The following is a 121,896-nucleotide window of genomic DNA, read 5'->3' on the forward strand; positions in this document are numbered from 1 at the left end:
TGAGCCATTAAATAGGGATAGAGGAAGACTAAAAAAATATTTATAAAAATTATTGAATGAGATTTTTTTAATTAACATTAACAATATTTATAAAAGCTTAGTTGATAATAGAGCACAATGAGATCATACAATTTATGTAACTAACTCCATCTAATAGAATAAAGCTTGTTTTTATGCTCAAAGTTCATTGTTTCATTTGAAATGAACAGTTTAATTGGTTAAATGACCCAAATGTACGGCATTAATGATATTATTTATTAAATATATATTATTAATGAATGAATGAATATTCGGGAGGGAAATGATAAATATCAATTGAACTATTCCATGCATTGAACCCAATTCATGTAATTAGGAATTGCACTCCAAATATTTTTCATTATATTGGCTACGTTCATATCACTGAGTTTGATGTCGGTGGCCAAAGAGGAGGCACGAAGCCAAATATAACAGTTTCTCTTGAGGGACGGCATAAGCCCCAAATAAAAAGGCAAAAAAAAAAAAAAAAAAAAAGAGGATAACAATACATTGAGTTTGATGTTAATTAATGCATATTCAAGATGGCATTAGAGAAATCAGCTATCAACTACTGTCTCCCGTTCAAAATATAATCAATTTTAAAAAAATATATATATAACAATAAAGTTCTTATTATCATAAAAATATATATTATTTTTTTATTGTATCTTTAATTCTAATTACTAATGTACTCTATAATGACTCATTATTAATAAGTGAGAAATACATTTACACAACTATTTTAGTTGATAAAAACAAAGGGTAAAATGAAAAAAAAATAAATATATTAAATTGCTTATATTTTAAACTAAAATTGATTGAAGGAATATACTCATATTTTGGGTAGAAGAAAGTATATCACGAGATAAATAGAATTGATTGAGTATATTATTTAGGGCTTGTTCAGGTTTCCCTCAAAAAAAAAAAAATCTATTCAAATTATAGTTGGATTATACTTTTGTCAAATTCAATAAATAGTTGCTTATTGCAAATGAATTCTTTAAAATGTAAAATCAAACATGCACTTTGTAAGAGTTAAATATTAGAATTATTTTATTATAAAACCTTGATAAATAAATTTTCCAATCAAGAGAGATTGAAAAATAATATAAGAATTTATTAATTACATTATATTATATCCAATCATTCTTTTTGTTTTATAAAATTGCTTGCAAGTATCCTCTTGTTTAAAATAATATTGTTCGAGATATAATTAAATATTAAATGTGAGTATATTTTTAACTAAGAATTCAAAACTTAATTCACAATTATGTAAACCCGTTATGTTAAACTCAATCCAATCAAGGGCGTATACACGCAAGGGGAAGGGAGTGCTTGCTTCCACAATTTGATTGGTCCTTTGGAAAGTTTTGGGAATTTTTTATTTTGCTTGTAAAAATATAAAAATTAGTGTTAAACCCTTATGTTTCAAGTAGTTTTCGTTTTTGTCCCCATGGATTAGTTTCTAGATTCGTCACTATCTCCAATCATTCTGCCCAAGGCTTCAAATTAAATTTCCAGACACAGTTTTGATAGCTTAATTAGTAACAACAATGAGTATTACTGTATCAGTTTTGGATTCACTAGCTTGATAAATATTTGAAAATATAGATATATACGCACAAGCGTGCATGTATGTACAGACGTCATTCCTCATATCTATATTCAACTAAAAAAATTAAGAATAAATGCAAAACCAAACTATATCGCGAATAAAGTGAGTCAATGATAACGTAACTTACAAATAAATACAATGTGTATGTCATATTAATATCACAACTCATGTGTTGAATACAGATATGCTTGTTTCTCTCAGGTGTCTGGAAAGAAATTTATCAGCATAATATATGAACTAATTCGAATTAGTTTGGCGATGAAACTTGTTGGACTTCTCAGTTCCAAGCGTTCTTAAAACGCCAATTGGATTTTTAGCTGTGCAGCCAATAGGTTGGTTCCTTCTCCTTCCTCCATTTTTTTTTTTTGGCCATTCCTTTCTTTAAAACACTGCGAATATATAGAGCATATACTTGGAAAAAATTATATAATATATAGAAAATAATTTTTTTATAAAAATAAGTTATTAGATCACACATTTATTTGAAGACCTTTTTTGGCAGTGAATATTATTAGTGGTATCCATGACAATTGCTAGTACTGAAACAAGTTTTTAATTTTAAAATTTTCTAAATTCTACCAAAGATCAGCTACATTGCAAAGATAAATTGAGAGGATTATTCCTTTCATTTAAAAATATAAGAGATTTTGTTTTAGATTTATAAGATGTTCAAAAATATATGTAAGGCATTTTGGGTTTCAATTATAGTTAATATGATTTTTCCAAAACAAAAAAATCCATAATTAATGGTGTAATCAATAAAGTTGTTTTAACTAAGACACCTTATTAAATAGAGATAAATATAAAAATGGTATATAATTTTAAAGACAGTTAAATAATTTTTTGGAGGTGTGATTCAATTAAAAATATTATATAACATTAAACAAAAGGAGTAAGTGTATTACTTATAAAGAATAAAAAGTTAGAATTGTTTTATTATAAAACCTTGATAAATAAATTTTTAAACGTAAGAAAGATAAAAAAAATAATATGAGAATTTATGTATGACATGATATTAAGCCCCTCTAATCATTCTGCCTAAGGCTTCAAAATTTCTAGACACGGACCTAGTGATTAATAACAAAGCGTATCAAATTGGGGTTCACATATATATTTGCATCAAATATATATAGTTGAAATTGATATATGCATGAACAGTAGCAAAGCTAAGATCCTAGTTTAGGAAGTAATGGTAGAGTTAAGATTCTTAGCACAAGAATTTTTTTTTTTTTTTGGTCTTTTCCAAATACATTATTTCTCTCTCTTTTTAATTATTCTTTACTTTTTACAAGTACAGTCAACTAGCAAAAAAGACATTTAATAAGTTAACTTTAAGCCTTGAATCTTCATTTTTCATTATCCTTTTTCTTATTAATCTCTAACTAGCATTTGGGATGAGGATGACATGGCTTTGATTTAGTCAAATTAACTTTTTTTATTTTTTTAAAGGATTAATAAATAATATTTATATTTATATGTAATAAAATTATAGATTAATATTCATTGAGCTTTGAGTTAAAAAATTAAACTTTAGATCTAGACTATAAAAAATAAGATTAAAATAAATTTTAAATTTAAAATATTAAAAGAAGCAAGTGCAAAGTATTAAAAAGAATGGTAAAAATTATAAAATATCAAAACTTATACTCTATGCTTGCTATTTTTTTCCAAGGTGAGGGGTGCATATGCCTTCCTCAACCATAAGTTGCACTGCCGCCCCATGTGCACGAGGGTGTGTACACATTATTCATTATATCTATCTAATTATTGGTAAAAAAAAATTTATATCTGTATAATCAACTGAAAAATTATAGCAAAATACAAAATTAAATTACACACACACACGAATAAAAGATGTCAATAATAACTTACGAATAAAATGTTTGTTCTTTCTTCTCAATTGTAAGAATATCAGAGTCAAATGAAGTTGTCAAATAGCTGCATATATGTCATCTTATTATTTAGGGATAAAGTGCAAATTTATCTCAGCTCTTTTTAAGACAGACATAATTAATATTCTAACATTTTAAAGCCATATTGTTGCCTTCACATTTTTTGAAATGTACAATTTTGCCGTGTTAAAAAAGACTTAAACAACATTAATTTACTTAGATGGCCCCATACATTCATAGCGCTGGATTTTGGTGCCCATCACCTGATGAGCAATTTAAAAAATCTAAATGATCTAGATTTATTAATTTTATTTTCATATTTTAATATATATTTATTAAATTATAAAATCCAAAATTTTAATAAATTTACATTGGACAACATAAATTTAATTTAAATGATTTAATTTAATATTAATTTTTTATAAATTAATTATGTAGATGTATATCTAACTAATTAATTTATAAAATTTTAAAAAAATTAATATTAAATTAGATTATTAAAATTAAATACATATTTTTTAAATTGATAATAAAGTAAATTTATTAAAATTTTATATTTTTTAAATAAATATAAAATAAATTTTATAAAATCTGAAATCTTCAGATTAAAAATCCCGACGGTCCAGTTATGAGCACAACTTGACCAGCACTGAAACCGAACGCTTCACTACATTCACGCCACATTTGCCGGAGAATTTTTTTACTTTGCCACGCAAGCGGTTCTTCTTCATTGCTTCATCTTCCTCCTCACGCCCATGCCCTTCGTGTTCCTCCTCACTTCTCCATCATTATCTTCGTCTCCCTCCATCGCCGACGGCGACGGCAGCTTTACTTGAGCTTCTTCCCCTTTCTTCCTTACTCTGCGACTCGACATTCCTTCCTTCCTTGGCGAGATTGGATGAGCTTAGTCGCTTACTCCTTTGAACCAGAAAAAAACGAGAATGGCGAATGCGGACGCAGAAGAATGAAGGCGATTTGAATCCGGACGAGCAGCGGTGAAAACGAACGACGAGCTTCGTTCCGAACTGTTGAATGGAGGGCAGCACGGCGCACGCACGGAGAGCAGCATGACGCGCCGTTGGCGGAGTCGCGGCTAGGCAGTTGAGCGACAAGAGATCTATTAGAGCGACTTCAGACAAAAGTTCATACAAGACTTCCACGAATTTGGGCGAAAATTGCAACAAAAAATGAAGGTAAAACAGATAAAGAAACCAACAGATCAAGATTGCTTATTTTTGTTTGATTATATTTCGGATGTGGCCATGTGGGTCTGTGTGGATGGTTGGTGTAACAAAATGGGCCATAGGTTGCTGAACGATGCTTGGTAGCTGGTAGCCCAAATGGTCTCATCTAGCACGATCGCTTCAGCAATGCTATACCGATACAGGCAAGTCGGGTTTAGACAGGCCATGGCTAATTTTTGCTAGCCAATGCATGTTTTGGTCCAACAGATGAGACAATGCAGCTTTTGGTCCAACTCATGAATATCTCTTTTAAATTAACAATCACCGAGGAGGGTTAGATATACCTCAAGGTATGATAAATCAAACTTCAAATCTCATTTAAACTAAGTGCTCACATTTAGTATCTGAGAATGTCTCATATATAATTGCCTCAAATAAGAATATATCTTTGAGTAACAAAAATAAATAAATAAATAAATGAGACAAGAGCCAAAAATCATATCCGCTGCAAAATTCAATTTCATTAGAGTATTTGTATATCACATGTTGGAGAATGCTTACAATAATTTGAAAAAAAAAAAACAGAGAGAATTTGAATCAATATTGGTTACGCTCACTAGACAATAACCAGAAATTGAATAAATATTGTTAAACATTTATTTTGGTTTAAATATATTTTTAGATGATCATATGATATCAAGTTATGTTTTAACATTGTTTAATTCAATTGGTGGCAACCTTCCCACATAATTGTTTTATCTATGGAATTTGAGTCCACAACCTTGTTTAAATGAAATTAAGTCCTCTCACTTAACCAAATCACTATTAGTTTAATTGTATTTACATCATTTAGGCTTGTTTTGGATGGAGAGAAAGACAAGAAGAGAATAAGAAAAAGAAAACTAGGAAAAAATTTTCATAAATAGTAATTTTTTTACCATTTTTAAAAGTTTTCTCTCATAATTTTTCCTTCTCTTTACCTTTTTCTTCATCCAAATGAGGGTTAATGTGAATAGTAATGAATTCTTATCCAATATTTTGTACTGTTATTGTAAAATTATTCATTATGCATGCAGAAAATAAATAATTTTCAAACATAATTGTTTTTTTGGTAGGAAAATAAGGTATCAAGCTCAATACAAACAAACAAGATTGTCTTTATTTAACCATATTTTTTATAAAGTTATGTGATATTCAATATAATAAAAACTCAACCATTGTTAGGTGTAGTTGAAATAACTTCCTTAATATGTGCCTTTTCATATATATATAGAGCTGGATTTCCCTATCATGTCAATCAATGATTATTGGTTTGACTATTATTAGAGTTGGTAATATAAATTAAATCTGTGAGGCTCACTTATTTTTTAAAAATATATTAAAATAATTTAAATTATATGTTTATTATCTACTATCGTTATTATCTATCAAATTTAATTAGTTAAAATAGCTATAAATTTATGAACAATCAAGTGCATTAGTTTAGCATGCACCTGGGCAAAGACTTTTTCAAAATTTAATTTGAGTAAAATATTTTTAAATAGGCATGAGCAATATAACCATATATTTTTTTTTTAATTATGAGTTACTAGGTTGTAAAACTATGGACAAATTTTAAATTTATTTTTTTTGTATCATCTTTGTTATTATATTTTACTTCAATGAACTCAGAATTTCTCAACTAGCAAAAAAAAAAACTTTTGCTCAAATTAATGTCAAATTTAATTTTATTTTCTAAACTTCTACATGTTAATTATATTCTCATATCTAATTGTGTAATACTAATAATTAGTGATAGGTAAAGCTTCTAACATTATGATAAATTTGTTATTCTTAATATCAAAAATCTGTATATAAAAATATTTTATATTAGTGGGTTAGCTGATAACCCGTTGTAAGTTGATTAGTTGGTAGAAACATAACTCATACAAGATGTGTGTTATATCAATTTATCCCACCACTAACTATTACTCTGCCCTTTTAAAATTATGGGGCATTTTAAATTATTTTTATATTGAAAATACAGTTAATATCATTAAAAACTTTATACTTTTTCCTTATTTATTCTTATTTAATAAGACAACTTAATCAAATCTCATTAATTTCAAATGTTCATTAAAAATATTTTTTAAAAAATTCATTAATTATTCTTTTAAAAAAATGAAATTACCCTATATTTTTAAACATGAAAAGAAAAGAGTAAAAAAATGGGCAAGACTTCGGTAATTTTACTATATACGCAATATGCTTTTAAACAAACAAATCAAAACAAATAAATTTTAATATATTAATAATATTAATAATAATAATTTATTATAAAATAAATAATTTATAAAAGACATATTAATTTAATTGAAAACATAATTATCTATATCTCTATAAATTTGAGATTAGTCAACAATTAATGAACAGTGCATTCCCGATATTGCCCCCAAGCTCACGCCACGCCTCTCATGTTGGTATCGCTTTACTGTTTATGCACAGTAAACATTCATGTTATTGTAGACCTACAATAAAAAGCGATTATATTTAATACTTTTATTCTTTTAAAAAACAAATTGATTTAAAATATTTAGTAAAAAAATTAACAACATAAAAAATTGTTGTTAATATTTTTATTTCATATTTTTTATTTTTTTGAATTTTATGAAATTCTTAAATTTTTTTAATTTATCTTTTTATTTTACATTTTTTAAATGACTTATAACTACACATTACATATGGGTTAATAAATTCTGAGTTATAGCATGTTGTTAAAATATTTGCACATCTATTACACTTGATATTTTTATTTTTTTAAAAAATATACTCCCTCCCTTCAAAAATGTAAGCCATTTTTAATTTTTTAAGGTGTAATCATTATCTTTTTTTTTAAAGTGTCTCTATTGATAATGACTTTATATTTATTATAGGGTATTTAATAGAGATAAATATAAAAAGATTGGGTTAGTTAAAAAATAGGTAACTACTTTATTAGGGGTGAGATTTGGTTAAAAATGCCTTAAATTTTTAAATAGAGAGAGTATATTTTTAAAAATATTTTAATCATAAATTATTAAAATATATTTATTAAAAAATGGACAATATAAAAAATGTTTTAAACTTTTTTTTGAATTTTATGAAATTCTTAGATTTTTGATTTATCTTTTTATTTTAAATTTTTATTTTTTATTCTTTAAATTACTTATAGCAATGCATTATATATGGGGTAATAAATTATGAGCTATAGTATGTTGTTAAATTTTTTACTTTTCATGAATATTAAATTACTAAATATTTCTTTGCATTATTATTTTGACTAAGTTTAAATTGAATGAGGTGAAAGATTATATAACAGAATAAAGTATTATTTATAATTTTAACATATATTAGAATAAAAAATTATAAAATAAAATAAGTTGTTTATTATATTTTCTAATTTGCAAGGGATAATATGCAACCTCCTTGAGATTAAATCACAATTAACTCTAAATTATAGTAACCTGAGGTTTTAAAAGGAGAATTTTTCAAAAATTATTTTAAAGGAATCCTAATATCATAGTAATCTGAGGTTTTAAAAGGAGAATTTTTCAAAAATTATTTCAAAGGAATCCTAATTTGTCAATTCAAATTCCAAACATAATTTAAGAACTCCAAATCAAAATTTTGAAAATAAAGCAGAAGCTTGAAAAGTAATTAGGACCCAAAAATGAGTTTTTAAAACTCAAAAACAAATTATGTGCAGAAATGATACATGCGCTGTGGCATGTCTTCTCTGTGCCATGCATCGCGGTGCATTGTACAAAATTTGACAAATCAGCGCCGTCATTTAATAACATAGGGAGCGAACTTTCGATGCATCTCAAAACTCTGTCCGACGCCCGATTGAGGTGGTTCCGGTGTCTACACGAAACTTTTCTTAACCCTAACTAATAGCACAGGTTTCATATTCAAACTCATTTTCTATAAGAAGTTGGACACCAACACTCATTTCTACCACATTTTCACAAAATTTTTCAAATAGGGTGTCCCAACTCAACCACACGCGCCAATAGTTTACACAAACCATCCGACCACACTTAATGGACTCTTACAGACTCATACAACACACCACACTCAACCAATAATGCTTATTTCACAAAATCACTACTCAACCTCAGTTTTCACAAAACATAAAGGGGGAGAAAAAGTTACATAAAATCAACTATTTCATTCATGTTTCTCAAAAATACACATGTTCCTCCTTGCACTAGTATTTTAGCCCTATCCATAGGTTCACAAACAAAACTCACTAACCCAGGGCACAAAATATACTAGTTAAATACAAAGTCATGTAAGTAGTGCACCAATCATGACAATTGCTCCTAGTTAGCAAAGACATTAACAAATATATATGTAAATAACAAAAGAAAGGCATATAGAGGATTTACTCTACCAATCATAAGCTTCAATATGTTTTCCTTGACTCAGAACCAATGAGCTAGGCCCTGAAAATATTGAGAATTGAAGGGTGAGTACAACCACTCAATAACCAAATTTCACTTAACCCATACAGTTACATATCAATCGTAAATAAATACAATTAGGCATATAAACACATATTTTACATAGTATAAAGCCACGATTCACAAACTAATAATCATGTGATCGGGCTTGTCATAAAATACCATATCATGTTATTTCACAAAAACATAACATAGGGTCATAAAAATAACAACCATGCACCCTTAACACGTGCCGAACCACAAAACTAATAATCATGTGGCCGAACTTATATGCATGATCATGTGCCAACCTTATATCCTCCTGTTACCTCTGACATGAAACTGGTGGCTATCACGTGGTTACATCCTTCACGGACTAACCCAACCTTTCACTTGTGAGGAGCTACCAAATTAAGGTTAACTCACTCATTTATGTAATCTGATTTCCCCTAATACTAACAACCATAAGGTGTCGTACCTCTCATCTAGCTTTCTTATGAACTCGTGGAGGCTGGTTAGGTTCGAATCCCTTATAGAACAAGTGGGAGAGTCCTGAATCAATCATAAGACAAGGGTTACCTCCGGATTCCAACAGTTGGTGCCAAGGCTAGTTTTCGATTCCAACGGTTATTGCCAATACCACGTGAATTTCAATCAATCTACTCCCCTCCTTAGGCAAACTCTCGTCAATGATCATGTTATGCATATTTCACACATAATATGCATTTTAACAATCATTTCTCAACACATGAACTCACATAACACAAATACTCCATAATTTAACACATCATTCATCACAATTCTTCACCCATAGTAATAAATCACAAGTAATTTCATAAAATATCAAGGGTGGTAGAATCAAGGTTTTCTCTTCTCCAAAACCATTTCACAATCAAGTATTTACCAATATGCATCATCAATTTAACTCACAAATCACATTTTACAACACAATTAACATTCAACTATAAAAATTAAGTTTTTCCCGATTAACTCAAACCTTTGAGAGGTCAAAGATTTGCCCCTCACTATATCAACTTCCCAAAGCTTCAACAAACTCGAATTATATCAAGATGAACCTCTCTACAATCATATCATAAGGATATCATCATCATCTAGCTCTTTAAGCTTTATCAATATAAAACTCCTCATATACTATTTTTATTAAGTCATAATCAATATCCATTCTTACTCAATGGGCTCATTGGATTCCATTAATGCACATTAACATCTCTCAACTACCTTATAAATACTCATTTTCAGACATTAAATGCTCTCATGGATCAACTACTTTTAAAATTATCAATGTAGTGTTCCAATACATTAAACAACTCCCATATAATTTTAATCAATGAAATTGGACCCATACTCTTATGGACCGAAAATCTATCTCCCAACTCAAACCCTACCATAAATCATTACAAATGAGGGAGAGAAAAGAAGAAAAAGGCACCATGATCTTACCTTGGGTGTTTGGAAGCTTCAATCTAATAATAATGGGATCAAAAGTCATGCCCTAGCAGAGCCAAAACTAAACTCTTCCTTTTCTTCCTCTCTCTTTCTTTTGTTTTCACGCAGCTCATAAGCTAATTTATCTAATTTTTGACCGTGCGCCACGGCACACACTACCCTCCACCACGGCATATGGCATAAAGAAGCCCGTTACATTTAAATTGTCTCCGTGCATCGTGATGGACCAACCACGCACCGTGACATATGGCACAGAAATAATTCTTCACTTTTTCATCCTCTCTCCTTGCCCAGGTGACCTGCCATCGATCTGAATCCACTTCTAGGGATGAAATCATAATAATTTATGCCAAGTTAAGCTCATCTGACCACACATCTCATTAATTCACTAACTACCCTCATTATTTTAATAAATTAGGGTTAACATTTTTCGAATGTTACATAATATATTTTGAATTGCAAGTTGCTACTATATATATATTTTAATATGCATGCAATTGACAAACTAAAAAGAATGACAAGTGTTATCTAATTTTTTTGGCATCATTTTAATACATTATTTATACTTTGATGAGTTTGGTGTTAAAAATTGAGAAATATGGTTGAATTTTTTTAATTAATTTTTCTTTTTCATTTTCTCTCTATTAAAATGTTATAATTCTATTTGTACATATTTTTAAATCAAACTAAAATCCCTCCTCCCTCCTTCTACTTGTCTCAAACTAAATAGAAAATTAATGTCCCTTATTCATTACATGGAGTCATGCACATTTTATTGTATAATTGTTGTCATTTGGGTAACTCTATTCTCTCCTGCCCCTTTTCTTGTTTTTCATATTTTTTCTATCATATAAACTTTTATACAATAATAGTTTGGTGCATGTGAGATAAGAAATAATCAATTCAACAAGATAATGTCACACAAATGAAATTCATATTAATAAGATATAAATTTTATTTTCTTGAATATCTAATATCTTTTTTATAAAGAAAATAAAAGCCCATTGAAATTTAAATTGTTTCAATTTATTTTCTCACCATTAAAATTTCCTAACTACAGATTTTTTTTATTCATTAAAAGAGAAACATATTTCTTTTGCATATTTTCTTATGCATTAGAATTTATAAAGTTGCTATATAATTGCATTTGCATATTTTAAATAAATGATATAATCATCGTAAAATAATAAAATAAAATATAAATATTAAATATTAAATAAATAAGAAAATAGTATAGATTAAAAATTCTGCTTAATAAATTAAAAAAATTATAATAATAACACGCAACAGAGTAGTGTTTTTAAAATTATAATATTTTATGTCATGTGTGATGAATGCCATTGGACTGAGAGGATGTAGACTGCAAAAAGTATTTTGATTCAACCAATGGCATGGCATGGTTTGCTTGACTTTCTGGTCAGGTTATTGGCCTTTCAGTCACGGCTGATCGGTACGGTGACCACCAAACTTAAATAATTAATGAAATATTGAAATATGCTTTGGGACCCCAAAAAGCAAAAGCAGAGAACAACGAACATGGGACCAAGGAACCAAATTCTTGTGCCGCCGAATATTCGCCACGCCCACCGAATCCCCGTGCTTTTCTCTCTTTGCCTCAAAACTACTCCTCTAATTTTTTTTATAAATTATTTTTATTAATCCCATTAATATTAATATAAAAAAATATAAAAATAAAAATATGTAAAATTTTAAATATATTTTTATATAGTAAATTTAAAAGATAATATTATATTATTTTTTATGAAAAACAATTTTAAAAATATATTTTAAATATTATTTTAAAAAAATCATGTAATAATTTATAAATAAAATTAAATAAATATTTTATAATATAATTTATAAATAAAACTGGAGGAAATACACCATTTGCTATATAAGAAATGAGAAATCTATACATTTTACACCATATATTCATATTGATGGAAAATCGTACGGTCAAAAACCATGAGCAGCATCTTAGTTCATATGCCGGCTTTGCAGCATAACGTTCCCGTCGCCCTGCCTTCGCAAAAAGGATCATTTTGAAATTTAAATTAATTAGATTTATAATTCGGTTCATGGAGATGTAATCTAACTTGTTTTATAATTTATTGTTGTATATTTTCTCTAGATCATAATATTAGTCATTTTTTAAAGGTTTTACTTGATTCAAAATATAAAAAATTATATAATTTTTATAATTATTTTTTCAATATATCCCAACTTCATTTATCACTCTTTTTGAAAAATGATGTGTTGAAATTTTAATTACCATTGTCAAAGTACTTATATAGTTTATCTAATGAGGGCAGCATTAAAAAGATATACATTTTTCAAAGAAATTAAAGTTTAAACTAATATTTTTAGTGAACTATGAATTAATTATCAATGTCCTGTATTTTGGTTTAGAGAAATTATATATTAAGAACATAAACAATTTTTTAAAATTATGCGTGAGTTTTAAGAAATTAAATGAAAATATACTTTTTCTATTAAAAAATATATAATATTTTTTGATAAGTTAGATATTAAAAAATGTAAGCTATTTTTAATCTTTCAAGGTGTAATCATTTTTTTTTTTAAGTACCCCTATTGATAATAATTTTATATTTATTTTAGGGTATTTAATAAAGGTAAATATGAAAAAATAAAGTTGGTTGGAAAGTAGATACCTACTTTTTATTAGAGATAAAATTTAATTAAAAATGTCTTACATCTTTTAACAGAGAAAGTAATTATTTTGTACAAAAATAAATAAATTGAGTCATCCAGTCTTCACCTTTTGTTATATGAATCTACATTTGGAGCTCAACAATCCTGATGAGCACCGCCATAGGGTGATCTTGGCCTTCTATTTTTTTTTTCCAAATGATTTTTGTTGTCAAGTTTAAATTATTTTTAAAGTATTTTTAATATTATATTTATCAAAATAAAAAATATATAAAAATTTATTAGAAGATGAACACCATGGTATTCATCACTTCTGATGACACTTGGATAGTTTAGATTTAATTTTTTATTTTTATTTTGTATTTATTCAAATAAAAATATGTAAAAAAATATAGAAATCTTTCATAAATTTGTTCATTAAAAATCTGGCCAGTACAAATTTACTTTAGATAACATAATTTAATATTTTTAATAATTTTTACAAATTAATTATTCAAATGTATTATGGATAATACAGATATCATTTAGAAGTTCAATTTAATATTAAATTTTCTATAATTTTTATAAATTAATTATCTAAATATACTTTGGACAGTCTATATTTAATATTAAATTTTTCATATTTTTTATGTAATTTTTTGATAAATATAATATTAAAAATATATTAAATATAATTTAAAATTTGGAGATCTTTTGAAGAAAATTAAAGGAAAAATAAGATCCCACAATAAGCAATATAATCACTAAAAAGTCAAATGAAATGCAAAAATAAGTTTGAAGTCTCACAGGCTTTCATTGCAAATAAGTTTGAAGGTGAATTTGTCAAAGTGCCCTTATCACTAATCTACACTTTCGTCATGTTCTTGGTTTGGAATTTTGACCTGTATTGCACTTTATCCTAAATGTGAGCTTCACAGGATCAACCGATTTGGGTTGAGACTCAGGCATGGTTTTCGAATGATTCAACATTGTTAAGGTTATTCCATAGGGGAAAGAGAGAGAGAGTGAATCGTCCATGATAACTCAAGTTTGACTTGGGTCCTCACATTCATGAAATGAACGCTTTGCTCATGGCAGAATGCATAGCACCATGAACTCCCATATTGCCTTCATGTTTAATTATAGCGATGAACGAACCTACCCCTAACCTGGAAAACTAACAATAACAACAACATAGGATAAATCGAGTTGTTCTTGTTCTTTACTTACAATAAAAAAGATGTTTTTGCCTTTATATCTTTCAACGAACAAAATCGATTGTGTCCTTGAAGGCTTTTGGATCAAGAAATAGAGTTGTGATGTCCAGGAACGTAATACTTGCCAATGTAGATTGTAACATCTTGAGTTTTAATTCCCTGATTAATTAAACCTAATTAGGGTAATTAAGTAAATTGAAGTGGTGTGTGGCCAGAAATGTCTAATAATCATGTTTGATATTATTTCAGCCCTAGTTGTGGGTCCGGTATTGAGGTGAACCACCCAAGCATCCAAAGGAGAAGAAAAATAAGAGTTGAAGTTGTTGTGCCACACGCCGCGGTGCGTAGATAGTCCGCTGCGGCTCATAGCCATCTCTGAGCGAGGGAGGACCTCTCTGTGCCATGCACTACAGTGCATGGCCATTTTCTATACTTTATTAGACGCGAAATGAGACAGACAAAGAAAGAAAAAAAAAGAGAGAAAGAATAAGCATGCCAACGCTCTGCTAGGGTTTGCTTGGGGACCACTTTGAGAGTATTTTGAAGGCTAAAAACACTCATGGTAAGCATCATACTCGTTAATCTCCCCTTTTCTTCCACATTTATGAGTTTATAATTAGGGTTTGATAGTGAAAGTGGGATTTCATTCCATATAGGTTATGGGTTCGAATTTGTTAACTCAAATGGAATTAATGGGGATAGACTAGAGTATTTAAACATAGGATTGATAAGTTTCGGTGTCTTTAGTTGTGGGGCACCATTAATATCCGAAAATCTCATTTATTGTGGGTGGTTGAAAGTTTGTGATGCCATTAGTGGGGAATTAATGGCTCATTAATGCTATTAGGGGTTAAAGGTAATTATTAAATCCAATGGTTAGGCTCCACCTCTTATAAAGTGAAGGTTGAGCAATTTAGAAGTAGAGATTGAGGGTTCAAATGTTTGAGTTTGTTATGTTAATGGAATTCAACTTGGTTGATTGTAGTTTTGGCTCTTAGTCACCTATTAGAGTGAAAATTCAAACCTGAAAGCTAATTGATTGAGAGGTAAACCTTTGACGTTTCAAAAATTTGAGGTAACTGGGAAAAAAATTTTACTTTGGGTAGTTGTATGTTAATTAATGGTTAATTGGTTGTTGATTGTGAGATTATGAATGTTACATGCATGAGATTGATTTTTATGTAAAACTATATATATGTTTCATTGAGTGTATGAAAATGTTATTTTTGACTTGAAAGTATAATATGTAAAGTCAAGAGAGTTTTGACTATGAATATTATTGTTGTTGTTGAAAGATGTATGTGATGAGGTATAGATATAGTTGTTTGTTAATGAAAAAAATAGATTTTTGAGAAAAGATGAGAATACACACATGGGTAGCACAAGGTCGTGAGCCCAACGTGGTTGTGATAATAGTGAGTAAATGAAAGTAAAAAACTAAACTCAAGTGAGTAATGATTATAGTGTGATTAGTGGCGGGAGTTCGCCTAGGAATTTGAGAGTAGAAAAAATCTATATGGTAATTAGGCTGCTCTCCGGTGCATGAGGGTTATAGCCTTATCCCATTGTTTGTCGAGGGACTATCCCATAGTTTGTCGAAGGACTAGAACCTAGCTATCTCTACCGGTTCAATAAGGAGAATAACTTAGGATATGAGACACCTCAGGGATTCAAGAATGGGGGAAGCCGTGGTCCAAGAGTGAGTCCTGTGATCTTTAATCGGGTCACACCTCACGATTGGTGAGCTTAGGTAGTCTAGTTATACGGACGGAGCCCTAATTAGTATTATAGCCCACAGTTTCAATATGAGGAAATAAGGAGGATATAAGGCTGGTTGATCACTGCCTAAGTAAATATATGACGTGTCACATGTGTTAAGCGGTGGCAGGTCGCAAGAGTATGGGTCTTGTCACATATCTGAGAACATGATGATAATGCACGTATTTATGTGAGTAAAGAAGTTATAGAGTGTTAAAGATAAAATGTGATATATGGGGACATGTTTTATAAATTTGATCTCCTTGTGCATGTATTTGTTTTATAATTGATATATAACTGCATAGGGTAGGTATAACCTTGATTATTGAGTAGTTAGACTCACCCTCTTATTTGATACTTTTCAAGCTCTAACTTTAGTGTTGAGAGGGAGAAGACTAAAGAGGCAGGGAATTAACATATTTCTACTGTATGCCTATAGTTTAGCTTTAATTGTGCAATAGTATGTAGCTTGCTAATTCTATGATGTATATTACCTCACTTGCATTATTTTAGTTGTTGAAAATGTTAGAATTGTATTTTGGACCCTTAGCCTTTGTGCATGTTGATATATGTATGTCTATAAGGCCAAAATACTAGTGCAAGTATAGAAATAAAGATTTAAATATGTTTTAAATGATTTGAGTGAAATGTAACGACAAATTACCTCCCCCTTTGTCTTTAGTAAATTGAGGTTGAGGAGTGAATTTTTATTATATTTATGTTTCGATGCTTGTAACATATTGTACTGGTAGTCCTAAGTCTATTGGACATGATCTAGGTGTTAGAAAAGGCTTTTGATACTTGTTGAGGGTTTTAGACACCCATTTTGTGTAAAAGCATTGAAAAGTAGTCAAATTGTGTTTGGGTGTCCAACTTCTTAGTGTGACTTGTTTTGGAAGTGAAACCCATGCCATTAGCTAGTTCATGTAAAAAGCTTTCTGTAAACACCTAGATCATATCATTCGAACGTCGGATGGAGAATAGGGACGAGTCAAAAATTTTCCCAATTCTGCTATCAAATGACGGCAGAACCAGTGAAATTTCATGCAACACACCGCAGAGCATGGTGCCTGAGCCTCGACGCATTGCTCTGTATTTCAGTACATAATTTATTTTCAACCGTTTTTGATTTCTTTCACTCTTCTGAGGTATCTCATACTTCCAAAACTTATTTTTGCTGTGATATGAAAGGTTTTGATCAATTTTTTTAACTCGTTTCTATTTAAAAAACTTGAGATCCTTTCTTTTTGGATTAAACCTTGATAATTACTCTTCGGAGCTAATTCCTCGATTACTATGAGCTTTATTTGTTAAGTGTGTTTAGTGGAGTGAGAATGTTGCATAGATAGAACCAAGCAAACCTTGTTGACATGAAAAACCAGAAAGTAAAACAGAGCACATGGTAAACAGAAAAAAAACAAGAAGAAAAACATAGTTGGAGAGAGAAACTAAAATTTGAAATAAGAAACTGATAAGCACACATAGATTGGTAAAGAAATGCAGAACCAGAATAGGAACAAGGAACAAGGGACAAACCGGGTTTGGGAAAATAGGGGACGACACAAATATTTGTTCTAATGCCATGGATGCAAGGATCTTCGTCTCTATAATCTGACATTGTGTGATGGTTAGAAAGCAGGGTCCTATAGGTAAAAGGAGAAGAAGCAATTAGAGGTTGAAAGAAACACAAGAAGCAAGAATATAATATTAAGAGAGAGAGAGAGAGAGAGAGAGGATGAAATAGAATATGTGAGAGGTTGAGTATATAGAAGAGAGAGAGGAAGAAGAAAAGTGGCAATATTTATAGCAAAGGAGGGCACTCAGACCCAGTTGCTTTGGCTTGTACATTATCCTGTTATTGTGAGTGGTGCATCTCTCTAATAACTATAGAGTCATCGGTTGAAGAGCATAGATAGAGAAGAGCAGCCCAAGGGCAATCGTGTCGACTAGTGAGAAGGGTGTTTTGGTAAACACACACTAAAACTTATTTTAAAGTCCATGAGACTTCAAGGTTATTTATGCATTTCATGAGACCTTCTGGTGATTATAATTCTCCTGTAAAATCTCTATGTAATTTTCTCAAAACTAAATGACCTTCACCCTATGTGGATGATGAGCACAGGTCCGAATGCAGATCCTTTATTATATCTCCTGCACTTGGCTTGAATAGAAAGAAAAACAAGGGGGGGAAATTAAGAGAAGAAACATCCAATTTTAGAAGTTTTTTTTCATAATTTGTCTCTTTTCTATTTTTTTCACTTTTCTCTATTTACGCTCCTAATAAATTTTTTGTTTGAGTTAAATATTTATTTTTGCTTCAGAATTCAGAACTTAAGACTCCATTTAAAAAAAAAATCAAATATTAATTAATATTAGCTAAAAAATCTATATAATTTTTAGCCAAAAAAAAAACAGAGAAAAAGTGCCCAATGAAAAACGTAGCACATAAATTAATCGTGCGACTGTGCGAGTGAGTTTGACGCTGCTTCTCTGGCGCTTACCAACCAGCACCGGTCATCTCGGTCTTTAAAATAATCAAACCCTAACGCAATTTTTCTCTGCTGTCTTCCGCTGCTTTCTCATTTCTACTCTACTCACCTTATCTGCTCCTGCTTGTACTACCTCCACCCCCTGCAACTATGTGTAATCACACCTATTTCGTGGATTTTACTTTATTTTCATTCATGATTCTTCTTGCTCTCCTTTGATCTGATTTCCTTTTATTTTTGTTTTGGTTCGCATGAGATCAGGCAAGATCAGGATCGGAATCAATGGTAAGTGATATTTTACTACGACCACATCCTCCGGTTTCTTTTGCTGCTCGTTCGCTCAGATCGGATCTGTTGCCCTTTTTCCTGTGGTCAATTACTTTCAGAAGGGATCCGAGTTCTTCATTTCGTTTCTTTTTTTCGCTTCCAGGATTTGGAAGGATTGGTCGCTTGGTGGCGAGAGTGGCTCTGCAGAGAGACGATATTGAAGTCGCCGCTATCAATGACCCTTTTATTACTACTGACTACATGGTATAAACTACTGTTATCTATATTCATGTTCCGTCACCGCATCTTTGGAATTATAGCGGATCAGCTGTGCTTGGCTTTCTGATCGGATTTGAGTTATGTCTCTTTAAGCTTTTCCATAGATTTGATGCGCATTCACTTTAAGTTGGTAGTCTTAGTTGTCGACTTGTTCAAACATGTTTTGCGCTGTACGAAATACGAATACAATTCCGAACTTGGCCTACTATTTTTCTTTTACATTTATCTGAACTGGTTATCGGTGCATGGCAGACCTACATGTTCAAGTACGACAGTGTTCACGGGCAGTGGAAACATCACGATGTCAAGGTCAAGGACTCTAAAACCCTTCTTTTTGGTGACAAGCCAGTCACTGTGTTTTCACACAGGTATTGTTCCTGAAATTTTCTCATGGTTGTGCTTGTAATTGTCAATACGTAGTATTGAAGGTGAAGATATTAGCCATTGACCTTGTAACTTCGTGCATCAGGAACCCGGAAGAGATCCCATGGGCTGAGACTGGAGCTGAGTATATTGTTGAGTCCACCGGTGTCTTCACAGACAAGGAGAAGGCTGCTGCCCATTTGAAGGTTTGCCTTTGTGCGCTACCCCTTCTCATGACTTTATTCTTAGTCGTTTGCTTCTCTTAACGATCTCATATAGTCTGAAAACTTTCTTTTAAACGTCTGCGCAATAATATTGCTTTCACCGTTATCTTTTCATATAGAACATCTCTTGGGATGATTAGCACTGGGTCTTGTAGCTTAGCTATAAGCATGCCATAAAATGCTGTCTGAAATAAACTTTGCTTAGCATTTCTTCTTCGATGTTATGTTGTCATGGTTTTGTTTTCTGAGGGTTTGTGTGTAATAATAACGTGTCTGTTTTGTTTTGCTTGAGCCAGGGTGGTGCAAAGAAGGTTGTCATATCTGCCCCCAGTAAAGATGCTCCCATGTTTGTTGTGGGTGTTAATGAGCACGAATACAAGCCACAGCTTGATATTGTTTCTAATGCTAGCTGCACGACCAACTGCCTTGCTCCACTTGCGAAGGTTATCAGGCCTTCAGATAATTGCACTGTACTTGTGATGCTAAGTTGTTCTGTTCTGTTAATCTTTTTTGGTCAATTGTAGGTTATTCATGATAGGTTTGGCATTGTCGAGGGGCTAATGACCACTGTTCACTCCATCACTGGTGGGTATAATTAACTGTAACATCTAGTGTTTCTCATTTAAGTGTGTTAAGCGTAATTGTGACTTTGTGCTATATTTCTTCTCAGCTACCCAGAAGACTGTTGATGGGCCATCCAGTAAAGACTGGAGGGGTGGAAGAGCTGCCTCATTTAACATCATTCCCAGCAGCACTGGAGCTGCTAAGGTGAATAATTTGCATTTATCTATTACTGTTTCCTTTATCAGGTTTCCTTCACTAATACACTCTTTGCATCAAGGCTGTTGGGAAAGTGCTTCCTGCTTTGAATGGAAAATTGACTGGGATGGCATTCCGTGTTCCTACTGTGGATGTCTCTGTTGTTGATCTTACTGTACAACAACAACAACAACAACAACAAGCCTTTATCCCACTAGGTGGGGTCGGCTACATGGATTGCAAGACGCCATTGTACTCTATCATTTATTAAGCTTTTAGAAATATTATTAATTAAGAGATCACGTTCAACAACTTCCAAGAGTGTTCTCTTAGGCCTTCCTCTACTTCTCTTAATCGGACTTAAAGTTATATGTTCCACTCTTCTCACTGGTGCCTCCCTTGGTCTTCTTTGTACATGCCCAAACCATCTCAACCGATTTTCTACCATTTTTTCCTCAATAGGTGCCACCCTCACTTTTTCACGTATGTGCTCATTTCGAATTTTATCTTTACGTGTATGTCCGCACATCCATCGTAACATTCTCATCTCTGCTACTCCAACTTTATGCTCTTGCTGTCCCGTTAGAGCCCAGCATTCACTACTATATAACATTGCCGGTCTGATAGCAGTACGATAAAACTTTCCTTTAAGTTTATTAGGCACCTTACGGTCACAAATAACTCCTTTAGCTTTTCTCCAATTAAACCACCCAGCTTGAATTCTATGTGAAATATCTCCACTGATTTCGCCATCATTTTGAATAATGGCTCCCAAATATCTAAACTTTTCCACTTGAGGTATAATTTGATCTCCCAATTTCACTTCCAAATTATTTTCGAATAGTCCTTTACCAAATTTACAATATAAATATTCCGTCTTACTTCTACTCAGACGAAAACCTTTCGACTCCAATGTCCTCCTCCATAACTCAAGTTTGCAATTAACCTCTTCTCTTGTCTCTGCTATAAGAACTATATCATCCGCGAAGAGCATACATTTCGGGATTTCCTCTTGAATATGTTCCGTCAAAACATTTAAAATCAAGTTGAACAAATAAGGACTCAGAGATGATCCCTGATGTAGTCCAATCTTTATAGGAAAATCCTTTGTTTGACCACTAGGCGTTCTTATACTAGTTTTTACCCCCTCATACATATCTTGTATGGCTTTAATATAAGCAATCCGTACTCCCTTTTTTTCCAACGCTTTCCAAAGCACTTCTCTTGGTATACGGTCATAAGCTTTTTCCAAATCAATAAAAACCATGTGTAAATCTTTATCTTTACAACGATACTTTTCCATTAATCCCCTTAGTAGATAAATTGCCTCTGTAGTTGATCTACCTGGCATAAAACCAAATTGATTCTCAGAAATACTTGTCTCCAATCTCAACCTGTGCTCAATTACTTTCTCCCACAATTTCATTGTGTGGCTCATGAGTTTAATCCCTCTATAGTTAGTACAATTCTGAATATCTCCTTTATTTTTATAAATAGGAATTAATGTACTTCTCCTCCACTCATCAGGCATTTTCTTGGACCGTAAAATCACATTAAATAACTTAGTTAACCATCTCACCCCTTCTTCACCTAAACATTTCCACGCTTCGATAGATATACAATCAGGTCCGTTAGCTCTACCATTTGCCATTTTCTTAAGAGCTTCCTTTACCTCCTTATCACGTATTTTTCGATAGAATGACAAATTTTGTTCTCCTTCACCAGTTACTAAATCCTCCAAGTTACTAGATGAATCCTCTCTATCATTGAAAAGTTTAGAAAAATAAGTCTCCCATCTATTTTTAATTTCATCATCTGTAACTAAAATTCTTCCCTCTTCATCCTTAATACACCTTACCTGTTCTAGATCTCTTGATTTTCTTTCCCTACTCTTGGCAATCTTATAAATATTTTGCTCTCCTTCCTTCGTCTCAAGGTTCTTATAAAATTCTTCAAAAGTTTTGGAACGAGCTTCACCCACAGCTCTCTTAGTTTCCTTCTTAGCCATACGGTACCTCTTCCAATTTTCTTCATTGTTACACAAATGTATGGCTTTAAAACAGTTCTTCTTATACTTGATTTTGTCCTGTACACTATTATTCCACCACCAAGACTCCTTATCTCTCGGACCAGAACCTTTCGATTCTCCCAAAACTACTTTTGCAACCTCCCGTATCTTTTTAGCCATATCCTCCCATATGATGTTAGCACTTCCCTGAGAATCCCAAATTCCTTTATCCAAAAGATTTCGCTTGAAAATATCTTGCTTCTCACCTTTTAATTGCCACCACCTAATCTTTGGTGTTACTACTTGTCGACGTTTTTGGATTTTACTCATAATACACACATCAAGGACTAGGACCCTATGTTGTGTCGTTACAGCATCTCCAGGGATCACCTTACAATTTTTACAAAGTTTTCTATCTGTGTTCCTAACCAAAAGAAAATCAATCTGCGACCTTGAGGCTCCACTTTTGTAAGTGATGAGATGCTCATCTCTCTTCTTGAAACAAGTGTTGGCAATCTTAAAATCATACGCCAATGAGAAATCAAGAAGAGTTTGCCCTTCATTGTTTTGCTCTCCAAAACCAAAACCACCATGCACCCTCGCATACTGACCAGCTTCCCTCCCGACATGCCCATTAAAGTCTCCTCCAATAAAAATCTTTTCACTCTGTGGTATGTGTCGAATCAACCCCTCCAGATCCTCCCAAAATAATTCCTTAAGACTGGCTTCTGTCCCGACTTGCGGCGCATAAGCGCTAACAATATTAACAGTCTCACGTCCAATTATCATTTTTAAAGAAATAATTCTGTCTCCAATTCTGCTAACTTCTACAACGTTCTTCTTCCACTCATTATCTATAATGATGCCTACTCCATTGCGTGCACTTACTTTTCCTGTATACCAAAGTTTGAAACCTTGAATATCCTTAGCTCCTTCTCCACGCCATTTTGTTTCTTGCAAGCAAAGGATATTGATTTTCCTTTGAATCATAACCCCTACAACCTCTACAGATTTACAATTTAATGTCCCAACATTCCAAGTACCAAATCTAATTTTGCTCTTATGGACTAACTTCTTTAGCCGCGTGCGTCCAGAATGACGCGGTAGCCCTTGCTTATTTAACACTACATCCGGGCGCCGATGCAGCGGCTCTAACTCACTTATCACTGTACTCGAGCCATGCAGCGCGTTACTTACGGGCAACGACCTAGCATTAACATTATAACGTCTATTGTCCATGTTCATGATAGATTCAACAAATTTTTACATTGGCTGTTGATGGCCTAACACAACCCTCCTCCTTTACCCGGGCTTGGGACCGGCTATAAACATAGGCGGAGTTTGTTGTTGATCTTACTGTGAGGCTGGAAAAGCCGGCCTCCTACGACCAAATTAAAGCTGCCATCAAGTAAGATTTTATTCTCAAAGCGACTCTTATATTTAACTTTTATTTTATTGTTGAGGTTGGGAGGACTTGGATTCACCGAACTCTTCAATGTTAGCTGGAAGGCTTCTGGGATTGCTGTGCTTGTATCTTGTCTGATTCAATAGTACTGTCTTTCAGGGAGGAGTCCGAGGGCAAGTTGAAGGGAATCCTTGGTTACGTTGAAGAAGATGTGGTCTCCACTGACTTCGTTGGGGACAACAGGTGTGGATTATCATCTCATTGGAAGTTGTTAGATGCATCAACTTCCCTGCTTTGTCTTCTTCAGATCCACATATTCTCTTCTCCTATTTGTCCTTGGATCTTGGAGTTGTATGTTAATTCTTTCGATCTTCTCTTTATTTTTAAATGTTCCTTACTGCAGGTCAAGTATTTTCGATGCTAAGGCAGGTATTGCCTTGAATGAAAACTTCGTGAAGCTTGTTGCTTGGTATGACAACGAGTGGGGTTACAGGTAATTCGTCTTTCTTGCTTTCTTTCTCTGTTTCTTTTTGGCATATGATTTCTCACTATTGCGTGGTAGCAGCATCTTTAAAGGTTATTGTCAGGGTTTAAGGGGCGTGTTTTATCTGGAAAATCACCAATCCAATTTATATCCAATTATAAGATGTAGATAGCTAATGCTTGCTTTGTCTGTAATGCTGCAGCACACGCGTTGTTGACTTGATTGCTCACATGGCTAAAACTCATTAAGACGGTACTGCAAGTAAGCCTTTGCCGCGTTTCACCGAGCTTCCTGTCATGACGGAAATTGAGAGTTCCGAATAAATGGTTTCCTCCTGCATCCCTGGCGTTGAAGTGTTAGTTCCTTAGGACTTTATTGTTCTGATTGCCTCTCTTGAGGAGGAAATGGAGTTTCTGAATTTTTATACCTGTTATGAATGATATCAGTCATCAGACGGCCTTCGTCCCTCCTTTTCCGATCATTTTGTTTCTTTCATATTATGGCTGCTTAGCGCCGTAGCCTTTTTAAAGAATTTAACTATAAATTTCTATGTCGTTTGATATATCGAATATATTGGTAGCTATAAACTTTGGGTCGATACGGAGCGAGGCTGAATTGTTTCAGTTCCCAATTTCCGAGTTTGCGACCGTACAATTACTAGACTAGCAATTTTGCAGTTGTATCGTATCACCATTCCGCACTGGCTAGTGGTGTTTAAGCGAACTTCTCATAGTAATAAACTAGCCTTTTTCCAGTTGTATCATCCCTTGCTGGCCGGTGGTGTTTATGCCGAAACATAGTTTTCAGGATTGATTATTGCTAATATTATGATAATTTGAAGCGTCAAAATGAATCGTGCATTCGAGCATTATAATGCACTTGAAAGAGAGAATCACATTCCAAACTCGGATCAAATCTAATCTTTGTCTATGCCACTTTTGCTTCGGTGGCATCCCTTGTTCTTTGGATGATTGCATTTGTAACATGTTTTCTTCTTATCTAAGCATAATATTATTTTATTTGTAACTTTATTTTTGAAAATTATATAAAAAAAATTTTGGTGCATGCTGAAATGTGATGCAAGAGAATTCAAAAATGATATTCATTTCTTGATTGTGTTAACCATATGGTTTTAGATATATGATTTGATTCTAGTCTCCTTGTGCAGTTTTTTTGTGGCCTAATATTAAAAAGAAAATTGTATTCATTCTTAACATTGGTTACATACAAATTGCATCTAAAATTCTCAAATTATATTAAAACTCTTGAATGAAAAACCATGTTTGTTTATGCTTGCAAAAGCATTCGGGTTGAGAAGGACCTTTTTAACCACACGATAGATAGTTTGAAAAGCATAAATGTCAAGAAATTTGAGTAACATGATAAACAAATAAGAAGTCAAATGCGGTGCAATAAATTCATTTAGCTTGTGTGTGGATGAATGAGTTGTGTTCTTTTGTCAGATTTAATTAAACTCAGAATCCGACATTGTCTCAATTGATTTCAAATTTTCGGGTAAAAAAAATAAAAACTTGACCTCAATTTTTGATGTTGAGAGGATGAAACGATCTTACTCTCTCAAGTCTCCATTAATACAAGGAACTTCCTCATGGTCTTTATTACAAAATCTTTTGTTTTAAACGTTAATTTTTTTTAACAAAATTGTCCTTACTTTATATTCCCCAATTAACTAAACGACTTTCTCTAATTAATAAACTTTATTTAAGATCATTTTGAAATTTTAAAATGTCTAACTAACTAGTATCTTAGTGCTACAGTACTGGATCATCATCAGAGAACACATTATTCCCTCCTGCTTTGTAGCTGTGGTGCCGAATACCGATGTGTCGGTGTTGAAGCACCAGTGAACATTCCTTGAGTAATTCTAAACTCACTCTCTTAAACTTATTTCCTGAAAATTTTAAATGAAAATAAATAGTGAAAGATGCATACTTAAAATCAGTCCAATTTTTTTTTCTTAATTTTTCACAATATCAGACAATCATTCATGCAAGTGATAAACTCACTTCTTGTTTGTTTGTTCGTTTTTGTTTAATCTTCAAAACATCTCACTGTGATTATCACTCCCAAATTCTCTTGCAATATATATATATATATATATTAACTTGCATTGAAGGTTATCAGACTATTCGAGCAAGTTATTGGCCGGAACTGTAAAAGAACGATAGGGAAGCTAAGATTAATCGTATTGGAGGATCACAATTTAGCAATATTCATAACTCGATATATATTTATCTTTTGAAATGCTTTTTTAGTGTAGTTTTATCTTGTAATCTGGTTCATTAATGACTAGTAACAATACCCCCCCCCACACACACACACATCATAAATTAATAATTTTTTTGGTTTGGAAAAGGTTTTTTCTGAATAGAAACCAAAATGTGGATGCATCAGCATAAAATATAAATTAAATGTATAAATAACATATGAAAAATGTGTCTCATTACAAATTTTTATGTAATGTATAAAAAAAGAAATTTATCTAGTTTAAATTTCATTCGTGTAGTGAGCATTTGGTACACATACTAAAACGAAATAGAATAAAAATTTAAGTTTGAAGATGAATCACACATCTCACATATCTCAATTTTTTATATAAAAAAAACTATTTCCGCCCCTAATGAGACTATTCCCCGTGAATTTTTCGTTCATGGTTTTACACTTTTATTGGAATAATATAATATCGATATGTCATTGAGGAGAAGAAAAAAGCTATGTACAGAGATGTATATGAATGAGTTTCTCACAAAACAATCCAGGATCAGGAAGTGAATGTTATTCTTGGCAAATGTATGTCATGAGTTTAATTCCTCTTGGTATAACAAAAATAAATTTACGTAAAAACAACATACAAATTAAATAAACTAAAAGGCTAGTTCTTCTGGCGATTTAAGATCGTGCTTCCAACATGTGTCTGTATGAAGAAATAAACCAAAAAATGAGACTGATGAAATGAATATAGTAACATGATTGATGTCTTGGTTCACTCCATCATGATTCTGAATTCTTCAAAGCTAAGGACGCCATCGCCGTTCAAATCAAACCTATCAATCATGAGTTTACATTCTTCAATGGACTTGGATTCTCCCAAGTTGCTAAGCATCCTCTTCAAGCTCTTAGGGGTTATGAACCCAACCCCTTCTGGATCATACATCTTAAAAGCTTCTCTTAGATCTTCCAACTTCTCTTCCTCTCCCACTCTTTCCATTAATCCCACCAAATCCTCCAAACTCAACAGCCCATCTCCGTCCGAATCCAACGCCTTGATCGCCGTCTCTGCTTCCTTCAACAATATCTCTCCCCCCACCTTTCCCAGCCGCCGCCGGAGCTCCGCCGCTGACACCTTCCCGTCTCCGTCTTCGTCCAAATATCTCACTACACTCTCCAGTCCTTGGTCCCTCATATTAATATGATAGACTAACAGCACAAAATCGAAAGTACAATCTTGAATTGTTCTTCTGGAATTGAGAGAGTAATCAAACCCGGAAATTTGTGTTGTAGCGTTGGTGAAGAGGTATGGAATGTTTGGTGGTGATGGGCCTTTTATAGTTGAGGTTATCGACTGTGCGTGACGTGTTTAAGGATGTCTAGAAGATGCTATGCGAGTTCAAGGACAAGCATGATAAGGAAACATTGGACTTCTCAGAATGCCACTTGTGTTTGTGTTGGGAATAATGAAAATTTTAATTAAGAAGAAGAAGAATATGGGTAACGCGTGCGAACCAGGACGGTTGGAACTGTGTAAAACGAAAATAACGGTGAGAGCACACAGTGTCGGCGAAATGCTAGCGTGTAAATGAACCATATTCATTGGGCGGCTTCGCTGTCAATGTGTAGTTAATCCATGTGATGATGGTCTTTTTGTTTGTAGTAATTGATTATGTCTTCCTTGACTTTAATAATAACTACGTGGACACGTGGCATGATTATTATATGGCCACTTGGTCAGGGGATTAGCTTGCAAGTGGCAATGAAGGGGGGAAAAAGTGTCAGCTTCATTGCAAAAGGTCTGTCTTCGCAAAAGATGGGGTCAGCGGCGGTGGGGATCAATCATGGTTTGGCAAAATAACTTGCTTTTTTAGCATTTTGTTTACTGGAACAAGAAAGGAGGAGGAGAAGAATGGCTGAAATATAAAATAGGATAACAATTAAGTTTTAAGAGAGAAAATTAATAATAATTAAGTTTTTGATAACTTAAAAAAAATAATTGTAAATATGATATTTAAAATAGTTAGAAATTTAAAGTTTCAATTGTAAATATGATATTTAAATTTTAAATATAATAATTAGTTTATAATTCAAATTCTTATTTGTAACTATTTAAATTGATATTTACAAAAAAATTTATTGAGAATCTAATTGTAATTAATTCATCCTTTTGAAACTTTATTATCATTTTTCCTATAAAATATTGCATTGGCAATGTAATGTCTTCAGAGCTGCGCATGATATCTTCCATGCGTGAAATTAAAACCGTTTAACTTGGTACCTATGCTTGTGAGGAAGGTTTCAAACGAAATTGGATTTGCTGTAGGGGGTGGTCACAACCCATTTTAGTAGGGTGAACCTGATCCAATTCAGTCATATTTAGCCAAATCTTTTGATTTAAAGAAAAAAAACAAGAAAAATTACATTCAAGAACTATTCCAATAAATTAATGGCAGACAAGAAATAATAATAAGTTTTATTTAAAAATAAATAAATTTTCATTCTCATTTTAACAATAATTTATTTTGTATTAGCAATGGTGGAAGGAGGTGAGACCAGCAGAGGCCACAGCTCTCTTCAATTTTTTAATTTTTTTATATTATATAAGTATTACATACTTCTAGCTCTCCAAAATTTATGAAAATTTTTATAATATATATATATATATATATTTTAATTTTAGCTCCTTTTATTCTTAAATTTTGGCTCAGTGTATTGGTCTTTGTCTATGAGTAATTTACTTGAGTGGTCATTAGTTATGATTCTCCCTTCACAAAATTATATGAAATTTTTAATTTTTACAGAAAAATTCATTTTAAAAGAGATTATATCAAGTTTTTTAAAAAAAAAATTGTCAAAAAATTATAAGGTACTTTTTATAAAAAAAATTGAGAAATTACAAGCAATTTTTAAAAATTTGTGAAAAAATTATGAGGGTCAAGTTTATAGTTAATTTCCTTTACTGTTTTATCTTACACAATCTTTTTTCTAAAATTTTATAACTCCAATTATCAAAAGTACTCACTGACCCTTATAATCTTCTCTTCATTAGGGAGGGAGAGAAGAGTGGGGACCCAACAAAAAAAAAAAAAAATCGTATCTTCTCAATTTGGATCTATAACTTTGATTTGATCAAAATCTAATATCTAAATTTTAATTCATTATAATTTTGTTTCTACAATTTTAATAACTTAAAATATTAGTCTTTAAATTTTAAGAAGGGTTAAATAGTAATTTGACTTCCAAACAATTGGTAATTTTTTGTAATTTTTTTATCTTATTCTTTCATTTTTTAGTCAATTAATGATCAAAATTAATTTTTGTTAACAATTGAAGTTATATTGCACCATTTTCAAAAGTTGAAAAGAAACATTATAAAAAAAATAAGTTTAAAATTTTAGACCCTTCTAAACTTATAATTTATGAGCTAAATTATCATTTAACCCTTTTAAAAATAACTTTAGTCCTTCTATTTTTTTAAAGATAAGAATCAATATTTTATTTTTTTTATTGTTATAAACATTCTTTTATTAAAGGTAATTCTATTTAAGACACTATCGAGTATAAAATGTAAGTATTTCTTCTAACAAAAATTGCAATCTTCATTTAACATGTGAGAGGTACCTTACTTTGTAGGTCATTTCATATTCATTATTTTCCATTTCATTGATAAATGACTTTATTAATAAAATAAAAAAATTAAATGATTATTGTTAAACAATTGTAAAATTAAGGAATGAAGTTGTTAATGGACTAAAAATGATAATTAAGAAAAGGTAAAGGTACAAATTTATTCTACAACTTTTTTTCAGAGGCGCTTGGTATCCTGAATTTTTTCTAGGAGCAATGTTGCCCTGAAACTTTATAAAATGGTGTAATATTGCCTTGTCATTAGAGTTGGCTGCTTATTGATCGTTTTTGTCTGAATGAACTTGCCACAGGCATTTTTTTTAAAGTTAAAAAATGATAAAAGTGTAAATTTACCCTGAAACTTTTCCTTTAGGAACGTCTGGTATTCTCAAATTTTTTTGGAAAGAAATGTTGCCCTAAAACTCTCCAAAAATGCATAATGTTACCCTGCTATCAAAATTGACCATTTTATTTAATTTCACTCATGGTGTGGTAGCCACATGGCATTTTTTAAAAATTAAAAAAATATTGCCCCCTCTCTTCTTGTGTCTAAATTGTATATCACTCTCCTTTTGTAATTAGTCATTTTTCTCGTCTTCATTCCTCCCTCCTCCACCTTCAACATTTGCAAGAGAAGAGTTATATGAAAAGCACCATAAGTGTCGCCCATTGAGTTGTTACTTCTCCCACGTTAGTCAATTTAAGATGTTAATTTTTTTGTTCTTGTTTTTTTTAGATATTTTGTGTTGTTTTTAAATTGTTGAGTTTTTGAATTATATTCTTTATTTTCTTCTTCTTTACCCCTTATTTTTTATTATTTTTTTATTTTGAAAATTTAAGTTCAATTTTATTTCTTAATTGTTTTTTATGTCAAAAATCTGAATTTGATTTTTTATTTTAATGTTCTAAGTTATTTTACAATTTTAGTGTTGTAAATAAATGAAAACAAAGCATAGCTCTTTTTATTTTTTAAAAATGTCAAGTGATAAGATAACATTGCACTTTTTTGAAGAATTTCAAAACAACATTGCTCCCAAAAAAAATTAAGATAACATTACACTTTTTTAGAGAATTTCAAAACAACATTACTCCCAAAAAAAATTATACATACTAGATGCTCCTAAAAGATACTAGAAAAATTTACATCTTTATCATTTTTTTAATTTTTAAAAATGCCATATGGCAAATCCAGTGAGACAAAACAGTCAATAAACAATCAATTCTAACGAATGGGCAACAATGCATTGTTTTGAAAAGTTTAGAACAACATTGCTCTGAAAAAAAAAAATTCAAGATACTAGACACTCTTAAAAGAAAAGTTTCTCAAGATAAATTTACACCTTAAAAAAATAAAACTTTCTCCTTTTTTGTTTTGGGAAGGAGGGGGGCACAAATGAGAGATGTGCAAGGGGGATCGGAAGATTTGGAGTCAGCAAATAAAAACATTAAATTTCTGTCAAATTCCAAACATAAAACAATAACGAAGTTTCATGCTATTGAATACAAGACAAAGTAAAAGATGCTTGAAATAATTGACATCCATGAGTAACTTGCATTACGCTCCAGTTGCCTCCACCATTTCTTGTTCCACTGTACTTGGAGTGACAGGGTAGTAGTGGTAATGTAGTTCCCCAACATCATCACCGGACAATTTCTTCCACCCATCAGGTCCCACGTGATAAACTAAAATCAAATGCAAGTCACTGGTCAGTGAGATTGATTCATTGTTATACATCTAAATTAGTTGGTGGATAACAGTCAGCGATGAACCATCATGCTATTATGTAAAACGGAATTAAAACAGGCAGCATGAGCCCTGCGGATTTCAAAGATCACTACTTCCAGTCACCAGTTTATAAGAATTAAGAGAGGTAAAACATGAGCTGTTTGCAATGCCTGCCTGAAGGACGCATGTGCACGTATAAATCCCATTTTTTGCCGGGGATTTTGAAGAAGGGAAGAATAAATTGAAAGGAAAGCATTTATATCATTGAAGGTGGATCAAAAGGAAGAGAGAGAGGAAATACCGCTAGCAACTCCACCACTAGCCCCGTCACGAAATGTTGCATGATAAATTGCTCGTCGGGCCAATTCAGCAGCTTCATCAACTGACATGTCGTAGCGGTACCTAGTAATGCAAGGAAAACGTTGGCAAATTCAACGATAGTGCTATAATTGAAGGATAGTTCAGAAGAAAAGCTTAACTAACCCGCTGTCCAATACACCATAAGCATATGGTGACCCAGATCCAACAGAGAAACGCGTGCCTTTCAATCTTCCCCCTTCACTATCAACATAATACAAACCAGGACCCTGAAAAGTGATATTCCCTTGTCAGACAATTGAATTAGAAGGGCCGAACCGATTTAGTAATTAGAACAGGGACCAGGGCCATGAAAAGTGATGTTCCCTGGTCACATAATAGAATTATCAGGGCAAAACCTGTTTAGTAACTAGAAAAAGTGACTTACCGTCTCATCCCATCCAGCAATCATGGTTCCAACAGATAACCCCATTCCACGGTAGGAGTATAAAATATTTGCAAGTAGTTTCGAGGCTCCTGTAACTGAGATCCTTCGCTTATTTGCCAATTCATGCAGCCGGCACTAAAAATAAAATGATTGAATTAGGGAAACTAATTATGATTTATGACCTCATTAGTACAAAAGGAAATCCCATCCTGGAATCCCAAGACATGAAAGCTAGCTAAAAAGATGCAAAGGCTAAGCTCATTAAAATAAGAAGAATCGTGCAGCTCATACGTATATTGCTTTTTATCACTTTCAACCAAAATTTTGCTTCAATACTCTTCTTATGGATTCAAACAACGAGTACTCAAAAGCCAAATGCAATTGTGTGTACAGAAAGTACTGACGACCCAAAACATGACTAATGGGGACTTCTACAGCACGCTAAATATTCACCAAGACATCAACACCAACAAGAACATAACCCATTAAGGAAGAAAAAGAAGGTAACAGGAAAGAACAGAAAAGAAATTTAAATACTCCCCCCTGGTCAGTTAACCCTGTTCTAGCAGCATCAATTTTTTCTCTTTTTCGGCAAACATCAATCATCTTGATTATGGCTCACTGTCCTTGTTAGAACCATAAAACAATACACATTAACCATTTCTTTTTTTTAATTAAATTAATTTAAATAACTAAATAAGAAATCCATCAGTTTAAGATATGCTATCAACAAGTCATCTATGTAATAAAAATGCGTACCTTACATCATTATTTTAATTAAAAAGATAATGAGTATTGCAAAGCAATTGAAGACAATTTCTCAAAGCTTATATCACCACAATCCATCCAACTACAAAAGCAATTTTGGAACGGAGTAAGGGTAGCCTATTAAAATTGAGGTAGAATGTTTTACCCTGTGCCCCATACTTGGGAGAAACTGAATAAAATAAGGGCATGACATTATTTAGTTTCTAAATAACATAATTGTCCTCCTAAAAGGGTCATAGGGATGTTATGTATAGATTTGAGATTTACTGACATTAATTTTCTTCCCTTCAACTCCTTCAACCATTGTCATTCCCAAACTGCAGGTAAGACTTTCTCTACATTTCATTCCCTTTTCAAATGTAAGATTCCCAACAATAATCAAACCAGAACATATTTTATTCCACTTGCTTCCTATTTATTGCCTTAGCAGCAGCGCTGACAAATAATTCTGAGTGAATGACTATAGTGCAAAAGAAGTTCAATCATGAAAGTTACAATTATCATGGTAACAACTAACAACGACAGCAAAGTAACCAAGGAAAAGCACTATTTGGGATACCAGGGTGCAGGTACTTAAGTGGGAAACTGGGCAAACAAAGGGCAAGACAGACAAAACGTTTGATTAAGATTGTAAGATTGCATACATTACCTTGATCCCAAGATTTCTGTGCCAAAATTGGCAGTCTGCAGCTCCTCCAGCCATTGTGCCAAGCATATATGGATTAATTTCAATAATTTTCTTCACGGATTGAGATGCTGCACATTGGTGACAGTTAACAAATAATAACTTATTACAATCCAATTAGCTGAAACACAAATGTGAAAATATGAACGAAAATAATTTTCACCAATGGACTCATAAATAGAGTGAGGATGAGATTGGAGCTCAGTACTTACAAATATAACCTCCCATACTAGCCCGAGAATCCGCAGCTACCATGACCCCCTCCTTAAATATAAAAGCAAGAGTGGTGGTACCCTTGGCGGGCTTCACCATCTGAATAGCTTCTTTCAAAAAGCCGTCAAACTAACACAAGAAATAAATAGAACTTAATAAAAAAGCCTGATGATTCAAGATGTTGCCAAATGTATAAATAGAATCTCTTTCCTTTGACTATAACCTCTGCGAATCAATGGCAACCGTTTTACAATGAAGAATTAAAAAACGGACTACTCAAATTTCAAGCTAATAAGCAAGTACTCACATCAGTTGAATTCGGAAGCTCAAATGCTGGAGCAGGTGAAAAGTCTCCAGCAGTGCCATCGAAGGGTTCAATTTGAGTAGAAAACGATTCAAGGCCAATAGTATCAAGCTTCATGATTAAAAACCTAACCAAGAAAAGAGGAAATCGTGTCGTTTTCGTAAATCATTTTAGAAAATGAAGTGAGGAAGAAATGAAATAATGATATCTTCACAACCCCCATAGCGTATAAACTTGGCGTACCGGTTAGAAAGTTGTGACGAGAGATCTGGGTGTGTAGTAGAGTTTGATCGAAGCGCAGCGAGAAAGGGAGAAAACACAGACCGATTTTGATTGTGTTGGCTTGAAGGGAAAGGCAGGAGGGGCCTATTGGGGTTTTCACATGTTCTCGCTTCAGATCATAAATACTTTCATGGGCCAGCAAGGAATACACTTCTTTCGAAGCAATGCTGGGCCACGACTGTTTTTATTTGGCGCAAAATATGGGCTAAGTTCAGTCACTGTAAACTAAACAATTGCCAACATGCAGTGGCCCATCAAATTTGAAATTTCCTGCAGATAAAAACTGGGTAATTGAAGAATCAGATAAAATTTGCCAATCATGCCCAAAATGAAAATAAGTAAATTAAAAACCATTGTTGTTTGTTAGTAAAGTATATAATATAATAATATTTCAATAGGGATTTAAAAAAAAAACAAAAGTGAGGAGACTGGTGCTTGTCACGAATGTATGTCAACTGAAAAAGGAAGAGAAACAATCAGATGTCAAAAACCAAAAAAACAAAAAAACAAAAAATTGGCAACGTCGCTAGAGTATGAATGTTGTTTTTGCAAATGCAATCATTTATCATTTTTTTGGCCAAAAATGCAATAATTTATTGAAAACATTTCAAACATTGGCCGATCACCATTTTTTTTCCAAGATAGGCCAATGACGTTTGCTGTATCAAGAATTCGTGAATATATTCAAAATTTTATCAAAAAAAATTAAAAACGAATTTTAATCAGGGCGACGCTTCAAATTATGTAATCGAATCAATTTTTTTTTTCCCAACCTAATTGAATCAAATGTTACTTTTATTTTATATAATTTTTAAAGACAGATATGTCACTCATTTTAGCTCACTTGAGTTTTTAACAAAATCTACGCATTTACAATATGGAACTTGATTTTCTTTCTCCTTTTCACTTCAAAAATAGCCATTTCCTGTCTTTCTTTGTTATAAACAAGCCAATCACATTCAAGAAATGACGAAGATATCATCAGCTGGACCCAATGTCACACAACACTCCTGCATTCAGTAATCAGAATCAGAATTGTTATAAAAAAAAAAAAAAATCAGTCGTGCTCCATCGGAGTGCGAGCTTACATTTCTATAGTTGCTCCGCTTGCAAATTAATAAATTTAATTTAATTATGACAAATTAAGATGTTAATTTAAGGAGAGCAACACGTCCCCTGGAAACAAAGATTCTCCCTCTAAAGCTTCAGGTATTGGATCTTTCTTCATAGTGGTGGGATGATTCATTCAAGCCTCTGTAAATGCCTCAGGGGACAAAGCATCTTCAACGCCACACAAGAATCGTGCAACTGAAGTCGGTGATTATCTTGTTGAGCACCACTCTTAACGTTTTCAATCTTACTTCAATATATTATTGTTCACATTTCCCACTCATTTTGCTGCTAGCGCCTCGTTATCCGACAATATCCTGTCCATGTCCTCCGTATATGGCCAGCTTTTCTTGCTTGCCTTCCCATTCTTGATCTCCTGCTCTCACAAGAAGATATGTTAATAATCGGCATATTAGAGAAAGAAATCTCATATCTAGTAATTAGAAAGTAGATCATGAATGTGTGTGTGAGTGTGTGTGTAAATAAAGCTTGAAACATGTTTTAATCAAGTGACTTAAGCTATTTTAGTGTAATAGAGAATCCCTAAGCATGTTTAATATAAAGAGTTCAGCGTGGAGGGATAAAAGAGTGTCTTCTTCCTTGTTATATGCTTTTTGGGATAGTATCAGCTAATTCTAAAGAAAATTGCTGAAACAAACCTCATATTTTTGTATCAAAGAAGTCCACAGAGATTTACATTGCCCTGGACTTCTGTGGATACCATCAGCCAACAACTTTTGAGATATCTCTTCCCAGAGAACCATTCTTCCCTTCACAACTTGGAATCTCTCGTGAAGCTCCCCACGCATAACAATCAGCTTCTTCACTTCCTCGGGTTTCCATTTATTTCTCTTCGCTGTTTTTGAAGGCATGGGTTCAGACTTGGTTTCTCCAGAGTCTTCAGAATCATCTTTCATCAGCTGGGAATCTTGCTGCTTCCGTGGAATATAACCGTTGTTAGCTTTGATCGACTTTTCAGCGGTTGAAGGTGTGATGAATGATTTCCAAAATCCGTCAGAATCCTCTGAATCAGGGAAATCACCCTCAGCTCCACTAGAGGTAGGGGAATCTTCCTCAGGTAGGAGTCCTTCAACATCAGTGCCATCATCTAACACCAATTACAAAAACAAGGGTAAGAATGATATTACTTTTCTTTCACCAAGGGAAATGAGTTAAGAGTTTGATCCTTGACACCTCCACCGGTCTAATTAAATTAAATTCCACAACAAAATATAGAGGATATGTGCCTTGGCCACGCTTTAAGTTCAAAGGGCTTTCATCTGTGCAACCACAAAACTTCCTACGTCTCAAACACTAAGACTGAGTAAATGCAAGAATCTGAGAAACTCAATTGAAGTGCCAAGAGAATTTTTATATTGGCAAAAAGATGTGGCTGTGTTTCCTTGATTAGACAAACAGTGAGATCAAGCAGCATAACAAGAAAGAAAGCCAACTCGAAAGTATGCATTTAACAGCAGATTTGTATAGAACAGACACATGCATAAGCACAAAAGGTGCAGAAACTGGACCTCACCAATTCCATATTCATTAATATTCATCTTACCTCCTTTTATTGGCATTTTACTGGACTTCTTTTCCTCTTTACGTCCATCCACAGCTTTTCTCAATGATGGTAATCCAAGACCCGAATGAGATTTTCCTGACAACCGTACTTTTACCTCATCAGCAAGAACAGCTGCAGGGTTTTCTGTAGCAATAGCTATAACTTCTGGTCTTTTGCCACTATACTTCCTCACCAACTTCCTCAATACCTCAGATACAATTCTTTCCATGTGAGCCAATGGACAGCTTACCGGGCAGCTTGAAAGTGCAGCATGAGCAGCTTTATGAAGCGCATCAAGCAGCTTTCCTTTGTCAAGCCATAGGCATCTAGTGGTAATTCTTATCTTCCCTTTCAAGGTGCTTTCAGCATGACTTTCACTATTTTGAGGGCGAAATATTTCCATGCTACAGAAGAAAAATATTAGGATGTCACTACTAAATCTAGTCATTCCAATATCTGACTTAAGGACTACAAATATCTACCTGACCACGATAATTCCATCTAAAGCAACTCTCAATCTTTCATCAATAAAGAGTTCACTAGATGTACCAAATGCTTTGTCCCCATCACTGTACTTCAACTGCAGCATGTTAAGAGAGGGAAAGGACTTAGAAGTTATCAAATGATTTCAGCAAAAGGCCAAGAAAATGCTTTGGTCCTGAACCTGTAAGTTCTCTTTTCCAAGGGAAACAAAACCATTGGAAAGGACTTTTCTATTTCTTAAGTGTGAAACGCCAAGCATCTCTCCGTTCTTAATAACCTGGAACACAAATCACATCAGTTCCTTCAAATGCTGACTGATCATATGATATTTGATGTAACCCTATTCATTATCAGTCACTAGTTACTTATCTAATAACAGCATCTGATAAGGAAACAATGACAATGACTCACAGCAGTGTGTCGAATGCCAGTTGACTTTCCAAGTAATTCGTGCTCCTTCAGGAACAAGAGTTCTCCATGTATGGGAAGAAAGTGTTGTGGTTTCACTATTCTAAGCACTTCCTCCTGCAGAAATATAATTTTATACTTAATCATAAACCATATCAATGAGAGCTTCATACCACAACAACAACAACAATGAACTTACCAATTCTCCACGATACGCATGACCAGACGTGTGCAGCCCCTCATTCTTCCCCATTACTATTGATGATCCAATCTCTGCTATGCGGTTCATCATTTTCATCACACGAGACTCATTGCCAGGGATAACCTAGCAGCATGATAAAGAAACAGAAGAAAATTTTCACAACATAAAATTGTCAAAAATGCCTAAGCATCAAGTCATGCATAAAAATCAAACGTTGTTGTTTCTCACTTAAAGTAGATTGAAAGTAAAAATAGTATATGTTAAGTTCACAGCCCGGCATAATTCCACTAGCAGAAGGATTATGCATTTAAATTTAAACTATACACAAAATCAGAATTTTCAGACAATCTTAAATCCAAATGCCTAGTGGTTTATCTTGTTACCATACCTTAGCTGAATACAAAATTATATCTTCCTTGGTCAGTTTGAAAGAATGACCACCACCATATGATGCAAGATTCAAGGCAGCACGAGGTTCTGCCTGACACAATACCATATATTTTGTCATATGCCAATAACTTGTTCAATATGTGCAGTCCGTGGAATTAGCAAGTCTTCAGGGGACCTTGAAAGTAGGTTACCTGAGATCCAGTTGTTACAATCAGCAAATCCTTAGGAGCATAAGCATCAATATCCTCCACTTTCACCTATTTGAAGTTAAAATTAACAAAAACAAGAGCATCAAACATGAATCTGCTAGACAGAAGCTCTTAGAAATGAAAGGATAAAGATGAACGCATGCTATATAACAAAATACAAAATTTAGACAAATAAAAGGTGATCGGACAGATGACTATCAAGGTAACTAACAAATCAAACAAGTAATTAACTAATTATGCAAATAACATGAAAAACAAATCAGGTAAATCTGCAGTTAGCTAAATAATAATTGGCTCCTAAATTTTATCAAAGTCATAAATAAACATAACTGTGAAATTCTATCAACCATGTAGAGAAAGTGTTAACAGCCAAGTCCGACAGGCTAGCCCAAACCCGCTTGAAACAAGTTAAGACCAAATTTAACTATATGGGCCTTTTTAAGAAGGTAAAATACCTTAAGCCCGATCCGAATTGAACCCTGGCCCAAATAAGCCTGACGGCTAGAATTTTTAGCTCTGTGTATATAGGATCGGTAATTTTGGCCAAGCCCAACCCGAACCCAGCTGAAAAAGTTAGGGCTGGGCTTGACTATATGGGTCTTTTTAAGAGGGTAAGATACTTTAAGTTCGATCCAAATAAACCCGGCCAACCTGAATTACCGGCTCTACTAAGAACACGAGTTTTTGGTTGAGTTTTCAATATCTAACAGCATTAGTGACACGAACAATCCTTGCATATAGGCAGAGAAATTAGAAATCCTTATTCTATTAGGGGTCTTGTTTGATTCTACATTGTTTCCTTTTTGCACCATTGTAAGGAATGTACTTTCCTCTCTCTTTTCTTCTCTATAATTAAGTGTATTTTTCAATAAAGAAAAATGAAAAATGTGAAATATCAAATATGGCTAATTGTCATCTTCAAGAAATTTGTTCTAACCACTATTAAATCATATCACATGCTGAGTTCAGTGCTAGACTTTTCTAAACAACAAGATTTTTCCAAACCCTGGCTGGAAATTTTTTTCAGCCTACTTTGAGGCAGAATTTAAGAAATAACTCTTCTAATGCTTATTACCAGGGTGGATGGATCGAACGGTGCTTTTCCATCCTTCCAAGCTGCATCTAGATATGTCCGTAAAGACATGCCAACAAATACCTGATATAATTGCAATAAACATCATTAAACCCAATCATTTTAAACAGGAAAATCATTTGCAATTAGCAGGGGTAGAACATACCATTTTTCTACCAGTTAAATCAGCTGCAGCTTTCACACTTCCAATACGATGGATATTTGATGCAAACTGGGTTGTAATAACCCTTCCTTTAGCAGCAGAAATATGCCTTAACAGTGCATCTGCCACGTTAGACTCACTAGCTGTTCTTCCAGGTGAAAGTATGTTTGTTGAATCACTCATCATCTGGGAAGTAATGCCCAAAAGCAGTGTTTGATCATATATTTCATTAAGAATTAGGAAACAGAACAGGCAAATGCTATATACTGAAATTGAACAGACTTAAACACTCACTTTGTGTTGGGAAACCATGACTAGCTGTCTCTAAATCTCATATCAAAATTGAATAGAGAATAACAAAAAAGGCACTATTAAACTTCCTAACAATAAAGATGCAAATAAGATACAAACACAGCTTGGTGAGAAGAGCATCCACTGATTAAGACTTTGGGACAATCACCGATTTAGTGGCTTGGGGTTTTTCTAGTTCAAAAGGAATGCCCATATCTTAAATATCTCATAGGGACCAATGATTCTATATCACTTATAATAAGAAGAGGCCAAGGATAGAGGAGAGTAGCGGGAAAGTGGAGAAAACAGTTGAGGGCAACATAGCAGGGTAGGGAAATTACCTCATAGTCCATGATCATGTAGATAGGAGTAGTTATTCAGAAGTTTTATCCTGTTCAGTTTCTGACATGTTTAGGTAGTTATGTAATGCATCTACCTATGAATAGCAGTAGTGATGATGCTGCAGGTGTCATATGCTTTGAATTACCTTTGTACTGGAGATTCTCCCCTGGTCTATCAAAGAAAGCAATGTTTTCAGACTGTCATTGTTTTCTTTGGTAGAATTTCCACTTAAATCCTCTTTAAACGTCAGTATCTACCAATATCTTGGCCTTTAAACATGTAATGAGAAAGAACTGTCTGCATGACTACCCTTTGGAACGTGGCCAATGGGTTTTTTAAGGGAATCTTCATTTAGATAATGCAACAAGATTGGACAGCTCTGCTACACTTACTAGCATTTCAGGGATTTTGTTACCATGATATGCTTTTATTTTGTACCTTTTATTTTAGCTTTCAGGACTTCTTATACTCAATGTTTGTAATTTCTTCTCTTTTTCATGCAATTTTTTTATCCAAGGAAAAGACACTTCAATTCAGAAATTGTGTAGACCAGTTGAGCTCTGAGCTCCTCAGCCAACATGAGACTGAACATGAAAGTTATACTCGTTACAAAAGAGATTTATCATGTACTTCTTAGAGAAACATCATCAGAACCCAAAATATACACAGGAAACTATATATTATCACCAGTAGCCAATAAATCATCAAGGCATTCCAATATGCACCAAAATTATCTCTTCCCTAATTATAAGTCCAATGAAAACTCTATACCTAAATTATTTTAAGTGCAGAAGCAAGTAGACTTACTAGTGTTACTCCTTCTTTAGAGAGTTCCTCCAAAGTTTCACGGTCAAAAACTTTCCCATCCATTGGTGATTCATCAATCTGTTGAATCAACTTCTTAAGCAACAGGAAGGGCAGGGGCAACGCATTAAGAAGTAAATTAAAATTCTAACCTTCCAGTCCCCAGTATGAAGAATAGTACCATCAGAACAGCGAAGAACTAACCCACAACAATCAGGGATAGAATGGGTCACCCTGATTGGCTCTATTTCAAATGGCCCAGCCACAAACTTCTTCTTTGTTCGGAATACTTTGAGTCGTGATGGAACAAAAATACCATGCTCCTTCAAACGTTTTCTAATAAGCTGTTTTAACAGAATAATAATTATTAAAAAAAAACTTTTAACACCTCTGAACTCCTATGAAAAACATGCGCAATAAAAACATAGATAGTTTCATTATAAAAGTTAGACTCCACAATTTTTTAGTGAAAACTAAAAAAATGGTGCGAATTTCCCTAGCCAAATACCTCCATTGTAAAGGAAGATGCAAAAATTGGAGTATGGATATCCAATGCTGGTATGACCTGATGAGCCAAGAGATAATATAGTTAGAGAAGATATTAAATAAGAACAAAATATATGTTATTCAAAATAAAAGAATTATAAAATTTAACCAGAATATTCTTTTTTAACAATTCTATACTCTCTGAAAACTAGACATAGAACTGGTAGGCTGCTCGATATATGTATGTATTAAGGCTGCATAAATGCGACTTGCAATGTTGTAGAGGAACCAATACATCCATCTTTACAACTTCTATAATGAAAACAACAGTATCTCAAGTGGAGCCCAAATCAGCTATGAAAACAGAATTATACAGTGAAAGAGGGAGCACTTGTGACTCAACCATATATGAGATGTATGCTAAGCTTGTAGAAGAGTCCGACACAGTGAGCCAATAAATGTATCCATGAATTCTACACATTAAGCATCCTATAGTCAATAGATCTGATGCCAATTATAAACATAGCTATTTGATAGTTGTCTACCTCCCAGAGGCCCATTGCATTACCTTTACATTAGCATAACAGTCAAGGTGCAAAAATTAGGTTCCTTCACCAGAATAGGAGGCTAACTTAACTCTCAGTTCATCATTACAGAATGCATCAGTCAATGGATGTTATATCCCGTAACATATAAATGAAGATGTAATAACATATATCTATGAGAATTAACAACTCATAGCAGAAGGAAGCATTACCCAAGGCAACGCACCAATATGATCTTCATGACCGTGCGTTATAACCACTGCTTCAATTTTGTGCTTCCATTTTCTTATAAATGTCGTATCAGGTATAATCTTTTGGACTCCAAGCTCATCATAGCTGGAAGATATACAACGCAAATAAGCTTGGATCATTTAAATACTAGAGGAAAAGAATGAAGAACAATCAATAACTGTCCGACAGCAATTTGATAATTACTTTTAGTTCAAATGGGATTCTGAATTTTTAAATGTATTTGTTATGGAAAAGATTAAGAAGTCTAATGAAAAAGATACAAAAATTCTAGTATATGTTTAATTTATAAAGTCATCCACATCTAAGTAAATGCCTATATAACCGTTGTGGCATATTCAATTGGCTATTAAGACTGATAAGCAACAAGAAAAGGGGAGGCAAAGTTGGAGTTGAAACACCTACTCTGGAAACATGACACCAGCATCAATAAGGATATAACGATCATTGTTCCCGACAAGCATGCAATTCATCCCAATTTCACCCAACCCACCAATAGGAAGAACTCGCAGGGGTGGCCCCTCAGATCCTTCATAAAACTGCTCCATCTTGCGTTGAACAGAGTCTTCCATGCTTTTCCTAGGACCTTCAATTTTTCTTGATCTTTTGCGAGGCACTTTAGATCCATCAACACCTTTATGAGACAAACAGATAAAAACGGTTAATAGTAAATAATATCAACAACTAGTAAGACAAGGAAAAAATCAAAAGTATATTTAGTTCATGCTCACATTTATATGCAGCTATGCATGTAATAAAGTTAGACCTAAAAATACAAGGGCATGGACTAAAATCTCAGTCATGAATGTCTTCACTCACAAAAATGAAGAGATTTTTCACCTTCAGTCTCATCATAGATCCTACGAGAATCTGAGAAGTACAAGCTACTTTCTACCTCCAACTTTTTTGTTTTACTCAAACTGGAGTTCAAAATTTATTTCATTTTAGACAAGTTTTCCACTGTTGAGTGCTGAATATTGGCCTCAACTATATCTTGACCTCTCGAAGCAAATAACTCGATCATAAGCCACTGTTCCAACTTCATATGGGAAGTAGCATAATAAAACATATGACAGGAGTTCTCAAATTTCCTTTGACTCCACGGCGTAGTCGCATGAATTATAAAGTGAACTATGACTAGTATAAGCTATTAACCTAACCATTATTACAAGTACCAATAAGAAAACATTAACTCTGGCCTCAACCATACATGAACACTGGAATAGTGATGATGGCTTCTAAGACAGCCCCAAAGCGCAAATAATTTCTTCGAAAAACCTGCTCTAGAAAATAAATATCTCAAACTTCTCATAATCCAGCACTTAGCATTCAGCAAATGACTTATACCCTTCCCATCTATTTGTCTATAATCATTAACGAACAGAATAGTCGAATAGTGAACAGAGAAGAGTTGCATAAACAAAATGCAACAACAACGAGATTTACCACTTACCTGCGAGCGAAGAAGAGCCAACCGAGCACAAAATGGGACGCCTTTTCGGGTTCGGGTGACGATAAAGGCTGTATGGACACAATGAAAGAGAACTAAAACTAGCCATTCTTTAACTAAACCACCCTAAAAAACTACACTTGTAATGGATAGAGGAGAGAAGAACCCCCCGAGAAGAATAATTGAAGGTATCTTGAATTCTCAAAGACTCGAACTTCAAAAATGAAACTTTTTTGGTTCTGGGTGAGGTGGAGGCCGAGAGGGTTTAGAGACTTTGAACGCTGCTTCAGCCTTCAACGCAGCGGGAAATAGTGTTGAAGGCCTTCCGCTTCTTCCCTTGGGGTTCAGAAATATCTTTCTTATCATTTTACCCAAGACGACGAATGTAAGGCAGGGCGATACGTGCGTGGAAAAAAATTTCGGTACCACACGCGTAGGGTTTTTTTTTTTTTTTGGTTGTCTCCAATTTTTTTCAATTTTTCTTTTTTATAAAAGGATGAAACTGAGGCAATTTGGCCTGTATCCTCAATTACATTCATAGCATCCCTCGACAACACATCAAGCAGCTCATATGGTGCGTGAAGCATAAACGTGATCCCTAGCATCATATTGAGTCCTGTCTTTGCGAGATAGTCAACACTAATGTTTGCATTCCTGCTAATTACTCGTACACTGACATCCCATTCTCTTTGAAGTAAAGAGGTGATCTCCATAATTGCTCCATAATCAGAATGCTCCCAGCCACACCCATTTTGTATTAAAGCAATGGTCTCAGCTGAATCACTTTCAAGCTCAACTTTCCTAAAACTCGCATCCCATGCAAGCCTTAACCCATGAGTGCATGCCCATATTTCAGCAGTAAGAGCATCACCTTCCTCCATTTTGTACCAAAACGCACGTAAGAACTGACCTTGTGAGTCTCACAAAAGGCTGCCACATGCTACAGAAAAGCTCTAGCAGGAATAGGCATCATCAATATTACATTTCACCCAATCAGATTCTAGAGGTCTCCAATGGACACTTATAGTATAAGTTGTGTACCACCTATCAAGCTTCTGACTATGACTCTCGCACTCGAGATTATAGTTTTATTATTGATCTTGCTTCTTTCAAAAATAGCAAGATTCTTGCGCTTTCATATCTACCAGCTAATAATAGTAAATAACGCTCCCTAATCATCATTTATATTTTGTCACCTCGGAGAGAGATTCCACTTTATCCAATCATGGAGTTCCAATCCAAAAAAGTTTTGCCAAACAACTGTCAGAAGTATAGATTTTCACAGTTGATAAGTATATTCACAATCTCTAAGAGTATGAATGATGTCCTCCGGCTGGGAACAATAGAGTGCACAAAGATTATCTTCACAAAGACCTCACCATTTTTGTGTTGAGTTCATGAGTAGGCTATCCTGTGAAGCGAGCCACAGAAATGTCCGACATCTCTCTAGTATTTTTATTTTCCATATCTGAGCCCAAATGGAATTAGCTACTCTATCATCATGTTGAAGAGAGGTATAGGCTGATTTGATAGAAAATAAGCCATTTCTCTCCCATTTCTAGCGAATAGCCACATTACTTTGGTTAAGATCCAAATTCATCTATGACTTTGCTCCATGTTTGTTTAATTCCAGGCCACAAATTTGATCCGGGTTTTTTGAGATCAATTCAATGGATCAAGTCATCACCAAAATTGTATTTATTTCAAACCACTTTTACCCAAAATCATCATGCTTTGCCACCATAGACCAGCCAAGCTTCATTAGTAAAGCTTCATTTTGAAGTTGGGCTTGTCAAAGACCCAGGCCTCCTCTTTCCTTAGGCAAACACACATTACTCCAAGCAATAAGGGGAATTTTCTTGCCATCCCATATACTACGCTAATAGATTTTTCCATTGCATTTATCTAGATCGTCACATGCACTAACAATGAGAAAGGAAGTTTGCATCGTGTAAGTTAGTATGGCACTACTAACAAAAGAAATAAGAGTAGTACGACCATCAAGAGAAATAGAATTAGCTTTCCAACTATCCAGCTTAGCTTTAACCTTATCAACCACCTCTTTAAAAGTGTTATTAGTGACCCTTTGATGGTGTAATTGGAACCCAAGGTATCTCCCAAGATCCTCAGTTTGAGTAAAACCTAAAAAGTCACTAATTTTCGAACACTTGGATTAATACATGTTAGGAGAGAAATAAATCATAGTCTTGGCAAGATTAACCTTTAACCCAGAACTATTGCAAAACTTATTCAAGCACTCACTTATAGTGTCTGCTTGTTGGAGTGATGCTTCAACAAAAAGCATAATATCATCAACAAAGAAAAGATAAGATATAGGTGGACCTATCTTAGTGAGGTGAATAGGTCTCCATTCAATAGACATCATCTTCATCTGAATTAAGTGTGCTAGTTTTTTCATGTAGATAACAAATAAATATGGAGAGATGGGATCACCCTGCCTTACTCCCCTATAAATGTCAAATTCATTAGCTTGATCTCCATTCCATAGCAGCTGTATACTAGCAGTAGAAACACTGTAAAATATGATATTTATAAAAAATTTTAGTAAGTCTAGATCCTTCAAACAAGCCATAAGAAAATCCCAATTCACTCTGTCATAGGCTTTTTCAAGATCAATTTTTACAACCATAAAGCCTGTCTTAATTCTCATATGGTGCATTGAGTGAATAATTTCTTGGGCTACAATAATATTATCTGTACTATGTCTCCCAAGAACAAAACTGCATTAATTAGGGGAGATAACCTGGGGCAAAAAGTTCTTCAGAAGATTCTCAACAATCTTCGTAATAATCTTACAGATGACATTGCACAAACTAATAAGACGAATATCCCAAAAGGATTTTGGAGTCTCTTTCTTTGGGATAAGCAGAAGCAAAGTTTTATTAACTTCCTTAATCCTCCTGGGATTCTTAAAAATAGCCTAAATAAATTTGACCATAGTCCTACCAACGGTTGCCTGTTGGTTTTGAAAAAATAGAGCATTAAAACCATCCAGCCCTGAGGCCTTGGGGGCCCATACTAAAAAGCACATCCTTAATTTCCTCATCATTAGCAGGCCTGCTGCAAAGATGAAGAAAAATATCGTCCACATTGGGATAAGAAATAGAGCAATCAAGAGGTGGATGATAACTAACCTCATCGACGAAAAGATTAGAGAAGTAAGAAGCGACAGTCACTTAATTTCATCAGCGTCATACATCTAATTTCCCTATTCATTATAAATAGCATTGATCTTGTTGATCTTACGTCGCTTGTTTGCATGTGAGTGAAAAAGTTTGGTATTACGATCCCCCTACAAGTTCCACTCAACTCTAGCTTTTTGCACCCACAAAAGAGATTCTTGGATTAAAATTTCTTCAAGCTCCTTCCAAAGAGAGAGTTGTAATTCCTTAAGTCCACTCACGTTTCCTCCACAATCAAGTCCCTGAATAGTACCATCTAGACGTCTCATGATCTGCTTCTTATGCACATTAATATTCCCAAAGGTTGTTTTATTCTACCTTGAGCAAGCACCTGCAAACTCAAAAATATTTGAGCACCAATCTAGATCTTCCTTCCATTCATGTCCAATAAAATCATCAAAGTGATTGTGAAGGACCTAAGAGGTAATAAAATGAAAAGGCCGATTTCTTCTCCTCAACCCTTCACCAACGTTGAGATTAAGAAGGAGAGGCCTGTGATCAAATTTAAAGTGTGGGAGGTGTGTCACTGCAGTATTAGGAAATAAGAAGACCCAGCTTTGATTACATATGAATTGGTCAAGTCTAGCCGCTATGTCCCCACGAGACCACGTGAAGCATGGGCCACTAAAACCCAAATCAATTAAGTCAATCCCATAAAACCAATCAATAAAAGCCTAATTACTAGATAATCTGTAACGAGCTTGACATTGATGTTCATGATCATAGAGGGTAGCATTAAAATCTCCTCCAGCAATCCAAGGTCTAGGATAGGAGGCATGTATTCATATTAGATCATGCCAAAGACCAGTATGAATGGAAAGGTTAGGGCTAGGATAAATCACTGTAAGGAACCAATAAGTACCTGTTATCTCCTCAATGTAAAGATGAATAAATTGGAAGTTAGATTCTAAAACATGAATCTTCTTCCTATAAGCATTCCAAAGACACCAAATTCCATCACTATAATTGTTAGCATCCATAACCTCACTGTATTGAAATCCTAAAGGCACTACTCTTCTTGCTACAATATCTTTATGATAGCAAGTTTTAAGAATAGCTAAGAAGTCAACCTTATAATGAGACTTCATCTCCTAGACTAGAGAAGAAAAGCTCTTACTGCTAATCCCTCTTAAATTCCAAAGTTGTTTAATCATAAAACTAGTTGGGGTTGTTGGTAGGAATTATCCTCTCCTATGTTTAAGTCATTGTCTATGATTGCATCATTTGTAGTTGTAGTTTCAGTCAAAGGGTATTCATCCATGGCTTCCACCTTGTTAATATTTTCTCATGAAGGTAAGTCACCTTCAGATGTTTAACTAATATCTGCTAGCCCATTCAGCATAGCAGCTGTGTAAATTACCTCCATAACCACAGAGTTACTAACAGTACTGCTAGCTCCTAGATCTAAATTATTATTGAAAGGCAGCGGCCCATATTAAAGTGTATCAAAGGTATTAGAAGTCAAGATAGGCTTAAGACTTGGGCCTACCATATGTTTATTTTTGCTTCTCTCACCAGTACCCACGTGATTCTCCTTCCCTTTCATTTTGGGTTTATTTGAATTTTTCCTCTTTTCTCTAACCATGGTCCAATCAAAATTATTTGGCTCTAAATCTTGACTAAATGCACATTGACCAAGGTCTTCCTTTCTATTTTGATCCTCTTCCTTCACCCTCCAAATATCCTTCTTACGTAATCCTCTAAAATTATCCTGAACTAATATAGCTCCATGAAGATTTTTTGGCAACATATCATGTAGCGATTTTTAATAGTTCTCCAGTCCACCTTTTCACTCTAATCCTTGAGATTTCTCCCTATTTAAACTGCTCTGAAAATCAAGATGAACAATCATACTCGACCCCTATTCACTACCGCCACCAGATTTGTCATCATAACCTGTTTCCATCGTCATGTTTGTACCCTTTTCCACACCATCTTTGCTGAATCGACCTTTATTTGTTGTATTAGTATGAAACATATACTTTGTAGGATTATGAACTTGCTGTTCATCTTTATTATTCGAGCATTGGTCTCTTATATGGTTGTATTTCCTACATGAGAAGTAAATCATGTGGAGACCCTCATATGCTATGAGTCTATCTTCACACACCAGTCAAAAAATGGGAGTAATGGCCTCTAAAAATCAATCTCAATAAAAAGCCGAGCAAATCCTCCTTTGTCATATATTGAAGTAGACCAATCAACCTGAATAATTCTTCCTATCATATTACCAATTCTTATAAGTGACTCAACATTGTAAAGTTCTAACGATAAATCTATTAGTCTAACCCACGCAGTAATTTTGCTTTGTGTATCTGCTTTTCAGGGATTGAAATTAGGCTTCCATATCTGTACTAAGAGATAATGGTCATCAATCATCTACAGGCAATCTCGATCTTCCTTGTTCACAAAAGAGCCGGTGAAATAACCATTGCTCATCAGAATAACCTTGATCTCCCCTTGAGGCTTCCACATGCGAATAATTCTGTCTCGTATGATATGTTTTAAAAAGTCAACCCCTAATAGTTTCACAATCACAGAGTTCATCCATGGCTTGCACTAATGTTGCATGGAGTTTAGGCCATTTACCCTCATGATAGTTATCTTCATGTGATTAATCCTTATTAGATCTATCATTCTTCTGAGCAGCTTCCTCCTCTGAATTTCTCTTCAAAAAGTAAACTTTCTACCTGTTAATGATATCATCTTCTTTATTGTGTTTGACCAGGAAAACAGCTCCCCTAACAGCAAAAAGTTTATCTTTATAGGATATAGGCACTGGATGTCGGTGAGTAGTAGCCTGATCCTAACTCGAAGACTTTAAAAACTTATCTTTTTCCTTTACTGAAGAGCCGAAAACAAACTCTGTGGGCAAAGACTCTAGACCCTTATCCCTCTCTCTCTTCCATCACTCGAACAATAATGTTTTCACCCCTACAATTGCCTCTGATCGCCTCTTCCATCACCTCAGACACTAGGAAACAATAATTATCTCTGCTTTCTAATTAAATGATACATCTAAGTAGGGAGGTAATTTTTTTTCAATTTTATTTATATGCCTATATTTTTAAATATTTATTTTAGAAAACATTACAATTGTTGATGCTTACACTTCTAGCATTATGTTTTTTTTAATTGCTCATAGAGTCATAGCAATCCTCCTATTCCATGCAAACCTGTGAGAATTCAAATCTTGATATTATGGTATTAGTTCCTTTACCTTTTTTTTGTGGTCATTCCTAATCCATTCATTTGTCTACAGCCTTAATTGTTATCGAAGTAGAGTTAAATCTACTAATAAATATATGTCTTTATTAATTATGCTATTGAGTTAGCAAAATTAGGATAAGAAGGACATTATATGAGCAAAATGGTTACTTATAACATTTTTTATCTTTATATCCTAGCTATCACATTTTCTTTTTGAAACTTTACGGATCATATGTTTAAGAATTTTGTTTTATGTCCTACATATTTTTTTGCTTTTTATTTATTTTTTATATAAATTATCATTATTTTAACAAGTCAATACAACAAGTAATAAAATTTATATACACATTGATCACCGTGAAAAATATATAGACTAATGTTGTAGATAGATTAAACTTTAAAGACTATTAGTGGCAGAAAAGACACAAGAACTAATGTCAAAACTCAAAACACGTTAAAGTACAATAATCAGTAATTATATTTTTCCCTTTATTTTTTTATTTTACATGAAGATTCAACAAGTTATGTTATTCGAATTATGAGTATTTACCTAGTACGCAATAATGTAAGTAAATCTCTCTTATTTGTATTGTGATGGACTTGCTTCTCTTGCTTGACATAAATCTTTTGGTAACGATGAATTTATTTAATTTTCCCTTATTAATAAACTAATGAATGCTTAATTTTTTTTCATGTTTTTACATTTACCCATTAATAGTCTTTATTTTTTAAAAATTTTACTCTAAAGTAGGTAAAAATGTTTTTATTGTGGTGAAAAGATTAATACTCATTTTTTGAATTACAATACCACGACAAAATCATGCACTACCACTGGTAAATTATTATATAAGGAATTGCTTCTTGGAAACTAAAGCTACTTTCTCAAGCTCTTAAATTGACTATAATTAAATTAGTTCTCTTTGCATCTAATATTTATGTTCTTTTTTGTATTATATTTTCTAATCATCTTTGTGATACCATTGATGAAAAACTCATGGATTTCTTATAGGGATATAATGATGGTAAAAAAAAATCCATCTTGCCAAAATGAGAAATTGTTTTTTCTCTTACCAAAGAGGGTGGTCTTGGCTTAAAGAATGCTAAAAACGTGAATCTAGCTCTCTTAGCCGAGTAGATCTAGAGAATGTTTAATGGTGAGGGGCATTCTCTTCAAGGTAGCATAATTAAAAACACATATTTTAAGAATTCTAAGGGACTATTGTTCAAATTACCTCACCATGCCTCTTGCTTTTGAAAGGACATTTTCAAAGCCTCTAACCTTATCAAGAAGCATCTTTTATGGCATGTTGATAGTGAAGAATTTATTTCTTTGTCTCATAAGTGTTGGTGAAAGCTAAACAATAGGGATCTAGCTAGAGAGCTTTGCATTTCCAAGGTCTTTGACTTAATCATCAAAAACCCATCCCCTTGAATAGTAGCTAAGTGAAATTCTTCTCTAATTCACAACCTTTATGTTGGAGATGATGCAAATTTGATTTTGAAGGCTCCCATTACTTTGACTAAATTGAAAGACTCTATTATTTGGGGATCTAGTGTTTATATTGTCAAAGAAGGCTTTTAAAGAGTACTTTACTTCAGTAAAGTCCAAGATAGACAAGTAAGGTTACCTTACTAATCCTCCCTAATCTCTGACGATCAATAAAATTTTCAAATTTGTCAAATTACACGAACAGGGATCCCATGTTTTCTCAATTTAAAATACTCCCGTATGCTTTTAACTTTTGCAAATCAAGGTTTAAAACATAAGCGAAAGTATGGGAATCGAAGAAAGAATGCATATAAACTCTAAAATAGTGAGCTGTGCAAAAAGCAGCACATGTATCACGGCTTGCTGCGGGTGTGTCATGGCACATTGCATGAATTTTGACAACAAACTTCGCTATCAAAAGAAAGCACAACGCATCCCATGTCTCCATTTGATGTTCGATTAAAGTGATATAAATGTCTATAGAGAGCTTTCTCCTAGTTCTAGCTAATTACATAAGTTTCACAATCAAATTATTTTTCTAACAAAAGATGGACACCCTTTTCAATTTTTACAAAAACTCACAACTAGGGCATCCAACCTCCAACACATGTGCCAAAAGCCTACACCAACTCTTAGACCACACTTAATGGACTATTTTGAACTCACACAATATACCATAACCAAATTAACACGCATATTTCATAAATTCACCACTCAACCCCTTTGATTCACAAAAAATAAAAAATGGGAGGTAACTTTGCATGAAATCATCAATATTCAATCATTGCCAACCAATTATACTTTACCCTACTTAAACTAGTATTTTAGCCCTATTTAAGTTTAACAACCACATTGCCACTAGCTCAAGGCACAAAATGCACAAAACACTTTTAGTTATAATGCAAGTAGACAAAATAATGGAATAAAATCCTAGTTGACAAATTAATAATTTTAATACACATAATTTAAAACTAAGAGGCATACAAGTAGGATTTACTCAAAATCCTATGCCTTTAGTTATTTTTCTTAATCTTGATTCGATGAGTTAGGTCTTAAAAATATTACAGAATAAGAGATGAGTACAACTACTCAATAACTAAGGTCCACCTAGCTTATACAGTTGCATATCAATTAAATTTGTATGCAAATGGCAATGAATTCAAAACTCACATACACATACATTAAATCTAGCCTCGGCCACAATAATAACAATTATGTAACCGAACATGCAACACATATCATTGAATATATCACATTTATACACATCTTAGGGTTGCAAAAATAAGAACCATACGCCCCTAAGATACACCAAACCATAATAATAACAATCATGCAGCCAGGACTATAAATATATGATTAATGCCAACCTTATACCTTCTTATTACCTTCAACATAAAAGTGGTGGCTATCAATGGCTATGTTAGTAACTCAAGCTACAAATGTATGATTAATACCAACCTTATATGAAAGGCTGCCATATAATAACATATGCATGTTTAAAGCTGTGATTTGTAGTGATTTTGTAAATCTTAACCTATATGTGTAGCCTATATGTGTGAATATGTATTGAAAGGAGAAACATGGGCTAATATTTAATTATAAACATGTTGTGAATGTGAAAACGTGTGAATTTGTTGTGAACTTATGGTAGATGTGGCCAAACAAGTGTTTATGTATTAAGATGTGAAAAGTTGCCTGTTGTATAAATGGATTGTTGAATAGCCAAATTTTAATTTGTATGTATACATGATATAAATTGTAGTCAATCAGGTGTATAAGGTCCTTTAGACTTGGTTCTAGGCCTCAAATGGTCTAATGAGACAAAGGGTGTAATTTAAACGCTTGGGTGCACCAAATTATTAAAAAAGTAGATTTTTACACTTGAGTATTCAAATTTAGATTAGACCATTAGATCATGTCCAAACTTATCTCATTAGCTAACTTATAAAATAAGTTTTGTGTGGGCACTTGAACCATTTCAGTTGGACATCATATGAGAAAATGGCGCACGCTAAAAGTTTACTCTGTGAACTGTCATATGACATCAGGAATTTATGTCATGCATGCCTCGATACATTGCGCATTACATTGCGGTGCATGGCACAGAGAAGGGATGCCTGTGGCTCTATGCCACATGCCGCAGTGCATGTGGTGCATGCCATGACGCACATCTAGATTTCTGACTTGGTTTCTTGTATTTTGAAGCATGGGTTATGTGATGAATGCATGTGATTTCTTTTCGCTGTGCATTACTTTAATAAGTAAAGGATCTTAATGATTTTATCAAGCAAGTCTTGGGCCCCAGCTTTTTGAAATTAATCCTTCCTTGAGAATTTATATGATTGTAGTAACGTGGTGATTTAGTTAACTTCTTATAATATCAAGTGGATATTGGGAGAGGTTACACGTAGCACAAGTTCCCTCTTTTCTCCTCTTTTAATGGCATTTCTCCACTTCCTCCCTTTTATTTCACGAGCTAGACAAGTCCTTATTAATCACCTTTCTATGTTGTGCGCTACAGTGCAAGTAGCACTAGCCCCGATGTGCGGCACAATAAGGAAACTCCTCACCATGCACATCCGCTTCACTTCAAAACGTGATCATTTCACCCATATCTATTCATTTAACATTTTAAACAGTCAACATATCAATTTATCATCCAAATTTCTAATCACTCACCAATTACTAATTTATTTTTATAGTAATTAGTTTTATAACTAAGCAATTAGGATGTTGCACCACCTATACGAAGGGCATAATAATATAGGCACTGTCTTAAATAATATTTATAAGTTATTTATAAAATTTGGATGAATATTTATAATTAATAATATTGAAATTATTAAATATGAAAATATTTAATATTTTAATAATAGTTATTAAATTTTATTTTAACAAGACTTCAAGATACTTAACACTTCTAAAAAAAGACTTTAGGATGCTTATCACTCCTGAAAAAAAATTTAGAGACAAATTAACACCAAAAAATATGGTTAGAGTTTTACCTGTTACTGGGCATGAGCCCCACACACATGCCATGTCATTAGAAAATGACAAAGTTAATGGCTGATTAATAGAAGGAGCTTTTTGCTCCTCAGAAAAATAGCTTAGAAAAAAAAATTATCCCACTTATTAGTATAACATGTTCAATGATCCTAAAAAAAATTCAAGAGTAAAATTACACTTCAACCCTTTTAAGTTTCAAGTTATCTTTATGTGTTTAACGAGCAAATCACATTTTTCTATAAAATGTGGTCTAAATAATAATTCAAATTCTCATAATAAAATTTCTAATCCTTGTTATAAAGTTGAAAAAGGGCTTGATGTAAATAACATTATTATAAAATTATTTCCATCCTTCTCAGTTTCTTTCACTCTTTTTCCATTATTCTAAAACTAAAAGATATAGTTATATCATTTTAAATCTATTCTATCAAGTTCTTAATGTAAAACGAAGTTAAAAAATTTCATACTCACTAAACAATGTTAGTTATAACCTTAAAATTATAAAAGATATATAACTTTTCAATTTTATCATTTTTTAATTAATGATTATAATAAAATGTTGTTTAGAAAAAACTAAAATAATAATAAACATACAAGGGGTAAAATTGAAAATAAAGCATTAATCATTCTAATTTCATCTCATATTTAGAACAAAAAGCTTCCAAACTTCATCTTATATTAAGAGCTGGTATTACTTTTATACTAATTATTGAATAATAATTAAATAAAATTATTCATTTACCTAGTGAAATTCCCAAACAATGAAATACTCCCTGCACCTCAAATTATAAGACACTTTTGTATAAAATTTTACATACTAATAAACCTCATTAAATACATTTAACAGTCTTATTTTTTAAAAAAAATATAAAATTTTAAAAATACTCTTCATTTAATATGCTTAAATCTATATTTAATTAGTATTAAATATAAAGAGGGAGAAAATATAATATTGAAATAAGCCTATTTAATAAAACCTTAATTTTCTTACAATGTCTTATATTTTAGGATGGTAAATCTCTCCAAAAAATATCTTATAATTTAGAATGGAAGGAGTATTTCATTTTATTCCACTCCCTTACATTCCACCATATCCAATTCTATTAATTATCATTCCTTAAAAGCACATTCAAGTTATATTTGGGATGTACTTTTAAATTCAATAAATAATTAAATATCTTAAATGTAATTTTACTTTTGAAAATCAAATATGCATTTCAATGAATCCAAATAGTTTAATGGATTCGGTTTTGGTGCTCGTCTTAGAATGAGCACCATGGTGCTTAGCATCAAAATGCTATCATTTGGTAGTATTTTTTTTCTTTTACTTTTTTGGAACCATAAATTTATTATTAATTTATTGTAATAAGAAATAATTATTATAAAATTATTATTTTAATATTTAATAAAAAATAAATATTAAGATGTTAAAATTGAATTTGAATAGTTCAAATAAAAATTTTGGTTTGAATATTGAAAACTATACTGAAAAATAAAAAATAATTTGGATAATTTAAAATAGGGGTTGAGTTTAGTAAAATGAGTTAGTTTCTTACACTTTAATAAATCAATATTTGAATTTCTGTTAAGAAAAGTACCTATATTTAATATCTGATCATACCTTCAATCATATTATCTCTCATAGATAAATAACTGTGCAAAATCAATAAAATTAAAAACTATTTTTAATTACAATTCTAATTTTTTCAATGTAGTTTTAAATTGTTCAGATCAAAATTTATATATGAACTATTTAAATTAAATTTTAATGAGTTAAATTATCCAGGTTTAATTTTAACATCTTAATATTTATTTATTAAATATTAAAATAATAATTTTATAACATTTATTTATTATTATAATGAATTTGCGGTTAAAAAAGTAAAAAAAAAAAAAAAAAACCACTGCCAAACGGCAGTGCTTTGGTGCTAAGCACTACGAATGAGCGCCTGAAACCGATTCCTAGTTTAATACTCTCCATAATTGCAAGTCACGAGACCCTTCTTCAATGTGCGTTGGCAAGAAAACAAAAAACAAGAAGAAAATAACTCATCTTCGATATACGTGTCAAGTCTCTGACAACAGCTGCTCGAATTGCACCACCCCTGCATGAATGATGAACCACGCCACGCTTGCAATTCACATTCCTAACGTTGCTTTTCCCCTAAAACGTGAAGGGGGGAAAAAATGGTCTTCGAGGATTTCAAATTCTCTGATTTGAACTACCAATAATCTCACCCAAACAATGCTATGCATCCGTTTCTTTTGAAAAACAGCAAGTATAGGAGTCTCTATCTGCTTGCCTGGAGAAATAATGGGTAGCGACGGACAGCTTTTGGTGGTGTGCGGTGACAAAAGCATAGGTTTGGGGTTAAAGATTTTGGACATGAGCACAGGAGAGGATCTTCTGCACCTACCAAACTGTGCTTCACCTTCGAGTGGGTTGATTTGCTTAAGGGGCCAGTTCATTGCAGCGTCGCAAATTAACAGACACGGATCTGTTGGTGGTGGAGCCATTGGCATCTGGGCGTTGAACAAGGTAACGTTTCGAGCTGAAATTCTGAATTACTACTTTACTTTCCGTAGAAAACTTCATTTTCATTCAATTGTTTTGGTTTCAGCCTCAACAACCTCTTTGGAGCTACCCATTGGAGGCCATTGGACCGCTTTCTTGCACTAAGGACGGCACATATCTTGCTGGAGGAGCTTTCTCGGGGAATGCTTACCTTTGGGATGTAAGCCAGGACACCTAATTTATATATTTGGCAAAAAAAAAAAGGGTTAATTATTGAGTATTTATGATAAGCATAGGATCCAAGGTAGAGAGAAAGAAGAAAGACAAATCTTTATTGGAACATGAAATCAAAATCTGGCTTGCTCGGCTCTTAATGTCAATCTTGATATTAAGATTTTTAATGATTCACCACTGCATGCCATAATTTTATGAGTTTAGAAATGTCTTAAATGCTTTCTATTCCAAAAAAGAAAAAGAAAAAGAAAATCAAAATCTAACTTCATAAACTCATATAACTAATAAAGCCCAAAGAGAATCTCTATATGATAAAAACGAATATTGATTTAATTTTGAGATGATTTCTACACTTTGCGAACCTTGATATCTATAGACAGAAAAATGGTTCATGACTCTCCAAAAGGATTCTCGTTAATCCATAACTAAGATGATAGGAAATAACTACCTGAAAAGCAAATAAATAAGTAAAATGACCGACTCTGCAAGTACCATGATCCACTAGACGTAAAATAATATGTATTGCTCTTACTTATTTCTCTAGCACCCCCCCCCACATCATTAATTTAGTTCATCAGTAATCTATGCATTCATATGCTTATTTTAATATATTAATTCTGGAAACTTGTTGAACGAACTTAGCCATAAGCTAATACATCCCTAATATTAGATTGCATATAATTGTCAGATGAATATTCGTGTCACCTTAAATTTTGATATGTTTATGATGATCTGTAGGTGACTAGCGGAAAATTGCTCAAGACTTGGAGGGCTCATGCTAAAACTTTGAACCGCGTGTTATTTTCTGATGATGATTCTCTCCTAATTTCTAGTTCTGATGATGGCATGATATGTGTTTGGTCTTTAATTAGGTAAAGACTGAGTTCTCTAGTATTTTGAGAATTTTGACCTCTAGAATAAGATTAGATAAAAAAACTCAAACCATCATAGTGATGCATTTATTACGATCATTTTGGTTGAAGTTTGTTAGATGTGGAAGGAACTGGAAGCTCTCTTTCTTTATTACATAGCTGGTCAGCGCATGAGTCCACCATAACAGGTCTCTTAACCACATCAGGCAATTACTTTCCAGTTTTAGTATCAAGTTCCCTCGATGGAACTTGCAAGGTGATTAATCAATACATTGATACTCTCACTCCTCAAGATTCTAATATTCATTAGTTGGAGTTTGCTCCATGCTAAAGTGGGATTTTAAGTTTCATATAGGTTTGGGACTTTATCTCAGGACGTCTTGTGCAATCTCTTGTTCATCATTTGGCAATAACTTCCATTTTTCTTTACCAAGGAGAGGGGATTTTGTTTTATGGATCAGTAAATGGACATGTAATTGGCAAAAAGCTTGATGTAGGTGTGGAGGAAGAACCTTCCAGTATTGCATCAGACCAATTACTTGAACTGAAAGGACACAGGTATTTATGACACTTGAAGCTTTTCATGAGTTATGACAATCTAACCCTGACAGATTGGCTATATATGTTCGAGCATTGTGGGTGCTTCATTTTTTTAAATCTATCCTTTAAAAGTAATGTAAGTGAGCGGCATAGAGAAAAAGATGCAATTTTGAGTGAGTGGCTCATTGTTTGGTCAGTGTTTCCAACTTAAATGAGTCGTGCCAATTCTTTTAAGGAGGTAATGATGGTCAGTCTGATTCATGTCAAGTATGCAGTGGAACTATAACTGCCCTCACCTCAGGTCAAGCTGGCCTAATATCTGCCTCTGAAGACAACACAATCTGCATCTGGGATGTCATTAACTTGACAGTTATTCAAAGGATTGATGTCGAAAAAGGTATCACAATCTATTAATTTGTACTAGCTATTGTTCCAGCCCCTTTGTGGTAGAGACTAGAGAGATGTCAACTTGTCATTCATTTAGGATTTTAGGCCTATAGAAACTATTTCTAATGGTAGGATATTTAACTTTCTAGCTGATATTCTTGTGGCAAAAACTATCTCTTAAGTCCTTGTAGTGAGGTGCTCATGGGTACTGAAGTGAGATGGGAAATCCTATCCTAAAAGCTAGATGTTGTGGTGGAAAAACCAATGCATTTAATCATCCAATTGAGCATTTTATACTACTTTATCTGGGACTTGATATCTCATACTACTAAGTCTCCATCAGGTGCACAGTTATGTTCGTTTCTCAAGCATTTGGACAAATAGTGTCCTTGGAATATACATAAACATAAATTAGCAAAATTTATGGTTTTATTGATAGCAGGGAAAATAACTAATCTGGTGGTTGTTCAGCGGTCTTCGATGCTCTCTACATCAAACCATAGGAGAGCTTCCAATCAGTATACTGTCTCTTCTCTCGACAAGTATCCTCAGCTGATCAACTCATCGAAGGAAAAGGGAACTACAACTCTCCATTCCTTAGAATGCCCCCAGCAAATGTCTGATGGGCAGGTTTTTTTATCTTCCCTTCAATAATCACTATTTCTTACACATACAGTGGAATTCAGTTTTGCTTGGTTCATCATAAAATAGTGCAAATAAAAAATGATGTCTTTCAACTTATATATTGAGACAGGGCAATAAAAAAAGTTGAATTATTCAACTACATGATTAAACGTTAAGTTTTCAAATGTTTTTATGTATCGGCAGAAAGTGAACATGCCTGTAGACATGGCCATGCAAATGAAGGTGGAAACAAGTATGGAAAATCGTGTCTGGGCAACGAAGATGGCAAAGCATGTGATGGACATAAATAAATACTTGCAGTCATGTTTGTTAGACTTGATGCAGCAAAGACTGTTTGAAAAGGACACCAAAAGAATGGCTAAAAAGAAGACCAGGGTTCAGAGTTAGAGTCGGAAGCCTCAAGCTTGATTCACCATTGTAAGATAAGGATTTAAAATTTGTAGTTTCTATTGCATTTAAACATAGGACACACAAAAATTGAACTTCCTTTTCCCTGCCGCCTTCCTTGCTTCTCATATAAGATTATTAGACCTTTCTTACTTTTCTGATTTAGACCTTTCATTCAACTTGTTATTGCTAATTGTGTGTTTAGATTGGTGTTTCTAAAACTGAAGTTTTCATAAATTGCAATTTGACAGACAGAAACTTAAATATAAAATGTGATTGAAGGAAGCTCTCACATTAAAGACGCTAATTCTGGAGTGTGATGCGTGAAAGGATTGGGACTATGGTATGTGACTAAGTCAAGTATTATGAAGAAATCAAGCAAGGAAGATAGAGAGCAAGAAAGACGAATAGACGCTCGTGCGAGTGAGCGAATATGTGGCTATTTGAACTTGAGGTGCAAAGTTTAAATATGCAATAAGTTAGAGTTAGAAGAATGAGAATTTAAAGAGATGAATAATAATAATAATAATAATAATAATAATAATAATAATAATAATAATAATAAGGGTTTTATGAGCTAGCTTGAGGCCTATCCGTTTTTCTTATTCTCCATCCTCCTCATTTAGGTTAACATGACAAATTGATATGAACGGGTTAGTTCCCCACCTGCGAGCATAAGTGCAAAACTAAACCAAGTTGTTGCGGACCATAATTTGTAGTTAGTCAAAAACATTTTGATATGAGACGTATGTCAATCAAACGATTCCGCCAAAAACGAAAACAGAGATGATCTGAATCGTAAAATTGAAATTGAAATAAAATTATAGGCAATCGCCATGCTTAAAATGATTTTAAAAAAGAACTTAATTTAAAATGTTTATTATTTTTGCTAAAAAATATAAAAAAATTTTAATTAAATCTTATCTTTCAATAAAATAATTGTTTGTCCTCAAATGAAAATAGAATATTTTATTTTAAAATAAATATAAAGTAATTTATTTATTAGGAACATTTTTATAAGAAATATAATGATTATATCTTGAAACACTAAATATGTCTTACATTTTTAAATATCTAATATGTTAAAAAAAATGTCTAGCTGAAGAAGTATATCAAAGAATTTTAAAATTTAAAATGAATTTTTTATGAAAAGGCGCAAGAAGTAGTGGACTCCACTAACAATAAGGACTAATCTTTATTAGAGCAAATGGTAATTCCCTCCCCTTTAGTTATTTTAAAATTACTTCAAACAGGTAAAGGTTGGAAAGCTTAATTAACATATCATAGTTAAGATATAAGTTAAAAATTTTACTTAAATGTTTTAAAAAATAATTTCTTGTCAACATTATAATTTGGACTTTTAATTATAAAGTGCTTTTTTACCTGAAATTTCAAAGTTTTGAAATATTCGCATTTAGTTGTTTGTTTCATTTGTTTGAACTTTCGATTGAAATTCTATGGGGTTTCAAGGAACCAAATCCTTTTAGAAGCAAATTTCTTAGCGTCTCTCAACAGCAAAATCTGATCCATTCAAATAATCAAAATATCCTTAATATACACATTACATGGCTTTTAAAAATTCATGTGAACAATTTGTTTTTAATTAGTAAAAAAAACATTTTGAAAGATCATGTAAGGGTAGGAACAAGTCAATGTCAAATTAGTGTCAGCTAGATTTGGACTAAACAAGCTTGTAAATAGATTTAATTAGGTGCTGTAAGTCAGGCTTTTTCATAAGTAAATAGATTTATAGAGACCTATAACTTAACCTGTTTAAATTTTAGCTTGACTTATTCAATAAAAAATATACGTAAACTTATAATTATGCTTATTTATATAAATAGGCTAGGCTTTAATCAAAGTCTAGCCTAGAATTGACCTATTTCTACTTCTAAATAATCCTTTCAAATGTTTTTTTAACTATTTAAAAATAAATTGCTCGCGTGAATTTTTAAAAACCATATAATGCATATATTGAAAATATTTTGATCATTTGAATGGAGTAAATTTTGCCATTGAGAGATAATGAGAATTTTGCCATTAAGAGGATCCAGATTTGGGGTTTGAACTTTGAAGTGACACCCCATTAGCTTGAAAGCTTGCTGCTAATGTAGTGACACCATTAACAATTTCACTCAGCTTTGGATCTTGGTTTGTTTTTGTTTTGACTTTTGAACAAGTATTGAAAGCTAAATTGGTTATTAAACCAATCAAAGCACTAACTTAAGAGTTATGATTAAAACTCTAGTCAAATTGTGATTCAATTGATCATAAATAAAGTATTTTATTAAATTGATCAAGACACTAGTTTAACAATTTATCAGTTTAATTGGATATATTCAAATTTGTATATTATAATTTGAATGAAAAGTTATATTTATTAAATTAAGGGTAAATATAATTTTTAATTTCTAAACTTTATTCGTATTTTACTTTTGATTCTTATAGTTTTTTTTTATGTTTTAGGTTCTACACTTTTATTATTTTTGATCCCTTTATAAATTAAGTACAGGGATCTTGAAAAGATTTAAAATAATAAAAAAAAAAATATAGGAACCTGAAATATAAAAAAAATATAAAAATCAAAAGTAAAATATGAATAAAGTACATAAATTAAAAAATATGTTTACCTTAAATTAAATTTATTCTTATCAACTAACGCAAGTGGCACGATTCTCGTCCTCGAATCAAGAATTTAATTCTCAGGAGAGGAGTCTCTCTACTTTTTCTCCTCCATTTCCTTTCATTTCTCCAACCCCTACCATTCAAATTATTTTATTAAATAATTTTTTAAAAAAATAAAATTAATGAATGGTGGAGATGGGGGAAATGGAGGGAAAAGAAATGGAGAGATTCCAAATCCTTAATTCTCACCTTTTAATGCTTTTGTCCTTCATTCCCCCTCCCCCCCAAGAAAAACAGAAAAAAAAAAAAAAAAACAAGTCTTTGCTGTGGATGGGGAATAACTTAACTCAGTTTTTTTTCCCCCAAGCGAATAACTGAGATGAGTTAATTATTATTTGCTCTTATCCCACTGGAATCTGAATTTGAATTTAGGTCTCGTATAATGTGATGTAAGAGTTTTTAATAAAATTAAAATTAAAATTAAAATCAAAATTAAAATAAAATAAAATTTTAAAAGTATGTTTAATATGATAATAGAATTTTAATATAATTTTAATCAGTATATAAATTTAAAATAAGAATAGACGAAATTGTCTTTTTTTAATATTACAAAGACCTCCCCAGTCCCTTACCTTGTTCCCTCCCCCTTTTCCACCAACATGACTCAACGATGACGGCAAGCAAAGCCATCGGCGAACACCATATTTGAGGGAAAAAACAAAGGTGCAATCATGAAATGAGATGCAACGAAATCAAGGTTTCACACATAGATTTGGAAAAAACCTTGACGAATGCAGACAAGGTGCTTTAATGGCGTCCCTAACCAATCAATCAGGGAAGAACTAAAGACTTATCGGAGGATGGCGTGTGTGCATGCTCTGATGCTCTTACTCTCTGAATCGTTCCCTTGCTTTAGTGGATTCTCCATCATCCTCATTGAAAAATCTTAAGTGACATCAAGTTTCTTAAAGAAACTAAAATGTAGTAGTGTGAGCATTTTAAGTCATTTAATCCTCAATGAGCAAGTATTTTGTAATCAAATTAAGTCAATGACCATGACAAATTAAAATTTTATGATTAAATTGAAGAGTTTAAAAGAGAATTTAGATGTTTATGTTTGATTTTAATGTGAAAAAAATGTGTAAGAATTAACTAATTATCAAAGCGGCTTTTTAAGATTCGAATTCACCATTTTCATTCTTGTTTTTCCTCACCTTATTTTAGATTCAATTGCCTTCTTCAATTTGTGTGTGAAGGTGTCTTAATAACCATCAATATTAGGTCATAGTAATTAGAACTTAGTAACCACTTAAAATTCAATATACAAACCACTCATATAGATACACCATTTTTTGATTCAATCCTTGAAACTAGTTCTAGCTTTTACCTTAATCATATTTAATACCTTAAACCAATCAATATTATGATATTAATTAGAGTTTAAAACTTAAACAATAGCTAATGCATGTCTAAACAATAGGAGATTGAAATGAAAATATATATTTTCATTTATCAAAATCTTGAGGCATAAATACAAACACTTAGAGTGCACAATTAGTTTATGAATCAAATACACATCATCTTCTCTTTGGAACATGAATTTCAATTATAATGATTAATCTAAGACCTAGAATCAATCATCAAGAGAATGAATTACAAAATTAAAGAAGGAGAAGAGAAAAATTCAAAGCAATTGAAAGCAAGGAAAAATGTTTAGGAGAACTCAAGATATGGCTTTATCTTTTTTGAAAAGTTTTGAGAATCTAGACTCTCATGGTGAATCCTCCTTGAATTCAAACTTGAATCCTCCTTGAGATGATTTCCATGTCTTCAACACTTGCTCGAGATGAAGGATTGTGACTAAGAGAGTGTGGGAAAGTGGAGGAAAAATGAGAGAAAATTCAGAATGGAGTGGTGTTAAAAATTTCAAAAAAAAAGTAAAAGAGAATAGGTGCGAAATGTAGTGTGTAAAATAGGTGAATGAGTGTGTGCATGACCCAAAATCCTATATTCAACTTTTGATGGTGTAAAATGAGTAGAATATGATGTGTTTTGGGTGATTAAAATCATAAAATATCTGAAACTACTCAACAAACTTAATTAAGAGGTTTAAGAATGAATGTGGCACCATTCAAGTTAGGTTAACTTGGATGTACATGTAGCTCTTGTAGGATGCTCCACATTTGATTATAATTCACTAAACACTTCTAAAAATATTATTAAAGAGTGATCAAGGGGTTCTTGATTGAAATCTTTTATGCTTAAAGTCATAAGAAGCCTCTCCATTAACTTTTGCATATATGTCACTTTAAGATCTTCTAGCTTTGTACTCTATCTTGTAATCCAATCTTTTGGCCATTTTAACCTTGATCCAAATCCTTATTTGTATCTGCAATTGTACACAAAGAATGATCAAAGCATGTGTATAAAATTTTAAATCAAAATTCAAAATCAATTACAAGATATAATGCCATTTCCAAAGTCCTAAGTTATAAAATATGACAATCTAATATTAATGTTTTTGTCTTGAAACATTCTATGACTTATGTCTTTTAATGTCTCTTTGTAATCTATAATGAATTTGAATCTCAAATTTGTTTCATTGATTTTAAGAAGATAAAAGACATAAAATAAGCTAATGTTTCAAAATTGCCTTAAAATTATCAAAATAATTAAAATACCCTTAGGTTATGAATGAATCCTAATTAATTTTAAATTTCTAAAATTGTCTAAGTATACAAGAATTGATTTCTTAAGGATACAATAATGTAAAAAAATTATTATAAAATATGTGTAAATAATGTAATATGTCACTCATCTCATTTGTGATTCCTAACGTTGTTGTTGCTAGCTTTCTCAAGTAGTTGGCCCCCTCGTTTCTAAGCCACGAGTCAACTCCTCCAAGTTTCTCACAAAATCTGCTCTTCTTGCTACGCTCAACCTTCTTGTCACAGATGGCACCAGTTGTCGCCGATGACACAAACTCTGATTTGAAAATGACTAAGGCGACTCATGATTGCTCGCAAGTATACAAGATTATAGTAATAAATTATTTAAAGTATTTTAAGTGTTAAATTCACAGAAAAATTACTCTTTTACTAATTTAAATAATTAATAACTCAAGAAAAATAAATAGAATGGATAATTTTGATGAAAATATAAAGAATAAAAATAAATAAAGAAAATAATGATGATGAAAACACAATCACTTGAAACGTTGAGATTTAGGATTCACCTTATAGGTTGTTAGTTTCTATCCTTTGAGTTGACTCAAATCAATTATAGTGACAACTATTCCTAAAATGTTTTAGTATTCTTCTGAATTATTAGTTCCTTTTTAATTAGTGTTGGATTCATTCTCACGATACCCAAGCAACTAATTAAACCATGAAGCTATAGTTTAAGTCGCTATAAATTTTTAGAACTATTTCTAACCTAGTTATTTATGTTTATTTCTCTAGATCTAAGTTCTCTCTTTACCTTTCAGTCCATCAAAATTACTCATAGATTTAATTAAATGGTGGTCAATCATTAAATCAATATGAAAAACAAGAGAAATAAATATAATTAGAAAAAAGCAAAAATATTCATAAATATAAATGCAAAGAGTCAAAACAAAAGAAATAGAAAATTAGTTCCCTAATTGAGTTACGTCCTTATCCCAACTGGGTAATTTAGAAATACATAATAGAATCAAATAAAACCATTTTAAAATCTCCAATAATAAAAAATGATCACAAAGAAAATTAAAGAGTAGAAAAGAAATAATTATAATTTGTGAAATTTTTCAATGATTTCACTTTTAGCTTTCAAAATACTTCCACAAAATCCAAATATTTCAGAGAAAATTTTTGAGATACTCAGATAAGTGATTGAACACCTTCCCTCTTGATGGAGGGAGTATTTAACTATTTATAATTAAAATGGAGGTTCTTTCTTTTGTTCCTTGTCGATGTAGTATTCTAATATATATATATATATTTCTCTTTTTCTTCTTTTTGGTTTATTCTTTTTCTCTACAAAATATAAAGATAAAAAGATATGAGTGAATTTTATATTAAAATTTTTTTATCTTATAATTAAATGATGAGAAAAAAAATATAAATATCAATTAAATAGATATGAAATCTTAATAAATACAATCAAATTCAAACAAAAATCTATACCTATTTAATTATAAAATATGCACTTATCAACTCACAATAGCAATTCTATAGATTCCATCATGATCTTGATGGAATTGAGAATCTCAACTCCAGACTACCAAAGCCAGTTCAATTTCTAAAGTCAAGATTCATGAATGCTAAACAAGGCCATAGTGACTTGCCTTACTCAATAAATATTTCAATTATAGTCATTATATTTTATAAGTATTTAAAAATTATTATTACTTTTATATCATAATATATGACATTTTTAGAAGCCTTATTTAGTCCAAAATATATAGTATTAAATAACTTATATAATTGTTTTTCTAGCAATAACCCTACTCCATTTATTAATTTTTTTGAAAAATGATGCATTAAAATTTTAAGTATTATTATCAAAGCACTTATATAGAATATTTAATGAGAATGAAATTGGAAAGAAGTGATTTTTTTTCTATGAAATTAAGATTTTAAATAACATTTTTTGAGAACCATAAATTAGTTATTAATGCCTTACTCCCTCTGGTTCTATTTATAGGGCAGAAAAAGAAGGAGTTTTTTAATCTTATTTATAAGTCACGTCATTAAATTTTTATCACAAAATTTTTTTATTCTCCATTGAATTTTGGAGAGAAAAAAATATGTTATTGGAGTATATATATTTAATAGGGGCAAAGTTGAGAACTTATTAAATTTTAAGACAGGGTTAATAAATTTTAAGGTTTTTCTCGATACGGATAAAACATGTTGAAAGTGATTTATGAATAGGATTAGAAGAGCACTCCCTCTGTTAAAAAATATAAAGCATTTTTTAAGGAGTTGGATATTAAAAAATATAATGTATTTTTAGTCTTTTAAGGTATAATTTATTGACTTTTTTTCGAAAGTGCCCCTATTGATAAATAATTTTATATTTATTATAGAATGTTTAATAAGAATAAATATAAAAAAATATGATTAGTAGACGACAATTTTATTAGGAAGTGAGATTAAGTTAAAAATATTTTATATTTTTTAAGAGAATGAGTATATTTTAGTATGGAATAAGTAAGATATATTTTTTAAAAATATTTAAAACAATTCTCACACGTCACCATCAAAATAATCCTCATATGTATTATTTTTTCAAATGTTGGATTTTTAACAAAATCTCTTATAAATTTTTAATTAAATTGAATGGTTATTATATGTGAGACTTATTAAATGAGGAGTAGACTTATCGGACTATTCCAATTTCAAAGTCTCTCCGTCCTTGTTTCTTCTAAAACACACTCTTGCAGCATCAAATACGGTTTCAACATTTCTTTGATTCCTTCCCATAGTTATCAGATCCCACTAGCATCGTCCTCCCATCCATCTCTCCCTCTCGTACCCTCGGACTCTATTGGCCAGAGACAAAAAGGCTAGAACCCTAATCTCTTTCGTTCGGCGTCGTGTGGCTCTGCTCGACATTTCATCTTTAGAATCTCAGATCTTCTCCTTCGTGCTGGGCTGTTGGCATTGCGTCGTATGGTTTGGCGCCATTAGCATTTCACTTCTAGGTATTCTCGATTTCTCCTCCTCCTCCTCCTCCACGTCTTTACCCTCATTGTTCCGTTGCTCAGTTTTTTTTTTTTAAATTATTCTCTGTTGTTTTGGGTTAGAAAAGGAACGAAGAAACGAATGAAAAGAAAAGCACAGATCACTTTCTCCATTACAGTGACTTCATAACCGCCACTTCATTTCGTCTCAAAGAACCAGCGAATTGTAGTTTGATTATATTTTATCTCCAGGTTTGTGTTTGATGATCACTTCACCGTAAAATCAGTTGCGTTTTTTGGGTAATATTCTTCATTTGGTTCACTTGGAGATCAATAAGAGAAATACTGCTCACACTTATCTCTTCATCTTTTCGCACCATTGTTTCCGAACTGCTCCATTGTTTGGGTAATACTGCACCGTTCATTGTGTAATACTGCACCATTGTTTCCGAACTGACATCTTCAATACCCTCAACTTGTTTCGTCCGGTGATCGGTGTGGTTGAAAGGGAATCGCTTGGTTGAAAAACCGACTCATATTAAGTTAAAACAAATGTAGAGGAGACCCTTCATCACTTAACCCTCCTCGCCCAGCCAAGAGATTTGTGAGGGATTGTTAAAATCCTTCCCTTACCTTTCCCTCCTCTTTATAAATTCTTCTGCCCTCCTCACCTCTTCATAATGAATATTATTTATCAGTTCTTCGTTGAACCAAACACTTCATAGCAGAATTGTGTACACGTGTTAGAGACAATGGAAAACGTGATTCAGGGCATCCTGTTTAGCAGCACGAGTGTTGAAAATTAAGCCAACTTGATTTTTCCCCAGTTGTCCTGTTTTGGAAATTTGGTCAATGATTTTTGGAGAAACTGAGTAAAATGTTCTCTCAAATCACAAGCCCATAATGTTCAAGGTTTGGTAGGCCCCTTCGTAGTATCCACGACATAAATTTCAGGCCCATTGTGTGTCATGTTTCATACAAGATCCACTACTTCAAGCACCAAAAATGGGGCACAATATTTGTCAGATGAATGTGGTTCAACCGGGTGTGGTATTCCGGGCTACGCGGGCAAGACCGGTCCTTAGACCAAAAAGTCAATCCCAGTGTTTAATCAGAGCATGCTTCAGGTTGACAGTCGAGATCTTTTTTTTTTTTTTTTTTGGGGTGAAACTCTCTAATCTGACCTTTACGTAGTTCACTAGTTGTTATACTTAATGAATTAGAAAATTAACAAAAACCTTGATCCCCTCCCCACCTATAATATAAATATTATTGAAATGGAAAAATTATAAAAGTTAATTTTATTAATTAACATAGAATGAAATAAGAATCATAATTATAAATTTAAATTTAAAACATGTATTGATGTTGTTTAATTTTAACATATTTTAAAAAAATTTTAGAGCAATTAATTTAATTTGCATATAAAATTATATTTTAATGTGTAAGTTAAATTTTTATCCTTAAACGGTATAAAATAATTATGAAATCCATTTTTAATATACGTATTTTAAGTTTAATACTTTAAACATAATTTTGAAAAAACACTTTTTTGGGGCAAAGTAAAATTCCCTTCCAATCATATGTTTTCCTTTCTGATGTTAATTTAGCAAATAATAAAGAGCAAAGAAAGAAGGATTTCTGGCCCAAAAAGAAGAGAAAGAAGGATGAAATAACGAAACAGGTAGTCAAAATCATATAAAAAAATTAAAAAGAAAGAAATAACAAGTCAAAAACCAGGTAAATGAAAAAAGGCTGCAGCTAGGGACAAAGATTTTGCCTGCTTGGCTCTCTCTCTAACACTGCTCATTCTCAACCTGGTGTTGCCGTGTCGGCTGAACTTTCCACGTTTTCCCCCAGATTTCACTTAAGCAATCTCATTCTTTGCTTTCTTAATCCCCCTACTTCTCCATGCTTTCGTAAGTGCAGGTTGTCTCCCATTTCTACCGAAGCCTTTAACTGAAACCTTACAAGGCTTTTGCTTTTGGTGATATTCATTCTGCTGCAGTAATGGCCCAGTTGAAAGCTGTTTCTCCTTATTCATGCTCCAATCTTTCTCCCTTGGGACATAGAACAGGTGCATTTGGTTAAGTTTTATATTGTCTATTTTTTTTTTTTTTAGTTGCAAGTTTCAATTTTCAATCCGAAAAGTTTTGCTCTTAAATGATGCCAATTTAGAAAAATGGGGAAAGAAAACCCCTAATCTTCTTAATGGGCTATTGAAGTTTGATGAATCATAAAAGGTGGAATTTTGACAGCTTTGAATGAAATGGTTTACTCAAGTGTATTGTGTTTGCTCTTGGCGGTTTCCTAATTGCTTGCAATCAATTTTCTTCTTAGAGCACCTGCTGCTCCCCCAAATATGGAACACGAAGCCATCATCATTGAGAAAGGTTGGCTGAAAGCTTCCTCCTTAATTTTTTGTACAACTCTTCTTTTTTGATCGTATCTGTATGTTCTGATGCATGCGTTGATGGTCTTATTTTTCACTTCCATATGCAGTTGGGGCCAAGAACAAGCGTTGGTATCACCAAATTCCCAGGTGATGTATATAGCTCTACCTCTCATTGTTAACTGTAAATAATTCTTGTATTGACTTGGTTTATAAAGTCTGTGTACAAGTATTATCCTTCTGTTATATGCATTGATATTTCATAGTAATAACTGAAGTAAACACAATGCCACTATCTCATTAGCGGCTAGCTGTGTATATTTCCACCTGCTGTATATTTCCATTTCCCTGCGGTGAACACGTTATCATAGTGGTAATGCTTTCGATCAATGCCTCATTTGGGGGATGAATTTACCATTGCTTTTAATTCTCCGTCAAATAAAATTAGGCCTTTAGTCATTGGCAATGTAGTGAAATGATTCGTAGGCCTTCTCATGGTAGCCTAAGCTTTTGGGATGAAATGATATTTGGCAGTTATAAAATTGTGGTACAGCATTCATACAAACAAGCTTATCTTGGTATTTATTAATAACCATATCAACTCATCTGAACAATCATGAGCACACATTTTTAGCTTCCTACCTTCAATTTGTTAATGTGCCAAAAGAATAAATGAAAAGAGGGTTACATTGGATGTAATTGGATGCATGGTTAATATTTTCAAGTTACTTTAGAAATTCTTACTTAATACACTAATATTTCAGGTTAAAATATTTGATTCTCCTCAAGATTTAAGTTTCATATTTGTAAGTCTCACAAAGTACTTTTTGACACGCAGTAATAAAAGCAGTTTTGCACAGTGGTACAGAGACGGAAGTTTCCACTACCAAGGGCAGTGGGCTTCGTGGAAAATTAAATAAGGTTGTGCTAGCTTACAGTGGTGGCCTAGACACGTCAGTCATTGTCCCCTGGCTAAGGTATATATGGTGCCCCTTCCTATAGCTATACTTCCATTGCAAGTTTGCAGAATTTGATTTCCCAGTATCTTTTTATGTATCCTGATCCTGAATAACAATAATTAGGGTGCTAGAGATTTTTTTCCCCCTAGTATTGATTCATCTTCGGAAAAGAACATGCTGACTTGTTTAAGAGAAGTAGACGCACTTCCCTATGTACTACACAAAGTCTGAAGAACAAGCCACTCTTGCAAATAATGCAATTTGCTATAGTTGTTGACATTTTGTTATATATGGTGATCTGGACTGGATATAGGCATAAGAAGATCTAGACTATAGACTTGGAGTTTTGCAGAAAAAACATGAGATGGATGAAAGGGGTGGCTTTTACTTATTAAGTGCTTCAGGATGTAATTTTTGATAATAAGCAGTAGATAACATTGCCAATTCACTTATATTGTGTTTTTTATTTATTTTAAAAGCCTTTTTATCATATCATTTATGTTTGGTTATGTGTGATACCATTTCATTCTTATTATAATTCCTTTGTTTGATGACCTTTAATTTGCAGAGAGAATTATGGATGTGATGTTGTTTGCTTCACTGCTGATGTTGGCCAAGTATGTCATAATTAATAGACCTCACTTCACTATTCTTGTTTTAATAAAGATGCTTTGAGATTGTAAGCTAATGAATTATGATTAATGGTGTGTACTACACCTATATTTTATTTGCTTCAGTCTTGATATTAAATGTTAAACTTTGCAGGGCTTAAAAGAATTGGAAGGTTTAGAAGAGAAGGCCAAAGCCAGTGGAGCCTCTCAGTTGGTGGTGAAGGATTTGAAGGAAGAATTTGTCCAGGATTATATATTCCCTTGTTTGCGTGCTGGCGCAATTTATGAGAGGAAGTATCTCCTTGGGACTTCAATGGCTCGCCCTGTTATTGCAAAGGTATATATTTCATTTTTGGTCCTAAGTTTGATACAGTTGATCAGTTCCTATGTTATAAATAAACAATGGTACTGACGGTAATCACATTTCTTCAGTTTATGGCTGATATGATTTTAGCCCCTGCATTAAAGCCTGACATTCTTATTTCAACATTCTTCTCCAATATCACATCTCTGTTAGCTTTTGGTGCATTATTTATAACTTTTTCAGCCTTTAGGTAAAAGGGGAAAAGTCACGAACCATTATCTAAGATGCTTGTAACAAACATTGTCTGATGCATATATGCTGATAGGCCATGGTGGATGTTGCAAAAGAAGTAGGAGCAGATGCTGTCTCTCATGGTTGTACTGGTAAAGGAAATGATCAGGCATGTCTTACGAGTGACATTTATGCTCACAGATTTAGCTGTACCATTTTTATACCTTTTGACACAAAGATTGTATCATTTAGGTTCGCTTTGAGCTCACATTCTTTGCTTTGAATCCCAAACTAAATGTTGTGGCTCCATGGAGGGAGTGGGACGTTAGAGGGAGGGAAGATGCAATTGAGTATGCAAAGAAGCATAACGTACCTGTTCCTGTGACAAAGAAATCCATATACAGCAGAGACAGGAACCTTTGGCACCTTAGTCATGAGGTAAAGTGTTTAGTGTCAAAATTAGCTGCATCGAATGATTTGTCATGGCTTTTTGTTTGTTTTTTTGTTTTTCAAATTATTTTAGACCCAAAGGGAGTCGACCTCCTAAACTCCACACATAGTGGGAGCTTTGCGCACTAGGCTGCCCCTTTATGCTAATCTGCAGTGTTTTTATTTTATTAAGTAAATTGTACGAACATATTCCCCTTATGCTAATTTGCTTCTTCAATTTTTAAAACTAACGTAATTATTCCCTAATTTTTGCTAGAATTTCACAGATTTCCTATTTATTTTCAAGGCCTGCAAAGACTTGCCTTGAAACAAAGAGTAAATGACCCATTGGGTTTTGTTGAAAACGTGCAAATCTTTCATCTATTTTAAAATACTACAAACCTCCTTTAAAAATAGAAGATATATATATAAATATATATATATATATATATATGCAATTTTAGCAAATCTCATAAGGTTATGCAATATACTTTCTGTTTTTATAGAAGTTTTGCATAGGTTTCAAAATAGAATGGAAGATTGAGTAATTTTAGCAAAACTCAAAGTCTGTATACTTACCATTTTGTTTTTAAGGGAGATTAACGTATATTTTGAAAGTATTAAAAGAACCCAGTCGTTTGATTATTGATGACATTTGAATCATCAAATTGAATGCACAGCCTGCTTCTTATTCCATATCATTAGGTTGATGCATTTACCTTTGTTCGTTTTGCACTGCCCTAAAACTAGAAATTGGAATTGACATATGGATATTGACATTGCTTTCTCTCAAGGGTGACATTTTGGAAGACCCAGCAAATGAGCCAAAGAAGGATATGTACATGATGTCTGAGGATCCAGAGGATGCTCCAAATCAAGCAGAGTAATGATATATCCTTATATTCTCATTATGCTATGAAGCCCCAAAACGTTGAAAACAATATTAGACGGTGATATGTATCCAACAATAACATCAGCATCATGACACTTCAAATTGCAATTAAGCACTGAATATTTTGTTTTCCTGTGTGGCAATTTCTGTCCCGTGTTGTGTCACATATCTATTTTAATGTCAGTGCTCCATAGCAGTCAAGTTTCTGTTAGGCTTGACACTTTCTAGCACATGCACTTCTATCTTGCAGATATGTGGAAATTGGGATAGAATCAGGATTACCTGTTTCGGTTAATGGGAAGAGACTTTCACCAGCATCCTTACTCTCTGAACTCAATGAAATTGGTGGAAGGCATGGTATTGGCAGGATTGACATGGTTGAAAACCGGCTTGTCGGTATGAAGAGCCGGGGAGTTTACGAAACTCCTGGGGGAACAATTCTCTTCACTGCAGCACGTGAATTAGAGTCTTTGACACTTGACCGGGAAACAATCCAAGTGAAAGATTCATTAGCCCTAAAATATGCAGAGCTGGTGTATGCTGGAAGGTGGTTTGATCCTCTTCGGGAGTCCATGGATGCCTTCATGGAGAAAATCACAGCAACCACAACAGGTTCTGTGACTTTGAAGCTGTACAAGGGCTCTGTTACTGTTACTGGTCGGAAGAGCCCTTACAGCCTGTACAGGCAGGATATTTCATCATTTGAGAGTGGTCAGATATATGATCAAGCCGATGCTGCCGGGTTCATTCGCCTTTATGGCCTTCCAATGAGGGTGCGAGCGATGCTTGAGCAGAGCATCTAGGAACTAGTTTTTTTGTGCACTTGATGAATAACATGCCTGCTTTGTTGGCTGAACATTTTTGTGGAACTTCTACTGGAAAATAAACTAATTTTGTTATCCATTATTAGCTTTTACATTACATTACAGAAATGCATGGAGGCATTTCAGAGGATTCCTTATCTCACTTTTCAAGTAACAATGTGGTGCAGAAAATGTGGATGGTGAAACCTTGGCCTATTTTAGTGTATGCTTAGTTTTATTTTGTTATGCTGGAGTTGAGGATCTTATCATTTTGAAATTATAATTTTTGTGCTACGTTGTTTTATTTTTTTAAATACCAAAGTGGATTTTAAGGAACGAGAGAGAAGTTATGTCTTACTAGAGTTTAGTTGACCAAAGCAAGATAGCACATTCATAGTGCCCCAAAACGATAGCCTAGCACAAAATTCTACTTGAAATAAAAATGTAATCATGAGTTTCATAAGCCTGAGATTTGAATTTCGAAATAAACGTTCAAATAATACATCTGTGTAGCAAGAAATCCCGAAATATTTGCTTAAAATCTTTGGGATAGAATTCCGAAAAAAATGTTAGATCATGTCAGATACAATTTCTACACCTGCAGGATATCCTATCAAAAATCTTAATATCAAGGTTATCTAACGAATGTGTCATCAAGGTCATGTCTTGCATGATTCATGGTAGCCTTGTATTGAAAAAAGATCGAGTGAGGCCAAAAAGGAAAGATTAACCTCACTTTACTTTTTGTTCAGTTCAGTTTGCACACGCAGCACAGCATTTCTCTTCCACTTTCTCTGTTGTACACTCTTTCCAGAACTCTTGCAATGGTCCATTATATTATATTACAAAACAATTTATTTGATTTCTTTTCTTTTTTTTTGGGGGGGGGGGGACCTATAATTCTCGAACAAATTTTTTTTTAAATATTTGGATCTAGTGAATAGTGGGATTAAACTTATTAAGCTTAAGTTAAAATACTCTTTCAGAACCGATGAAGGTTGGGTCTAGAGAAAGGAATTAGTTTCTTACAATGTGACAACTCAATATTTCAATTTTCGTTAAAAGAGGTATCTACATTTAATGCCTGATCATATCATAAATAAAATTGCTTCTAATAAAAAGATACTAATAAGCACTAAAAAAAAAAAAAAACTCTTTTGAATCCTCATTGGTCTTTTTGATTGGTTTCAAATATAGAACCTATTTCAAATCATAATGCAATATTTATGATGCATCTTTACCAAAAATATCTTTATTTAATTTATTCTAAAGTGTTTTTTTTTAAAACATAGTCCACCCAATCTTTAAAAATGATAATTTTCATTTTTGAAAAAAAAAATTTATCAACTAATTGCAACTTCTGACCTTATATTTTGGTTAGAAGGGCCCTATAAAAGAAAGTGTTGTATATTTACAAAACTTTCAACCCAAATATATATATATATATATATATATATAAAATATAATATAATATAAATTACTGATACCACACTTGTACTTTTATCACGTGGCTCCAGATGTGCGGATAAATAGATAACGAGAACAATGCATAGCGTGCGTGAGTTGCATGAAGTTTTCATCGCTTCACTCTCCTGAACGCAAAGCAGTTTCTGCAAAGTTTGCTTATATTCATCCTGTGCATTTCTAGTTGCAATCCATTGATACAAGGTACAGCCTCTCTGTGCACTTCATTTTCTTTCTTTTTCCCAGCAAAATTTTTAACGGGAAAAAAAGATAAACCACAGCAATGGCAGCTTCAGGGACTTTGGGAGCAGTAATGGCGAATAAGTTTAACCTGGCGTCTCCGTCATCCATAGTTTCAGAGCTTGGTTTCGTCTCTTCACAATTGAATGCTTTCAACATCTCATATCCTCGTTCGACTAAATACGCCACCCACACACCCCTAGTTTCTGCTTGTAATTTCTTCTTTTTTCCCCTTTCCATCATTATAATTGCTTGCCCTTTTATTTTGAAAATTAATTATTTCACCATTTTTTTATTTGAATTTGACCTATTCATCATTTCGTGGCTATACGGACTTGATGGGAAGATAATATTTTGGAAACCATTCCATGCTCTGTTATTATTCAACCTCTTTCAGCATTTCTGTGAACTGAATGCTCAGAAAGTTAACGCTTGAATTAAATTCATTTTCTCTTCATTTCTTTACTTCTTATCTCATCCGTTGGATTAAATTTGAACAGTTTAGATTGAATTTAAGTATTTACAAAATAAATTAGTACTAGAGAATCTGAGTCCACATTTGGCATCGGCATGTGACGAATAATTTTTCTTTCCCCTTGCTTTCTTTATACATGGCATGCGGCTATATTTGATTAACGCATTTTTCATTTGAGCTTGTGCATAGCTCAGCGCACTCACCACTAGCAGATTAATGTATCTTTTTGTTACAATGCCAAGCTTTGCTATCAATGGTTGTGATGGTTAAAACTTGTGCGAATATTTCGATCACAATTTTTATGTATCCTATACAAGTAAAAGTAGCTCTCATTCCTGTTTGCAAGGGCCAATTTGGTTCTGTTCCCACGTTTTGTTTTTAAAAACTGTCTTATAATACGATTTTTACAATTATTTTTCAAAACAAAAAACAATAAAGATCTGTTGGTTATGTTAATTTAAAAACAGTTTTAGAGGTTAAAAAATTAACTGATAATAGTGGTTGCTAACTGTTAATGATGAAAATTGGTCAACCTAACTATATTTTCTAATAATCATGTGTAGTATGTTTTGAAAACAAGAAAAATAAAATGAAAAAAAAAATAAAATGTTTCCATTTTTTGTTTTTAAAAAACAAAAAATAAAATAGTTTTGAAAATAATTACATCTGAAACACTCATTCAAATGAGTTTTTTATTTTTTTAAAAAAAATAGAAAAAAAGATTTTGAAAACAAAAACTAATCATGCCCTGAGTCTCACAATGTACTTTCGCATGTAGTAACAAAAGCAGTTTTAAAGCGTGATATGGAAACAGAAGTTTCCAATACCAGAGGTAGTGGTCTTCGTGGAAAATTGAACAAGGTTGTGCTAGCTTACAGTGGTGGCTTAGATTCATCAGTCATTGTCCCATGGCTAAGGTGTGTGCATACATATATATGTGGTGTTTTGTTTTTCCTTCTTGCCCTTTTCTTTTCCCCATAGCTAGATTTCCATCGCATGTTCAGAAAAGAATATATTGATTTGTTGGAGAGAACTAAGGAATAATGCAATCTACTAAAGATTTTGTTATATATGCTTACATATGATTCAGATATAGAAGTCAGAAAATCTAAACTAAAGAGACTTGGAGTTTTGTAGAAATAAAAAGGCATGGAAAAATCGGGGGGTCTTAAATTTTTCTTCCCAGATATTGTTTTTAAATTTGATCTTACTGTTATGCCTGGTTATGCCTAATATTGCTTTATTCTTGTTATAATTTGCAGAGAGAATTATGGCTGTGATGTCGTTTGCTTCACAGCTGATGTCGGCCAAGTATGTTATAACTAACAGACCTCATTTCCCATAAGCAAAGACTAATGATCTTGTGTTGTTGGAAAGATGCTTCAAGATTTTTTGCACCATACCCATATTATTGTTTTTACTGTGTGTTTGATATTGAGTGCTAATAAACTCTACAGGGTGAAAAAGAATTTGAAGGCTTAGAAGAGAAGGCCAAAGCTAGTGGAGCCTCTCAGTTAGTGGTGAAGGATTTGAAGGAAGAATTTGTCAGGGATTACATATTCCCTTGCTTGCGTGCTGATGCAATTTATGAGAGGAAGTATCTCCTTGGGACTGCAATGGCTCGCCCTCTTATGGCAAAAGTATCTCTATTTTTAATTTTGTTTGCTTCTAAGTTTGATTTAGTCAATTAGTTCCTATGATAGAAACAAATGATAGTACTCACTCTAATCACATTTCTTCTGTTAATATGGCCTGTGAGATTTTAGCTAATGCGTTAGAGATTAAACTTTTAATTTCAACCCAATGCCTCTTTTTGTCATAAATCTTTTAGCCTGATGCCATGTCTCTTTAATATTAAAAATCAAATCAATCTAACTAATTAATCCAATAAACGGTTGAATAATTATCTCGATTGTTTCAATGAAATATTTTATTCATGACAAGTTTGACCATAATTTGACTATGATTTAAATTATTAACTTTTAAATTAACTTTTTGACCAATTCAATAACCAATCCAATTTTTATATATTTTACAAAACACATGCTTCTTGAACAAAAGAAGAAAGGAATGTATGGGGCCAGCCCCAAACCTCACATGGGGCCCTCATGGTCATGTCTTTCTTAAGCACTTCACAAAGTAGAGAGAAGTAGAAGGACCTGGCCATTACATAAGATATTTTTCTGATCTTATTTATAAATCATTTCCAACATATTTCATCAATATCAAGAAAAATTTTAAAATTTATTCATTCTGTCTTAAAATTTAATAAATTTTTAACTTTGTCCTTATTAAATATACACATTTCAATGATATATTTTTTCTCTCCAACATTCAATAAAGGGTAAAAGAGAAAATTTGTGATGAAAATTTAATGACACGATTTATAAATAGAATCAAAAAAATTCTTCTCTCTTTGCCCTATAAATAGAACTAGAGTGAGTAGTTGTTTTGTAACACAAACATTATCTGATGCATAAATGTTGATAGACCATGGTAGATGTTGCGACAGAAGTTGGAGCAGATGGTGTGGCTCATGGTTGTACTGGGAAAGGGAATGATCAGGCATGTATTAGGATTACTTTCAAAGATTTAGCTCTGTCAATTTTATTTGTTTTCTCTCTTCTCACACAAGTTTGTATCATATAGGTTCAATTTGAGCTCTCATTCTTTGCTCTGAATTCTAAACTAAGTGTTGTGGCTCCATGGAGGGAGTGGGACATCACAGGGAGGGAAGATGCAATTGACTATGCAGAAAAGCATAATGTGCCTGTTCCTGTCACCAAAAAATCCATATATAGCAGAGATAAAAATATTTGGCACCTTAGCCATGAGGTAAATTTTCATAGATTTCCTATTTATTTTCAAAACCTTAATAAACGTATTATTTTTAAACATAAGCAAACCGCCTTTAAAAATAGAAGAAATGTGCAATTTACATATGTTATTTAATTATCTATCTTTCTTTTTCCTTTTTGTTTTTGTTTTTGTTATTTTGAGCAGAAGCTTGAAAGAAATTTCCATGGTTGGAAGTCACTGAGACCTATAATCGTGATTTAGAGTAAACACAAAAAAAAAAAAAATGCTTCAAATTTCACATGAGCATTCTTTGTAGTTTACTTTTGTTTATGATTTATCTGTTTCTAAAAGGATGGCACAAAGCTTCTTGAGATAATTAAAAGAACCCAATAGAGTTCAATTACTAATGACAATTTTTGAATCATTAAATTGAATGCACAACCTGATTCGCATTCTTAAAGCTAGAAATTAGAATATTGCTTTCTCTCACTTTTGCAATCTGTGACGCTGAAGGGTGATATATTGGAAGACCTTGGAAACGAGCCGAAAAAGGACATGTACATGATATCTGTGGATCCAGAGGATGCTCCAAATCAAGCAGAGTAAAAATGTCCTTATGTTCTCACAATACTACGAAGCACCAGAAACCTTAAAAAAAAAAAAAGCAAAAAGCAAAAAACATTGCATTACGTTTCATGAGCATCCAACACTAGCATATCAGGTTCAACATGACACTTCAAAATTGCAATTAAACACCGAATAATGTTGTCACATGGAAATTGAAGGTTTGGGGCATGGGTTGCCTTCTCTAATGCTGAAAATCTCATCTGTTCATTTCGAGGAATTAGATGAAATTTCTCTTACCATTAGCTACAAGGGAATAAGATTTTGGATATTAGGAGGCACAGAGGCCAGCAAGCACCTCAAATCCAGAAATTGATTTGCCTGTTGTGGAGTCGCATGTCTATATTAATATTGGTGCTTCATAGTGTTCAAGTTTCTTACTAGACTTGACATTTCCCAACACATGCACTTATGTCTTGCAGATATGTGGAAATTGAGATGGAGTCAGGAATACCTGTTTCAGTCAATGGGAAGAGGCTATCACCAGCATCCTTACTCTCCGAACTCAATGAGATCGGCGGAAGGCATGGCATTGGCCGGTCCGACATGATCGAAAACCGGCTTGTCGGTATGAAGGCCAGAGGAATTTATGAAGCTCCTGGGGGAACCATCCTGTTCACAGCAGCACGTGAGCTAGAGTGTTTGACACTTGACCGTGAAACAATCCAAGTGAAAGATCCATTAGCCCTGAAATATGCGGAGATGGTGTATGTGGGAAAGTGGTTTGATCCTCTTCGAGAATCCATGGATGCCTTCATGGAGAAGATCACAGAAACCACAACAGGTTCTGTGACATTGAAACTGCACAAGGCTCTATTACTGTGAGTGGTCGTAAAAGCCCTAATAGCTTGTACAGGCAAGATATTTCATCTTTTGAGAATGACCCAATATATGATCAAGCCGATGCTACTGGCTTTATACAGCTTTATGGCCTTCCATCGAGGGTGAGAGCCATGCTTGAGCAGGGAATCTAAGACCTTTTCTCTGCATTTTTGTGTAACTTTTACTTATGTGTCTGAACGTTGAGATTGATGGTGGTTGATGAGAGGATGAAGATGGAATGCTATTTTAAAATGAAAAATTGTGTGGTTTCCAAATAATTTTCAGCAAAAATTTATGCAACGTGTGAGTCCACTCAACTTTTTGGCCCAATTATGTTCAGCTAGAGATAGAGAGGGCTGTTGTATTTTCCCCTGAAAATATGTTATGTGAATAAAACTTTTGAATTCCTTGTCTGTGTATCATATAGATCCTAAGTATGCTCCTATACCAAGGTTATCAGAACTAAATTTGCTTCAAGAATGATTAGGAAAAACAAAGATTCACACATTACAAGCTTCCCGTATTTTTATCATGATTTTAGAAATTTCCGCTCTCGGTACAAGGCATTCTCTAGAAGAAAACACTATAGCAGAGCATGGATGAAAGATTTCATTATTGATATATTAAACGATGTTAATGGTCAATTCTGTTCACGAAAATTAGGAAATCCAATTGTATAGTAGTACATTACTCATGATACAATTAAAGGAGAGATTTTTCTTTTTTGGTTCGTGACTGAACGTATATGAATTTCGTTCCCAACAAATACATTTTTCCACCTCTAGATCGTACTTGCTAGTCAAAGAATTAAGGATCAAAAGACAATTTTGCCCTTAAATTATGGGACTAAGAACATTTAAGAACCTCAATTTTTTTTTAATGCAATTTTGTCACTCAACATTTAAAACATCCCAATGTGCCCCATCCCATTAATTACACAGTTTAGTGTTGTGAAACTCAAACTTTTTCTCATATGATTCGACAGTCAACATCCTTATAATTAATTAAAGGAGGCACATTGTAATGTTTTTAAATGTTGAGAGGCAAAATTGCACCAAAAAATAAAAAGTATAGATCTCAAATACTCTTAATCCTATAGTTTAAGAGTAAAATTACCCTTTTGCCCTAGAATCAAAACCTTTGTTATGTTTCAGAAGCAAAGTTCAAAATTATGTCACTGATGATGTGGTGTCGTGGGATCAAATCTATGATCTGCATCAGCAGTTGCTTGAACTTGAGAAGCATACTGTAAGTTCCAAAGGACATCTTCAATGGATGGTCGGCTCCAAGATTCAGTGGAAATGCTTTTGTTTGTGATGGAGATCACAGTGAACAAAGATTCTTGACAGCAAGTTGCTTGCACTACTGGGTCCACTATCCGCTTCCACCCATCTTCGCTGTTGAAACACGCCTGCAATTACAGTACTATGATTCAGAGTGCTAAATTAACAAGCTTCATCAGTCCAAACCCCCAAAGAAATTATCAATAATGTTATAGATCCAAACAAGACAAATATATACCATCACATTCGGGAAAATTGCTTCTTTTTTAGCAGATACTGAAAGTCCAAGAAGTGCTTCAAGCAGTATAAATCCAAAGCTGTAAATATCATCTTCTAATCTCTTCATTTCCCTGAAATTACAGATATTGAGAAAATCCACTTGCACAAATAAAACTAAAATAAGGAGCTAGAAAAAAAAAAAATACAACTACTGCTGAAATTCTGGTAAGTCTATCAGAAGTCATCTGATTTCTTGTGTGCCAACGAATTAATGAGTTACTTTGATTTATGAAAATCTTTACCATGATCCAGAGTTCTCTCCTTTCTCCTACAAAACAAAAGATAAACTGTAATCACTGATGTGAACAAAGTTTTGCAAGACCAGCAATGAAGAAAGAAGCAGGAAATCATACCTCACATATATCAACTTCTTCTGAGATAATGGACAATCCATAGTCACTTAATTTTGCCGTCCAATTCTCACTAACCAGTATATTGTTTGTTTTGAGCCGGTTCTTGAAGAAACCAGGTATCATTCCGGTGTGCAGAAAGTGAACTGCCTTGGCAATACTAACCAAAACCGCCAACCTCTCAGACCAACTGAAAACCTTGCCAGAACTAGTTCCTACACATACAATGCCGGTTTAATTAAGATGTCGGATATAAAATCAACAGCTTCAGAAACTGAATTCCTCGAAACCAAAGTTTCATCTAACATTATAATTGCTTCAGGTATTGCTTGGTAATCTTATCTCTTAAGTGCTTAAGAATTAGGCATGAAAAAAAACATCATCCCCATATAAATTGGTTTTCAGGCACTTCAGAAAAAATGGAGAACATGAGAGGTTAAGTTTCTGCACAAAAAGTCAAAAATTCATGAAGTAAATAAAACGTCTTCAAGATATTCATTGAAACCTCATTAGGACATTGAATATGATAGACTCATATATAAAGCCCAAAATACATATAAACTATAAAGTAGATTTGTGCACAATGGAGAGCACACGTGCCTTCAAGTCTAATAGTCACTTATAAGGTCAGGATCATATGTGATTTACTCAAAATCATGCTAAAATAAATGAGAATACCAATTTTAAAAAAAAAAAAGTGAAGGCAAAAAGGATCGTGACTTTTAAGAATTCAAAAAGTGAACTTACAAGTGATGGTCTTACCAGATAGGTAACTCTGAAAACTTCCATTGTGCACGTATTCGTATATGAGAAAGATGTTTCTGCCGTTATTTTCTGCTACAACACCATCAGTGCAGTGACCCAAGAGAGAAACCAGATGAGGATGACGAAGCCTTGCAAGCAAATCCAACCTGAGCTTGAAATTCCTGAATGAATATTTCTTCGACAGTGGCAGGCTTCTTATTGTAATTTGCTTCCCATTTTGTAGCTTGCCCCTGTAAAGCTGTAACACATGGGAGAAATTTTCATGAGTATCACGTCTTACAATAATTTGAAGCATGCACTCTAATGGTTGTGACTTGTGAGTATTGATTAATACAGGCTTTTCATCATCTTTTTGTGCGTCCCCCTTTTTTTCCTGTTTAAGTAGTTATACGACATTTATATTCAATAAGGTTCAAATTTATGCTTTGGAACTGGATACAGACAGAACTTGCATAATATTGTGAACGAAATTTTTCAAAGATTTAACCATATGGCTTTGAGCTATAAAAAAATAGTTATTATTTGAGAACCTGATAATGACTCTTAGAAACTGAACATCAAGTTTTCCCTCCTATTAAATATTACCTTCCCGTATAAATTTCCACCCATGAAGGTAGCGTCATGAAAGTTATTTGTAGCTTGCTTAAGCTCTTCAAAAGAGTAGGGCCTACACATGGGCATCTCTTCTTTGCCTAACTTCGAAGCTTGAGAAATAAATCCTGAAAATTAGCAAATAAAAATTAAAACTACAGTTTCTGCTTATGTTCTTTAGTCCTCAATCAATAATGGCCAGAAAAATATGATCATTCACCCATGATTTTGATGAGAGGAAATGTAATTTTAGGACTAAATCCAGTATTTTGCTGTAAATAAAAAATATAGCAGAGCAAATAGCAAGTAAAACAATTTTAGGACTAAATCATACAAGAACAAGACAAGACAATATTTGAGTCATATATCTTTCAAGAACAGATGTAAGTTTGAACTTTTCAGTGAATGTGTGTGTGTGTCTGTTTACCATTAAAGGATGAAGACAACATACTTGCATTAGCCAGAATCTCAGTGGAGAGCCCAACTGCAGCTATAGAGCTATCTTGAACTGTTTTATTAAATAGATGCTGCTCTGAGATCCCCCTAGAGCTATGTCTTCCACACACAACAATTCCCAACGCCAAAATCACAATTATTAGAAAAGCTCCAACAATTACACCAACTAAAATTCCAACTCTGAGTGTGTTCTTCCTCACTTGAACCTCTGTGCAGTATGATACTGCGTGTTGATGCTGAAACTTAGAGGATAAGCAATTTCCTTCAAGCTTCACAACCCTGTTTTCTGACTCTGTTCCCAGACAAGAAGGCAAGAAACCCATTAACCTGTTGTGTGAAATATCAACAAATCTGAGTTTGCTGCTACATTTTAGATTGTTCTGAAGTGACCCACTTAACATGTTTGATGCCAAATTCAAGGAAGTGATATTGGGCAACGAGAAAATCCCAGCAGGAGGCGTTCCTGTGAGTGCATTGAATGAAATGTCTAGCTGTTGAAGCCTATTTAGCTGACCATACTGCTTGGGAATTTCACCTGAGAACAAGTTTTTGCTCAGAAAAAGCCTTAGTAACCCTTTTGGCACATTTGGTAGTGTAGAGTCCAATCTGTTCTCTCTCAAATCTAGCACTTCTAAGGCATTCAAAACACTAAAATCTCCTAACTGACCCTTCAATCTGTTATTACTCAAGCCAAGAACTGTCAAATTAGTCAAAGAATTGAACCAAACGGGAATAGTACTGTTAAAGAAGTTGTCATCAAGTGCAAGAACTTGAAGGTTCACAATGGTAGAAATCTTTGGTGGAATTGAGCCGTAAAGAAAGTTTGAACTCAGGTCCAAATGTTCAAGCTCATTTAGTCTCTGGATTTTATTAGGAAGCGGACCCCACAAGCCCAAAGAAACGAGACGAAGAACTTTCAAGCCAGTTAACCTGGCAAGAGTAGCCACAAAAGAATCCATAGAGAAGTTCTCTGACAATGTCAGATTCGGGATAGGAGACCCATTAAAATCTCTAACCTTTGAAGGGTTAGCATCACCTACTATGCTTAGCTCGGTCACGAAATTTCCTTGGCATGTGACATTTACTTGTGAAGAAGGAGAAGAGCAAAAAGATGCCCAACGATCCTTCCATATATCTAGATGTTTTGGGTACTCCAGGTGCTTCTTTAGCTGAAGAAGCACTTGGGTTTGAGATGATTGTAATTGAGAAGAACAAACACAGCAAGAAGCAAAACAGAGTAGCAGAACCAAGTTATGAAACCCCATGAAAAGCTTCTCTGTTTCACGAAGCAAAGCAGTCACAAATAATAATAGCAGATTTTGGGATTTGTTGCTTGAAAACCAAGGTGGGGTACCTGAAGTTGAAGCACTTAGTGCTGGCACATGGTGGAGCTCTTTGTTCAAGAAGCAATAATGGCGGTCAGCAAGCTTTGCCCTCTAGCCGAGTGTAAAGGGTAAGAGACAGAGAGTAATTCCTCTGCTTCGGACCACAAGGAAAGGCTAATATCTGAGAATGGAACAGTTGGGAAGAAGACCAATTATTAATAACATGAAAGATGAATCTATCTATCTGTCCGTACTCTTTCGTTTCTTTGAATTGAATACGATGCTGTTTCAGGGATTCGAATCAATTCGTTTATCTTCGAAATTGACAGAGATATAAATGCAGGACCCACGCATTTTTTTATGATCTACTATAATTCAACTTGATTTTATCTATTGAATGAGCTTTACGTACTGCCATTGGTAAGTAAAGAAAACGGAAAAGTGGAATCGTTTCAGGGTCATCTAACCCTCCACAAACATTTGGACATTGGAATCTTTGGTATTGCCCATGATATTAAAAATCGGGCTAACCGGATCTATTTAACCAAAAAATCGTCAAGTCAAATCTCAATCAAATTAATAAAATGTTTTGTTGATAACCGTGTTTGATTAAGATTTTGATCTTATGGAGCATAATAAATACTTTACAAATATAAAAAAAATTTTATCATCATTAAACACACTATATAAGCGTCTTAATAATAATTTCAATATATATATAAAAAAACACAATAAATAAAATAAGGGTGTAATTGAAAAAATAATTATAAAAATAAATAATATCTTATATTTTAAATTAAATAAAATTTTAAAAAAATATCATATATTATGATGGAGAGAATAAGCCCCAAACTTGTCTCAACTGAAGTTGCTTGCATTGTGAGCTGACACTCATTTTTGGATGAAAAAGAAAGCACAGAGGGCGAGCTACATACAACAATCTCATCTCTGCCTGGAGCCTTGACCAGTTGACCCTACAGTCTTACCCTACCCATCAAGTGTGAGTGAGAGCCTGATTGGCTGATAGTGTAACTTGTAGCCTTCTCTCTGGCTCAATTTACTTGGAAGTATACGGCATGATCAGAAATATTTTTCTAAATTATTTAAATAATATATTTTAAAAAAAAATGAAAAGAAGAAGAAGGTTGTCCATCAGACTCAGAGCAGATTGCAAGTGAATACTACTGAACAGAGTGTGGATGGCTGAATATTTATATTGATAAGGGCACATGACTTTGGAATTTGAGTTGGCTTTAGCTGCTTCCCATGTCTTGACAGGCTGTCGCTCCTATGGGCACCTTATATTTTAGAGTGGGGTTGATGATTTGATGCTATTCCATGTGATCTTGGTCTTGAGGTGGCATTGTTTGGGCTTTGGGCATGGAACATCTGGTTGCTTGTGTGCACTGTTCTGTCCCTGGACTTAGGTATGGGTCTCATGTTTCTTTTCAACTAAACTTCAGATCAAGTTTGGTTACTAAAAATAAATAAATTAAATTAAATTAAAAAATAATATAAAAATAAATTAAATTGTTCCTTCTCCTCATAATAAATATAATAAAATTTATTAATATATATTATAAATATAAAAATTATTACACTTTTTAAAAATTTAATAAATTATAATTTTCAACCTCATAAATTAAATTACTCTATTTATTTATGAATATGGTTCATTATCTTTTTTTATCATCTCATTTTTACATTTATTTTTTTAATTTATTTTTTTTAATAACCAAGCATGACCTCAAAGTTGTGAATTATAATTCATCATGGCTCATGCATAATATAGTATTATTATTTTTTATGTATTTTATATTACATAACTAATAGATGCATTTTAATATTTTAATATTAAAAAATATCCCCCCCAAAAAAAACCAAAAAAAGTATTATTATTTTAGTAATAGATACTTTATACTGGCGGTTAATCAATTACTAATATCCCCCAAAAAAAAACCAAAAAAAATATTATCATTTATCGGAAACGTATATTTCATCCAGTCCTGTTGTAAAGTGTGTTTAACTAGTGTTTTAATGGAATCAAGGCATCATGATTAACTGTTATATGCCCCATCCGTTTTTATTTGTATTTGTAGAAAAAAAATTATATTATATAATTTAAAAAATTAATTAACTATATTAATTGTATTTGAAAATAAAAAAATTGAACAATAATACCCTTCATTAATTGTGTTACGTTAATTTAGTTTTAATTGTTTCTTATGACTATGAATGATAAAATTAGAGAAAATAACAATAAAATTTTTTTAAAATATAAAAATAATAATTTATTCTCTTAAAATGTCATAATTCTCCTGAAGTCCTTAAGGACTTTTCTGTTATTAATAAATTTATATAAATTATGAAATTACCCTGTTAAAAATAAATGATTAACAAGTTTTGTTTAAATATTCATAACTTTCCTTCTTATATTCGCAACAATACAACAGCAAATAAGGAATTTAACATGTGAAGTTATGATTTGCTGTTTTGCTGTTGTATTGTTGCGAATATAAAAAAGAAAATTGTGAATATTTAAATAAAACTTGTGAATCATTTACTTTTAACAAGGGTAGTGTGATAATTTATATAAATTCATTAATAATAAAAAAGTTTCTAAAAACTTCAGGGAAATTATGATATTTTAAAAGACTAAATTGCTGTTTATATATTTCAAAGGGATTTGTTGTCATTTTTTCACCAAATTATGAGAAATAATTTAGGAATTTTGCAATAAATGCCTACTAAAAAAATGTGATTCTACTTTTATAAAAAAATAAACTAAAAATAATAGTTTCTTTTATAAATGAAAGTATTGGGAGTACATCTTTAAATAATTTTTTTTTCAACTTTACTCCTATTAAAATTAAAGAGAGGAAGATATACAATAAGCTATAAAATTAAATTTATAGCAAGAGTAAACTTAGAAATTGTTGATAAATAACTCCCATGTGTTTTATGTTCAGAACCAAATATTTTTTTAAAAAAAAATGTCCTATAATAAAGACACAATGAAGTATGTGTTTAAAATTTTAAAATAATTTTGTTAACAAATAAAATTAAAATTAAAATTAAGATGGGGCATGAATTAAAAAGGGAAACAACCAAGTGAAAAAGCAAACAAGTGAATGAGTATATGCCTATATTTTTAGCATGTTTTGATAATAGCTTCTTTCTTTATTGTTTTTTTTACTCCATGTTCTTAAAGTTTCACTACAATGTTAGCTCTTTTATTTTAAAATAGAGTTAGGGTTTGTTTTTATTTTTAAAATTTTTTTGAGGAGCATTAGACGCCTTACACTAATAAGTGAGATAATTTTTTTTAAATTATTTTTCTAAAAAAAATTCATTAATCAACCCTTAACTTTTCTATTTTCTACTAGCATGACATGTGCGCGAGACTCACATGCAATGATAGGTAGGATTCTGATTCTGATCATATTTTTTAATGTTAATTTATCCCTAAACTCTTTTTTTAAAAGTATCGAGCACCCTGAAGTCTTTTTCCATGAGCGTTAGGCACCTTGAGGTTTTGTTAAAATAAAATTTAATATATATTATTAAAATATTAAATATCTTAGTATTTAGTAATTTAAATATTATTATTTATAAATATTCATCCAAAATTTATAAAATATTTTTAAAAAAATTAACAGTTCAAATTTGTTTTTTAAAAATTTATGCATGACTTGTAATTTTTTATATATCAATCATATTTTAATATTGACTAAGTTTGTTTAAATTTGTTAGGTCCTTCTTTATAATTTTTTTGATTACTTAATGGTCTTTTTCCAAAATACTATACCATCTAAGTTTAATATTTTGATATTTCATAGAAAAAATAACAATAAAATCCTCCTAAATTATATAAATGATAATCTAATCCCTTGAAATACTATAATTTTACTGAAATTCTCAAAAACTTATGTATTAATGGATTTTAAAGTGAAAATTATTTTATCCTTATAAAAAAATAACAAGCCCTAATGATAACTTTTGCTTAGGAAATAATAATTTTTATTCTGTAAATTGCAAAAGTTGAACATGAAATCATAACGTGTCAAGTATAATTTTTATTATTAAAAAATAAATTTTCAAAATAATAGGTCCCAATCACAATTTTTGTTTAGAGAATGACAACTTTTATTAAAAAAATTACAGTAATTGAACAAGAAATCATAACTTATCAATAAAGATAAAATAATTTTTTTAATTTAAAATTTATTGAAACAGTAATCTTTAAGGACTTTAGTAAAATTATACCATTTTAAAATACTAGATTGTCAATTATATAATCTAGAAGGATTTTGTTTTCATTTTCCCTATTTTATAACTTTGTATTCAAAATGAAAGAAATGAACCTCCAAATTAACAAGGAGATTTTTTCCCTCATCTTTCCATGTTTTCTTGTTAAGTAACACTTTTTATAGCACATTAACAGGACAAATGATATCCTTCAAATAAGTACTTTTGTTAACATGTTGGCCTTAGCTAGTATATCATGTATATGATTTTTTTAGCCCTAATACTATAGTGTACAAGGAGAATTAAATTTGGCTGCTACAATATTTTGGAGAAAGACCATTAATTGATCAAAAAAATTACAGATGATGACCTAAAAAATTTAAGAAACTTAATCAATATTAAAAATATAATTTATATATAAAAAAATTATACTCCCTTCGTTAAAAATATAAAGTATTTTTTAAGGGGTTGAATGTTTAAAATGTAAAGCATTTTTAGTCTTTCAATGTGTAATTATTGCCCTTTTTTAAAAGTAATCACTTTATATTTATTAAAAAGAGAAGGGGAAAAATTAATTATAGAGAGAGATAAAGGGTAATATTAGCATTGGTACATTTAATAAAATCTTAATCTACCTAAAGTGTCTTATATTTTAAAACGAAAAAATTCTTTCAAAAGTACCATATAATTTGGGACTGATGGAGTATTATTTTAATAAGATTTTAGGGTGTATGGCACTCATAAAAAAAGACTTCAAGATGCCAAGTGATATTAGAAAAGGAATTTAGGTGCTAATTAGCATTAAAGAAATTGTCAAAATCCTATCTGTCACTGTATGTGGGCCCTGCATACATCACGTCAACAGAAAAAGAGCAAAGTTAACTACTGACTAATGGGAAGAGTTTTTTCAATTCTAGGAAAAGTGGTTCAAGCAGAAAATTGTCTTACTTATCAATAAAGGATACCTAACATTTCTCAAAAAAAAAAAGTTCAAAAGAAAAAATGAACCTTAGCCTTTTTAAATATGACTATAATGAATTAATTGTGGCTATTATATATATAGAATCTATTATTTAATTCAGGTTAAACACCTAACAACTTTTTCTTTAGGAGCATCCAATAATCTTAAGTAAACAAAGGTATAAGAATACTCATGAACTTGTCATGATAAGTGCAATAATTCTTATTTTATTAAATTTGACTAAGATTAATTAACATTGAATGTTAGAAAAAAAGGAAGCAAATATAATGTGTAGAAATACCCATAAACTTTCCTTTAGTAGCTTTTAATATCTTAAAGTCAATATTAGTATATGGATACCTATTAATTTATAAAATAGGCCAACCTTCAATTTCTTAAGTTTTATTCTTAGCACTTCTTTATCAACATCAAGTTGTTTTAACAAATTGAAAAATGTTAGAGCTAGTAATTTGGGTCAAATTTGAAAGGTGAGCTTGAAAAATCTTAAGGCCATACTTGAGAGCTTAGAAAATTTTCTTTATTTCAGGCTTATTTGGGCAGCCAGAGCAAGCTCAAAGAAATACAGGCAATGTTTTCAAAATCAAATCAGACATTGAACCGAAAAAGCTAGCTGTTCACGGTTCGCATGATTCAACTGATTGGACCATTGGTCCAACCGGTGATGTAATAATTAAATTTAAAAAAATTATATATGTATATAATAATTTAAATATAAAAAATACATATGAAATTGCTACTTAACTTAAAAAAATCAAATATTTTAAGTTTATCATGACTTAACAAATCATGTGATACAATATAATATCAAATGATTAAAAAAATTAGTCATTTTTTTAAAAAAATTGATAAAAAAAAGTTCTTTTTAATAGTCCAGTTTTTGAAAATCAGATCCGGTTCCCGGCTTGATTCTAGTTTTCGGTCCAACCGCCAGTTCAAAACGGCTCAATCCGGCTCAACTCCTAAAATTATTTTTTCTATGAACCAAACCAAAAACCAGACCGGTCGACAGTCCGACCGTCCGGTTCGATCTGATTTTCAAAATAGTGAATACAGGTCAAGCCCAAATCCAAATAACCTTCACTCGAGTACTTGATTTTCTTTTTACATTATTAATAAAATTAAATTAAAAATAGATAAAATTGAATATTTTATTTTTTCAAGAAATAAAATTAAGATTTTTAAGCTGTCTTTAAGATTTTTGATCCAATAAAATTAAAATTAAAATTGACTAAAAAATAATATTTAATACTTTGGATATTTAAGTTGTCTTTAAGATTTTTAAGCTTATTTGGGTTGGCTATTAGGCTTGCTCGAATTATTGGATCAAACCTTTTTAACATGTTAAAATAACTTAACGAATTAGAGAAATTAATGGGTACCCATGTGTAACATCCTGAATTTATAATCTAAAAACTAATTACTAATTAGAAGTAAATTAGTAAGTTTGTCAGTAATCGAGATTTTGGATGGTAAACTGATGTGTTTCAATGTTGAATGAATAGGATCGAGTGGATTTCTGGAGCAAAGTGTGAGAGCATGGTGAGATTTCCTTCACTGTGCCACACATTGTGACATACGCTGCATACGCCATAGCATATGGCACAGAACTTTGACTCTAAATACATGGCCTACAAATGAAAGCAAAAAGGAGAAAGTAAGAAACACGAGAAGGAGAGAAGAGAGAAGCAATCTTTGTTAAGGCAAGAAGTTTTAGGGCATTGGGATATATTGTCGATGTCGATCAGTTGCTTACTGGGTAAGTTTCGTACCACCCTAAGCTTCAATTTTACCTTAATTTTTCTTAGTTTAAATCATAGAAAAATTAAATCAAGGAGTTTTAAAAGGTTAATTTCTTACCCTTCAGTAGTAAAAATATTCTTGAGACTTAAGAGTTAAATTAAGATTTTACGACTAGTTTAGAAACTAATGGTTGAATTGCAATAGGCTTAGTTTAGCTCTAACTTGATAGTAAAAAAGGGTGGAAATTTGGTGTAAGATGTAAACTCCAAGTTAGATAAGTAAGGTTATCCTTACTAATCTACCCTAATCTCCAAGCATCAATGTAATTACTAAGTTTGTAAAAATTACAAATGAAAATCTCAAGTTTCATAATTCAAAACACTCCTACACACTTTTAATACTTACAAATCAGAGTTTAAAATATATGCAAAATCATGGAATCTAAATCAACAGAATGCATTTGCAAAAGAAGTTGAAAAACATCAATTTTCAGTTAGCACAGCACATGTACTGTTGCTCACTGCCCCTGTGCCATGCACCGCCACACATTACACGAATTTGATAGCATTTTACTATCAAATGATAGCTCTTAAGATAAACTTATGATGTGTCTCATTTCTCTGCCTGACATCCAATTGAGGTGATTTAGGTGTCTACACAGAGTTTTTTCCTAGCTCTAGGTAATAACACTGATTTCATAATTAAATTATTTTTCTATCAAAAGTTGAACACCCTTTATAAAACTCACTCCTTTTTCACATACACACACAACTAGGGTGCTTAAATCATAACACAAGTATCAAAAGCTTACACCAACCTTTAAACCACACCCAATAGACTATTACGAACTTGACCATAGCTAAACAAATACATATATAATAAATTTCCAACCCTTAACCCTTTTTGATTCACAAAACATAAGGGGGAGTTAACTTTGCATAAACCAATCAAACATTTATCCATGTTAAACCAATTACAGATATTTTGGTTGCACTAGTTTTTCAGCCCCATTAAACTTTACAACTTCAACACAAACAAATTTAGGACATGAAATACATTTAAAACATCAAAATGTGGGTGCAAGTAGTCAAAAATGGAATATGCTATCCTAGCTGATAAATTAACAATCAAAATACACATAAAAGAAAATCTAGAGGCCTACTAATAAAATTTACACACAATCCTAGGCATTTGGTCATTTCCCTTGATTTTGATTTGATGAGCTAAGCCTTATGATATTGAAAAATGAGGGGTTAATACAATCACTTGTTAACCAAAGTTAATCTAATTTATATAGTTACATATCAATTAATTTTTGATGCAAATGGCAATAATCTCAAAATCATCATGCACATATATTAAATATAGTCTCGGTCATAAAAATAATAACCATGTGACTAGGCTTGCAACACATATCATCAAATATATTTCAAAATGCATATATTGAGGTTGTAATAATAACAACCATGCACCCTTATTGAAAATACATCAGACCACAAAAATAATAATAATCATGTAGCCAAAAATAGAATGTATGATCAACGCTAACCTTATACTCTCTTGATACCTCCAACATGAAACTGATGGTTATTCAGTAGCTACATCCATAACTCAAACTAACCCAGTCTTTCAATCGTGAGGAGCTGCCAGTCAAGGGCGAACCTACTTACTCGTGATCTATGGTTTCTCTCAATACTAACAACCATGAAATGTCATACCCCTATTCTAGCCTCCTCGTGAATCGATAGAGACTAGTTAAGTTTGAGTCTCTCAAAAAACAAGTGAGACAATCCTTAAACAATCATGAGATAATGACGACCTCTTGATTCCAACGGTCAGTGGTAAGGCAAGCTTTTAGTTCCAATAATAAGCCGCCATTACTATGTGAATTTAACACTACTACTCCTCTTCTTAAAGGAAACTTCTACTAATGATCATGTTATGCACATATTGAAACGTAACATGTCATTTTAGCACAATTAATTGCATCATATCATGCTCATGCAATTTTCTTTCTTCCTTAAACTCTATATGCCAAATATCACATGTTCATCAATTTCATAATAGCATGCTTTCAATCATCATCATTAGTCACATATGTGTAATCATGTATATTGTTCTCAATAGTCTGACATAATTTCACACACATGATTTATCACATTACTAAAATTTGCATTAATGGGTCTTCAAACACCTAATAAATTTCAAATAATTAATTAACAAACAATTATATAAACTAAATTTTCCTCCCAGTTACCTTAAATCTTTGAAAGGTCAAAAGTTTACCTCTCAAAATACAAGCTTTTAAAGCTTCTCATAGCTTGAATGGTGCCAAAATAGTTAATCTACAATTAATTCACAAGGGTATCCATTAATATTCCAATTTAGACATTTCATAACACTCTAACTCAACATTCTCCTTTTATCAAAATTATAAATTCACACCCAATCTCTGTTCAAGAAAAAAATTCACACCCAATCATTCTCATTGGATTTACTAGATTCCAATGACCCATATGATCATTAATGAACTAATAATCCACTATTGATAGCCATTAACACTTCCAACAATCCTCATAAATACAAATTTTGGATCTTAATGACACTTACCAATCAAGATGGTGTAAAACTGTTATTACTAGGTTTAAATTGTCTAAACAACTTTCATTAACTCTATCTAAGTTAATGGATTTAGATTCATAAATCATATGGACTGAAAATTATCATTTCAACTCAAATCCTAACTTAACTCTTTAAGAGATAGGAGAGAAAGTGGATGAAAGGGGTTTAGAAGTCTTATATCAAGTGTAGGATAGTTTAAAATTGCTTTAATTGTCCACAATCTCAAACCTTAGTAGAGAAGATGACATGCCTTTCGTTTTCTCTTCCTTCCTCTCTTCTGAAGTCTATCTGGTTTACTTGTTCTTTATCAAAATATTTGGCTATGCGCCACGGTGCATGGCATAAAGAGGCCTGTCTTTGTTGATTAACATACATGTATCGCAACAAATGGCACAGAACTACTTCCTTCATATTTTCTCCCTTTTTCACATTTGGGTGATCCAGCTTCACTTCAAACCTGAATTTAGGGCTAAAATTACAACCAAACATGCCCATTAGATGTCTCTGGCTACACACCTCACTTAATCTACTTAATTACTCTCTTAAATTAGCTTAACCTTGATTAATTTTTTAGGATGTTACATAAGATGTGTTGGGATTTATAGAAGTGATAGAAAGGCTAAAAAGGGTGACTGAGACTTAAAGTGGTTAAGTGAAAGGAAATGAATGGTTAATTGTAAATAATAGTGATAATTAATATATATGGTCAATTTATAATTGATTAATAGTGCTAATTTGTGTAGATTGACGTACTGCATGTGCAGTTTGAAGAAGTGAAAGTGAGTTGTGATGTTAAATATTAAAAAGACAGTCACAGGTAACCTTTTTAGTGACAAAAATGTTAAGGTAATAGGATAATTTGTTATGTTTGATTAATTAGTTTAACTATTTATGAGTAATTGTATGATTTAATATATGTGATTTCAATCGTTTATATGATTTGGGAAATTTTTATATCTCATGTTGAAAATAATTGGATTTATACAGTATATTATTATGAAAAATGGTTTTGAAAATAAAGATAAGAGACACGTGTGTGTGTGTGGTTGTTTTACACCTATAAAAAATATGATTGAGAAATGTGAGCATAATCATGTTAGAGGTACTTGCAGGAAGAAATAGTAAAAAATCATATGGCATATATTTTTCTAAATGCCTAACGAGGTGCGATATTGAAGAATTTTTCTCCTAAGTGCCTGTGTAGGTATGGTATGGGATATTCTCTCTTGAGTGCCCATATGGGTATGGTGCTAGAAATTTATGCTCTTGAGTATTTATGTGATGTAATGTTAGAGTAATGACACCTTGATTATGTGTGATAGGGAAAAATCATAGTCCAAAAATGGGACAGAACACCTCTGGTTGAGTGATTCTACCACTAGTGCGTATGTGATTGGTTTAGTGGAGCCTTTGGTTTTAGTCAGGGTGATATAAAAGATCAAATGGTAGAATAATTATCCTAGTGTGTAAAAATAGTTTTATGAAAATGAAAATGTGTTTACACACACACACACACACACATTTATAAATTTTACTTGTTTACAATTATTCATATTAATTGATAATTATAAATTATTTTATTACTGAGATGTTTAGCTTACTTCGTAATTACATTTTTTATAGGTTCTGATAGTGAGCAAGGTAAAGGGAAAGACTCGGGACAGGCGTAGTGTGCTACATCTATGCTACAAAAGTTTGTGTAGTGAATTTGCATGCTGTAATTATAAATGATTTAAGTTGCCACATGAATGCATGAGCATGTATTATCTAATGTATGTGTATTATTTTTGTGAAAATATCAGCCCTAATGCGTGATATGCAATGAAACGTGTTTTGATAGTGTTAGGATAGCGATGTGAATGTATAATTATGTGTGATAGTGGTGAATATATGAATAGTTGGCCAAATATGTATAATTATGTGAAAAGGTCATACACAAGCCCTATTGTGCGTAAAAAGGGTAGTTTGATGGCCAAGTTTGTGTAAATGTGTGATTTTATTGATATTATTGTTTAATCAGGCAAATCATGTCTCATTGGTTGTGGTCAAGCCTTTAGAAGTGGCTAATGACAGGTGGGTTGGAATTGGGACACTTGGGGTTAGGTGAAAATGACAAAAAAATAGTCATTTTACATCTGGATATTTAATTTTCAAATGAAACATCAAATGAAAATGAAACTATGTCCTTAGCTAGCTTGTCTAATAAGCTTCATGTGGGAGCTTACATCACTCCAATCATACTTCATATGAAGACGACGCACGTTGAAATTTCATATCAAGGAGCTATCATTAACAACAAAATTTGATATATGCATTGCAACGCATTGCCCCTTTTTGCTGAAGTCAATTTTTGCTTTTGTTTTCATATCATATGATGTTTATGCAATTAGTAAGCTTTCGCTGTATGATAAATCTTACTTTAAAAAGATTTTCAATGATTTTAATGCATTTTGGAATTCCAATTACTTAAAAGTATTTATTTTGCATATTTTTGAATAATTATGAATTTGACAACAAGGGATGTTTGTGAGACCTCTATTTGTGTTTGTGCTAACAAAATATGCTAATTTGGTAATGTTAGGCGAATATTATACCATACATGGTTATTGACTTTAAGATAATAGAAACTCATAAAAAAAAATTTATGAGTATTTGTGTACCTTATATTTGTTTCCTTCTTTTTAACAGCTAATATTAACGGACATTAGTTAAATTTAATGGCTGAGGGATTGTTACATTTATTATAACAAATTCATGGATTTTCTTACATCTTTGTTTACTTAAAGACAAGGATATTAGGTGTTTCTAAAAAAAGTTGATAGATATTTTTTTCCTTTAACTTTTTTTTGTTTTGCTAATTTATTAAAATTACGATGAGTTATATAAAAAATTAATAAAATGGAAAAAAGTGGTAAATTAAATCAAAATCATTAAACATGTAATGATAAATCTTTAGAAGGAAGGAGACATGATGGCTATAACAAACAGACAAAAAAATTGGTAGTCATTTTGTTCAAATAATATTCAATTCATCATAATTTTATTAACCTAGTAATATATCAACTAATCGTGTTATGTAAAGATCAACAAATTTAACTTCGCTAATAATAATAGGAACTAACATCAGACAAATGAAATTTAAGGCCCTTTGATTTTTTTTTTTTAAAGGGTGTCCTAATATTATATACATATTTGTATATATATGTATATCACTTTCTTCAACGGTACTCGATAGATATACTTTGTGCGGACGATATAGCCAGGAGTCCTATAATTGAAAGTGAAAGGAATGAAAAGGCCCAGATTCCAACTTACTCGTGTGCCGTGATGGCCACACTCCGAGATGGTCGCATACACTAGTTGTATTCTTGCATTTATTTCATGTATAAAATGTTATAACAATTGACAACAACAGTAACAAGTAATCTTGTCTAGTTACATGAATTACACGTCTTCTTTTAATAATTACATATAAAATATTAAATATGAAAAATAATCCAAAATATTCATGGCCATGTAGTGTGAGGTCAAAATCCTTATCAATCATCTCCACAATATGACCAGCTTACTTCTATCTTTACTTTTTATCGGCTCATGACTACTATTATTAGAATCGAATTAAACTAGCCAATCCGACAAGTTGAACTAGGAACTAATAAGAGGTTCAGTCCGATTACACCAAAAAATTGCTCAATCTGTGAATAGGCTACAGACCGGCCAAAATCGATAAAAACGACGAGAAATCGATTGAACTAGACATGATACTTTTTTATTTTTAATTCATATTTCTAAAATATAATTTATACATATTTATACCTAATAAGCATTATGAAATGAAAAAATGAAAGAAATATGTATAAATTATATATATATATATTTTAAAGTTATAAATCATAAATTATGAAATAATTATAAATTTTTTGGATGAAAATGATGTAGTATTGATGGATATTATCTGTTTTATTGTATATTATTTTTTAAAGTTAAATATTTATTTTTCTTACTATATATAATTATTTCTTTCTACTTTAAACATATAATTATTTAAAATATATTAATTTATTTATGACTGATTAAATTATGGTATAGACTGTGGTTTTACTGTTGAACGATGAACTGATACCTCAACTGATTCAATAACTTGTCCGTTCATAACATTGCTCATGGCAAGGGATAGAATATTGTTTAGTATTTTCAACTTTCGTACATTATCTACTCTCAAATTGCATCTCTATCAAAATCCACTCATAAATAGGTGAAATCACATTTGGGATTTTCAAAAAAGCAACAAGTTTGCTTCTCTAGAACCAGGGTGGTTCCAAACTTGCGCTTTGCTTGTATTATCATTCCGTCACAATGTAATTACTGTTCATTTTGTTTTTCATTAATTCCGACATTGAACCTTTTAGATTAAAAAAAATCTAGTATATTAAATGTAGGAATGGTTATTCTTGGCTATTAGACATTAGTTAAGAAGATATTACAATTTATCAAAAAAGAAGAAGAAGAAGAAGAAGATATTACTCAGTTGCTGACCTTTCTTTCTTCATTTAAGATGACTGCAGTGAATTACTTTTTGCGTGTCTTATCTTCAAAACTCTCATAGGGTTAGCTTTTTGAGTTAACTTTATCTTTTCAACTTCTTTTTTCCTTTAATTTGATTTTACTTGTATTGATGTGATTTTGACATTGATAAAAAAAATTACTATTTTTAACAAAATGCGTTATAAAAATAAAAAATGCAAAAAACATATAACTTCTGCTTTGATGTTTTTCATATATTTATTTTCTTTTTACATCCCTTTTTATGTTCGATCCTGCATAATCTTCTTTAATATCATGTTTGGATACATATAGATTTGAATTTGAGCTAAATTCATTATTTAAATAATTAAAAATATATGGATTTGGATTTGCTCAAATTCAAATCCAAGTTCTCCCTTATTCTCTTTATAATTTTCTATTATTTTAAATCCTAACTAAATTTCTTTTGTAATTTGACTCAAATTCACGAATGCTTGGTCGACTTGTCAATGATAATTGGACCGGACAACCGAAGCTGATGGAACCAAGTTGCCCTCATTGATTGAGACCTGACCATTGCTGTAGAGCGGGACTACACTGCTGGCTCCAACTGGGACCAAATGGTCGACTTTCATTGGAATCAAACCACTCATATCAATAAGGACTAGAGTGTAGGCTACAATCCGGATTAAATGACTGACTTTCACCAAGATCAGATTGTTGGCATTGAGCCGAACAAGATTGCCGACTTCCACTAGGATTAGACCTTGGTAATGACCTAGACAAGCCCTCGACTTCTGTTGGGATCTCACCCCAACAATAATTGGGATCAGACGGCCAATTTCCATTGGGACTGAACAAATAGTGACGATCGGGATCAAATAAATGACGACGATTGAGACCAAACGGCTGACTTCCATCAGGATTGCACCACTGACAACAATCAAGACTGGATGGCTGACTTTCACCGAGACTGGATAGACAATGATGATGGGAATTGAATAGCCAACTTCTATTAGGAGTAGACTAATGGTCCCAGTCGTCTCCCGATCGATAAAGGTGATTCGATCACAGTTTCCTTTGGTTGACCATCCGGTCCTAGTTATTGCCATTAGTCTGATCCTGGTGAAAGTCAACTGTTCAGTCCTAATAAAAGTCAATCATCATATCCTAATCATTACTAGTACTACAATCCTAGTCAGCATTAATAGTTTGGTTCTAGTGAAAGTTAGCCATTTGAACTATCAACTTTGACTAGGAACGAACTACCAACATCGTCCAAGTTTCTTTTAAAATTAAATATGAAATATGAAATTTTACTTTAAATTCAAACAAAAAATTTTAATATTATAATTTAAAATTTTTTATATCATCCAAACAAAGAATTTAAAATCTAAAAATTTTAAATGTGAAATTTTACATATGAGATTTTAAATCCAAATTTCTAAATTAAATCCACCAATCCAAATGCAACCTAACATTTTTTATTCTGCTTTCTTTGAAAGGGATGCTTCAAGATTTAATTGACCTACATATTTTATTTTATTTTTATTTCAAGTCTCTGACTCTAATTCAAGATTTTTTTTCCATCTTCTAAAAATATCTATTTTTCTTTTCCATGATATTTTTCTTTTAACTAACATTTTTATTTTCATTGAAATTGAAAAAAGGATCTTGATTGGCATGATCCATGGATTACTTGTATATGCATTATAAAATATAAAATAATTATATATAAATAATCTCTTTTCATTTTCAGGATTTATATTGGAGATTGAACTACCAATATAATATCGATGATTGATATTTAATTTTTTTTTCTTCAACACTTTCATGTTTCATCTTGATCTTGATCTTTTTTTAACTTAAAGTGCACACACAATTTGTAAAATGTTCCAACTTTATCAAATAAATAGTCCATTTGATAAAAAAATTATGCACCAAAAAAAGATAAGTTTAAAATTAAAAGACAGTATCCAAGGGCGTTTGGTTCGATTAGTCAATAAAGTGAAATCAACTTATTTTAAAATTTTAGCGTGTGGGTACAATTTTTAAAATATGTGGTCATCTTAAATAAAAACTTCAAAGGCATCTTCCAAGATACTCGTGACCAACCATTGGTGAACATGTGGCACATGGACTTGAGCAGGTGGCAGCAGTACTTCTCTATTTTCCATAATGCCACTCTGAGAAATAAAAAAAAAAAAAGATAATCTTTTTATTGAAAAATATAAAACAGTTTTTTAAAGATTAGATGATAAAAAATATAAAATATTTTCAATCTTTTAATATATAATTATTATTTTTTTAAAAGCACCTCTATTAAATAAATTATTTTATATTTATTTTAAAGTAAAACATCCTATTAAATAAAGATAACTATAAAAAGATAGAATTTGTTAGACAGCAAATAATCACTTTACTAGGAGATAAAACTTATTTAAAAATATTTTATATCATTTAATAAAGGGAGTACATCTCTTATTAATTGTCACTTATCACATGGAAATAAACCATATAAATGATCAATTAAAAGGTTTTATTATGATATTATTAAAATTAAATCAAGTTTGAAGCATTTATTCTTTATAAAAATTATGTATGTCTTTAATTCTCATATTTTTATAAGGCTTTATTTTAGTGTCTTTATTTTATGAAGCGATCTTGTATTCCTCAAACACAGTTTAGTCTCATTAAAAGAAAAAGGATAACATTAAACTTTTAAATGTAAAAAAAAACATTTTTAAATGTTGACGATTTAATTTTTAAAATAATGATGATCAATACAAAAAATTATTATTTAAAACTAATAATACTAGGGTTAGATTTAGAGAATTAAAAAGATGCATTATAAAATTAAAGAAGCAAATTGAAACTTTAACTAAAATTAATGGAATAAATATGTAATCTTGGGTCTTGCTTTTAATTTTTTTATGATAAAAATTTTCAGCTAATTTGAATTCAAGCTAAATTGAAAAAAGTTGCCTTTTTAATCTTTATAAAATTAAAGAGCAAGTAAATAATTATAGATGACCATATTAAATGCTATAAATAAATATAAAAAATATAGCTATAATTTATTTCTTAATTATATTGTGGGGAAAAAGAGAAAATTACTTTAAACTTTAGATCTAATAGTACTATAAATTCTGAATTTATTTATTATGTAAATTATTTCTTTAACTTTTAAACATAATGTAATCTGAACCTTGTTGCTAATAAAAATTAATTTTAATTATTAGTTGGCTAAGAAATTATTGAAATTGATCTAAAAAATTATAAAAAAAGTCAACCAAATTTTTTAGTCATTTTCTATAATTTTTTAGGTTTCTATATGTAATTTTTGAATCATTTATTATAATTTTTGGTCTTTTTATATAATTTTAAGGTTCTTTTTTATTATTTTCTAATCATATAATATTTAAAGTTAATTTTTATTAATAATAGAGGTCACATTACACTATTTTTAAAATTTGAGAGAACAACTTGCACACTAAATAAATTTAAAATTTATGGTACTACTTGATTTAAAGTTCAAGGACACTTTGCCTATTTATTCTATATTATAATTTTAACTATAATAAATAAAAAAAGTTGTAAATACGAAAGAAGTATCGATAACTAAATCTATCTGTTAATGACCTTATAACCTACTGATATGTGTGTTTCTTTTTTGAGTGGGAGGTGGTCGATTTGATCCTGGTTTTAATCTCACATCATTAATGGCTGCCCTTCTAATTAAAAAAATAAACTAAATCCATCTCGAACAAAAGTCACTAAACATTTCAACTGTTTCGACGACATCGGCGTAGTCAAAACTAAGTATGCAGATCGGACGGATGAAGTTTCTCCTCATGCACAACGTCATCAATTTCCACTGAAACCCTAAACCCTACACCCGCTTCTTACGCAGCAATCTTCAAATGGTTGTCCTCCTCCCTCCCTCTACCGCCCGCACATTGTTCTCGCAGGTCTAGGGTTTCTTTCTTCGATGGCACTTTACCTTCTCCACGAATCCGCTTCTGGCTACGCCCTGTTCCATGCTCATGGCCTTGATGAAATTGGGCAGAACACTGAAGCGGTTCGGAACTCTGTTTCCGACTTGAACCGGTTCGGCAAGGTAGTGCAGCTTGCGGCATTTTCTCCTTTCCAATCTGCTCTTGATGCTCTTAAGCAATGCAACTCTGTTTCTGAAGGTTAGCTTCCTCACTTTTGACCATAAGCGTGTAGGTCTTGCAACGCGTTCTGGTCCAATTCCTATACCTGAGCGCCACATGTGTTGGTATTGGTCTATGTTTGTAGAATCTTTTGGTTGCTCACGTGGTAGCTGAATATTGAGGTTCACTTTGTGTACAAAGTTGTGTTGTAGTCATCCTTACAGGAACAACTTATTTGCATTCTGTTTCTTGCTTATGCTAACGTTTGATGGAAAAGCGGCATCAAATTTAATATTTAGGTATCCCTAGTTGTTCCTGGAGTGTCTCGCAAGTCATGTTAGTACGAGGTGTAATTTTGGTGGTTTTTCTAATCAGTTTTCTTACTTCTAGGATTTAAATTTGCTGTTTTCTTCTTATTTTTCATCCTCGAGAGGTTGGACCTTGATTTGGTTGGTTTGAAAACGTTTATTCTTCTTAATTTGTAACCTTAGTGGCTGACATTCCATATTTTCACATCATCCCGTGCAACAATTGTTTGGTCTGGAGAGACATCCTAGAGATGGAATTTGAAACTTTGGGTCTCAGTTACATGTTTAGTTTTTTTTCATCAAATATGAAAGATTCATTGCTGTCGGGAAACTCACTTAAATGATGCTTGAATGGGGGGTCAATATTGTATATTTGCTTTTTTTAAAGTTATCATCCGGCTTGATGACTAATACGTATATCTTGGCACAAACTAGAAATCTGATGGTTCAATTCACGGTGCAAATCTTTGATTCTTTCTTATTAATTATGTTTGGATTTCAGGCCTGTTGACTGATGAGCTGAGAAGTTTTCTGGAGATTAATCTCCCAAAAGTTAAGGAAGGCAAGAAGGTGAAGTTCAGTTTAGGTGTAGTAGATCCTAAGATTGGCTCTCAGATCTCTGAAGTATCTAAAATTCCATGTCAAAGTAACGAGTTTGTGGGTGAGTTGCTTCGAGGCGTCCGACTTCATTTTGATAGATTTCTCAATGATCTCAAGGTTAGCATTTTCTCTGGGTTCTTTCAGTTTTTTTTGCATGCCAAGGATATGAATTCCTCCCTTTAATGTAATCATATTTCTCTCTAATTTTTTTTTAATTTTATTTCATTTTTATTTGACTTTCTGAAATTCCATAGCCTGGAGATTTGGAAAAAGCTCAACTTGGTCTGGGGCATAGTTACAGCAGGGCCAAAGTGAAATTTAATGTTAACCGAGTTGACAATATGGTCATTCAAGCAATCTTCCTTCTTGATACACTTGATAAAGATATCAATTCTTTTTCCATGAGAGTCAGGTATATTATTTGACAGATGTACAAAACAATACATATATAATCAAATCCAGAATCATCATCATATTCAACAAGGTTTGCTATATTTGGGAAATTGGTAACATTTGAAGCATGATTTGAATAATCAAAAACTTATTTAGTGCATCTCAATATTTATTATATGCTGATTTGTCAAATCTGTGCAGGGAATGGTACTCGTGGCATTTTCCTGAACTGGTAAAGATCATAAATGACAATTATCTTTATGCCAGAGTTGCAAAATATATTGAAGATAAGTCAAAGCTGTCTGAGGACAAAATCTCAGGCTTAACAGACATAGTTGGAGATGAAGACAAGGCAAAGGAGATTGTGGAAGCTGCCAAGGCGTCTATGGGTAGGATTCTTGTTCTTGTATTGCATAATTTCAGCACTATTCTCTAAATCTCTATATAAAACCTGCACTCTCTTGATTTTCTTCAGGACAGGATTTGTCTCCAGTGGACCTAATTAATGTCCAGCAATTTGCTCAGAGGGTAATGGACCTATCTGAGTATAGGAGGAAGCTTTATGATTATCTTGTTACCAAGATGAATGATATTGCTCCAAATTTGGCCTCTTTGATTGGTGAAGTTGTTGGCGCACGATTGATTTCACATGCTGGAAGCCTCACTAATTTGGCCAAGTGCCCCTCTTCTACTCTTCAAATTCTTGGTGCAGAGAAGGCTTTGTTCAGGTTTATAGCTCAGTACCTCTTGTTTTGGTTAACTAAAGCTGGAATTTCTTAGTGATCGTAGGGACTGAAAAGGTGCTTCAGATGGCCTTTGGTCTTTCATTAGCTTTAGGATATGTATTCTGCAAGGCTAGAGAGCTAGTTTGGTCTCCAACTTTGACACCTGTATTGAATTTGCTTAGAGAACACAGTTCTATTAATAATTTTGCTTTGGTGTATTCAGGGCATTGAAAACCAGAGGCAATACTCCCAAATATGGTCTAATATTCCATTCATCTTTCATTGGTCGAGCATCTGCCAAGAACAAAGGCCGGATGGCTCGCTATCTTGCTAACAAATGTTCAATTGCATCACGCATTGACTGCTTTTCTGGTTAGCTTATAACTTGTTAATTTCTGAAATGTATTACTTACCACATCCTTCCATTTGAAATGCCTTTGCTATTCTTGTTGCAGAAAGGGGTAGTACAGCTTTTGGAGAGAAACTCCGTGAACAAGTTGAGGAGCGACTTGACTTCTATGACAAGGGAGTTGCCCCTCGTAAGAACGTTGATGTCATGAAGGCTGCTATTGAAAATGCTCAAAATAAAGGTTTGCAGGATTCAATAATACAAGCTACTTTTACTTCTTTCTGTCTCATTTAATTTATCCTTTGAACTCCAAGACTGTTTGATTCTGAAAATTCACGATTGCCAGTACATGGAGATTTGAGAAACACCCAAGTTTTCTGCACAAGTGTGGTGGTATAATTTTGCTGATCTTTGTTTATTATTGCAGACACTGAGATGGCAACAGAAGCGCCTATCGAAGTATCTGGCAAGAAAGGCAAAAAGAAGCCAAAAGCTGCTGATGGAGTTGAAGACATGGCTGTCGATAAGTCCAACGGAGTTACAAATGGTGATGCATTAGAGGATCGCAAATCAGAAAAGAAAAAGAAGAAAGAAAAGAGGAAACTGGACATGGAAACAGAGATGCAAGATGTGGCCGTTCAAGATGATGCCAACGGGGCTGATGCCAAGGCAAATGGAGAAGCTAATAAGAAGAAGAAGAAGAAGAAGAAAGAGCAGAAAGATAATGATGGAGAAGTACAGGAAGCCGCTGTTAAGACCAAGAAGAAGAAGTCCAAAAATGAGGATGATGAGTAAATCACGGGGTTGCAGGTTTTGTTGTAGAAGTATCTTGTCTTTTAATTATTCTGGAGTCTGGGGGGAGATCTTTGTCTTGATTGCATGCTTTGTGTTACGCTATAGTGATCCCTCATTTCCCTTCATCACAAATTTTGTTCCAGCAAGTTCGGGCATCATATAGTGTTGCACTGTTATAATCATTTTTCTTTTTGCCCCTTGAGTTGCCACTATTCATACTGGAAATGTTAGAAACATTTCATGTTATTTTTCAAATACCTATGGTCATAATTACCCTTGCTGATTGATTTTAATGACTATATATCATAATTAAGGTTGTCAAGCTCGCATGTTTAATTAAACTTGTGATAGGAATGTAAATTCAAATTATAAATTCAGATCGTAAATTTGTAAGAGTCTTCTTTTATTAATGAATAATCATTAAAGGTGTATAATGAAATTAAAGGGAAAATATAATTTTAAATTTTTGTACTTTGCTTGTGTTTTGTTATTAATCTTTGTATTTTTTTTTTTGTTCCGTTGTTTTACATTCTTTAAAGGTTTCCATATTTTATTCATAGAGAGATATAAAACAATGTAAAACAAAAATATAGGGATTAAAAATATTAAAAATATACAAGGACTAATAGCAAAACGTAAGTAATGTACAATGATTTAAAGTTATGTTTTCCTTAATTAAAATATAAAATATGATCATAATTTAATTTGAATATATTTAAATATAAATCATTGAAATTAAATTTACCTATATTGATAAATTATCATATTAAACATAAAAATTTCAAATAAAGCAACTTATTTTTGTTCTCTTTTTTATTAATATTAATTTTTGTTTTTTGAGTTTTATTTTTCTTTTGATTGTGTCCTATCACTTTTATTAATTTGCTCAATTCAATTAAAAACTTATAAATTTAGCAAATTTAATCGATTTCATTTAATCTAAGTTTATGAATAAGTTAAATTATAAATATAAAAACAGTAAATTTTAAAAGTTTATGAATGAGTTAACACAATTTATAAGTTAAAGATGTAAAAATGATAAATTTAAAAAGTCAATTTAATAGTTTGATAATCACGATGTTCATAATCATACTGTAAGTAGCTTAATTGGTTGGCGCATCATTTTGACTTGGAAAGATTTGCTAGCCACATTTCTCTAATGATTAATATGGGTCATAGAGTCTTTGAAATGAATTCTATTGGCCTTGTGTATCTTATATATCTATCAAATGAACAGTGAAGTGCTGATAACTTACAAATAAAATTTGAACGTTCGAAAAGTTAACATGATAATATATATTCGTGAGCGCGAATAAATTATCAAGTTATAATATATATAGGTTAAATCGCATCTTTGTTGAAGAGTTCAGGAAAATCATATTGCAATAATTTATTAAGTAAAACAAATATTTCCGACGTCCCGAAAAGATCAACGAAAACCTGCTTTGCCTTCAAGTATACGATTAAAAAAGTATGAGAAAAAAAAGGTGCGTAGCAATTGACAAGATTGATTAGTAGAGTAACCTTTTATGATGATCAGGAGATGTTTTATGTATTCTATGATAAGGATTCTTCTTTTTTTTTTCCTTTTTAAAAATTAAAAGCACAGTGGAAGTAAAAATTTGTACGGGATCACTTTATAAACTGCCATTTTTAACCCTCGCCTGACAAGGGCACCTGCTGCTACGAACCACAAGGGTAAAGAAGTCAATTAAGTGACGCTGTTAAGACGGCGGCAAGTGTTTGTGTCGCAGTTTGCAAATCCAAAGCCAGAGAAGCTTTTAAGAAGGCACGAACGCCGTTTGGAAAAACATTTCACATCCCAAAAATATGTTTTTACTTTTGAAATGTAAAATATTGTTTAAAAAAAAATTTTCATAGTAAAAACACTTTGAAAAAATACATCAGGAATATGGCTGAATGTAGATTTTCCAACTCTCCATTTCGTTACTTTTCAAATATGAATGTGATGATCTAAACATTAATAATTAGTACTTAATTTTATATTTGATCATAATACTTTTCATTATTTTTGTCATTCTTGTCGTGCGTGTGCTTGTGTTCTATCACTCCTATGTCTTTTGACCAAGAGCTCTCTCATCTCTTATCTTGTGTTATTATCTCTCCACCCATCTTGAAGCTACTCCCCAGAAGCGGCAGCTCCACTATCTCGACCAGTTCCTTCAGGGTGGATGGGTTGCTAAAGGAGGAAGAGGACATTGTCATGATGACAATAAAGAGGAGGATGAGAGTGACTTTGTCAAAGGATTGAATATCTTTATGGCAGCGACCTTAACTGCTGCAACTTGAACATCTCTGGGAGAGTTGAAAGCAGGTCGAGGCAGGAAACCAATAAGTTCGGGGAAGTTAGAATAGCAAAATGGCTTTTGATAGAGAGCACAACCACATTGTGGGCACACGTCGCCATCTTAAGTGTGACAAAGGTGTCGAGCTAGCTAGATCCAATTCTTTTTCTTAGGCTCACGAATTTCTAACACCCACTTGCCCCACGCCTTCATTCGAACCCCTCTGTGCATGGGATGCTTGTTGTTGCTGTTATCTAGGCCCCTCTTGAGCTTCCATTGTTATGCTAGTAATGGCTCAAAAGCAGAGCTTGGCCATGATTGAGACCAAGACAGTCCAAATGTTGATGATGATGATGATGCAACAATGGAGAGTGTGAGGACCAGTGTGAATCCTTGTCTCTGTTTCTGAGCTAGATAGCTCAGTCATTGATATTAATGAGAAGCAAGCTATGGTTCAACTCAACGATATCTAATTTTGTTTTTACTCTCTCTGGTTTAACTATTTATTACATATTTTTTTAATATTAAATTTTATATTTTCATTATTTAACATTTTAAATTTTATGTTATTTTAAATTTATTTCATATTTTTAAACATTTTAATATATTATATTTATATAATAAAAATTATAAATTATCATAAATTAATTCCTTTTTGATCATTTTATATTTAAAAGTACATTTTAAAAGTATAATTTTTTATTAATTCAAATAATTTTTAATTTATTAAATTAATTTTTAAAAAAATATATCTAAATATAAGGAATTAATTTTTATTAATGAACTTTTATCAAATTAATTTTTTACAAAGTAAAAACCAAACGCACACGAGATCTTCCCGGAAATCGGACGCAAGCGAGATTCTCCTGCTTGGCTTTCTGCTGCACGACATCAAAAACCGCAAGGCCGAAGAGATTTGCACGCAGAAGAAGCAGAATGGCGAGCGCTAACTTGGAAGATGTTCCTTCTGTGGATCTCATGACTGAGCTTCTCCGTCGCATGAAGTGCGCCTCCAAACCCGACAAGCGTCTCATTCTCATTGGTATTTCTTTCTCTTCTACTTTCTTCTTCTTCTTCCTCTTCCTCCTTTTTCTTTGGTAATCCTCCAGATCCGAAACAGCCATTGTTTGTCATGGAAAGTTAGATGTTTCTGTGAGGTTGGTGCAGTCACTAGGGTTCCGTTTGGGGCTTTCACGGGGTAACTATTACCTGTCTTATGATTATTATCATTAAAAAATAAAAAAATGTTTTACCTGTTCTGGGTTTAAGGTGCTGTTTTCTGCTGCTGCTGCTCCATCGTATAATAGGGAGGGCATTAAAAAATTTCTAAGTTTTAATTATATACCAGTAGCCGATAAATGACTCAGCGCTGAAGCTAGCGACCACTGGGGCTGGAGATACTTGGGCGTCGTACACTTACTTGAGGTGGACATCAAGAAATTCATACGTTTTCTTTCGCTGGTTCATGTGATTTTGTTTCTCGGGTGTCTTTAGTATTTTTATTTTCTTTCTTCAGTATTTAATGATGGATGAGTGTGCCTGAGTCTTTAAATTCAAATGGTTGTATGTTTAGGCCTTATTTTTCAGGTTATTGGTTTGATTCCAACATTAAGTCTTGTCAAATAGTTTTGCCTATCATCCTTGTCAATTGCCTGATAGCTGTCATAATAAATATGCTTCTTCCGTAGAGGTCATTTCTATGTTGAGGGTGAAGACTTGAGGTAGGTGCATAATGTGTAATGATGCCATTGAAGCACGCTTTAAAAAATGGGAGCAGCGTCTGACTGTCCCTGCCCGTTTCCAAAATACGTTGACACTTGTATTAGATATGACCTCGCATTACTACTTTAAATTATTTGTGAACACTTGGTGTCAGGCTCCAGTTGGTAGAAACACATGTAATATGTTGAAAGTATCTTAATTGTGTAGCTAGCTAAAAGTTGACGGTTCAAAATTTGTTTCCAAGTTTTGGTAACAATTTAGTCTGTATTTAAGATGCGTCCTGGTTTTATGGTTTTCTCTTAGCCAGACTAGTCAAAAGAGGTGCATAGCATGAGTTAAGCTCTTAGAAAATACATGATTTGATGTGATCTGGTTTATATTTGGCTTAATCAAGTTCTGCCGTTTCCTCTTTTCCAGCGCTAAATCTCTTAGCACAAGAATTCCTTGGAATTGAGCTCTAAGTTGAAAGTAAATGATTTCCTTGTTGTGATGCATTTTTATAATTTCTGCTAAAACAATTTATCCTCGTACTGGCCACCTCTTTTAGTGGTCAAGCTATTCTTACCTTTTGATTAGCAAAATAGAATATTGGAGTGCTGTATCTTGTTTTTCCAATTGATTTAAGCAGTTAAACTGCTGAAGTGTAATGTAGTGGTTCCTGTCCCACAAGGGAGGTTTCTTCAGTTGGCATTTCTCTTTTCATGATGATTCTCTTTCCATTTGCAAAATAGACTGTCGAGGATTACATTACTGTGCTTAATTGAACATGCAGATCATTATATGTCATGGGACTTAGCATGGGAAATTTTAGAATGACTGCTCCCGCATCTAGTGGGGTACATTTCTTGTAAAGTAGTCTTTTCCAATGTCCTTATACTGATATTTTAATTTGATATTGGTTGCTCATATTATATATTATTATGGTTACTCCTCTAACATGTGATAAGAGCATTTGGGTTTATAGATACGGTCGTGACCACATAAATTTGCTTATGCTTTTCTTTTTCTTTTTTTAAATCTTAGTTAAACCTGGCTTATTATTTTAGTTCTGCATACAATTGAATAGCCCTCTATTAGGGTTTTGATTGCATTCAAACAATGAATGAATACAAGGGTGAGGAAACGGGAGTATGAGTTTAGGAGCTACGACTTTATTGGCATTAAGTGTGTCATAATTTATTTTTTAATTGGATTGGCCAAAAAATTATTCGTTATTGGATGTACTTTATCATAGGTGCAAATAATAAATAGCACTGCTATATGCTGCGTGTGTGGTGCTGAGCTTGAGAATATGTTGATGCAGGTCCACCTGGATCAGGGAAGGGCACCCAATCACCAATCATAAAGGATGAGTATTGTTTGTGCCACCTAGCTACTGGTGACATGTTAAGAGCTGCTGTAGCAGCTAAAACCCCTCTTGGCATCAAGGCTAAAGAAGCAATGGATAAGGTAGGGTCATTTTTTACGTTGTGCTTCCTGAGTGTTCGCTGTACTCTTTCCATGTGCACCTTTTAACATGGTTATTGATTATTAATATGGATTTATGTGTTTGCTTTTCAGGGAGAACTTGTTTCAGATGACTTGGTTGTTGGAATTATAGATGAAGCAATGAAGAAACCATCGTGTCAGAAAGGTTTCATTCTTGATGGTTTTCCTAGAACTGTGGTCCAAGCACAGAAGGTATTACAGATTACACAGTTGATGACATCGTAGCAGCTCACTGATTTGGAATGTTAGGTTCTCAGTCAAATATTTGTGCTCTATATATACTTGTTTCAGCAAACATGATATTCAAATATTCTTTGTTTAGTATGCTAGCAGTTTGATGAGGTTCTGCAAAAGAGAAAAATATGTGCATTCTTCAAGAAATGTGATATTCAAATGTTCTTTGTTTACTTTGCTTGCAGCTTGATGAGATGCTGGAAAGGAAGGGAGCAAAACTAGACAAAGTACTCAATTTTGCAATTGATGATGCAACCCTTGAAGAGCGGATTACAGGTCGCTGGATACACCCATCCAGTGGGAGAACCTACCATACAAAATTTGCCCCACCGAAGGTTCCAGGAGTTGATGATGTGAGTCTAAATTTGTATATTTATGTGTGTACCTATGCATATAATATCATGAATTCTAGTTTTTGAAACATATTAAGGTTAATAATTGTTCGCAAGATTTTATTGTCACGTGAATTGCAATATTAGCATCTGAATATGAAGCAAAGCTCCAGTTCAGATTTAACATTCTTTCTACAAAAGGTAGTTTTGTCAGCAATTGCTGGCTATATTCATTCCTCTTAAGGACGGGCTAATGCATTGCATATCACGTTACAAATGGAGTTGTCTAATTAATTGTTTTGCTTAGGTTACTGGGGAACCCCTGATTCAGCGCAAGGATGACACTGCGGCTGTCTTGAAGTCTAGACTGGAAGCATTTCATAAACAAACTGAACCTGTATGGTCTTGAGTAAAATTTAGAACTCTAGATAAATTTAGAAGATTTTGCTTATTCTTTTGAGACTCGGTGTCAGGATCATTATTAACAATAGAGTGTTGCTTTGGACGTACAGGTGATTGATTATTATTCGAAGAAAGGTCTGGTTGCTAACCTTCCTGCGGAGAAACCTCCCAAAGAGGTGACAACTGAAGTCGAGAAGGCTCTGTCCTCATAGTGCTTTCTAAGGAAGCGTGGATTTTTTTGGTGTTAATTTTTAATTTCTAATTTAAGCGTGCCAAAGATGCGGGATCCGCTTGACTTTGAACGTGGCTCATTTTTCCCAAAGAAACTTCCATGCCGGCTCTCGTCAAAAATGACACTTGGTGAGTTACATCTCCGAAATAAAAGGTTAATTGAGGAAAGTTGTCTGCTCGCTTGCAATTCATGCATGATTGATTCTTGGTTAATTTGTTGGATGTCATCATCCACGGTTCTGCTTCCGTACCCAGCAACACTTAAAGATGCTGGGGGTGTAAATTTGGAAGCGCTCATCATTTTGTGATTGCATCAAGGACCCAACAGGTGGCTTATTCACGGGTTATTGTGCAATTTTTATGCCCTTGTAACGAAGACTGCATTTATATTTCGACGATATCCAAACTGAACTTACTAATTTGAGGATGAAAAACATGTTTAGAAGAACGTTCGACTAATAGTTTTCAAGAGTTTCTGAAATAAAACCTAGTTAATATTGAAGCCGAATTCTGATTTCTCGAAAGAGCTTTTGAATCAAAAGTTTGGTTATCAATTTTAATTTGGCAACTTTCGATCCAGACGTATCTGGAGTCATTAGTACCAACAGGGTTAACATTGTTCCAAAACTCTGCCCTACTAAAGCCATTCAAACTCTTCGGGGCCAGGCACTTTATAGGGGTCAAAATCAACCTTGTCTTGCCCAAGCCTATGCCGTTTTAACTTTTTTACATAAAAAAATTCTTTTTAATATTTATTTTATGATATTATTTTTGAGAGTTATCGGTGACAGCATTATTATCAAGATCCTTTTAAACATTTTTTTATCATTACAATTTTTCAATCTTTCAAAATTTAATTTTTAACTAAATATTATATAACATAATTAAGTTGTCTAAACAAAATTACTTTCCATTCTCTTAATAGCTTTATAAAAAACTCTATTTTAGATGATGATAATTGTTTTTTTTTTTCAAAGAAATTTCTTTACATGCTTCAAAATTTTTCACCCATGCACAATCCTAAATACGAACGAGATATCTTCGCTACCAATGATGACTTGGGATTTTATTTTTAAAGAATTATTTCAGTCCCACACCACACAGTTAACTATTATTAGTTTCATCAACAAGTGAGCCAAAAACATAAATGAAAACTAAATGTTTTATTTTATTATCAATGAATTTTACAATACTTAATTGTGCAAGAACTTCTCCATTATTATTATTATTATTATTATTATTATTATTATTATTATTATTTTGGCCAAAGCCATTTGGGGATTACAGTAACTACAATTGATATTGAATTCTGAAGCATTAGAACTTGCTCTTCTGGCGTCGAAAAACAAAACCTACTACGTGACCATCAAATTTGCTCAAGAATTAAATGCCGGGAAACATTACCACAGCAACGGATGCATAACAACTTTAATACCATGTCAGATAAATTTCCAAATCATTTAACTTTACGTGTGGAGGATGAGCATCAAAACGACAATACATCTTTATCATTCCCAAGAAAACCTCGCACAAAGTAACTCTCGCCCCCAACTACATGCAACATCAGCGTTTCTCATCAATAAACCAACACAGCTTAAACAGTAAGTTTTAATCTGATCTTTGCGTAACTAGGAAGTGTGAAAAGGCATTTAACACAAATTAGCTACTACGAAGTCCTGTCAGAATTTAGCCTTCGGGCAATAACATTTATGATAAGGAAGACTTCTCAACTGATATTCAATTGTTCTACACAAATCAAATTATCGCAACAACGGACCTTCACAGCAAAGCGTCAAATTAATTATGGTACCAACTGGGAACATGCTATTAAGTAATGCCCCTGATGTAGGATTAGAAAAACTACATACCTCAGTAAACAGAGACTCCAAACGCACCATCCAGACGTTAGCCTACTGACTGCAACAGCAGTCAACCATTATACCTACGTGTCACTAAGTAGAAATAGATAAGGAAAAACTCAAAAAGGGATGCTGTATAAATATCGTTGAATTATACAAGGGAAGGATGAGGAAGACATTGCATTTTACCTCATGCGCAAAAGTTACATAATATTGCTCTGCGCCTTATGACATTACCCATCTTCTCCATCATGACACTTCAGAAATATAATCTAAATCCACGAACAACAATGGGCAATATAGTAAACAACTACAGAAGTTCACGATGAACTGAACCCTGGAATGCCTTGTAATGATAACTTCGCAAAAAGTAACAACCATTTGTTTTAACTTAAAATAAAAATGCAAAGGATAAAAAATAATATCACTCTTGCATGGCCAAAAAGGAAATGACACATCCATTAAATCCTTAGATTACATACATCTCATTGATAGAAAATTGTTAAGAAGGAAAGAGAATGTGAACATCACCATCGCAAGAAATTCACCATTTGCTACAGAAAATCCTGAAATATATGTGCATCTTTTAGCAAACACAATGCATTTTTTTTTTTTTTGGGTGGGGGGGAGGGAGAACGCGTTGAGTTTGGATTGAACATTTTTTTTAAGAAAGAAGTATAAGGTCACACCTTCCCGAGCATCTAAACATCAATCCGTTGCTAACCATGTCAACCAAAAGTCTAGCAGAGTTCATTGCCCTGTCCTTTGTAATCACATTAATTTTTACACATGTAGTCATAAACTTGGTGAGACAAACAATTATGAGAAAAAAGAAATAGCACTGTTCCTGAAGATGTCTCACAAGCAGCCAGCAGATGTACCTGTCCTACAGTACTAGCAACGCTGTGAAGGTAATGTGATATTTAAGTCAGATTTAGGAAGAGGGGCTTCATGGAACCAGTCATGAAGAAGAGCAGCTTCGGCAGATATCCTCTGTAAAGGGACCAAAAAGACGCATCAGCATTAAAATTCAGTTCGAATAAAAAATCATCACATAATAATAATTTCCACTGTTCACCTTGTCAGGGTCATAAGCTAGCAGCTTGCTCAACAAGTCAAATCCCACTTCAGAAAGAACAGGTGATCCAATGAAGGATGCAGCAGGAAACTTCTTCCGCAACACATTGTGCCTGGAATACTTACAGGGATCAGTTAAAAAAAAGCAAAGAATGATAGAACATGAAAAAGAAAAACAGACGATTCCACTACTCATCACACAAATTTAGACGAGGTTAACCTTAAAAAGGTTGACAGCAAGGAAAATAAGAACTTACGGCTGCTTAACAAAGTTGGCCTTGAATCCAGATAATTTGGATACTCCTGGCCAAATTTTCTCATTAGGTGTGCCCAGGGTTTGGAAAATCTGCAGATGGTTGAAAATCAAATATTTATTATTAGCATATTAAAGTTCTCACTAAATATAACTGATGAAATACAAGAAAAATTGAATTGATTATTTACATTATTAAGCTGCTCAATTTCAGATTTTCCCCTGAACAGAGGGGCCTTTGCAATTAGTTCAGCCATTATGCAACCAATTGACCACATGTCAATCGCTGTTGAGTATTCTTTAGCACCTAGCAGAAGCTCAGGAGCCCTGCACAGTCAACCAATACATAATTCACGAATAAGTTACATTAGCCACTAGTTTATCAATCTTAAACAACATAAATGAAAACCAAGTATTAATACTATGCTGCTCACCTGTACCATAGAGTAACCACAAGAGGAGTATATGGCTTGAGTGGGCTTCCATAATGACGAGATAAACCAAAGTCGCATATTTTCAGCTCACCCTCTTTGTTTAACAGAATATTTGATGTCTTCAAATCTCTGTGAAGAACCCAATTGTCATGGAGATACTTGACACCCTTGAGAAGTTTCATCATCAAGGATTTTATTTCAACTATACTAAATGGCCGCTTCATCGTCTGGATCAGACCTTTTAGGTCATACTCCATATATTCCATCACCATAAAAACACCATCAAAATCATCCACAACCACCTCTTTAACTTCCACAATAGAAGGGTGATTAAAGATGAGAGAATATTTATTTCCCTCAGAGAGGACAACGGAAAGCCATCTCTATCCATATTCATCTTCACCTTCTTTAATGCTACAATTTCCCCAGTCTTCTTATCCTTAGCCTTATAGACAATACCATAAGTTCCTTCATTTATTTTCTTGATCATCTCAAATTCTAAAACACTTCTGCAACCCTGAATGCTGCTGATGTTTCTCTGCACTGGTACCAAACTGCCACTATTTTCAGGATCTGATGAAGGGTAAGTAACATTAGAAGTTTCACTATATTCCTCATCATCATCCATAGTGTCCACAAGTAACTCCTTTTCAGAATCATTATCTTCTTTACTCGAAGAGCGGCAGCAATCAACTCCTCCACTATTTCTTGATGATCTCGTTTTTTTGCCTTCTGAACTTCCACATTTGAATTCACCACTTTCTGGGCTTGATGCCTCTTTTCCATGCATGTAATCATCATCAGAATCATTCCTGGGGGAATAATCATCAGACAACCATCTTGACATTGTGATATTCCAACCTTTTACATGTTTTCCATCAGGCTGGTCAATATATTCAGTATTATTGCCTGAATCGCCTTGAGGTAATGCACTAGAGAAATCAGCTGGAGACTCAGAATTAATAGCTATGCCATAAAACACACCATTAACTCCATGAGAGCTTAGTTGAGATAGACAAGAGGGAGACAAAGCAGTCACCTGTGCCATCCTGTTCTTAGAAGATATTTTTACTTCCTTCTCCGCTAGGTCCCATACAATTGGAGAAATTTTTCTTCTCTTCTCTGGTGGTGCATGAGCATTTTCACCGTCCACAACTTCACCGTCTTCTTCCCTGAAGATTGATGTAGGTGCATATTTCCCATTATCTCCATAAAACTCACCCTGCTCTCTCTCTTCTCTTTTACCATAAGACTCAATCCGTTGAGGACCTGAATCCTCGAAATCTGAAGAAGATCTACGACCATTCTTATATGTGACGTGTCGGTGGCTGCTAGACCGGTGCACTGCCACGCCAAAAGAACCACTACTATAATGATCAAATTCCTTATTGGAACTATATTTGTAAGATTCTCTTCTCCTCGGAACATTTTCCCTCCCTGCTGCCATGTGATTGACAAGTACAAGTCCCCTTAATCAGTAATCAGTTTTTTAAGGAAAAGATTTATTCGAGCCCTAAGCCCAAAATCTCAAATTTCCAACCCCGGCAACCTAATATGTTTAGAATGTTTTTTTTTTTTCAATTAATACAACCCTTACCAACAACCAGTAGACTCAAAAACAGAAATTCAAAAAATATCTTCGAAAACTGAATTGCTAGCAAAAATCCCGTAACACTTTCTACGAATCAGCACAATACATACACAATTAATGCAGACTCGTATCACTTTTGAGAAACGGTCAGAATATCGAAAGAGAAATGGAAGAAAAACGGAGAACAGCAATCAATCAGATCAGGAACAAAACCCTAGATGGCCGCTGCACCTCGATAACAATCACAGGTATCGAGTAGCCTTACCGGCGGCACAAAAATCGAAGAACAACGAAAGGAGGAAGCACAGCAGCGTCAGGAATCACAAGAAGATCGCGATCGACAGAACTCGGAGTCGGCCAGCTCACAGGCTCACAGCTATCTTCCTTCGTTAACGCGTTAAGGGGTCAGGCTTTTCTATTTAAATCGTACTCCTTGAGATGCCCTAAAAGATAAGAAATAAATATCTTTTTGGAGCGTGAATTTTTCAGTTACAAAATTTCATATTTAGGATTTTAGTTTTTTTTGTGCAAAAAAATCAATAAATAAAGATTTTAGTTTTTACAATAAAAAATAAATTAATAATAAACACTTGTACGGATAAATCGGGTCAGAACCAATTTAATCATCAAACCATCAAATTTATAATCCTAAAAGATTTGTTTTCTATGATAATTCTAATTCTAATTTCTGATGTACACTTGGTTTTAGGCGTTTTAACTTTTTATTTTAAATTTATTCATAGGCCAAAAATATTAGG

General features: G+C 32.7%; 11 protein-coding genes across 21 annotated transcripts; 6 read left to right on the plus strand and 5 right to left on the minus strand.

Moving 5' to 3' along the window:
* Positions 1 to 18,772: 18,772 nt before the first annotated feature.
* On the plus strand, positions 18,773 to 25,295 carry LOC129308572 (glyceraldehyde-3-phosphate dehydrogenase 2, cytosolic-like). Of its 2 annotated transcripts, XM_054949768.1 has the most exons (13): positions 18,773 to 18,906; positions 19,014 to 19,037; positions 19,183 to 19,283; positions 19,551 to 19,666; positions 19,768 to 19,867; positions 20,182 to 20,328; positions 20,410 to 20,470; positions 20,556 to 20,653; positions 20,727 to 20,803; positions 23,995 to 24,060; positions 24,217 to 24,300; positions 24,461 to 24,550; positions 24,744 to 25,295. In XM_054949768.1, the coding sequence occupies exons 1-13, from the start codon at positions 18,903 to 18,905 to the stop codon at positions 24,787 to 24,789; spliced, it is 1,014 nt and encodes a 337-aa protein (XP_054805743.1). In that variant the 5' UTR covers positions 18,773 to 18,902; the 3' UTR covers positions 24,790 to 25,295. The 2 variants fall into 2 exon arrangements, with proteins under 2 accessions (XP_054805743.1, XP_054805742.1); XM_054949767.1 differs by lacking the exon at positions 18,773 to 18,906 and having other exon boundaries at positions 19,004 to 19,037.
* A 1,890-nt stretch (positions 25,296 to 27,185) lies between these two features.
* LOC129307691 (putative calcium-binding protein CML19) lies at positions 27,186 to 28,126 on the minus strand. Its single transcript, XM_054948548.1, has one exon. It carries the CDS (start codon positions 27,963 to 27,965, stop codon positions 27,546 to 27,548), a length of 420 nt encoding a protein of 139 aa, XP_054804523.1. The 5' UTR covers positions 27,966 to 28,126; the 3' UTR covers positions 27,186 to 27,545.
* A 3,581-nt stretch (positions 28,127 to 31,707) lies between these two features.
* LOC129309377 (proteasome subunit beta type-5) lies at positions 31,708 to 35,239 on the minus strand. The gene is made up of 8 exons (XM_054950941.1): positions 35,085 to 35,239; positions 34,845 to 34,968; positions 34,537 to 34,666; positions 34,289 to 34,395; positions 32,872 to 33,006; positions 32,610 to 32,713; positions 32,428 to 32,528; positions 31,708 to 32,083 (listed from the first exon to the last, which is right to left on the minus strand). The coding sequence occupies exons 2-8, from the start codon at positions 34,956 to 34,958 to the stop codon at positions 31,956 to 31,958; spliced, it is 819 nt and encodes a 272-aa protein (XP_054806916.1). The 5' UTR covers positions 34,959 to 34,968; positions 35,085 to 35,239; the 3' UTR covers positions 31,708 to 31,955.
* An 865-nt stretch (positions 35,240 to 36,104) lies between these two features.
* On the minus strand, positions 36,105 to 45,232 carry LOC129308789 (ribonuclease J). 2 transcript variants are annotated; one of them, XM_054950154.1, is made up of 17 exons: positions 44,895 to 45,232; positions 43,847 to 44,075; positions 43,405 to 43,528; positions 42,670 to 42,726; positions 42,314 to 42,505; positions 42,165 to 42,242; positions 40,728 to 40,910; positions 40,565 to 40,645; positions 39,472 to 39,537; positions 39,279 to 39,371; positions 38,888 to 39,013; positions 38,692 to 38,805; positions 38,462 to 38,557; positions 38,280 to 38,377; positions 37,798 to 38,201; positions 36,893 to 37,341; positions 36,105 to 36,609 (listed from the first exon to the last, which is right to left on the minus strand). In XM_054950154.1, the coding sequence occupies exons 1-17, from the start codon at positions 44,998 to 45,000 to the stop codon at positions 36,514 to 36,516; spliced, it is 2,592 nt and encodes an 863-aa protein (XP_054806129.1). In that variant the 5' UTR covers positions 45,001 to 45,232; the 3' UTR covers positions 36,105 to 36,513. The 2 variants fall into 2 exon arrangements, with proteins under 2 accessions (XP_054806129.1, XP_054806130.1); XM_054950155.1 differs by lacking the exon at positions 44,895 to 45,232 and having other exon boundaries at positions 43,419 to 43,528; positions 43,847 to 43,987.
* A 12,639-nt stretch (positions 45,233 to 57,871) lies between these two features.
* Positions 57,872 to 61,714, plus strand: LOC129309964 (protein ROOT INITIATION DEFECTIVE 3-like). Of its 3 annotated transcripts, XM_054951759.1 has the most exons (9): positions 57,872 to 58,338; positions 58,421 to 58,534; positions 59,287 to 59,420; positions 59,532 to 59,676; positions 59,776 to 59,978; positions 60,236 to 60,357; positions 60,790 to 60,977; positions 61,176 to 61,409; positions 61,631 to 61,714. In XM_054951759.1, the coding sequence occupies exons 1-8, from the start codon at positions 58,114 to 58,116 to the stop codon at positions 61,377 to 61,379; spliced, it is 1,335 nt and encodes a 444-aa protein (XP_054807734.1). In that variant the 5' UTR covers positions 57,872 to 58,113; the 3' UTR covers positions 61,380 to 61,409; positions 61,631 to 61,714. The 3 variants fall into 3 exon arrangements, 2 of the variants coding, with proteins under 2 accessions (XP_054807734.1, XP_054807733.1); XR_008592980.1 differs by lacking the exon at positions 61,631 to 61,714 and having other exon boundaries at positions 60,819 to 60,977; positions 61,176 to 61,304; XM_054951758.1 differs by lacking the exon at positions 61,631 to 61,714 and having other exon boundaries at positions 61,176 to 61,525.
* A 7,756-nt stretch (positions 61,715 to 69,470) lies between these two features.
* On the plus strand, positions 69,471 to 76,539 carry LOC129309750 (argininosuccinate synthase, chloroplastic-like). 5 transcript variants are annotated; one of them, XM_054951447.1, is made up of 12 exons: positions 69,471 to 69,693; positions 69,796 to 69,924; positions 71,681 to 71,749; positions 72,013 to 72,065; positions 72,175 to 72,214; positions 72,903 to 73,041; positions 73,592 to 73,640; positions 73,789 to 73,971; positions 74,264 to 74,338; positions 74,422 to 74,607; positions 75,393 to 75,481; positions 75,741 to 76,539. In XM_054951447.1, the coding sequence occupies exons 3-12, from the start codon at positions 71,683 to 71,685 to the stop codon at positions 76,291 to 76,293; spliced, it is 1,434 nt and encodes a 477-aa protein (XP_054807422.1). In that variant the 5' UTR covers positions 69,471 to 69,693; positions 69,796 to 69,924; positions 71,681 to 71,682; the 3' UTR covers positions 76,294 to 76,539. The 5 variants fall into 5 exon arrangements, with proteins under 5 accessions (XP_054807422.1, XP_054807424.1, XP_054807425.1 ...); XM_054951449.1 differs by having other exon boundaries at positions 69,801 to 69,924; XM_054951450.1 differs by lacking the exon at positions 69,796 to 69,924.
* Positions 76,540 to 77,865: 1,326 nt separating this feature from the next.
* Positions 77,866 to 82,856, plus strand: LOC129308797 (argininosuccinate synthase, chloroplastic-like). The gene is made up of 8 exons (XM_054950173.1): positions 77,866 to 78,209; positions 79,251 to 79,389; positions 79,735 to 79,783; positions 79,930 to 80,112; positions 80,963 to 81,037; positions 81,122 to 81,307; positions 81,785 to 81,873; positions 82,318 to 82,856. Exons 1-8 carry the CDS (start codon positions 78,041 to 78,043, stop codon positions 82,718 to 82,720), a joined length of 1,293 nt encoding a protein of 430 aa, XP_054806148.1. The 5' UTR covers positions 77,866 to 78,040; the 3' UTR covers positions 82,721 to 82,856.
* A 484-nt stretch (positions 82,857 to 83,340) lies between these two features.
* On the minus strand, positions 83,341 to 88,051 carry LOC129308796 (probable inactive leucine-rich repeat receptor-like protein kinase At3g03770). 3 transcript variants are annotated; one of them, XM_054950170.1, is made up of 7 exons: positions 86,437 to 88,046; positions 85,980 to 86,113; positions 85,392 to 85,632; positions 84,633 to 84,844; positions 84,522 to 84,547; positions 84,239 to 84,350; positions 83,341 to 84,128 (listed from the first exon to the last, which is right to left on the minus strand). In XM_054950170.1, exons 1-7 carry the CDS (start codon positions 87,704 to 87,706, stop codon positions 83,892 to 83,894), a joined length of 2,232 nt encoding a protein of 743 aa, XP_054806145.1. In that variant the 5' UTR covers positions 87,707 to 88,046; the 3' UTR covers positions 83,341 to 83,891. The 3 variants fall into 3 exon arrangements, 2 of the variants coding, with proteins under 2 accessions (XP_054806145.1, XP_054806147.1); XM_054950172.1 differs by having other exon boundaries at positions 83,956 to 84,142; positions 86,437 to 88,051; XR_008592744.1 differs by lacking the exon at positions 83,341 to 84,128 and having other exon boundaries at positions 84,242 to 84,350; positions 84,426 to 84,547; positions 86,437 to 88,049.
* Positions 88,052 to 105,778: 17,727 nt separating this feature from the next.
* Positions 105,779 to 109,464, plus strand: LOC129309222 (nucleolar protein 56-like). Its single transcript, XM_054950667.1, has 8 exons — positions 105,779 to 106,078; positions 106,850 to 107,064; positions 107,202 to 107,359; positions 107,542 to 107,729; positions 107,816 to 108,068; positions 108,289 to 108,437; positions 108,521 to 108,655; positions 108,842 to 109,464. Exons 1-8 carry the CDS (start codon positions 105,874 to 105,876, stop codon positions 109,207 to 109,209), a joined length of 1,671 nt encoding a protein of 556 aa, XP_054806642.1. The 5' UTR covers positions 105,779 to 105,873; the 3' UTR covers positions 109,210 to 109,464.
* A 2,883-nt stretch (positions 109,465 to 112,347) lies between these two features.
* LOC129308275 (adenylate kinase 4) lies at positions 112,348 to 116,092 on the plus strand. Its single transcript, XM_054949345.1, has 6 exons — positions 112,348 to 112,557; positions 114,541 to 114,686; positions 114,798 to 114,917; positions 115,145 to 115,312; positions 115,599 to 115,688; positions 115,804 to 116,092. Exons 1-6 carry the CDS (start codon positions 112,452 to 112,454, stop codon positions 115,903 to 115,905), a joined length of 732 nt encoding a protein of 243 aa, XP_054805320.1. The 5' UTR covers positions 112,348 to 112,451; the 3' UTR covers positions 115,906 to 116,092.
* Positions 116,093 to 117,601: 1,509 nt separating this feature from the next.
* Positions 117,602 to 121,546, minus strand: LOC129308630 (cyclin-dependent kinase G-2). The gene is given in 6 exon segments (XM_054949894.1): positions 117,602 to 118,776; positions 118,862 to 118,973; positions 119,118 to 119,206; positions 119,305 to 119,440; positions 119,548 to 119,881; positions 119,884 to 121,546. Coding segments are annotated over 6 exon segments (1,881 nt in total). The 5' UTR covers positions 120,995 to 121,546; the 3' UTR covers positions 117,602 to 118,677.
* Between the last annotated feature and the right edge of the window lie 350 nt (positions 121,547 to 121,896).

The sequence above is a fragment of the Prosopis cineraria genome, unplaced genomic scaffold (genome assembly GCF_029017545.1).
Source record: "Prosopis cineraria cultivar Desert tree isolate PC_DT_omini unplaced genomic scaffold, ASM2901754v1 PC4, whole genome shotgun sequence".
Classification (NCBI taxonomy): Eukaryota; Viridiplantae; Streptophyta; class Magnoliopsida; order Fabales; family Fabaceae; genus Prosopis; species Prosopis cineraria.

Excerpts from the sequence above, each read along its gene's own strand:
- LOC129308572 (XM_054949767.1), top strand. The coding sequence starts at position 19,004 with ATGAGATCAGGCAAGATCAGGATCGGAATCAATG. Across the intron at positions 20,471-20,555 it reads CACTGTTCACTCCATCACTG|CTACCCAGAAGACTGTTGAT; the intron begins GTGGGTATAATT and ends ATTTCTTCTCAG. Across the intron at positions 24,061-24,216 it reads CAAATTAAAGCTGCCATCAA|GGAGGAGTCCGAGGGCAAGT; the intron begins GTAAGATTTTAT and ends ACTGTCTTTCAG.
- LOC129307691 (XM_054948548.1), bottom strand. The coding sequence starts at position 27,965 with ATGAGGGACCAAGGACTGGAGAGTGTAGTGAGATATTTGGACGAAGAC.
- LOC129309377 (XM_054950941.1), bottom strand. The coding sequence starts at position 34,958 with ATGAAGCTTGATACTATTGGCCTTGAATCGTTTTCTACTCAAATTGAA. Across the intron at positions 33,007-34,288 it reads ACAGAAATCTTGGGATCAAG|TGCCGGCTGCATGAATTGGC; the intron begins GTAATGTATGCA and ends TTTTATTTTTAG. Across the intron at positions 32,529-32,609 it reads TATGGTGTATTGGACAGCGG|GTACCGCTACGACATGTCAG; the intron begins GTTAGTTAAGCT and ends TTGCATTACTAG.
- LOC129308789 (XM_054950154.1), bottom strand. The coding sequence starts at position 45,000 with ATGGCTAGTTTTAGTTCTCTTTCATTGTGTCCATACAGCCTTTATCGT. Across the intron at positions 39,014-39,278 it reads TAATTTTGTATTCAGCTAAG|GTTATCCCTGGCAATGAGTC; the intron begins GTATGGTAACAA and ends TCATGCTGCTAG. Across the intron at positions 38,806-38,887 it reads ATGCGTATCGTGGAGAATTG|GAGGAAGTGCTTAGAATAGT; the intron begins GTAAGTTCATTG and ends ATATTTCTGCAG.
- LOC129309964 (XM_054951759.1), top strand. The coding sequence starts at position 58,114 with ATGGGTAGCGACGGACAGCTTTTGGTGGTGTGCGGTGACAAAAGCATA. Across the intron at positions 59,677-59,775 it reads CCCTCGATGGAACTTGCAAG|GTTTGGGACTTTATCTCAGG; the intron begins GTGATTAATCAA and ends AGTTTCATATAG. Across the intron at positions 59,979-60,235 it reads CTTGAACTGAAAGGACACAG|TGGAACTATAACTGCCCTCA; the intron begins GTATTTATGACA and ends TCAAGTATGCAG.
- LOC129309750 (XM_054951447.1), top strand. The coding sequence starts at position 71,683 with ATGGCCCAGTTGAAAGCTGTTTCTCCTTATTCATGCTCCAATCTTTCT. Across the intron at positions 71,750-72,012 it reads TCCCTTGGGACATAGAACAG|AGCACCTGCTGCTCCCCCAA; the intron begins GTGCATTTGGTT and ends TTTTCTTCTTAG. Across the intron at positions 73,641-73,788 it reads TCACTGCTGATGTTGGCCAA|GGCTTAAAAGAATTGGAAGG; the intron begins GTATGTCATAAT and ends TAAACTTTGCAG.
- LOC129308797 (XM_054950173.1), top strand. The coding sequence starts at position 78,041 with ATGGCAGCTTCAGGGACTTTGGGAGCAGTAATGGCGAATAAGTTTAAC. Across the intron at positions 79,784-79,929 it reads TCACAGCTGATGTCGGCCAA|GGTGAAAAAGAATTTGAAGG; the intron begins GTATGTTATAAC and ends TAAACTCTACAG. Across the intron at positions 81,038-81,121 it reads CTGGGAAAGGGAATGATCAG|GTTCAATTTGAGCTCTCATT; the intron begins GCATGTATTAGG and ends TGTATCATATAG.
- LOC129308796 (XM_054950170.1), bottom strand. The coding sequence starts at position 87,706 with ATGGGGTTTCATAACTTGGTTCTGCTACTCTGTTTTGCTTCTTGCTGT. Across the intron at positions 84,845-85,391 it reads TTTTCAGAGTTACCTATCTG|GAACTAGTTCTGGCAAGGTT; the intron begins GTAAGACCATCA and ends TTGTATGTGTAG. Across the intron at positions 84,129-84,238 it reads CAATTTTCCCGAATGTGATG|GCGTGTTTCAACAGCGAAGA; the intron begins GTATATATTTGT and ends CTGTAATTGCAG.
- LOC129309222 (XM_054950667.1), top strand. The coding sequence starts at position 105,874 with ATGGCACTTTACCTTCTCCACGAATCCGCTTCTGGCTACGCCCTGTTC. Across the intron at positions 108,438-108,520 it reads ACGCATTGACTGCTTTTCTG|AAAGGGGTAGTACAGCTTTT; the intron begins GTTAGCTTATAA and ends TTCTTGTTGCAG. Across the intron at positions 108,656-108,841 it reads TGAAAATGCTCAAAATAAAG|ACACTGAGATGGCAACAGAA; the intron begins GTTTGCAGGATT and ends TTATTATTGCAG.
- LOC129308275 (XM_054949345.1), top strand. The coding sequence starts at position 112,452 with ATGGCGAGCGCTAACTTGGAAGATGTTCCTTCTGTGGATCTCATGACT. Across the intron at positions 112,558-114,540 it reads CAAGCGTCTCATTCTCATTG|GTCCACCTGGATCAGGGAAG; the intron begins GTATTTCTTTCT and ends ATGTTGATGCAG. Across the intron at positions 114,687-114,797 it reads CTAAAGAAGCAATGGATAAG|GGAGAACTTGTTTCAGATGA; the intron begins GTAGGGTCATTT and ends TTTGCTTTTCAG.